The sequence below is a fragment of the Lissotriton helveticus genome, assembly GCF_964261635.1.
Source record: "Lissotriton helveticus chromosome 1_1 unlocalized genomic scaffold, aLisHel1.1 SUPER_1_unloc_15, whole genome shotgun sequence".
Classification (NCBI taxonomy): Eukaryota; Metazoa; Chordata; class Amphibia; order Caudata; family Salamandridae; genus Lissotriton; species Lissotriton helveticus.
In genome coordinates this window covers 3,993,866-4,136,220 of record NW_027611654.1, presented here as the reverse complement: position 1 = coordinate 4,136,220, position 142,355 = coordinate 3,993,866, and positions in this window count along the sequence as shown.

The window sequence follows — 142,355 nt, the reverse complement described above, 5'->3', positions numbered from 1 at the left end:
CAGGAGGGGTCGGAAAGAGGGGTACGGGGGGCTGGCATTCATCGCTCCTGGTGGCCGCCGGGTGGGTCTACATTAGGTTTACTCACCCCCTTACATAAGCGGACAAGCCGCTAGTGTTGCGGTCGCCGTTGCATGGTGCTGAAAGCCCCCTGGTGACCCTCCATCTGAAAGGTACACACAGTTGACCTGTTGGGAACTACGTAGGCAGCGGGTAAGCGTCATGCCAGGTCCAAGGGGTGGAAAGAGGGGGTCCAACATGGAGGCTATGATGCGGGCTATGATGCGGGAGATGAGCGACATTAAGCAACAGCTAGGACAAATTAAGGAGCGGGAAGCTCGGTTGGAGGACAGAGAGGGCGAGGCACCGGGCCCGTCCGGGAGACCAATCCGCAAGAGGGTGGCACCAGTGCCAAGAGGGGAATTTGTCACCCCGCAAGGGAAACCTAGGTCCAAAAGACCCAAGGAGGCGGTCCCCACCCCAGGCCCAGTAGACCCGTTACCCGCCGCACCGCCCGCGGTGGTCCCACCCCCGCATGTGCCTACACCCATTGCCCCTGTGGTGCCGGTGCCGGCAGGTCAACCAGTAGACGCTGGGTCTGCTCCCGCTCCGGTGCCCACAATCCCGGGTACAGGCTGGCCACACCCGGCGCCCGCCCTGCCAGCTGTGCCAGGACCACTGGGCATAACCCCAGTGGTACCTGTTGTCCCGGGGGGTAATGTAGATTCAATGCCACCCGAATTGTTATCTCAGTTAACGGCCATGATGCCATGGCTCCAAAAAGGGGGAGCCTTCCCGAATTCTGCAGACCATGCGGCAGAGGCGGCAAGGTTTGTAGAAAAAATCAGATCGGCACCGGTCGCCGACAGTGTTGCATTGCCAATTTCTTCTCCCCTTGCAGGTCCAAGTGTTCCCCAGCTGGACGGAGTAAAAGGGCAGCCGCCCCCGGTGCCCGCACTTGGTAAGGAAGTGGCATTGCCGCTCTTGGGGGACGGTGTGATACCTTCCAGGAGTGAAAACCTAGCTCAGCATGTGTCATTAGCTGTGAAAGAAATGATTTGGGCTGATAAATACGTGTACATTTATTCTTTATTGTTGGATAATAGGGAAATGGAGCAGGCAAAAGCACTGAAAGAGTGGATGCTCCCAAGTGAATGGAGGGCGCAGTGTACTAGATTCAGGGTTGAGGAAAATCTCAATAATTGGATGCAAGCATGGGCTGTTTTCACTGCAATTAAGGCTGAGCGTCCTCCAGATCTGCAGGCTGCATTGGCTTGCTACTCGAGCAGGATTGTGGGGTGGAGTCAACAGTATTCTGGGGAAGCATGGAAGGGTTATGATGTCAATTTTAGGAAGGCATTGGAATTCAATAGATCGTTGCCATGGGACTCGGTAGATTCCATGGCTTGGCACAAACAGTTCTCTGACACTGCACCGCCCCCTCAGTTCGGTGCGGTCAAGGTGTTCACTAGACCGCAGCAGCCCTTTCGGCCCCCCCAAACGAGTGAAATACCTGGGAAATTTAGGGCAGGTGGGCCAGAGAAGAAAGGGGTGTGCTGGGATTTTAATAGGCGCACCTGCACAAGGGCCGCGTGTAAGTTTAGGCATGCATGTTCCTCCTGTGGGCACCCCTCTCATCCAGAAACTACCTGTAGGTCCAAGCAAGGTAACACAGGACAGAGGGGTAGGGGAAAGCCACTATAAGTCAGACAGGTTACGCCCCCCCACTCCAGTGGATGTGGTGGCAATGATTCCATTGTTGAACAGATACCCTGACCACAAAGCGGCCACCCTACTCCAGGAAGGTTTTTCTAAAGGTTTTAGGATCCCGGCCGGGGGATACACAGGCAGTGCGCACTGTAGAAATCAATTATCAGTCAAACACAATCCGGCTGTTGTGGCCGCCAAAATTGACAAGGAGCTTTCCTTAGGCAGGATAACTGGCCCTTTTCCCGCAGTGCCAGTACCCAATTTTGTGTGTTCCCCACTGGGAGTTGTCCCCAAGAAAGAGAAGGGACAATTCAGATTGATTCATAACCTGTCAGCGCCAAAGGGGGCGTCACTGAATGATGCCATTGACGAAGGTATCTGTAGTGTTAAGTACGCCTCTTTTGATCAGGCTGTTACCTTATTGCAGGCCACTGGACCCGGGGCGCTGATGGCGAAATCAGACATAGAATCCGCCTTCCGCCTCCTCCCAGTCCACCCGGCGGACCAGCATCTTTTAGGTTTCACCTTTAGGGATAGGTTCTACATGGATAAATGCATGCCTATGGGTTGTTCTATTTCTTGCGCCTACTTTGAGATGTTTAGTTCATTTCTTGAATGGGCCATGAGACAAGTGACGGGCCATCAAAGGGTCATGCATTACTTAGATGATTTCCTCTTCCTCGGTACAGCGGGTTCTCAGGAGTGCGCACTGGCATTGCAGGAATTTTGCGTGCTCATGCGGGCTTTTGGGGTCCCGCTTGCGCCTGGGAAGACGGTGGGCCCGACCACCTGCTTGGAATTTCTGGGCATCGAGATTGACTCAATGGAGAGATGTTTTAGACTACCTAGGGACAAGGTGTGCAAATTCAAGACATCGCTACAGTTATGCCTCCGGAAGGAGAAGGTCACTTTGCAGCAATTACAGGAGGTGGTAGGGCAATTGAATTTCGCACTAAGAATCATCCCAATGGCTCGCCCCTTCTCTCGCTCCATCGCGCACGCGATGAGGGGGCTGAAGGAAAAGCACCACCGCACGCGCCTATCGTCTGAAATTCGCCAGGATATGCTCATTTGGATGGCATTCCTGGAGGGTTTTAACGGTAGGGTGGTCTGGCCCGGCCCGCTCACGACATCGGCGGAGTTGGGACTATGGACTGATGCGGCCGGTAGTGTGGGCTTTGGTGCCATCCTAGGGAATAGGTGGGTCGCTCAACAATGGCCAGAAGAATGGAACACATGGGGTTTGCTCAGCAACATTGGCTTCCTGGAACTTTTTCCAATATGGGTGGCACTGATGGTTTGGCCCGAACACCTATGTAACCAATCAGTGGTGTTTTGGTCAGATAACATGACAGTGGTGGAATGTATCAATCAGCAGGGGGCGCGGTGTCCTTTCATACTTCGTCTGATCAAAGAAATTGTTCTGCGGTGCCTTAAACTGAATGCTAACTTTAGAGCCAAACATGTCCCTGGTGTTTTAAACAATGCTGCTGACTCCCTTTCTCGCTTCAAAATGCAGGTTTTCAGGGAACATCTCCCCACAGCAGACCCCTCGCCAGCACACTTCCCAGCAGTACTTTGGCAGATTGGTGCCCCAGATTACAGGACCTCGTGGTCGCTAGCCTAGCCCCCAGGACCAAGACGGCTTACGAAGGGGCGTTTCTGTCTTATTGTTCTTTCTTGGGGCCACAGTGGGAAGTGCTTTGGGCGAAGGAGGATGGGTTTGCAGCCTATTTAGAATGGATGCACAAAGAGGGGCGCTCAGTGGCAGCGGCGACCAGACATAGGGCAGCAGTGTCATTCTTCGCTCAAGCTAGGGGCTTCCGGGATCCCACTAATACCTTTATGATACGCAAGGCTTTAAGGGGATGGCGCCGTATTCAGGGACACCAGAAGGATAAGAGGAAGCCCATGGGGTTGGCCCGGCTAACAGCCTTACTGGGCACGCTGGAGATTGTTTGTAACTCGGAGTGGGAAGTGCTTCTATTTAAGGCGGCATTCTACCTGGCATTTTATGGGGCGCTGAGAATTAGTGAACTTGTGGCAGGATCCAAGTCTGACATATTGGGTGGCTTGCAGAAGGCTGGGGTGACGATAAGGGGTGACACCATGTGGGTGATTATCCAGAAATCAAAGACCGATCAAGAAGCTAGGGGTCACACCATAGTTCTGCAACGGGCCCCCGCCAACCCGTGCTGCCCGGTGAGGCACATAGAATCACTCATGGGACTGATGGTCGGTTCAGCAGGCAGGGCGTTGCTCTGTCACGCCGACGGGAGCCCCTTGACCAGGTATCAATTCAGGAGAGTGTTCGAAATAGGGGTTACAAAAGCAGGTCTTGATCCTAGAGATTTTGGATCTCATTCCTTCAGGATTGGGGCAGCAACTGAGGCGGTGGCGGGGGGCCTCCCGGTGGAAAGAGTGAAGACAATTGGGAGGTGGTCATCAGACTGCTATAAACGTTATGTTCGGATTGACATGCTATGATTACTTGTCACTCACGCTTGGTCTCTTTCCGCTCTCTTACAGTTTCTCAGACCTGTTACGCAGGGGAGGAATTTGTCGTCGGGCACCGCCAATATTCATCAGCACGGAGCGGCGAACAGGAAACAACAAAGAACAATGTCTGGATTGTCGGTCATTCATATGTGAAGCGAGCGGAATGTGTCTTCCTGTCAGGTGACAAGAAAGAAAGGGCGGCACAACTAGGGTTGAATATCACGTTCTTTGGCAGAGGAGGGTTGTGTCTTCACGAGTTTAGGGGATTCTTCCATGGGCTGTTAGCACGCCAGCGGTCTCCACCGTCAGTGGTGATACTTCACCTTGGGGAGAACGACTTGGCAACACTGGGCAGGCGCATCTTGATTGAAGAGATTATCTCAACAGCGGGTTGGATAGCTAGGACCTGCCCCGGGTGCACGCTAGTATGGTCACAACTCATACCTCGACTTCAGTGGCGGGGGGGTCATTCGGTCAGGGCGTTGAATCACTCGGTAAAGAGGATCAACACACGGTTGGATAGGTTGTTTCAAACCCCCGTGTTACAGTCAATACCTCATGGGTGCATCTGGGGTCACAAGTATTACTTGAAGGACGGGGTTCATTTGACAGAAGAGGGTAATGTCCTATGGTCTGACAATATCTGGGCTTGGCTAGAGGGCTGGGATAGGAGGAGTGTGTCCTTAGGCAGGGGCTAGAGGGGGAGGCCAGATCGTCGGTTAACAATACTGGCCTGTGGCGGTAAGGTCATTATCGGTGAGCACATATTTGAGGTCTGAGGGGGCGGGCATCATCCTATGGAGGTTCCCGCCCATGGGGAGGGGCCTGCGGGCCACTCCCAGTACTCCAGGGGCAAGGTAATATGCAAAGGAGAGCGGGTAGGAGTAGTTCACGCTTTCCTTAGGCTGGTAGCCACCCCGCGCGCGTGGACTCATGACGCCACCGGCGCAGAGTAAGGGCCCTCCTTTAGTGGGTAAATGGAGTTTGGGGCGTAGACCGGGCAATTCCCGGGGTAACACTGCGCATGCGCACTTCTAGGGGGGAGGCGCAGCTTGTAGGACCTGACACCGGTAGTGACCCTGCCATATGGCCAGAAATGTACAAAAATCAAGGTAGGATGTTTAGTTTAAGCTAGGAACAACTTGTATTAGAGTTTTGTTAAGGTCAGGCTCTCAAACTTGTTGATAACAATTGTATAACTGAATGTCCTGCTGATTTTTGTATTCATTGTTGATTATGCAATTAAAACCTTTTTTAATTTCATACTTTAATAAATACGGCCGGGCGACTAGCGCCCGCCTTCCAAAAAGTAAAACACGTCTCGTGTCCACGTTCCTGGGTGTTGGGTGCCGGATTGGGGGGGAGGCGGCAGCTAGTCGCTGACCATGTGAAAAGGGGGGGCCCTCGGCCCCCCCGCACGCATGGCGGCGCGGCGACCGTCTCACCTCCTCTCCCCTCGGGTCCTTCGACGGTGGGGGCGTGCCCTGGGGGCGCGGCCCACCGCCGATTGGCCGGCGCCCCTCCTGACCCGGATTCAATGGACTGGTTCCGGGTCGGGGGGGGCGGGCGATAGGAGGGGCCACCCGGCCCCTCGGGAATAAGAGGTAGGGAGCGCCCAGGAGACCCCCTTGTCCCTGGACGCTCCCTCGCTGAACGTTGTGCCCCGCGTTCGGGGCTTCTTTGTTTCCCACCCACCATCCCTTGGTACAAAGTTTAAGCAGCGTTATGTCCGGTTTAATGGTAAGTTTCAAAGGTATGGACCGCGGGAGAGAGTAGGCTGTTGTTGTATTTTGTGATCTGTTGTTAGGACTTTTTCCCCTTTGTAGAGAAGTGATGTGTGAAGTGAACTGTATTTGAAGATATGTGTCTTTAGGCCTTTTTTCCCTTTGTAGCTATACGTTGATATTGTAATTTTGAGTAACATGAGTGAACCGAATTGTAATGTTATGCCATGTGTCGTTAGGCCTTTTTTCCCCTTTTAGCTATGCATGGATACTGTTATTTATTAGCCAGTGTAGTTGTCCTTTAGAATTTTTCCATAGGTCGTCGTATTTATTAGGTATGGGACATGCGGTAAGGTCATTATCGGTGAGCACATATTTGAGGTCTGAGGGGGCGGGCATCATCCTATGGAGGTTCCCGCCCGGGGGGAGGGGCCTGCGGGCCACTCCCAGTACTCCAGGGGCAAGGTAATATGCAAAGGAGCGCAGGTAGGAGTAGTTCACGCTTTCCTTAGGCTGGTAGCCACCCCGCGCGCGTGGACTCATGACGCCACCGGCGCAGAGTAAGGGCCCTCCTTTAGTGGGTAAATGGAGTTTGGGGCGTAGACCGGGCAATTCCCGGGGTAACACTGCGCATGCGCACTTCTAGGGGGGAGGCGCAGCTTGTAGGACCTGACACCGGTAGTGACCCTGCCATATGGCCAGAAATGTACAAAAATCAAGGTAGGATGTTTAGTTTAAGCTAGGAACAACTTGTATTAGAGTTTTGTTAAGGTCAGGCTCTCAAACTTGTTGATAACAATTGTATAACTGAATGTCCTGCTGATTTTTGTATTCATTGTTGATTATGCAATTAAAACCTTTTTTAATTTCATACTTTAATAAATACGGCCGGGCGACTAGCGCCCGCCTTCCAAAAAGTAAAACACGTCTCGTGTCCACGTTCCTGGGTGTTGGGTGCCGGATTGGGGGGGAGGCGGCAGCTAGTCGCTGACCATGTTGCTTTGCAATAGTCTCTGTGCATTGCTTTGCAATAGTCTCTGCGCATTTCTTTGCAATAGTCTGTGCATTGCTTTGAAATAGTTTGTGCATTGCTTTGCAATAATCTGTGCATTGCTTGCAATAGTCTGTGCATTGCTGTGCAATAGTCTGTGCATTGCTTTGCAATAGTCTATGTGCATTGCTTTGCAATAGTCTCTGTGCATTGCTTTGCAATAGTCTCTGTGCATTGCTTTGCAATAGTCTCTGTGCAATGCTTTTCAATAGTCTGTGCATTGCTTTGCAATAGTCTCTGTGCATTGCTTTGCAATAGTCTCTGTGCATTGCTTTGCAATAGTCTCTGTGCATTGCTTTGCAATAGTCTGTGCATTGCTTTGCAATAGTCTGTGCGTTGCTTTGCAATAGTATCTGTGTATTGCTTTGCAATAGTCTCTGTGCATTGCTTTGCAATAGTCTTTGCATTGCTTTCCAATAGTCTGTGCATTGCTTTGCAATAGTCTCTGTGCATTGCTTTGCAATAGTCTGTGCATTGCTTTGCAATAGTCTGTGCATTGCTTTGCAATAGTCTCTGTGCATTGCTTTGCATAGTCTGTGCATTGCTTTGCAGTAGTCTGTGCATTGCTTTGCAATAGTCTCTGTGCATTGCTTTGCAAAAGTCTCTGTGCATTGCTATGCAATAGTCTCTGTGCATTGCTTTGCAATAGTCTGTGCATTGCTTTGCAATAGTCTGTGCATTGCTTTGCAATAGTCTGTGCATTGCTTTGCCATAGTCTCTGTGCATTGCTTTGCAATAGTCTCTGTTCATTGCTTTGCAATAGTCTGTGCATTGCTTTGCAATAGACTCTGCATTGCTTTGCAATAGTATCTGTGTATTGCTTTGCAATAGTCTCTGTGCATTGCTTTGCAATAGTCTGTGCATTGCTTTGCAATAGTCTGTGCATTGCTTTGCAATAGTCTGTGCATTGCTTTGCAATAGTCTCTGTGCATTGCTTTGCAATAGTCTGTGCATTGCTTTGAAATAGTCTGTGCATTGCTTTGCAATAATCTGTGCATTGCTTGCAATAGTCTGTCCATTGCTTTGCAATAGTCTGTGCATTGCTTTGCAATTGTCTCTGTGCATTGCTTTGCAATAGTCTGTGCATTGCTTTGCAATAGTCTATGTGCATTGCTTTGCAATAGTCTCTGCGCATTGCTTTGCAATAGTCTGTGCATTGCTTTGCAATAGTCTGTGCATTGCTTTGCAATAGTCTGTGCATTGCTTTGCAATAGCCTGTTAGTCTGTGCATTGCTTTGCAATAGTCTGTGCATTGCTTTGCAATAGTCCGTGCATTGCTTTGCAATAGTCTCCGTGCATTGCTTTGCAATAGTCTGTGCATTGCTTTGCAATAGTCTGTGCATTGCTTTGCAATACTCTCTGTGCATTGCTTTTCAATAGTCTGTGCATTGCTTTGCAATAGTATGTGCATTGCTTTGCAATAGTCTCTGTGCATTGCTTTGCAATAGTCTGTGCATTGCTTTGCAATAGTCTCTGTGCATTGCTTTGCAATAGTCTGTGCATTGCTTTGCAATAGTCTCTGTGCATTGCTTTGCAATAGTATTCGCATTGCTTTGCAATAATCTTTGCATTGCTTTCCAATAGTCTGTGCATTGCTTTGCAATAGTCTCTGTGCATTGCTTTGCAATAGTCTGTGCATTGCTTTGCAATAGACTCTGCATTGCTTTGCAATAGTATCTGTGCATTGCTTTGCAAAAGTCTCTGTGCATTGCTTTGCAAAAGTCTCTGTGCATTGCTTTGCAATAGTCTGTTAGTCTATGCATTGCTTTGCAATAGTCTGTGCATTGCTTTGCAATAGTCTCTGTGCATTGCTTTGCAATAGTCTCTGCGCATTTCTTTGCAATAGTCTGTGCATTGCTTTGAAATAGTTTGTGCATTGCTTTGCAATAATCTGTGCATTGCTTGCAATAGTCTGTGCATTGCTGTGCAATAGTCTGTGCATTGCTTTGCAATAGTCTATGTGCATTGCTTTGCAATAGTCTCTGTGCATTGCTTTGCAATAGTCTCTGTGCATTGCTTTGCAATAGTCTCTGTGCAATGCTTTTCAATAGTCTGTGCATTGCTTTGCAATAGTCTCTGTGCATTGCTTTGCAATAGTCTCTGTGCATTGCTTTGCAATAGTCTCTGTGCATTGCTTTGCAATAGTCTGTGCATTGCTTTGCAATAGTCTGTGCGTTGCTTTGCAATAGTATCTGTGTATTGCTTTGCAATAGTCTCTGTGCATTGCTTTGCAATAGTCTTTGCATTGCTTTCCAATAGTCTGTGCATTGCTTTGCAATAGTCTCTGTGCATTGCTTTGCAATAGTCTGTGCATTGCTTTGCAATAGTCTGTGCATTGCTTTGCAATAGTCTCTGTGCATTGCTTTGCATAGTCTGTGCATTGCTTTGCAGTAGTCTGTGCATTGCTTTGCAATAGTCTCTGTGCATTACTTTGCAAAAGTCTCTGTGCATTGCTATGCAATAGTCTCTGTGCATTGCTTTGCAATAGTCTGTGCATTGCTTTGCAATAGTCTGTGCATTGCTTTGCAATAGTCTGTGCATTGCTTTGCCATAGTCTCCGTGCATTGCTTTGCAATAGTCTCTGTTCATTGCTTTGCAATAGTCTGTGCATTGCTTTGCAATAGACTCTGCATTGCTTTGCAATAGTATCTGTGTATTGCTTTGCAATAGTCTCTGTGCATTGCTTTGCAATAGTCTGTGCATTGCTTTGCAATAGTCTGTGCATTGCTTTGCAATAGTCTGTGCATTGCTTTGCAATAGTCTGTGCATTGCTTTGCAATAGTCTCTGTGCATTGCTTTGCAATAGTCTGTGCATTGCTTTGAAATAGTCTGTGCATTGCTTTGCAATAATCTGTGCATTGCTTGCAATAGTCTGTCCATTGCTTTGCAATAGTCTGTGCATTGCTTTGCAATTGTCTCTGTGCATTGCTTTGCAATAGTCTGTGCATTGCTTTGCAATAGTCTATGTGCATTGCTTTGCAATAGTCTCTGCGCATTGCTTTGCAATAGTCTGTGCATTGCTTTGCAATAGTCTGTGCATTGCTTTGCAATAGTCTGTGCATTGCTTTGCAATATCCTGTTAGTCTGTGCATTGCTTTGCAATAGTCTGTGCATTGCTTTGCAATAGTCCGTGCATTGCTTTGCAATAGTCTCCGTGCATTGCTTTGCAATAGTCTGTGCATTGCTTTGCAATAGTCTGTGCATTGCTTTGCAATAGTCTCTGTGCATTGCTTTTCAATAGTCTGTGCATTGCTTTGCAATAGTATGTGCATTGCTTTGCAATAGTCTCTGTGCATTGCTTTGCAATAGTCTGTGCATTGCTTTGCAATAGTCTCTGTGCATTGCTTTGCAATAGTCTGTGCATTGCTTTGCAATAGTCTCTGTGCATTGCTTTGCAATAGTATTCGCATTGCTTTGCAATAATCTTTGCATTGCTTTCCAATAGTCTGTGCATTGCTTTGCAATAGTCTCTGTGCATTGCTTTGCAATAGTCTGTGCATTGCTTTGCAATAGACTCTGCATTGCTTTGCAATAGTATCTGTGCATTGCTTTGCAAAAGTCTCTGTGCATTGCTTTGCAAAAGTCTCTGTGCATTGCTTTGCAATAGTCTGTTAGTCTGTGCATTGCTTTGCAATAGTCTGTGCATTGCTTTGCAATAGTCTCTGTGCATTGCTTTGCAATAGTCTCTGCGCATTTCTTTGCAATAGTCTGTGCATTGCTTTGAAATAGTTTGTGCATTGCTTTGCAATAATCTGTGCATTGCTTGCAATAGTCTGTGCATTGCTGTGCAATAGTCTGTGCATTGCTTTGCAATAGTCTATGTGCATTGCTTTGCAATAGTCTCTGTGCATTGCTTTGCAATAGTCTCTGTGCATTGCTTTGCAATAGTCTCCGTGCATTGCTTTGCAATAGTCTCTGTGCAATGCTTTTCAATAGTCTGTGCATTGCTTTGCAATAGTCTCTGTGCATTGCTTTGCAATAGTCTCTGTGCATTGCTTTGCAATAGTCTCTGTGCATTGCTTTGCAATAGTCTGTGCATTGCTTTGCAATAGTCTGTGCGTTGCTTTGCAATAGTATCTGTGTATTGCTTTGCAATAGTCTCTGTGCATTGCTTTGCAATAGTCTTTGCATTGCTTTCCAATAGTCTGTGCATTGCTTTGCAATAGTCTCTGTGCATTGCTTTGCAATAGTCTGTGCATTGCTTTGCAATAGTCTGTGCATTGCTTTGCAATAGTCTCTGTGCATTGCTTTGCATAGTCTGTGCATTGCTTTGCAGTAGTCTGTGCATTGCTTTGCAATAGTCTCTGTGCATTGCTTTGCAAAAGTCTCTGTGCATTGCTATGCAATAGTCTCTGTGCATTGCTTTGCAATAGTCTGTGCATTGCTTTGCAATAGTCTGTGCATTGCTTTGCAATAGTCTGTGCATTGCTTTGCCATAGTCTCTGTGCATTGCTTTGCAATAGTCTCTGTTCATTGCTTTGCAATAGTCTGTGCATTGCTTTGCAATAGACTCTGCATTGCTTTGCAATAGTATCTGTGTATTGCGTTGCAATAGTCTCTGTGCATTGCTTTGCAATAGTCTGTGCATTGCTTTGCAATAGTCTGTGCATTCCTTTGCAATAGTCTGTGCATTGCTTTGCAATAGTCTCTGTGCATTGCTTTGCAATAGTCTGTGCATTGCTTTGAAATAGTCTGTGCATTGCTTTGCAATAATCTGTGCATTGCTTGCAATAGTCTGTCCATTGCTTTGCAATAGTCTGTGCATTGCTTTGCAATTGTCTCTGTGCATTGCTTTGCAATAGTCTGTGCATTGCTTTGCAATAGTCTATGTGCATTGCTTTGCAATAGTCTCTGCGCATTGCTTTGCAATAGTCTGTGCATTGCTTTGCAATAGTCTGTGCATTGCTTTGCAATAGTCTGTGCATTGCTTTGCAATAGCCTGTTAGTCTGTGCATTGCTTTGCAATAGTCTGTGCATTGCTTTGCAATAGTCTGTGCATTGCTTTGCAATAGCCTGTTAGTCTGTGCATTGCTTTGCAATAGTCTGTGCATTGCTTTGCAATAGTCCGTGCATTGCTTTGCAATAGTCTCCGTGCATTGCTTTGCAATAGTCTGTGCATTGCTTTGCAATAGTCTGTGCATTGCTTTGCAATAGTCTCTGTGCATTGCTTTTCAATAGTCTGTGCATTGCTTTGCAATAGTATGTGCATTGCTTTGCAATAGTCTCTGTGCATTGCTTTGCAATAGTCTGTGCATTGCTTTGCAATAGTCTCTGTGCATTGCTTTGCAATAGTCTGTGCATTGCTTTGCAATAGTCTCTGTGCATTGCTTTGCAATAGTATTCGCATTGCTTTGCAATAATCTTTGCATTGCTTTCCAATAGTCTGTGCATTGCTTTGCAATAGTCTCTGTGCATTGCTTTGCAATAGTCTGTGCATTGCTTTGCAATAGACTCTGCATTGCTTTGCAATAGTATCTGTGCATTGCTTTGCAAAAGTCTCTGTGCATTGCTTTGCAAAAGTCTCTGTGCATTGCTTTGCAATAGTCTGTTAGTCTGTGCATTGCTTTGCAATAGTCTGTGCATTGCTTTGCAATAGTCTCTGTGCATTGCTTTGCAATAGTCTCTGCGCATTTCTTTGCAATAGTCTGTGCATTGCTTTGAAATAGTTTGTGCATTGCTTTGCAATAATCTGTGCATTGCTTGCAATAGTCTGTGCATTGCTGTGCAATAGTCTGTGCATTGCTTTGCAATAGTCTATGTGCATTGCTTTGCAATAGTCTCTGTGCATTGCTTTGCAATAGTCTCTGTGCAATGCTTTTCAATAGTCTGTGCATTGCTTTGCAATAGTCTCTGTGCATTGCTTTGCAATAGTCTCTGTGCATTGCTTTGCAATAGTCTCTGTGCATTGCTTTGCAATAGTCTGTGCATTGCTTTGCAATAGTCTGTGCGTTGCTTTGCAATAGTATCTGTGTATTGCTTTGCAATAGTCTCTGTGCATTGCTTTGCAATAGTCTTTGCATTGCTTTCCAATAGTCTGTGCATTGCTTTGCAATAGTCTCTGTGCATTGCTTTGCAATAGTCTGTGCATTGCTTTGCAATAGTCTGTGCATTGCTTTGCAATAGTCTCTGTGCATTGCTTTGCATAGTCTGTGCATTGCTTTGCAGTAGTCTGTGCATTGCTTTGCAATAGTCTCTGTGCATTGCTTTGCAAAAGTCTCTGTGCATTGCTATGCAATAGTCTCTGTGCATTGCTTTGCAATAGTCTGTGCATTGCTTTGCAATAGTCTGTGCATTGCTTTGCAATAGTCTGTGCATTGCTTTGCCATAGTCTCTGTGCATTGCTTTGCAATAGTCTCTGTTCATTGCTTTGCAATAGTCTGTGCATTGCTTTGCAATAGACTCTGCATTGCTTTGCAATAGTATCTGTGTATTGCTTTGCAATAGTCTCTGTGCATTGCTTTGCAATAGTCTGTGCATTGCTTTGCAATAGTCTGTGCATTGCTTTGCAATAGTCTGTGCATTGCTTTGCAATAGTCTATGCATTGCTTTGCAATAGTCTCTGTGCATTGCTTTGCAATAGTCTGTGCATTGCTTTGAAATAGTCTGTGCATTGCTTTGCAATAATCTGTGCATTGCTTGCAATAGTCTGTCCATTGCTTTGCAATAGTCTGTGCATTGCTTTGCAATTGTCTCTGTGCATTGCTTTGCAATAGTCTGTGCATTGCTTTGCAATAGTGTATGTGCATTGCTTTGCAACAGTCTCTGCGCATTGCTTTGCAATAGTCTGTGCATTGCTTTGCAATAGTCTGTGCATTGCTTTGCAATAGTCTGTGCATTGCTTTGCAATAGCCTGTTAGTCTGTGCATTGCTTTGCAATAGTCTGTGCATTGCTTTGCAATAGTCCGTGCATTGCTTTGCAATAGTCTCCGTGCATTGCTTTGCAATAGTCTGTGCATTGCTTTGCAATAGTCTGTGCATTGCTTTGCAATAGTCTCTGTGCATTGCTTTTCAATAGTCTGTGCATTGCTTTGCAATAGTATGTGCATTGCTTTGCAATAGTCTCTGTGCATTGCTTTGCAATAGTCCGTGCATTGCTTTGCAATAGTCTCTGTGCATTGCTTTGCAATAGTCTGTGCATTGCTTTGCAATAGTCTGTGCATTGCTTTGCAATAGTCTGTGCATTGCTTTGCAATAGTCTGTGCATTGCTTTGCAATAGTCTCTGTGCATTGCTTTGCAATAGTCTGTGCATTGCTTTGAAATAGTCTGTGCATTGCTTTGCAATAATCTGTGCATTGCTTGCAATAGTCTGTCCATTGCTTTGCAATAGTCTGTGCATTGCTTTGCAATTGTCTCTGTGCATTGCTTTGCAATAGTCTGTGCATTGCTTTGCAATAGTCTATGCGCATTGCTTTGCAATAGTCTCTGCGCATTGCTTTGCAAAAGTCTGTGCATTGCTTTGCAATAGTCTGTGCATTGCTTTGCAATAGTCTGTGCATTGCTTTGCAATAGCCTGTTAGTCTGTGCATTGCTTTGCAATAGTCTGTGCATTGCTTTGCAATAGTCCGTGCATTGCTTTGCAATAGTCTCCGTGCATTGCTTTGCAATAGTCTGTGCATTGCTTTGCAATAGTCTGTGCATTGCTTTGCAATAGTCTCTGTGCATTGCTTTTCAATAGTCTGTGCATTGCTTTGCAATAGTATGTGCATTGCTTTGCAATAGTCTCTGTGCATTGCTTTGCAATAGTCTGTGCATTGCTTTGCAATAGTCTCTGTGCATTGCTTTGCAATAGTCTGTGCATTGCTTTGCAATAGTCTCTGTGCATTGCTTTGCAATAGTATTCGCATTGCTTTGCAATAATCTTTGCATTGCTTTCCAATAGTCTGTGCATTGCTTTGCAATAGTCTCTGTGCATTGCTTTGCAATAGTCTGTGCATTGCTTTGCAATAGACTCTGCATTGCTTTGCAATAGTATCTGTGCATTGCTTTGCAAAAGTCTCTGTGCATTGCTTTGCAAAAGTCTCTGTGCATTGCTTTGCAATAGTCTGTTAGTCTGTGCATTGCTTTGCAATAGTCTGTGCATTGCTTTGCAATAGTCTCTGTGCATTGCTTTGCAATAGTCTCTGCGCATTTCTTTGCAATAGTCTGTGCATTGCTTTGAAATAGTTTGTGCATTGCTTTGCAATAATCTGTGCATTGCTTGCAATAGTCTGTGCATTGCTGTGCAATAGTCTGTGCATTGCTTTGCAATAGTCTATGTGCATTGCTTTGCAATAGTCTCTGTGCATTGCTTTGCAATAGTCTCTGTGCATTGCTTTGCAATAGTCTCTGTGCAATGCTTTTCAATAGTCTGTGCATTGCTTTGCAATAGTCTCTGTGCATTGCTTTGCAATAGTCTCTGTGCATTGCTTTGCAATAGTCTCTGTGCATTGCTTTGCAATAGTCTGTGCATTGCTTTGCAATAGTCTGTGCGTTGCTTTGCAATAGTATCTGTGTATTGCTTTGCAATAGTCTCTGTGCATTGCTTTGCAATAGTCTTTGCATTGCTTTCCAATAGTCTGTGCATTGCTTTGCAATAGTCTCTGTGCATTGCTTTGCAATAGTCTGTGCATTGCTTTGCAATTGTCTGTGCATTGCTTTGCAATAGTCCCTGTGCATTGCTTTGCATAGTCTGTGCATTGCTTTGCAGTAGTCTGTGCATTGCTTTGCAATAGTCTCTGTGCATTGCTATGCAATAGTCTCTGTGCATTGCTTTGCAATAGTCTGTGCATTGCTTTGCAATAGTCTGTGCATTGCTTTGCAATAGTCTGTGCATTGCTTTGCAATAGTCTGTGCATTGCTTTGCAATAGCCTGTTAGTCTGTGCATTGCTTTGCAATAGTCTGTGCATTGCTTTGCAATAGTCTGTGCATTGCTTTGCAATAGCCTGTTAGTCTGTGCATTGCTTTGCAATAGTCTGTGCATTGCTTTGCAATAGTCCGTGCATTGCTTTGCAATAGTCTCCGTGCATTGCTTTGCAATAGTCTGTGCATTGCTTTGCAATAGTCTGTGCATTGCTTTGCAATAGTCTCTGTGCATTGCTTTTCAATAGTCTGTGCATTGCTTTGCAATAGTATGTGCATTGCTTTGCAATAGTCTCTGTGCATTGCTTTGCAATAGTCTGTGCATTGCTTTGCAATAGTCTCTGTGCATTGCTTTGCAATAGTCTGTGCATTGCTTTGCAATAGTCTCTGTGCATTGCTTTGCAATAGTATTCGCATTGCTTTGCAATAATCTTTGCATTGCTTTCCAATAGTCTGTGCATTGCTTTGCAATAGTCTCTGTGCATTGCTTTGCAATAGTCTGTGCATTGCTTTGCAATAGACTCTGCATTGCTTTGCAATAGTATCTGTGCATTGCTTTGCAAAAGTCTCTGTGCATTGCTTTGCAAAAGTCTCTGTGCATTGCTTTGCAATAGTCTGTTAGTATGTGCATTGCTTTGCAATAGTCTCTGTGCATTGCTTTGCAATAGTCTGTGCATTGCTTTGCAATAGACTCTGCATTGCTTTGCAATAGTATCTGTGCATTGCTTTGCAAAAGTCTCTGTGCATTGCTTTGCAAAAGTCTCTGTGCATTGCTTTGCAATAGTCTGTTAGTCTGTGCATTGCTTTGCAATAGTCTGTGCATTGCTTTGCAATAGTCTCTGTGCATTGCTTTGCAATAGTCTCTGCGCATTTCTTTGCAATAGTCTGTGCATTGCTTTGAAATAGTTTGTGCATTGCTTTGCAATAATCTGTGCATTGCTTGCAATAGTCTGTGCATTGCTGTGCAATAGTCTGTGCATTGCTTTGCAATAGTCTATGTGCATTGCTTTGCAATAGTCTCTGTGCATTGCTTTGCAATAGTCTCTGTGCATTGCTTTGCAATAGTCTCTGTGCAATGCTTTTCAATAGTCTGTGCATTGCTTTGCAATAGTCTCTGTGCATTGCTTTGCAATAGTCTCTGTGCATTGCTTTGCAATAGTCTCTGTGCATTGCTTTGCAATAGTCTGTGCATTGCTTTGCAATAGTCTGTGCGTTGCTTTGCAATAGTATCTGTGTATTGCTTTGCAATAGTCTCTGTGCATTGCTTTGCAATAGTCTTTGCATTGCTTTCCAATAGTCTGTGCATTGCTTTGCAATAGTCTCTGTGCATTGCTTTGCAATAGTCTGTGCATTGCTTTGCAATAGTCTGTGCATTGCTTTGCAATAGTCCCTGTGCATTGCTTTGCATAGTCTGTGCATTGCTTTGCAGTAGTCTGTGCATTGCTTTGCAATAGTCTCTGTGCATTGCTATGCAATAGTCTCTGTGCATTGCTTTGCAATAGTCTGTGCATTGCTTTGCAATAGTCTGTGCATTGCTTTGCAATAGTCTGTGCATTGCTTTGCAATAGTCTGTGCATTGCTTTGCAATAGCCTGTTAGTCTGTGCATTGCTTTGCAATAGTCTGTGCATTGCTTTGCAATAGTCTGTGCATTGCTTTGCAATAGCCTGTTAGTCTGTGCATTGCTTTGCAATAGTCTGTGCATTGCTTTGCAATAGTCCGTGCATTGCTTTGCAATAGTCTCCGTGCATTGCTTTGCAATAGTCTGTGCATTGCTTTGCAATAGTCTGTGCATTGCTTTGCAATAGTCTCTGTGCATTGCTTTTCAATAGTCTGTGCATTGCTTTGCAATAGTATGTGCATTGCTTTGCAATAGTCTCTGTGCATTGCTTTGCAATAGTCTGTGCATTGCTTTGCAATAGTCTCTGTGCATTGCTTTGCAATAGTCTGTGCATTGCTTTGCAATAGTCTCTGTGCATTGCTTTGCAATAGTATTCGCATTGCTTTGCAATAATCTTTGCATTGCTTTCCAATAGTCTGTGCATTGCTTTGCAATAGTCTCTGTGCATTGCTTTGCAATAGTCTGTGCATTGCTTTGCAATAGACTCTGCATTGCTTTGCAATAGTATCTGTGCATTGCTTTGCAAAAGTCTCTGTGCATTGCTTTGCAAAAGTCTCTGTGCATTGCTTTGCAATAGTCTGTTAGTCTGTGCATTGCTTTGCAATAGTCTGTGCATTGCTTTGCAATAGTCTCTGTGCATTGCTTTGCAATAGTCTCTGCGCATTTCTTTGCAATAGTCTGTGCATTGCTTTGAAATAGTTTGTGCATTGCTTTGCAATAATCTGTGCATTGCTTGCAATAGTCTGTGCATTGCTGTGCAATAGTCTGTGCATTGCTTTGCAATAGTCTATGTGCATTGCTTTGCAATAGTCTCTGTGCATTGCTTTGCAATAGTCTCTGTGCAATGCTTTTCAATAGTCTGTGCATTGCTTTGCAATAGTCTCTGTGCATTGCTTTGCAATAGTCTCTGTGCATTGCTTTGCAATAGTCTCTGTGCATTGCTTTGCAATAGTCTGTGCATTGCTTTGCAATAGTCTGTGCGTTGCTTTGCAATAGTATCTGTGTATTGCTTTGCAATAGTCTCTGTGCATTGCTTTGCAATAGTCTTTGCATTGCTTTCCAATAGTCTGTGCATTGCTTTGCAATAGTCTCTGTGCATTGCTTTGCAATAGTCTGTGCATTGCTTTGCAATAGTCTGTGCATTGCTTTGCAATAGTCTCTGTGCATTGCTTTGCATAGTCTGTGCATTGCTTTGCAGTAGTCTGTGCATTGCTTTGCAATAGTCTCTGTGCATTGCTTTGCAAAAGTCTCTGTGCATTGCTATGCAATAGTCTCTGTGCATTGCTTTGCAATAGTCTGTGCATTGCTTTGCAATAGTCTGTGCATTGCTTTGCAATAGTCTGTGCATTGCTTTGCCATAGTCTCTGTGCATTGCTTTGCAATAGTCTCTGTTCATTGCTTTGCAATAGTCTGTGCATTGCTTTGCAATAGACTCTGCATTGCTTTGCAATAGTATCTGTGTATTGCTTTGCAATAGTCTCTGTGCATTGCTTTGCAATAGTCTGTGCATTGCTTTGCAATAGTCTGTGCATTGCTTTGCAATAGTCTGTGCATTGCTTTGCAATAGTCTATGCATTGCTTTGCAATAGTCTCTGTGCATTGCTTTGCAATAGTCTGTGCATTGCTTTGAAATAGTCTGTGCATTGCTTTGCAATAATCTGTGCATTGCTTGCAATAGTCTGTCCATTGCTTTGCAATAGTCTGTGCATTGCTTTGCAATTGTCTCTGTGCATTGCTTTGCAATAGTCTGTGCATTGCTTTGCAATAGTCTGTGCATTGCTTTGCAATAGCCTGTTAGTCTGTGCATTGCTTTGCAATAGTCTGTGCATTGCTTTGCAATAGTCCGTGCATTGCTTTGCAATAGTCTCCGTGCATTGCTTTGCAATAGTCTGTGCATTGCTTTGCAATAGTCTGTGCATTGCTTTGCAATAGTCTCTGTGCATTGCTTTTCAATAGTCTGTGCATTGCTTTGCAATAGTATGTGCATTGCTTTGCAATAGTCTCTGTGCATTGCTTTGCAATAGTCCGTGCATTGCTTTGCAATAGTCTCTGTGCATTGCTTTGCAATAGTCTGTGCATTGCTTTGCAATAGTCTGTGCATTGCTTTGCAATAGTCTGTGCATTGCTTTGCAATAGTCTGTGCATTGCTTTGCAATAGTCTCTGTGCATTGCTTTGCAATAGTCTGTGCATTTCTTTGAAATAGTCTGTGCATTGCTTTGCAATAATCTGTGCATTGCTTGCAATAGTCTGTCCATTGCTTTGCAATAGTCTGTGCATTGCTTTGCAATAGTCTGTGCATTGCTTTGCAATAGCCTGTTAGTCTGTGCATTGCTTTGCAATAGTCTGTGCATTGCTTTGCAATAGTCCGTGCATTGCTTTGCAATAGTCTCCGTGCATTGCTTTGCAATAGTCTGTGCATTGCTTTGCAATAGTCTGTGCATTGCTTTGCAATAGTCTCTGTGCATTGCTTTTCAATAGTCTGTGCATTGCTTTGCAATAGTATGTGCATTGCTTTGCAATAGTCTCTGTGCATTGCTTTGCAATAGTCTGTGCATTGCTTTGCAATAGTCTCTGTGCATTGCTTTGCAATAGTCTGTGCATTGCTTTGCAATAGTCTCTGTGCATTGCTTTGCAATAGTATTCGCATTGCTTTGCAATAATCTTTGCATTGCTTTCCAATAGTCTGTGCATTGCTTTGCAATAGTCTCTGTGCATTGCTTTGCAATAGTCTGTGCATTGCTTTGCAATAGACTCTGCATTGCTTTGCAATAGTATCTGTGCATTGCTTTGCAAAAGTCTCTGTGCATTGCTTTGCAATAGTCTGTTAGTCTGTGCATTGCTTTGCAATAGTCTGTGCATTGCTTTGCAATAGTCTCTGTGCATTGCTTTGCAATAGTCTCTGCGCATTTCTTTGCAATAGTCTGTGCATTGCTTTGAAATAGTTTGTGCATTGCTTTGCAATAATCTGTGCATTGCTTGCAATAGTCTGTGCATTGCTGTGCAATAGTCTGTGCATTGCTTTGCAATAGTCTATGTGCATTGCTTTGCAATAGTCTCTGTGCATTGCTTTGCAATAGTCTCTGTGCATTGCTTTGCAATAGTCTCTGTGCAATGCTTTTCAATAGTCTGTGCATTGCTTTGCAATAGTCTCTGTGCATTGCTTTGCAATAGTCTCTGTGCATTGCTTTGCAATAGTCTCTGTGCATTGCTTTGCAATAGTCTGTGCATTGCTTTGCAATAGTCTGTGCGTTGCTTTGCAATAGTATCTGTGTATTGCTTTGCAATAGTCTCTGTGCATTGCTTTGCAATAGTCTTTGCATTGCTTTCCAATAGTCTGTGCATTGCTTTGCAATAGTCTCTGTGCATTGCTTTGCAATAGTCTGTGCATTGCTTTGCAATAGTCTGTGCATTGCTTTGCAATAGTCCCTGTGCATTGCTTTGCATAGTCTGTGCATTGCTTTGCAGTAGTCTGTGCATTGCTTTGCAATAGTCTCTGTGCATTGCTTTGCAAAAGTCTCTGTGCATTGCTATGCAATAGTCTCTGTGCATTGCTTTGCAATAGTCTGTGCATTGCTTTGCAATAGTCTGTGCATTGCTTTGCAATAGTCTGTGCATTGCTTTGCCATAGTCTCTGTGCATTGCTTTGCAATAGTCTCTGTTCATTGCTTTGCAATAGTCTCTGTGCATTGCTTTGCAATAGTCTCTGTGCATTGCTTTGCAATTGTCTCTGTGCATTGCTTTGCAATAGTCTGTGCATTGCTTTGCAATAGTCTATATGCATTGCTTTGCAACAGTCTCTGCGCATTGCTTTGCAATAGTCTGTGCATTGCTTTGCAATAGTCTGTGCATTGCTTTGCAATAGTCTGTGCATTGCTTTGCAATAGCCTGTTAGTCTGTGCATTGCTTTGCAATAGTCTGTGCATTGCTTTGGAATAGTCCGTGCATTGCTTTGCAATAGTCTCCGTGCATTGCTTTGCAATAGTCTGTGCATTGCTTTGCAATAGTCTGTGCATTGCTTTGCAATAGTCTCTGTGCATTGCTTTTCAATAGTCTGTGCATTGCTTTGCAATAGTATGTGCATTGCTTTGCAATAGTCTCTGTGCATTGCTTTGCAATAGTCTGTGCATTGCTTTGCAATAGTCTCTGTGCATTGCTTTGCAATAGTCTGTGCATTGCTTTGCAATAGTCTGTGCATTGCTTTGCAATAGTCTGTGCATTGCTTTGCAATAGTCTCTGTGCATTGCTTTGCAATAGTCTGTGCATTGCTTTGAAATAGTCTGTGCATTGCTTTGCAATAATCTGTGCATTGCTTGCAATAGTCTGTCCATTGCTTTGCAATAGTCTGTGCATTGCTTTGCAATTGTCTCTGTGCATTGCTTTGCAATAGTCTGTGCATTGCTTTGCAATAGTCTATGTGCATTTCTTTGCAATAGTCTCTGCGCATTGCTTTGCAATAGTCTGTGCATTGCTTTGCAATAGTCTGTGCATTGCTTTGCAATAGTCTGTGCATTGCTTTGCAATAGCCTGTTAGTCTGTGCATTGCTTTGCAATAGTCTGTGCATTGCTTTGCAATAGTCCGTGCATTGCTTTGCAATAGTCTCCGTGCATTGCTTTGCAATAGTCTGTGCATTGCTTTGCAATAGTCTGTGCATTGCTTTGCAATAGTCTCTGTGCATTGCTTTTCAATAGTCTGTGCATTGCTTTGCAATAGTATGTGCATTGCTTTGCAATAGTCTCTGTGCATTGCTTTGCAATAGTCTGTGCATTGCTTTGCAATAGTCTCTGTGCATTGCTTTGCAATAGTCTGTGCATTGCTTTGCAATAGTCTCTGTGCATTGCTTTGCAATAGTATTCGCATTGCTTTGCAATAATCTTTGCATTGCTTTCCAATAGTCTGTGCATTGCTTTGCAATAGTCTCTGTGCATTGCTTTGCAATAGTCTGCGCATTGCTTTGCAATAGACTCTGCATTGCTTTGCAATAGTATCTGTGCATTGCTTTGCAAAAGTCTCTGTGCATTGCTTTGCAAAAGTCTCTGTGCATTGCTTTGCAATAGTCTGTTAGTCTGTGCATTGCTTTGCAATAGTCTGTGCATTGCTTTGCAATAGTCTCTGTGCATTGCTTTGCAATAGTCTCTGCGCATTTCTTTGCAATAGTCTGTGCATTGCTTTGAAATAGTTTGTGCATTGCTTTGCAATAATCTGTGCATTGCTTGCAATAGTCTGTGCATTGCTGTGCAATAGTCTGTGCATTGCTTTGCAATAGTCTATGTGCATTGCTTTGCAATAGTCTCTGTGCATTGCTTTGCAATAGTCTCTGTGCATTGCTTTGCAATAGTCTCTGTGCAATGCTTTTCAATAGTCTGTGCATTGCTTTGCAATAGTCTCTGTGCATTGCTTTGCAATAGTCTCTGTGCATTGCTTTGCAATAGTCTCTGTGCATTGCTTTGCAATAGTCTGTGCATTGCTTTGCAATAGTCTGTGCGTTGCTTTGCAATAGTATCTGTGTATTGCTTTGCAATAGTCTCTGTGCATTGCTTTGCAATAGTCTTTGCATTGCTTTCCAATAGTCTGTGCATTGCTTTGCAATAGTCTCTGTGCATTGCTTTGCAATAGTCTGTGCATTGCTTTGCAATAGTCTGTGCATTGCTTTGCAATAGTCTCTGTGCATTGCTTTGCATAGTCTGTGCATTGCTTTGCAGTAGTCTGTGCATTGCTTTGCAATAGTCTCTGTGCATTGCTTTGCAAAAGTCTCTGTGCATTGCTATGCAATAGTCTCTGTGCATTGCTTTGCAATAGTCTGTGCATTGCTTTGCAATAGTCTGTGCATTGCTTTGCAATAGTCTGTGCATTGCTTTGCCATAGTCTCTGTGCATTGCTTTGCAATAGTCTCTGTTCATTGCTTTGCAATAGTCTGTGCATTGCTTTGCAATAGACTCTGCATTGCTTTGCAATAGTATCTGTGTATTGCTTTGCAATAGTCTCTGTGCATTGCTTTGCAATAGTCTGTGCATTGCTTTGCAATAGTCTGTGCATTGCTTTGCAATAGTCTGTGCATTGCTTTGCAATAGTCTGTGCATTGCTTTGCAATAGTCTCTGTGCATTGCTTTGCAATAGTCTGTGCATTGCTTTGAAATAGTCTGTGCATTGCTTTGCAATAGTCTGTGCATTGCTTTGCAATAGTCTGTGCGTTGCTTTGCAATAGTATCTGTGTATTGCTTTGCAATAGTCTCTGTGCATTGCTTTGCAATAGTCTTTGCATTGCTTTCCAATAGTCTGTGCATTGCTTTGCAATAGTCTCTGTGCATTGCTTTGCAATAGTCTGTGCATTGCTTTGCAATAGTCTGTGCATTGCTTTGCAATAGTCTCTGTGCATTGCTTTGCATAGTCTGTGCATTGCTTTGCAGTAGTCTGTGCATTGCTTTGCAATAGTCTCTGTGCATTGCTTTGCAAAAGTCTCTGTGCATTGCTATGCAATAGTCTCTGTGCATTGCTTTGCAATAGTCTGTGCATTGCTTTGCAATAGTCTGTGCATTGCTTTGCAATAGTCTGTGCATTGCTTTGCCATAGTCTCTGTGCATTGCTTTGCAATAGTCTCTGTTCATTGCTTTGCAATAGTCTGTGCATTGCTTTGCAATAGACTCTGCATTGCTTTGCAATAGTATCTGTGTATTGCTTTGCAATAGTCTCTGTGCATTGCTTTGCAATAGTCTGTGCATTGCTTTGCAATAGTCTGTGCATTGCTTTGCAATAGTCTGTGCATTGCTTTGCAATAGTCTATGCATTGCTTTGCAATAGTCTCTGTGCATTGCTTTGCAATAGTCTGTGCATTGCTTTGAAATAGTCTGTGCATTGCTTTGCAATAATCTGTGCATTGCTTGCAATAGTCTGTCCATTGCTTTGCAATAGTCTGTGCATTGCTTTGCAATTGTCTCTGTGCATTGCTTTGCAATAGTCTGTGCATTGCTTTGCAATAGTCTATGTGCATTGCTTTGCAACAGTCTCTGCGCATTGCTTTGCAATAGTCTGTGCATTGCTTTGCAATAGTCTGTGCATTGCTTTGCAATAGTCTGTGCATTGCTTTGCAATAGCCTGTTAGTCTGTGCATTGCTTTGCAATAGTCTGTGCATTGCTTTGCAATAGTCCGTGCATTGCTTTGCAATAGTCTCCGTGCATTGCTTTGCAATAGTCTGTGCATTGCTTTGCAATAGTCTGTGCATTGCTTTGCAATAGTCTGTGCATTGCTTTGCAATAGTCTGTGCATTGCTTTGCAATAGTCCGTGCATTGCTTTGCAATAGTCTCCGTGCATTGCTTTGCAATAGTCTGTGCATTGCTTTGCAATAGTCTGTGCATTGCTTTGCAATAGTCTCTGTGCATTGCTTTTCAATAGTCTGTGCATTGCTTTGCAATAGTATGTGCATTGCTTTGCAATAGTCTCTGTGCATTGCTTTGCAATAGTCCGTGCATTGCTTTGCAATAGTCTGTGCATTGCTTTGCAATAGTCTGTGCATTGCTTTGCAATAGTCTGTGCATTGCTTTGCAATAGTCTCTGTGCATTGCTTTGCAATAGTCTGTGCATTGCTTTGAAATAGTCTGTGCATTGCTTTGCAATAATCTGTGCATTGCTTGCAATAGTCTGTCCATTGCTTTGCAATAGTCTGTGCATTGCTTTGCAATTGTCTCTGTGCATTGCTTTGCAATAGTCTGTGCATTGCTTTGCAATAGTCTATGCGCATTGCTTTGCAATAGTCTCTGCGCATTGCTTTGCAATAGTCTGTGCATTGCTTTGCAATAGTCTGTGCATTGCTTTGCAATAGTCTGTGCATTGCTTTGCAATAGCCTGTTAGTCTGTGCATTGCTTTGCAATAGTCTGTGCATTGCTTTGCAATAGTCCGTGCATTGCTTTGCAATAGTCTCCGTGCATTGCTTTGCAATAGTCTGTGCATTGCTTTGCAATAGTCTGTGCATTGCTTTGCAATAGTCTCTGTGCATTGCTTTTCAATAGTCTGTGCATTGCTTTGCAATAGTATGTGCATTGCTTTGCAATAGTCTCTGTGCATTGCTTTGCAATAGTCTGTGCATTGCTTTGCAATAGTCTCTGTGCATTGCTTTGCAATAGTCTGTGCATTGCTTTGCAATAGTCTCTGTGCATTGCTTTGCAATAGTATTCGCATTGCTTTGCAATAATCTTTGCATTGCTTTCCAATAGTCTGTGCATTGCTTTGCAATAGTCTCTGTGCATTGCTTTGCAATAGTCTGTGCATTGCTTTGCAATAGACTCTGCATTGCTTTGCAATAGTATCTGTGCATTGCTTTGCAAAAGTCTCTGTGCATTGCTTTGCAAAAGTCTCTGTGCATTGCTTTGCAATAGTCTGTTAGTCTGTGCATTGCTTTGCAATAGTCTGTGCATTGCTTTGCAATAGTCTCTGTGCATTGCTTTGCAATAGTCTCTGCGCATTTCTTTGCAATAGTCTGTGCATTGCTTTGAAATAGTTTGTGCATTGCTTTGCAATAATCTGTGCATTGCTTGCAATAGTCTGTGCATTGCTGTGCAATAGTCTGTGCATTGCTTTGCAATAGTCTATGTGCATTGCTTTGCAATAGTCTCTGTGCATTGCTTTGCAATAGTCTCTGTGCATTGCTTTGCAATAGTCTCTGTGCAATGCTTTTCAATAGTCTGTGCATTGCTTTGCAATAGTCTCTGTGCATTGCTTTGCAATAGTCTCTGTGCATTGCTTTGCAATAGTCTCTGTGCATTGCTTTGCAATAGTCTGTGCATTGCTTTGCAATAGTCTGTGCGTTGCTTTGCAATAGTATCTGTGTATTGCTTTGCAATAGTCTCTGTGCATTGCTTTGCAATAGTCTTTGCATTGCTTTCCAATAGTCTGTGCATTGCTTTGCAATAGTCTCTGTGCATTGCTTTGCAATAGTCTGTGCATTGCTTTGCAATAGTCTGTGCATTGCTTTGCAATAGTCCCTGTGCATTGCTTTGCATAGTCTGTGCATTGCTTTGCAGTAGTCTGTGCATTGCTTTGCAATAGTCTCTGTGCATTGCTTTGCAAAAGTCTCTGTGCATTGCTATGCAATAGTCTCTGTGCATTGCTTTGCAATAGTCTGTGCATTGCTTTGCAATAGTCTGTGCATTGCTTTGCAATAGTCTGTGCATTGCTTTGCCATAGTCTCTGTGCATTGCTTTGCAATAGTCTCTGTTCATTGCTTTGCAATAGTCTGTGCATTGCTTTGCAATAGACTCTGCATTGCTTTGCAATAGTATCTGTGTATTGCTTTGCAATAGTCTCTGTGCATTGCTTTGCAATAGTCTGTGCATTGCTTTGCAATAGTCTGTGCATTGCTTTGCAATAGTCTGTGCATTGCTTTGCAATAGTCTGTGCATTGCTTTGCAATAGTCTCTGTGCATTGCTTTGCAATAGTCTGTGCATTGCTTTGAAATAGTCTGTGCATTGCTTTGCAATAATCTGTGCATTGCTTGCAATAGTCTGTCCATTGCTTTGCAATAGTCTGTGCATTGCTTTGCAATTGTCTCTGTGCATTGCTTTGCAATAGTCTGTGCATTGCTTTGCAATAGTCTATGTGCATTGCTTTGCAATAGTCTCTGCGCATTGCTTTGCAATAGTCTGTGCATTGCTTTGCAATAGTCTGTGCATTGCTTTGCAATAGTCTGTGCATTGCTTTGCAATAGCCTGTTAGTCTGTGCATTGCTTTGCAATAGTCTGTGCATTGCTTTGCAATAGTCCGTGCATTGCTTTGCAATAGTCTCCGTGCATTGCTTTGCAATAGTCTGTGCATTGCTTTGCAATAGTCTGTGCATTGCTTTGCAATACTCTCTGTGCATTGCTTTTCAATAGTCTGTGCATTGCTTTGCAATAGTATGTGCATTGCTTTGCAATAGTCTCTGTGCATTGCTTTGCAATACTCTCTGTGCATTGCTTTTCAATAGTCTGTGCATTGCTTTGCAATAGTATGTGCATTGCTTTGCAATAGTCTCTGTGCATTGCTTTGCAATAGTCTGTGCATTGCTTTGCAATAGTCTCTGTGCATTGCTTTGCAATAGTCTGTGCATTGCTTTGCAATAGTCTCTGTGCATTGCTTTGCAATAGTATTCGCATTGCTTTGCAATAATCTTTGCATTGCTTTCCAATAGTCTGTGCATTGCTTTGCAATAGTCTCTGTGCATTGCTTTGCAATAGTCTGTGCATTGCTTTGCAATAGACTCTGCATTGCTTTGCAATAGTATCTGTGCATTGCTTTGCAAAAGTCTCTGTGCATTGCTTTGCAAAAGTCTCTGTGCATTGCTTTGCAATAGTCTGTTAGTCTATGCATTGCTTTGCAATAGTCTGTGCATTGCTTTGCAATAGTCTCTGTGCATTGCTTTGCAATAGTCTCTGCGCATTTCTTTGCAATAGTCTGTGCATTGCTTTGAAATAGTTTGTGCATTGCTTTGCAATAATCTGTGCATTGCTTGCAATAGTCTGTGCATTGCTGTGCAATAGTCTGTGCATTGCTTTGCAATAGTCTATGTGCATTGCTTTGCAATAGTCTCTGTGCATTGCTTTGCAATAGTCTCTGTGCATTGCTTTGCAATAGTCTCTGTGCAATGCTTTTCAATAGTCTGTGCATTGCTTTGCAATAGTCTCTGTGCATTGCTTTGCAATAGTCTCTGTGCATTGCTTTGCAATAGTCTCTGTGCATTGCTTTGCAATAGTCTGTGCATTGCTTTGCAATAGTCTGTGCGTTGCTTTGCAATAGTATCTGTGTATTGCTTTGCAATAGTCTCTGTGCATTGCTTTGCAATAGTCTTTGCATTGCTTTCCAATAGTCTGTGCATTGCTTTGCAATAGTCTCTGTGCATTGCTTTGCAATAGTCTTTGCATTGCTTTGCAATAGTCTGTGCATTGCTTTGCAATAGTCTCTGTGCATTGCTTTGCATAGTCTGTGCATTGCTTTGCAGTAGTCTGTGCATTGCTTTGCAATAGTCTCTGTGCATTACTTTGCAAAAGTCTCTGTGCATTGCTATGCAATAGTCTCTGTGCATTGCTTTGCAATAGTCTGTGCATTGCTTTGCAATAGTCTGTGCATTGCTTTGCAATAGTCTGTGCATTGCTTTGCCATAGTCTCTGTGCATTGCTTTGCAATAGTCTCTGTTCATTGCTTTGCAATAGTCTGTGCATTGCTTTGCAATAGACTCTGCATTGCTTTGCAATAGTATCTGTGTATTGCTTTGCAATAGTCTCTGTGCATTGCTTTGCAATAGTCTGTGCATTGCTTTGCAATAGTCTGTGCATTGCTTTGCAATAGTCTGTGCATTGCTTTGCAATAGTCTGTGCATTGCTTTGCAATAGTCTCTGTGCATTGCTTTGCAATAGTCTGTGCATTGCTTTGAAATAGTCTGTGCATTGCTTTGCAATAATCTGTGCATTGCTTGCAATAGTCTGTCCATTGCTTTGCAATAGTCTGTGCATTGCTTTGCAATTGTCTCTGTGCATTGCTTTGCAATAGTCTGTGCATTGCTTTGCAATAGTCTATGTGCATTGCTTTGCAATAGTCTCTGCGCATTGCTTTGCAATAGTCTGTGCATTGCTTTGCAATAGTCTGTGCATTGCTTTGCAATAGCCTGTTAGTCTGTGCATTGCTTTGCAATAGTCTGTGCATTGCTTTGCAATAGTCCGTGCATTGCTTTGCAATAGTCTCCGTGCATTGCTTTGCAATAGTCTGTGCATTGCTTTGCAATAGTCTGTGCATTGCTTTGCAATAGTCTCTGTGCATTGCTTTTCAATAGTCTGTGCATTGCTTTGCAATAGTATGTGCATTGCTTTGCAATAGTCTCTGTGCATTGCTTTGCAATAGTCTGTGCATTGCTTTGCAATAGTCTCTGTGCATTGCTTTGCAATAGTCTGTGCATTGCTTTGCAATAGTCTCTGTGCATTGCTTTGCAATAGTCTGTGCATTGCTTTGCAATAGTCTCTGTGCATTGCTTTGCAATAGTATTCGCATTGCTTTGCAATAATCTTTGCATTGCTTTCCAATAGTCTGTGCATTGCTTTGCAATAGTCTCTGTGCATTGCTTTGCAATAGTCTGTGCATTGCTTTGCAATAGACTCTGCATTGCTTTGCAATAGTATCTGTGCATTGCTTTGCAAAAGTCTCTGTGCATTGCTTTGCAAAAGTCTCTGTGCATTGATTTGCAATAGTCTGTTAGTCTGTGCATTGCTTTGCAATAGTCTGTGCATTGCTTTGCAATAGTCTCTGTGCATTGCTTTGCAATAGTCTCTGCGCATTTCTTTGCAATAGTCTGTGCATTGCTTTGAAATAGTTTGTGCATTGCTTTGCAATAATCTGTGCATTGCTTGCAATAGTCTGTGCATTGCTGTGCAATAGTCTGTGCATGGCTTTGCAATAGTCTATGTGCATTGCTTTGCAATAGTCTCTGTGCATTGCTTTGCAATAGTCTCTGTGCATTGCTTTGCAATAGTCTCTGTGCATTGCTTTGCAATAGTCTCTGTGCAATGCTTTTCAATAGTCTGTGCATTGCTTTGCAATAGTCTCTGTGCATTGCTTTGCAATAGTCTCTGTGCATTGCTTTGCAATAGTCTCTGTGCATTGCTTTGCAATAGTCTGTGCATTGCTTTGCAATAGTCTGTGCGTTGCTTTGCAATAGTATCTGTGTATTGCTTTGCAATAGTCTCTGTGCATTGCTTTGCAATAGTCTTTGCATTGCTTTCCAATAGTCTGTGCATTGCTTTGCAATAGTCTCTGTGCATTGCTTTGCAATAGTCTGTGCATTGCTTTGCAATAGTCTGTGCATTGCTTTGCAATAGTCTCTGTGCATTGCTTTGCATAGTCTGTGCATTGCTTTGCAGTAGTCTGTGCATTGCTTTGCAATAGTCTCTGTGCATTGCTTTGCAAAAGTCTCTGTGCATTGCTATGCAATAGTCTCTGTGCATTGCTTTGCAATAGTCTGTGCATTGCTTTGCAATAGTCTGTGCATTGCTTTGCAATAGTCTGTGCATTGCTTTGCCATAGTCTCTGTGCATTGCTTTGCAATAGTCTCTGTTCATTGCTTTGCAATAGTCTGTGCATTGCTTTGCAATAGACTCTGCATTGCTTTGCAATAGTATCTGTGTATTGCGTTGCAATAGTCTCTGTGCATTGCTTTGCAATAGTCTGTGCATTGCTTTGAAATAGTCTGTGCATTGCTTTGCAATAATCTGTGCATTGCTTGCAATAGTCTGTCCATTGCTTTGCAATAGTCTGTGCATTGCTTTGCAATTGTCTCTGTGCATTGCTTTGCAATAGTCTGTGCATTGCTTTGCAATAGTCTGTGCATTGCTTTGCAATAGTCTGTGCATTGCTTTGCAATAGCCTGTTAGTCTGTGCATTGCTTTGCAATAGTCTGTGCATTGCTTTGCAATAGTCCGTGCATTGCTTTGCAATAGTCTCCGTGCATTGCTTTGCAATAGTCTGTGCATTGCTTTGCAATAGTCTCTGTGCATTGCTTTTCAATAGTCTGTGCATTGCTTTGCAATAGTATGTGCATTGCTTTGCAATAGTCTCTGTGCATTGCTTTGCAATAGTCTGTGCATTGCTTTGCAATAGTCTCTGTGCATTGCTTTGCAATAGTCTGTGCATTGCTTTGCAATAGTCTCTGTGCATTGCTTTGCAATAGTATTCGCATTGCTTTGCAATAATCTTTGCATTGCTTTCCAATAGTCTGTGCATTGCTTTGCAATAGTCTCTGTGCATTGCTTTGCAATAGTCTGTGCATTGCTTTGCAATAGACTCTGCATTGCTTTGCAATAGTATCTGTGCATTGCTTTGAAATAGTTTGTGCATTGCTTTGCAAAAGTCTCTGTGCATTGCTTTGCAAAAGTCTCTGTGCATTGCTTTGCAATAGTCTGTTAGTCTGTGCATTGCTTTGCAATAGTCTGTGCATTGCTTTGCAATAGTCTCTGTGCATTGCTTTGAAATAGTTTGTGCATTGCTTTGCAATAATCTGTGCATTGCTTGCAATAGTCTGTGCATTGCTGTGCAATAGTCTGTGCATTGCTTTGCAATAGTCTATGTGCATTGCTTTGCAATAGTCTCTGTGCATTGCTTTGCAATAGTCTCTGTGCATTGCTTTGCAATAGTCTCTGTGCAATGCTTTTCAATAGTCTGTGCATTGCTTTGCAATAGTCTCTGTGCATTGCTTTGCAATAGTCTCTGTGCATTGCTTTGCAATAGTCTCTGTGCATTGCTTTGCAATAGTCTGTGCATTGCTTTGCAATAGTCTGTGCGTTGCTTTGCAATAGTATCTGTGTATTGCTTTGCAATAGTCTCTGTGCATTGCTTTGCAATAGTCTTTGCATTGCTTATCAATAGTCTGTGCATTGCTTTGCAATAGTCTCTGTGCATTGCTTTGCAATAGTCTGTGCATTGCTTTGCAATAGTCTGTGCATTGCTTTGCAATAGTCTCTGTGCATTGCTTTGCATAGTCTGTGCATTGCTTTGCAGTAGTCTGTGCATTGCTTTGCAATAGTCTCTGTGCATTGCTTTGCAAAAGTCTCTGTGCATTGCTATGCAATAGTCTCTGTGCATTGCTTTGCAATAGTCTGTGCATTGCTTTGCAATAGTCTGTGCATTGCTTTGCAATAGTCTGTGCATTGCTTTGCCATAGTCTCTGTGCATTGCTTTGCAATAGTCTCTGTTCATTGCTTTGCAATAGTCTGTGCATTGCTTTGCAATAGACTCTGCATTGCTTTGCAATAGTATCTGTGTATTGCTTTGCAATAGTCTCTGTGCATTGCTTTGCAATAGTCTGTGCATTGCTTTGCAATAGTCTGTGCATTGCTTTGCAATAGTCTGTGCATTGCTTTGAAATAGTCTGTGCATTGCTTTGCAATAATCTGTGCATTGCTTGCAATAGTCTGTCCATTGCTTTGCAATAGTCTGTGCATTGCTTTGCAATTGTCTCTGTGCATTGCTTTGCAATAGTCTGTGCATTGCTTTGCAATAGTCTATGTGCATTTCTTTGCAATAGTCTCTGCGCATTGCTTTGCAATAGTCTGTGCATTGCTTTGCAATAGTCTGTGCATTGCTTTGCAATAGTCTGTGCATTGCTTTGCAATAGCCTGTTAGTCTGTGCATTGCTTTGCAATAGTCTGTGCATTGCTTTGCAATAGTCCGTGCATTGCTTTGCAATAGTCTCCGTGCATTGCTTTGCAATAGTCTGTGCATTGCTTTGCAATAGTCTGTGCATTGCTTTGCAATAGTCTCTGTGCATTGCTTTTCAATAGTCTGTGCATTGCTTTGCAATAGTATGTGCATTGCTTTGCAATAGTCTCTGTGCATTGCTTTGCAATAGTCTGTGCATTGCTTTGCAATAGTCTCTGTGCATTGCTTTGCAATAGTCTGTGCATTGCTTTGCAATAGTCTCTGTGCATTGCTTTGCAATAGTATTCGCATTGCTTTGCAATAATCTTTGCATTGCTTTCCAATAGTCTGTGCATTGCTTTGCAATAGTCTCTGTGCATTGCTTTGCAATAGTCTGCGCATTGCTTTGCAATAGACTCTGCATTGCTTTGCAATAGTATCTGTGCATTGCTTTGCAAAAGTCTCTGTGCATTGCTTTGCAAAAGTCTCTGTGCATTGCTTTGCAATAGTCTGTTAGTCTGTGCATTGCTTTGCAATAGTCTGTGCATTGCTTTGCAATAGTCTCTGTGCATTGCTTTGCAATAGTCTCTGCGCATTTCTTTGCAATAGTCTGTGCATTGCTTTGAAATAGTTTGTGCATTGCTTTGCAATAATCTGTGCATTGCTTGCAATAGTCTGTGCATTGCTGTGCAATAGTCTGTGCATTGCTTTGCAATAGTCTATGTGCATTGCTTTGCAATAGTCTCTGTGCATTGCTTTGCAATAGTCTCTGTGCATTGCTTTGCAATAGTCTCTGTGCAATGCTTTTCAATAGTCTGTGCATTGCTTTGCAATAGTCTCTGTGCATTGCTTTGCAATAGTCTCTGTGCATTGCTTTGCAATAGTCTCTGTGCATTGCTTTGCAATAGTCTGTGCATTGCTTTGCAATAGTCTGTGCGTTGCTTTGCAATAGTATCTGTGTATTGCTTTGCAATAGTCTCTGTGCATTGCTTTGCAATAGTCTTTGCATTGCTTTCCAATAGTCTGTGCATTGCTTTGCAATAGTCTCTGTGCATTGCTTTGCAATAGTCTGTGCATTGCTTTGCAATAGTCTGTGCATTGCTTTGCAATAGTCTCTGTGCATTGCTTTGCATAGTCTGTGCATTGCTTTGCAGTAGTCTGTGCATTGCTTTGCAATAGTCTCTGTGCATTGCTTTGCAAAAGTCTCTGTGCATTGCTATGCAATAGTCTCTGTGCATTGCTTTGCAATAGTCTGTGCATTGCTTTGCAATAGTCTGTGCATTGCTTTGCAATAGTCTGTGCATTGCTTTGCCATAGTCTCTGTGCATTGCTTTGCAATAGTCTCTGTTCATTGCTTTGCAATAGTCTGTGCATTGCTTTGCAATAGACTCTGCATTGCTTTGCAATAGTATCTGTGTATTGCTTTGCAATAGTCTCTGTGCATTGCTTTGCAATAGTCTGTGCATTGCTTTGCAATAGTCTGTGCATTGCTTTGCAATAGTCTGTGCATTGCTTTGCAATAGTCTGTGCATTGCTTTGCAATAGTCTCTGTGCATTGCTTTGCAATAGTCTGTGCATTGCTTTGAAATAGTCTGTGCATTGCTTTGCAATAGTCTGTGCATTGCTTTGCAATAGTCTGTGCGTTGCTTTGCAATAGTATCTGTGTATTGCTTTGCAATAGTCTCTGTGCATTGCTTTGCAATAGTCTTTGCATTGCTTTCCAATAGTCTGTGCATTGCTTTGCAATAGTCTCTGTGCATTGCTTTGCAATAGTCTGTGCATTGCTTTGCAATAGTCTGTGCATTGCTTTGCAATAGTCTCTGTGCATTGCTTTGCATAGTCTGTGCATTGCTTTGCAGTAGTCTGTGCATTGCTTTGCAATAGTCTCTGTGCATTGCTTTGCAAAAGTCTCTGTGCATTGCTATGCAATAGTCTCTGTGCATTGCTTTGCAATAGTCTGTGCATTGCTTTGCAATAGTCTGTGCATTGCTTTGCAATAGTCTGTGCATTGCTTTGCCATAGTCTCTGTGCATTGCTTTGCAATAGTCTCTGTTCATTGCTTTGCAATAGTCTGTGCATTGCTTTGCAATAGACTCTGCATTGCTTTGCAATAGTATCTGTGTATTGCTTTGCAATAGTCTCTGTGCATTGCTTTGCAATAGTCTGTGCATTGCTTTGCAATAGTCTGTGCATTGCTTTGCAATAGTCTGTGCATTGCTTTGCAATAGTCTATGCATTGCTTTGCAATAGTCTCTGTGCATTGCTTTGCAATAGTCTGTGCATTGCTTTGAAATAGTCTGTGCATTGCTTTGCAATAATCTGTGCATTGCTTGCAATAGTCTGTCCATTGCTTTGCAATAGTCTGTGCATTGCTTTGCAATTGTCTCTGTGCATTGCTTTGCAATAGTCTGTGCATTGCTTTGCAATAGTCTATGTGCATTGCTTTGCAACAGTCTCTGCGCATTGCTTTGCAATAGTCTGTGCATTGCTTTGCAATAGTCTGTGCATTGCTTTGCAATAGTCTGTGCATTGCTTTGCAATAGCCTGTTAGTCTGTGCATTGCTTTGCAATAGTCTGTGCATTGCTTTGCAATAGTCCGTGCATTGCTTTGCAATAGTCTCCGTGCATTGCTTTGCAATAGTCTGTGCATTGCTTTGCAATAGTCTGTGCATTGCTTTGCAATAGTCTGTGCATTGCTTTGCAATAGTCTGTGCATTGCTTTGCAATAGTCCGTGCATTGCTTTGCAATAGTCTCCGTGCATTGCTTTGCAATAGTCTGTGCATTGCTTTGCAATAGTCTGTGCATTGCTTTGCAATAGTCTCTGTGCATTGCTTTTCAATAGTCTGTGCATTGCTTTGCAATAGTATGTGCATTGCTTTGCAATAGTCTCTGTGCATTGCTTTGCAATAGTCCGTGCATTGCTTTGCAATAGTCTGTGCATTGCTTTGCAATAGTCTGTGCATTGCTTTGCAATAGTCTGTGCATTGCTTTGCAATAGTCTCTGTGCATTGCTTTGCAATAGTCTGTGCATTGCTTTGAAATAGTCTGTGCATTGCTTTGCAATAATCTGTGCATTGCTTGCAATAGTCTGTCCATTGCTTTGCAATAGTCTGTGCATTGCTTTGCAATTGTCTCTGTGCATTGCTTTGCAATAGTCTGTGCATTGCTTTGCAATAGTCTATGCGCATTGCTTTGCAATAGTCTCTGCGCATTGCTTTGCAATAGTCTGTGCATTGCTTTGCAATAGTCTGTGCATTGCTTTGCAATAGTCTGTGCATTGCTTTGCAATAGCCTGTTAGTCTGTGCATTGCTTTGCAATAGTCTGTGCATTGCTTTGCAATAGTCCGTGCATTGCTTTGCAATAGTCTCCGTGCATTGCTTTGCAATAGTCTGTGCATTGCTTTGCAATAGTCTGTGCATTGCTTTGCAATAGTCTCTGTGCATTGCTTTTCAATAGTCTGTGCATTGCTTTGCAATAGTATGTGCATTGCTTTGCAATAGTCTCTGTGCATTGCTTTGCAATAGTCTGTGCATTGCTTTGCAATAGTCTCTGTGCATTGCTTTGCAATAGTCTGTGCATTGCTTTGCAATAGTCTCTGTGCATTGCTTTGCAATAGTATTCGCATTGCTTTGCAATAATCTTTGCATTGCTTTCCAATAGTCTGTGCATTGCTTTGCAATAGTCTCTGTGCATTGCTTTGCAATAGTCTGTGCATTGCTTTGCAATAGACTCTGCATTGCTTTGCAATAGTATCTGTGCATTGCTTTGCAAAAGTCTCTGTGCATTGCTTTGCAAAAGTCTCTGTGCATTGCTTTGCAATAGTCTGTTAGTCTGTGCATTGCTTTGCAATAGTCTGTGCATTGCTTTGCAATAGTCTCTGTGCATTGCTTTGCAATAGTCTCTGCGCATTTCTTTGCAATAGTCTGTGCATTGCTTTGAAATAGTTTGTGCATTGCTTTGCAATAATCTGTGCATTGCTTGCAATAGTCTGTGCATTGCTGTGCAATAGTCTGTGCATTGCTTTGCAATAGTCTATGTGCATTGCTTTGCAATAGTCTCTGTGCATTGCTTTGCAATAGTCTCTGTGCATTGCTTTGCAATAGTCTCTGTGCAATGCTTTTCAATAGTCTGTGCATTGCTTTGCAATAGTCTCTGTGCATTGCTTTGCAATAGTCTCTGTGCATTGCTTTGCAATAGTCTCTGTGCATTGCTTTGCAATAGTCTGTGCATTGCTTTGCAATAGTCTGTGCGTTGCTTTGCAATAGTATCTGTGTATTGCTTTGCAATAGTCTCTGTGCATTGCTTTGCAATAGTCTTTGCATTGCTTTCCAATAGTCTGTGCATTGCTTTGCAATAGTCTCTGTGCATTGCTTTGCAATAGTCTGTGCATTGCTTTGCAATAGTCTGTGCATTGCTTTGCAATAGTCCCTGTGCATTGCTTTGCATAGTCTGTGCATTGCTTTGCAGTAGTCTGTGCATTGCTTTGCAATAGTCTCTGTGCATTGCTTTGCAAAAGTCTCTGTGCATTGCTATGCAATAGTCTCTGTGCATTGCTTTGCAATAGTCTGTGCATTGCTTTGCAATAGTCTGTGCATTGCTTTGCAATAGTCTGTGCATTGCTTTGCCATAGTCTCTGTGCATTGCTTTGCAATAGTCTCTGTTCATTGCTTTGCAATAGTCTGTGCATTGCTTTGCAATAGACTCTGCATTGCTTTGCAATAGTATCTGTGTATTGCTTTGCAATAGTCTCTGTGCATTGCTTTGCAATAGTCTGTGCATTGCTTTGCAATAGTCTGTGCATTGCTTTGCAATAGTCTGTGCATTGCTTTGCAATAGTCTGTGCATTGCTTTGCAATAGTCTCTGTGCATTGCTTTGCAATAGTCTGTGCATTGCTTTGAAATAGTCTGTGCATTGCTTTGCAATAATCTGTGCATTGCTTGCAATAGTCTGTCCATTGCTTTGCAATAGTCTGTGCATTGCTTTGCAATTGTCTCTGTGCATTGCTTTGCAATAGTCTGTGCATTGCTTTGCAATAGTCTATGTGCATTGCTTTGCAATAGTCTCTGCGCATTGCTTTGCAATAGTCTGTGCATTGCTTTGCAATAGTCTGTGCATTGCTTTGCAATAGTCTGTGCATTGCTTTGCAATAGCCTGTTAGTCTGTGCATTGCTTTGCAATAGTCTGTGCATTGCTTTGCAATAGTCCGTGCATTGCTTTGCAATAGTCTCCGTGCATTGCTTTGCAATAGTCTGTGCATTGCTTTGCAATAGTCTGTGCATTGCTTTGCAATACTCTCTGTGCATTGCTTTTCAATAGTCTGTGCATTGCTTTGCAATAGTATGTGCATTGCTTTGCAATAGTCTCTGTGCATTGCTTTGCAATACTCTCTGTGCATTGCTTTTCAATAGTCTGTGCATTGCTTTGCAATAGTATGTGCATTGCTTTGCAATAGTCTCTGTGCATTGCTTTGCAATAGTCTGTGCATTGCTTTGCAATAGTCTCTGTGCATTGCTTTGCAATAGTCTGTGCATTGCTTTGCAATAGTCTCTGTGCATTGCTTTGCAATAGTATTCGCATTGCTTTGCAATAATCTTTGCATTGCTTTCCAATAGTCTGTGCATTGCTTTGCAATAGTCTCTGTGCATTGCTTTGCAATAGTCTGTGCATTGCTTTGCAATAGACTCTGCATTGCTTTGCAATAGTATCTGTGCATTGCTTTGCAAAAGTCTCTGTGCATTGCTTTGCAAAAGTCTCTGTGCATTGCTTTGCAATAGTCTGTTAGTCTATGCATTGCTTTGCAATAGTCTGTGCATTGCTTTGCAATAGTCTCTGTGCATTGCTTTGCAATAGTCTCTGCGCATTTCTTTGCAATAGTCTGTGCATTGCTTTGAAATAGTTTGTGCATTGCTTTGCAATAATCTGTGCATTGCTTGCAATAGTCTGTGCATTGCTGTGCAATAGTCTGTGCATTGCTTTGCAATAGTCTATGTGCATTGCTTTGCAATAGTCTCTGTGCATTGCTTTGCAATAGTCTCTGTGCATTGCTTTGCAATAGTCTCTGTGCAATGCTTTTCAATAGTCTGTGCATTGCTTTGCAATAGTCTCTGTGCATTGCTTTGCAATAGTCTCTGTGCATTGCTTTGCAATAGTCTCTGTGCATTGCTTTGCAATAGTCTGTGCATTGCTTTGCAATAGTCTGTGCGTTGCTTTGCAATAGTATCTGTGTATTGCTTTGCAATAGTCTCTGTGCATTGCTTTGCAATAGTCTTTGCATTGCTTTCCAATAGTCTGTGCATTGCTTTGCAATAGTCTCTGTGCATTGCTTTGCAATAGTCTTTGCATTGCTTTGCAATAGTCTGTGCATTGCTTTGCAATAGTCTCTGTGCATTGCTTTGCATAGTCTGTGCATTGCTTTGCAGTAGTCTGTGCATTGCTTTGCAATAGTCTCTGTGCATTACTTTGCAAAAGTCTCTGTGCATTGCTATGCAATAGTCTCTGTGCATTGCTTTGCAATAGTCTGTGCATTGCTTTGCAATAGTCTGTGCATTGCTTTGCAATAGTCTGTGCATTGCTTTGCCATAGTCTCTGTGCATTGCTTTGCAATAGTCTCTGTTCATTGCTTTGCAATAGTCTGTGCATTGCTTTGCAATAGACTCTGCATTGCTTTGCAATAGTATCTGTGTATTGCTTTGCAATAGTCTCTGTGCATTGCTTTGCAATAGTCTGTGCATTGCTTTGCAATAGTCTGTGCATTGCTTTGCAATAGTCTGTGCATTGCTTTGCAATAGTCTGTGCATTGCTTTGCAATAGTCTCTGTGCATTGCTTTGCAATAGTCTGTGCATTGCTTTGAAATAGTCTGTGCATTGCTTTGCAATAATCTGTGCATTGCTTGCAATAGTCTGTCCATTGCTTTGCAATAGTCTGTGCATTGCTTTGCAATTGTCTCTGTGCATTGCTTTGCAATAGTCTGTGCATTGCTTTGCAATAGTCTATGTGCATTGCTTTGCAATAGTCTCTGCGCATTGCTTTGCAATAGTCTGTGCATTGCTTTGCAATAGTCTGTGCATTGCTTTGCAATAGCCTGTTAGTCTGTGCATTGCTTTGCAATAGTCTGTGCATTGCTTTGCAATAGTCCGTGCATTGCTTTGCAATAGTCTCCGTGCATTGCTTTGCAATAGTCTGTGCATTGCTTTGCAATAGTCTGTGCATTGCTTTGCAATAGTCTCTGTGCATTGCTTTTCAATAGTCTGTGCATTGCTTTGCAATAGTATGTGCATTGCTTTGCAATAGTCTCTGTGCATTGCTTTGCAATAGTCTGTGCATTGCTTTGCAATAGTCTCTGTGCATTGCTTTGCAATAGTCTGTGCATTGCTTTGCAATAGTCTCTGTGCATTGCTTTGCAATAGTCTGTGCATTGCTTTGCAATAGTCTCTGTGCATTGCTTTGCAATAGTATTCGCATTGCTTTGCAATAATCTTTGCATTGCTTTCCAATAGTCTGTGCATTGCTTTGCAATAGTCTCTGTGCATTGCTTTGCAATAGTCTGTGCATTGCTTTGCAATAGACTCTGCATTGCTTTGCAATAGTATCTGTGCATTGCTTTGCAAAAGTCTCTGTGCATTGCTTTGCAAAAGTCTCTGTGCATTGATTTGCAATAGTCTGTTAGTCTGTGCATTGCTTTGCAATAGTCTGTGCATTGCTTTGCAATAGTCTCTGTGCATTGCTTTGCAATAGTCTCTGCGCATTTCTTTGCAATAGTCTGTGCATTGCTTTGAAATAGTTTGTGCATTGCTTTGCAATAATCTGTGCATTGCTTGCAATAGTCTGTGCATTGCTGTGCAATAGTCTGTGCATGGCTTTGCAATAGTCTATGTGCATTGCTTTGCAATAGTCTCTGTGCATTGCTTTGCAATAGTCTCTGTGCATTGCTTTGCAATAGTCTCTGTGCATTGCTTTGCAATAGTCTCTGTGCAATGCTTTTCAATAGTCTGTGCATTGCTTTGCAATAGTCTCTGTGCATTGCTTTGCAATAGTCTCTGTGCATTGCTTTGCAATAGTCTCTGTGCATTGCTTTGCAATAGTCTGTGCATTGCTTTGCAATAGTCTGTGCGTTGCTTTGCAATAGTATCTGTGTATTGCTTTGCAATAGTCTCTGTGCATTGCTTTGCAATAGTCTTTGCATTGCTTTCCAATAGTCTGTGCATTGCTTTGCAATAGTCTCTGTGCATTGCTTTGCAATAGTCTGTGCATTGCTTTGCAATAGTCTGTGCATTGCTTTGCAATAGTCTCTGTGCATTGCTTTGCATAGTCTGTGCATTGCTTTGCAGTAGTCTGTGCATTGCTTTGCAATAGTCTCTGTGCATTGCTTTGCAAAAGTCTCTGTGCATTGCTATGCAATAGTCTCTGTGCATTGCTTTGCAATAGTCTGTGCATTGCTTTGCAATAGTCTGTGCATTGCTTTGCAATAGTCTGTGCATTGCTTTGCCATAGTCTCTGTGCATTGCTTTGCAATAGTCTCTGTTCATTGCTTTGCAATAGTCTGTGCATTGCTTTGCAATAGACTCTGCATTGCTTTGCAATAGTATCTGTGTATTGCGTTGCAATAGTCTCTGTGCATTGCTTTGCAATAGTCTGTGCATTGCTTTGAAATAGTCTGTGCATTGCTTTGCAATAATCTGTGCATTGCTTGCAATAGTCTGTCCATTGCTTTGCAATAGTCTGTGCATTGCTTTGCAATTGTCTCTGTGCATTGCTTTGCAATAGTCTGTGCATTGCTTTGCAATAGTCTGTGCATTGCTTTGCAATAGTCTGTGCATTGCTTTGCAATAGCCTGTTAGTCTGTGCATTGCTTTGCAATAGTCTGTGCATTGCTTTGCAATAGTCCGTGCATTGCTTTGCAATAGTCTCCGTGCATTGCTTTGCAATAGTCTGTGCATTGCTTTGCAATAGTCTCTGTGCATTGCTTTTCAATAGTCTGTGCATTGCTTTGCAATAGTATGTGCATTGCTTTGCAATAGTCTCTGTGCATTGCTTTGCAATAGTCTGTGCATTGCTTTGCAATAGTCTCTGTGCATTGCTTTGCAATAGTCTGTGCATTGCTTTGCAATAGTCTCTGTGCATTGCTTTGCAATAGTATTCGCATTGCTTTGCAATAATCTTTGCATTGCTTTCCAATAGTCTGTGCATTGCTTTGCAATAGTCTCTGTGCATTGCTTTGCAATAGTCTGTGCATTGCTTTGCAATAGACTCTGCATTGCTTTGCAATAGTATCTGTGCATTGCTTTGCAAAAGTCTCTGTGCATTGCTTTGCAAAAGTCTCTGTGCATTGCTTTGCAATAGTCTGTTAGTCTGTGCATTGCTTTGCAATAGTCTGTGCATTGCTTTGCAATAGTCTCTGTGCATTGCTTTGAAATAGTTTGTGCATTGCTTTGCAATAATCTGTGCATTGCTTGCAATAGTCTGTGCATTGCTGTGCAATAGTCTGTGCATTGCTTTGCAATAGTCTATGTGCATTGCTTTGCAATAGTCTCTGTGCATTGCTTTGCAATAGTCTCTGTGCATTGCTTTGCAATAGTCTCTGTGCAATGCTTTTCAATAGTCTGTGCATTGCTTTGCAATAGTCTCTGTGCATTGCTTTGCAATAGTCTCTGTGCATTGCTTTGCAATAGTCTCTGTGCATTGCTTTGCAATAGTCTGTGCATTGCTTTGCAATAGTCTGTGCGTTGCTTTGCAATAGTATCTGTGTATTGCTTTGCAATAGTCTCTGTGCATTGCTTTGCAATAGTCTTTGCATTGCTTATCAATAGTCTGTGCATTGCTTTGCAATAGTCTCTGTGCATTGCTTTGCAATAGTCTGTGCATTGCTTTGCAATAGTCTGTGCATTGCTTTGCAATAGTCTCTGTGCATTGCTTTGCATAGTCTGTGCATTGCTTTGCAGTAGTCTGTGCATTGCTTTGCAATAGTCTCTGTGCATTGCTTTGCAAAAGTCTCTGTGCATTGCTATGCAATAGTCTCTGTGCATTGCTTTGCAATAGTCTGTGCATTGCTTTGCAATAGTCTGTGCATTGCTTTGCAATAGTCTGTGCATTGCTTTGCCATAGTCTCTGTGCATTGCTTTGCAATAGTCTCTGTTCATTGCTTTGCAATAGTCTGTGCATTGCTTTGCAATAGACTCTGCATTGCTTTGCAATAGTATCTGTGTATTGCTTTGCAATAGTCTCTGTGCATTGCTTTGCAATAGTCTGTGCATTGCTTTGCAATAGTCTGTGCATTGCTTTGCAATAGTCTGTGCATTGCTTTGCAATAGTCTGTGCATTGCTTTGCAATAGTCTCTGTGCATTGCTTTGCAATAGTCTGTGCATTGCTTTGAAATAGTCTGTGCATTGCTTTGCAATAATCTGTGCATTGCTTGCAATAGTCTGTCCATTGCTTTGCAATAGTCTGTGCATTGCTTTGCAATTGTCTCTGTGCATTGCTTTGCAATAGTCTGTGCATTGCTTTGCAATAGTCTATGTGCATTGCTTTGCAATAGTCTCTGCGCATTGCTTTGCAATAGTCTGTGCATTGCTTTGCAATAGTCTGTGCATTGCTTTTCAATAGCCTGTTAGTCTGTGCATTGCTTTGCAATAGTCTGTGCATTGCTTTGCAATAGTCTGTGCATTGCTTTGCAATAGTCTCCGTGCATTGCTTTGCAATAGTCTGTGCATTGCTTTGCAATAGTCTGTGCATTGCTTTGCAATAGTCTCTGTGCATTGCTTTTCAATAGTCTGTGCATTGCTTTGCAATAGTATGTGCATTGCTTTGCAATAGTCTCTGTGCATTGCTTTGCAATAGTCTGTGCATTGCTTTGCAATAGTCTCTGTGCATTGCTTTGCAATAGTCTGTGCATTGCTTTGCAATAGTCTCTGTGCATTGCTTTGCAATAGTATTCGCATTGCTTTGCAATAATCTTTGCATTGCTTTCCAATAGTCTGTGCATTGCTTTGCAATAGTCTCTGTGCATTGCTTTGCAATAGTCTGTGCATTGCTTTGCAATAGACTCTGCAATGCTTTGCAATAGTATCTGTGCATTGCTTTGCAAAAGTCTCTGTGCATTGCTTTGCAAAAGTCTCTGTGCATTGCTTTGCAATAGTCTGTTAGTCTGTGCATTGCTTTGCAATAGTCTGTGCATTGCTTTGCAATAGTCTCTGTGCATTGCTTTGCAATAGTCTCTGCGCATTTCTTTGCAATAGTCTGTGCATTGCTTTGAAATAGTTTGTGCATTGCTTTGCAATAATCTGTGCATTGCTTGCAATAGTCTGTGCATTGCTGTGCAATAGTCTGTGCATTGCTTTGCAATAGTCTATGTGCATTGCTTTGCAATAGTCTCTGTGCATTGCTTTGCAATAGTCTCTGTGCATTGCTTTGCAATAGTCTCTGTGCAATGCTTTTCAATAGTCTGTGCATTGCTTTGCAATAGTCTCTGTGCATTGCTTTGCAATAGTCTCTGTGCATTGCTTTGCAATAGTCTCTGTGCATTGCTTTGCAATAGTCTGTGCATTGCTTTGCAATAGTCTGTGCGTTGCTTTGCAATAGTATCTGTGTATTGCTTTGCAATAGTCTCTGTGCATTGCTTTGCAATAGTCTTTGCATTGCTTTCCAATAGTCTGTGCATTGCTTTGCAATAGTCTCTGTGCATTGCTTTGCAATAGTCTGTGCATTGCTTTGCAATAGTCTGTGCATTGCTTTGCAATAGTCTCTGTGCATTGCTTTGCAATAGTCTGTGCATTGCTTTGCAATAGTCTGTGCGTTGCTTTGCAATAGTATCTGTGTATTGCTTTGCAATAGTCTCTGTGCATTGCTTTGCAATAGTCTTTGCATTGCTTTCCAATAGTCTGTGCATTGCTTTGCAATAGTCTCTGTGCATTGCTTTGCAATAGTCTTTGCATTGCTTTGCAATAGTCTGTGCATTGCTTTGCAATAGTCTCTGTGCATTGCTTTGCATAGTCTGTGCATTGCTTTGCAGTAGTCTGTGCATTGCTTTGCAATAGTCTCTGTGCATTACTTTGCAAAAGTCTCTGTGCATTGCTATGCAATAGTCTCTGTGCATTGCTTTGCAATAGTCTGTGCATTGCTTTGCAATAGTCTGTGCATTGCTTTGCAATAGTCTGTGCATTGCTTTGCCATAGTCTCTGTGCATTGCTTTGCAATAGTCTCTGTTCATTGCTTTGCAATAGTCTGTGCATTGCTTTGCAATAGACTCTGCATTGCTTTGCAATAGTATCTGTGTATTGCTTTGCAATAGTCTCTGTGCATTGCTTTGCAATAGTCTGTGCATTGCTTTGCAATAGTCTGTGCATTGCTTTGCAATAGTCTGTGCATTGCTTTGCAATAGTCTGTGCATTGCTTTGCAATAGTCTCTGTGCATTGCTTTGCAATAGTCTGTGCATTGCTTTGAAATAGTCTGTGCATTGCTTTGCAATAATCTGTGCATTGCTTGCAATAGTCTGTCCATTGCTTTGCAATAGTCTGTGCATTGCTTTGCAATTGTCTCTGTGCATTGCTTTGCAATAGTCTGTGCATTGCTTTGCAATAGTCTATGTGCATTGCTTTGCAATAGTCTCTGCGCATTGCTTTGCAATAGTCTGTGCATTGCTTTGCAATAGTCTGTGCATTGCTTTGCAATAGCCTGTTAGTCTGTGCATTGCTTTGCAATAGTCTGTGCATTGCTTTGCAATAGTCCGTGCATTGCTTTGCAATAGTCTCCGTGCATTGCTTTGCAATAGTCTGTGCATTGCTTTGCAATAGTCTGTGCATTGCTTTGCAATAGTCTCTGTGCATTGCTTTTCAATAGTCTGTGCATTGCTTTGCAATAGTATGTGCATTGCTTTGCAATAGTCTCTGTGCATTGCTTTGCAATAGTCTGTGCATTGCTTTGCAATAGTCTCTGTGCATTGCTTTGCAATAGTCTGTGCATTGCTTTGCAATAGTCTCTGTGCATTGCTTTGCAATAGTCTGTGCATTGCTTTGCAATAGTCTCTGTGCATTGCTTTGCAATAGTATTCGCATTGCTTTGCAATAATCTTTGCATTGCTTTCCAATAGTCTGTGCATTGCTTTGCAATAGTCTCTGTGCATTGCTTTGCAATAGTCTGTGCATTGCTTTGCAATAGACTCTGCATTGCTTTGCAATAGTATCTGTGCATTGCTTTGCAAAAGTCTCTGTGCATTGCTTTGCAAAAGTCTCTGTGCATTGCTTTGCAATAGTCTGTTAGTCTGTGCATTGCTTTGCAATAGTCTGTGCATTGCTTTGCAATAGTCTCTGTGCATTGCTTTGCAATAGTCTCTGCGCATTTCTTTGCAATAGTCTGTGCATTGCTTTGAAATAGTTTGTGCATTGCTTTGCAATAATCTGTGCATTGCTTGCAATAGTCTGTGCATTGCTGTGCAATAGTCTGTGCATTGCTTTGCAATAGTCTATGTGCATTGCTTTGCAATAGTCTCTGTGCATTGCTTTGCAATAGTCTCTGTGCATTGCTTTGCAATAGTCTCTGTGCATTGCTTTGCAATAGTCTCTGTGCATTGCTTTGCAATAGTCTGTGCATTGCTTTGCAATAGTCTGTGCGTTGCTTTGCAATAGTATCTGTGTATTGCTTTGCAATAGTCTCTGTGCATTGCTTTGCAATAGTCTTTGCATTGCTTTCCAATAGTCTGTGCATTGCTTTGCAAAAGTCTCTGTGCCTTGCTTTGCAATAGTCTGTGCATTGCTTTGCAATAGTCTGTGCATTGCTTTGCAATAGTCTCTGTGCATTGCTTTGCATAGTCTGTGCATTGCTTTGCAGTAGTCTGTGCATTGCTTTGCAATAGTCTCTGTGCATTGCTTTGCAAAAGTCTCTGTGCATTGCTATGCAATAGTCTCTGTGCATTGCTTTGCAATAGTCTGTGCATTGCTTTGCAATAGTCTGTGCATTGCTTTGCAATAGTCTGTGCATTGCTTTGCCATAGTCTCTGTGCATTGCTTTGCAATAGTCTCTGTTCATTGCTTTGCAATAGTCTGTGCATTGCTTTGCAATAGACTCTGCATTGCTTTGCAATAGTATCTGTGTATTGCGTTGCAATAGTCTCTGTGCATTGCTTTGCAATAGTCTGTGCATTGCTTTGCAATAGTCTGTGCATTGCTTTGCAATAGTCTGTGCATTGCTTTGCAATAGTCTGTGCATTGCTTTGCAATAGTCTCTGTGCATTGCTTTGCAATAGTCTGTGCATTGCTTTGAAATAGTCTGTGCATTGCTTTGCAATAATCTGTGCATTGCTTGCAATAGTCTGTCCATTGCTTTGCAATAGTCTGTGCATTGCTTTGCAATTGTCTCTGTGCATTGCTTTGCAATAGTCTGTGCATTGCTTTGCAATAGTCTATGTGCATTGCTTTGCAATAGTCTCTGCGCATTGCTTTGCAATAGTCTGTGCATTGCTTTGCAATAGTCTGTGCATTGCTTTGCAATAGTCTGTGCATTGCTTTGCAATAGCCTGTTAGTCTGTGCATTGCTTTGCAATAGTCTGTGCATTGCTTTGCAATAGTCCGTGCATTGCTTTGCAATAGTCTCCGTGCATTGCTTTACAATAGTCTGTGCATTGCTTTGCAATAGTCTCTGTGCATTGCTTTTCAATAGTCTGTGCATTGCTTTGCAATAGTATGTGCATTGCTTTGCAATAGTCTCTGTGCATTGCTTTGCAATAGTCTGTGCATTGCTTTGCAATAGTCTCTGTGCATTGCTTTGCAATAGTCTGTGCATTGCTTTGCAATAGTCTCTGTGCATTGCTTTGCAATAGTATTCGCATTGCTTTGCAATAATCTTTGCATTGCTTTCCAATAGTCTGTGCATTGCTTTGCAATAGTCTCTGTGCATTGCTTTGCAATAGTCTGTGCATTGCTTTGCAATAGACTCTGCATTGCTTTGCAATAGTATCTGTGCATTGCTTTGCAAAAGTCTCTGTGCATTGCTTTGCAAAAGTCTCTGTGCATTGCTTTGCAATAGTCTGTTAGTCTGTGCATTGCTTTGCAATAGTCTGTGCATTGCTTTGCAATAGTCTCTGTGCATTGCTTTGCAATAGTCTCTGCGCATTTCTTTGCAATAGTCTGTGCATTGCTTTGAAATAGTTTGTGCATTGCTTTGCAATAATCTGTGCATTGCTTGCAATAGTCTGTGCATTGCTGTGCAATAGTCTGTGCATTGCTTTGCAATAGTCTATGTGCATTGCTTTGCAATAGTCTCTGTGCATTGCTTTGCAATAGTCTCTGTGCATTGCTTTGCAATAGTCTCTGTGCAATGCTTTTCAATAGTCTGTGCATTGCTTTGCAATAGTCTCTGTGCATTGCTTTGCAATAGTCTCTGTGCATTGCTTTGCAATAGTCTCTGTGCATTGCTTTGCAATAGTCTGTGCATTGCTTGCAATAGTCTGTGCATTGCTGTGCAATAGTCTGTGCATTGCTTTGCAATAGTCTGTGCATTGCTTTGCAATAGTCTATGTGCATTGCTTTGCAATAGTCTCTGCGCATTGCTTTGCAATAGTCTGTGCATTGCTTTGCAATAGTCTGTGCATTGCTTTGCAATAGTCTGTGCATTGCTTTGCAATAGCCTGTTAGTCTGTGCATTGCTTTGCAATAGTCTGTGCATTGCTTTGCAATAGTCCGTGCATTGCTTTGCAATAGTCTCCGTGCATTGCTTTACAATAGTCTGTGCATTGCTTTGCAATAGTCTCTGTGCATTGCTTTTCAATAGTCTGTGCATTGCTTTGCAATAGTATGTGCATTGCTTTGCAATAGTCTCTGTGCATTGCTTTGCAATAGTCTGTGCATTGCTTTGCAATAGTCTCTGTGCATTGCTTTGCAATAGTCTGTGCATTGCTTTGCAATAGTCTCTGTGCATTGCTTTGCAATAGTATTCGCATTGCTTTGCAATAATCTTTGCATTGCTTTCCAATAGTCTGTGCATTGCTTTGCAATAGTCTCTGTGCATTGCTTTGCAATAGTCTGTGCATTGCTTTGCAATAGACTCTGCATTGCTTTGCAATAGTATCTGTGCATTGCTTTGCAAAAGTCTCTGTGCATTGCTTTGCAAAAGTCTCTGTGCATTGCTTTGCAATAGTCTGTTAGTCTGTGCATTGCTTTGCAATAGTCTGTGCATTGCTTTGCAATAGTCTCTGTGCATTGCTTTGCAATAGTCTCTGCGCATTTCTTTGCAATAGTCTGTGCATTGCTTTGAAATAGTTTGTGCATTGCTTTGCAATAATCTGTGCATTGCTTGCAATAGTCTGTGCATTGCTGTGCAATAGTCTGTGCATTGCTTTGCAATAGTCTATGTGCATTGCTTTGCAATAGTCTCTGTGCATTGCTTTGCAATAGTCTCTGTGCATTGCTTTGCAATAGTCTCTGTGCAATGCTTTTCAATAGTCTGTGCATTGCTTTGCAATAGTCTCTGTGCATTGCTTTGCAATAGTCTCTGTGCATTGCTTTGCAATAGTCTCTGTGCATTGCTTTGCAATAGTCTGTGCATTGCTTTGCAATAGTCTGTGCGTTGCTTTGCAATAGTATCTGTGTATTGCTTTGCAATAGTCTCTGTGCATTGCTTTGCAATAGTCTTTGCATTGCTTTCCAATAGTCTGTGCATTGCTTTGCAATAGTCTCTGTGCATTGCTTTGCAATAGTCTGTGCATTGCTTTGCAATAGTCTGTGCATTGCTTTGCAATAGTCTCTGTGCATTGCTTTGCATAGTCTGTGCATTGCTTTGCAGTAGTCTGTGCATTGCTTTGCAATAGTCTCTGTGCATTGCTTTGCAAAAGGCTCTGTGCATTGCTATGCAATAGTCTCTGTGCATTGCTTTGCAATAGTCTGTGCATTGCTTTGCAATAGTCTGTGCATTGCTTTGCAATAGTCTGTGCATTGCTTTGCCATAGTCTCTGTGCATTGCTTTGCAATAGTCTCTGTTCATTGCTTTGCAATAGTCTGTGCATTGCTTTGCAATAGACTCTGCATTGCTTTGCAATAGTATCTGTGTATTGCTTTGCAATAGTCTCTGTGCATTGCTTTGCAATAGTCTGTGCATTGCTTTGCAATAGTCTGTGCATTGCTTTGCAATAGTCTGTGCATTGCTTTGCAATAGTCTGTGCATTGCTTTGCAATAGTCTCTGTGCATTGCTTTGCAATAGTCTGTGCATTGCTTTGAAATAGTCTCTGTGCATTGCTTTGCAATAGTCTGTGCATTGCTTTGCAATAGTCTGTGCATTGCTTTGCAATAGTCTCTGTGCATTGCTTTGCATAGTCTGTGCATTGCTTTGCAGTAGTCTGTGCATTGCTTTGCAATAGTCTCTGTGCATTGCTTTGCAAAAGTCTCTGTGCATTGCTATGCAATAGTCTCTGTGCATTGCTTTGCAATAGTCTGTGCATTGCTTTGCAATAGTCTGTGCATTGCTTTGCAATAGTCTGTGCATTGCTTTGCCATAGTCTCTGTGCATTGCTTTGCAATAGTCTCTGTTCATTGCTTTGCAATAGTCTGTGCATTGCTTTGCAATAGACTCTGCATTGCTTTGCAATAGTATCTGTGTATTGCTTTGCAATAGTCTCTGTGCATTGCTTTGCAATAGTCTGTGCATTGCTTTGCAATAGTCTGTGCATTGCTTTGCAATAGTCTGTGCATTGCTTTGCAATAGTCTGTGCATTGCTTTGCAATAGTCTCTGTGCATTGCTTTGCAATAGTCTGTGCATTGCTTTGAAATAGTCTGTGCATTGCTTTGCAATAATCTGTGCATTGCTTGCAATAGTCTGTCCATTGCTTTGCAATAGTCTGTGCATTGCTTTGCAATTGTCTCTGTGCATTGCTTTGCAATAGTCTGTGCATTGCTTTGCAATAGTCTATGTGCATTGCTTTGCAATAGTCTGTGCATTGCTTTGCAATAGTCTGTGCATTGCTTTTCAATAGCCTGTTAGTCTGTGCATTGCTTTGCAATAGTCTGTGCATTGCTTTGCAATAGTCCGTGCATTGCTTTGCAATAGTCTCCGTGCATTGCTTTGCAATAGTCTGTGCATTGCTTTGCAATAGTCTGTGCATTGCTTTGCAATAGTCTCTGTGCATTGCTTTTCAATAGTCTGTGCATTGCTTTGCAATAGTATGTGCATTGCTTTGCAATAGTCTCTGTGCATTGCTTTGCAATAGTCTGTGCATTGCTTTGCAATAGTCTCTGTGCATTGCTTTGCAATAGTCTGTGCATTGCTTTGCAATAGTCTCTGTGCATTGCTTTGCAATAGTATTCGCATTGCTTTGCAATAATCTTTGCATTGCTTTCCAATAGTCTGTGCATTGCTTTGCAATAGTCTCTGTGCATTGCTTTGCAATAGTCTGTGCATTGCTTTGCAATAGACTCTGCAATGCTTTGCAATAGTATCTGTGCATTGCTTTGCAAAAGTCTCTGTGCATTGCTTTGCAAAAGTCTCTGTGCATTGCTTTGCAATAGTCTGTTAGTCTGTGCATTGCTTTGCAATAGTCTGTGCATTGCTTTGCAATAGTCTCTGTGCATTGCTTTGCAATAGTCTCTGCGCATTTCTTTGCAATAGTCTGTGCATTGCTTTGAAATAGTTTGTGCATTGCTTTGCAATAATCTGTGCATTGCTTGCAATAGTCTGTGCATTGCTGTGCAATAGTCTGTGCATTGCTTTGCAATAGTCTATGTGCATTGCTTTGCAATAGTCTCTGTGCATTGCTTTGCAATAGTCTCTGTGCATTGCTTTGCAATAGTCTCTGTGCAATGCTTTTCAATAGTCTGTGCATTGCTTTGCAATAGTCTCTGTGCATTGCTTTGCAATAGTCTCTGTGCATTGCTTTGCAATAGTCTCTGTGCATTGCTTTGCAATAGTCTGTGCATTGCTTTGCAATAGTCTGTGCGTTGCTTTGCAATAGTATCTGTGTATTGCTTTGCAATAGTCTCTGTGCATTGCTTTGCAATAGTCTTTGCATTGCTTTCCAATAGTCTGTGCATTGCTTTGCAATAGTCTCTGTGCATTGCTTTGCAATAGTCTGTGCATTGCTTTGCAATAGTCTGTGCATTGCTTTGCAATAGTCTCTGTGCATTGCTTTGCATAGTCTGTGCATTGCTTTGCAGTAGTCTGTGCATTGCTTTGCAATAGTCTCTGTGCATTGCTTTGCAAAAGTCTCTGTGCATTGCTTTGCAATAGTCTGTGCATTGCTTTGCAATAGTCTGTGCATTGCTTTGCAATAGTCTGTGCATTGCTTTGCCATAGTCTCTGTGCATTGCTTTGCAATAGTCTCTGTTCATTGCTTTGCAATAGTCTGTGCATTGCTTTGCAATAGACTCTGCATTGCTTTGCAATAGTATCTGTGTATTGCTTTGCAATAGTCTCTGTGCATTGCTTTGCAATAGTCTGTGCATTGCTTTGCAATAGTCTGTGCATTGCTTTGCAATAGTCTGTGCATTGCTTTGCAATAGTCTCTGTGCATTGCTTTGCAATAGTCTGTGCATTGCTTTGAAATAGTCTGTGCATTGCTTTGAAATAGTCTGTGCATTGCTTTGCAATAATCTGTGCATTGCTTGCAATAGTCTGTCCATTGCTTTGCAATAGTCTGTGCATTGCTTTGCAATTGTCTCTGTGCATTGCTTTGCAATAGTCTGTGCATTGCTTTGCAATAGTCTATGTGCATTGCTTTGCAATAGTCTCTGCGCATTGCTTTGCAATAGTCTGTGCATTGCTTTGCAATAGTCTGTGCATTGCTTTGCAATAGTCTGTGCATTGCTTTGCAATAGTCTATGTGCATTGCTTTGCAATAGTCTCTGCGCATTGCTTTGCAATAGTCTGTGCATTGCTTTGCAATAGTCTGTGCATTGCTTTGCAATAGTCTGTGCATTGCTTTGCAATAGCCTGTTAGTCTGTGCATTGCTTTGCAATAGTCTGTGCATTGCTTTGCAATAGTCCGTGCATTGCTTTGCAATAGTCTCCGTGCATTGCTTTACAATAGTCTGTGCATTGCTTTGCAATAGTCTCTGTGCATTGCTTTTCAATAGTCTGTGCATTGCTTTGCAATAGTATGTGCATTGCTTTGCAATAGTCTCTGTGCATTGCTTTGCAATAGTCTGTGCATTGCTTTGCAATAGTCTCTGTGCATTGCTTTGCAATAGTCTGTGCATTGCTTTGCAATAGTCTCTGTGCATTGCTTTGCAATAGTATTCGCATTGCTTTGCAATAATCTTTGCATTGCTTTCCAATAGTCTGTGCATTGCTTTGCAATAGTCTCTGTGCATTGCTTTGCAATAGTCTGTGCATTGCTTTGCAATAGACTCTGCATTGCTTTGCAATAGTATCTGTGCATTGCTTTGCAAAAGTCTCTGTGCATTGCTTTGCAAAAGTCTCTGTGCATTGCTTTGCAATAGTCTGTTAGTCTGTGCATTGCTTTGCAATAGTCTGTGCATTGCTTTGCAATAGTCTCTGTGCATTGCTTTGCAATAGTCTCTGCGCATTTCTTTGCAATAGTCTGTGCATTGCTTTGAAATAGTTTGTGCATTGCTTTGCAATAATCTGTGCATTGCTTGCAATAGTCTGTGCATTGCTGTGCAATAGTCTGTGCATTGCTTTGCAATAGTCTATGTGCATTGCTTTGCAATAGTCTCTGTGCATTGCTTTGCAATAGTCTCTGTGCATTGCTTTGCAATAGTCTCTGTGCAATGCTTTTCAATAGTCTGTGCATTGCTTTGCAATAGTCTCTGTGCATTGCTTTGCAATAGTCTCTGTGCATTGCTTTGCAATAGTCTCTGTGCATTGCTTTGCAATAGTCTGTGCATTGCTTTGCAATAGTCTGTGCGTTGCTTTGCAATAGTATCTGTGTATTGCTTTGCAATAGTCTCTGTGCATTGCTTTGCAATAGTCTTTGCATTGCTTTCCAATAGTCTGTGCATTGCTTTGCAATAGTCTCTGTGCATTGCTTTGCAATAGTCTGTGCATTGCTTTGCAATAGTCTGTGCATTGCTTTGCAATAGTCTCTGTGCATTGCTTTGCATAGTCTGTGCATTGCTTTGCAGTAGTCTGTGCATTGCTTTGCAATAGTCTCTGTGCATTGCTTTGCAAAAGTCTCTGTGCATTGCTATGCAATAGTCTCTGTGCATTGCTTTGCAATAGTCTGTGCATTGCTTTGCAATAGTCTGTGCATTGCTTTGCAATAGTCTGTGCATTGCTTTGCCATAGTCTCTGTGCATTGCTTTGCAATAGTCTCTGTTCATTGCTTTGCAATAGTCTGTGCATTGCTTTGCAATAGACTCTGCATTGCTTTGCAATAGTATCTGTGTATTGCTTTGCAATAGTCTCTGTGCATTGCTTTGCAATAGTCTGTGCATTGCTTTGCAATAGTCTGTGCATTGCTTTGCAATAGTCTGTGCATTGCTTTGCAATAGTCTGTGCATTGCTTTGCAATAGTCTCTGTGCATTGCTTTGCAATAGTCTGTGCATTGCTTTGAAATAGTCTGTGCATTGCTTTGCAATAATCTGTGCATTGCTTGCAATAGTCTGTCCATTGCTTTGCAATAGTCTGTGCATTGCTTTGCAATTGTCTCTGTGCATTGCTTTGCAATAGTCTGTGCATTGCTTTGCAATAGTCTATGTGCATTGCTTTGCAATAGTCTCTGCGCATTGCTTTGCAATAGTCTGTGCATTGCTTTGCAATAGTCTGTGCATTGCTTTTCAATAGCCTGTTAGTCTGTGCATTGCTTTGCAATAGTCTGTGCATTGCTTTGCAATAGTCCGTGCATTGCTTTGCAATAGTCTCCGTGCATTGCTTTGCAATAGTCTGTGCATTGCTTTGCAATAGTCTGTGCATTGCTTTGCAATAGTCTCTGTGCATTGCTTTTCAATAGTCTGTGCATTGCTTTGCAATAGTATGTGCATTGCTTTGCAATAGTCTCTGTGCATTGCTTTGCAATAGTCTGTGCATTGCTTTGCAATAGTCTCTGTGCATTGCTTTGCAATAGTCTGTGCATTGCTTTGCAATAGTCTCTGTGCATTGCTTTGCAATAGTATTCGCATTGCTTTGCAATAATCTTTGCATTGCTTTCCAATAGTCTGTGCATTGCTTTGCAATAGTCTCTGTGCATTGCTTTGCAATAGTCTGTGCATTGCTTTGCAATAGACTCTGCAATGCTTTGCAATAGTATCTGTGCATTGCTTTGCAAAAGTCTCTGTGCATTGCTTTGCAAAAGTCTCTGTGCATTGCTTTGCAATAGTCTGTTAGTCTGTGCATTGCTTTGCAATAGTCTGTGCATTGCTTTGCAATAGTCTCTGTGCATTGCTTTGCAATAGTCTCTGCGCATTTCTTTGCAATAGTCTGTGCATTGCTTTGAAATAGTTTGTGCATTGCTTTGCAATAATCTGTGCATTGCTTGCAATAGTCTGTGCATTGCTGTGCAATAGTCTGTGCATTGCTTTGCAATAGTCTATGTGCATTGCTTTGCAATAGTCTCTGTGCATTGCTTTGCAATAGTCTCTGTGCATTGCTTTGCAATAGTCTCTGTGCAATGCTTTTCAATAGTCTGTGCATTGCTTTGCAATAGTCTCTGTGCATTGCTTTGCAATAGTCTCTGTGCATTGCTTTGCAATAGTCTCTGTGCATTGCTTTGCAATAGTCTGTGCATTGCTTTGCAATAGTCTGTGCGTTGCTTTGCAATAGTATCTGTGTATTGCTTTGCAATAGTCTCTGTGCATTGCTTTGCAATAGTCTTTGCATTGCTTTCCAATAGTCTGTGCATTGCTTTGCAATAGTCTCTGTGCATTGCTTTGCAATAGTCTGTGCATTGCTTTGCAATAGTCTGTGCATTGCTTTGCAATAGTCTCTGTGCATTGCTTTGCATAGTCTGTGCATTGCTTTGCAGTAGTCTGTGCATTGCTTTGCAATAGTCTCTGTGCATTGCTTTGCAAAAGTCTCTGTGCATTGCTTTGCAATAGTCTGTGCATTGCTTTGCAATAGTCTGTGCATTGCTTTGCAATAGTCTGTGCATTGCTTTGCCATAGTCTCTGTGCATTGCTTTGCAATAGTCTCTGTTCATTGCTTTGCAATAGTCTGTGCATTGCTTTGCAATAGACTCTGCATTGCTTTGCAATAGTATCTGTGTATTGCTTTGCAATAGTCTCTGTGCATTGCTTTGCAATAGTCTGTGCATTGCTTTGCAATAGTCTGTGCATTGCTTTGCAATAGTCTGTGCATTGCTTTGCAATAGTCTCTGTGCATTGCTTTGCAATAGTCTGTGCATTGCTTTGAAATAGTCTGTGCATTGCTTTGAAATAGTCTGTGCATTGCTTTGCAATAATCTGTGCATTGCTTGCAATAGTCTGTCCATTGCTTTGCAATAGTCTGTGCATTGCTTTGCAATTGTCTCTGTGCATTGCTTTGCAATAGTCTGTGCATTGCTTTGCAATAGTCTATGTGCATTGCTTTGCAATAGTCTCTGCGCATTGCTTTGCAATAGTCTCTGCATTGCTTTGCAATAGTCTGTGCATTGCTTTGCAATAGTCTGTGCATTGCTTTGCAATAGCCTGTTAGTCTGTGCATTGCTTTGCAATAGTCTGTGCATTGCTTTGCAATAGTCCGTGCATTGCTTTGCAATAGTCTCCGTGCATTGCTTTGCAATAGTCTGTGCATTGCTTTGCAATAGTCTGTGCATTGCTTTGCAATAGTCTCTGTGCATTGCTTTTCAATAGTCTGTGCATTGCTTTGCAATAGTATGTGCATTGCTTTGCAATAGTCTCTGTGCATTGCTTTGCAATAGTCTGTGCATTGCTTTGCAATAGTCTCTGTGCATTGCTTTGCAATAGTCTGTGCATTGCTTTGCAATAGTCTCTGTGCATTGCTTTGCAATAGTATTCGCATTGCTTTGCAATAATCTTTGCATTGCTTTCCAATAGTCTGTGCATTGCTTTGCAATAGTCTCTGTGCATTGCTTTGCAATAGTCTGTGCATTGCTTTGCAATAGACTGCATTGCTTTGCAATAGTATCTGTGCATTGCTTTGCAAAAGTCTCTGTGCATTGCTTTGCAAAAGTCTCTGTGCATTGCTTTGCAATAGTCTTTGCATTGCTTTCCAATAGTCTGTGCATTGCTTTGCAATAGTCTCTGTGCATTGCTTTGCAATAGTCTGTGCATTGCTTTGCAATAGTCTGTGCATTGCTTTGCAATAGTCTCTGTGCATTGCTTTGCATAGTCTGTGCATTGCTTTGCAGTAGTCTGTGCATTGCTTTGCAATAGTCTCTGTGCATTACTTTGCAAAAGTCTCTGTGCATTGCTATGCAATAGTCTCTGTGCATTGCTTTGCAATAGTCTGTGCATTGCTTTGCAATAGTCTGTGCATTGCTTTGCAATAGTCTGTGCATTGCTTTGCCATAGTCTCTGTGCATTGCTTTGCAATAGTCTCTGTTCATTGCTTTGCAATAGTCTGTGCATTGCTTTGCAATAGACTCTGCATTGCTTTGCAATAGTATCTGTGTATTGCTTTGCAATAGTCTCTGTGCATTGCTTTGCAATAGTCTGTGCATTGCTTTGCAATAGTCTGTGCATTGCTTTGCAATAGTCTGTGCATTGCTTTGCAATAGTCTCTGTGCATTGCTTTGCAATAGTCTGTGCATTGCTTTGAAATAGTCTGTGCATTGCTTTGCAATAATCTGTGCATTGCTTGCAATAGTCTGTCCATTGCTTTGCAATAGTCTGTGCATTGCTTTGCAATTGTCTCTGTGCATTGCTTTGCAATAGTCTGTGCATTGCTTTGCAATAGTCTATGTGCATTGCTTTGCAATAGTCTCTGCGCATTGCTTTGCAATAGTCTGTGCATTGCTTTGCAATAGTCTGTGCATTGCTTTGCAATAGTCTGTGCATTGCTTTGCAATAGCCTGTTAGTCTGTGCATTGCTTTGCAATAGTCTGTGCATTGCTTTGCAATAGTCCGTGCATTGCTTTGCAATAGTCTCCGTGCATTGCTTTGCAATAGTCTGTGCATTGCTTTGCAATAGTCTGTGCATTGCTTTGCAATAGTCTCTGTGCATTGCTTTTCAATAGTCTGTGCATTGCTTTGCAATAGTATGTGCATTGCTTTGCAATAGTCTCTGTGCATTGCTTTGCAATAGTCTGTGCATTGCTTTGCAATAGTCTCTGTGCATTGCTTTGCAATAGTCTGTGCATTGCTTTGCAATAGTCTCTGTGCATTGCTTTGCAATAGTATTCGCATTGCTTTGCAATAATCTTTGCATTGCTTTCCAATAGTCTGTGCATTGCTTTGCAATAGTCTCTGTGCATTGCTTTGCAATAGTCTGTGCATTGCTTTGCAATAGACTCTGCATTGCTTTGCAATAGTATCTGTGCATTGCTTTGCAAAAGTCTCTGTGCATTGCTTTGCAAAAGTCTCTGTGCATTGCTTTGCAATAGTCTGTTAGTCTGTGCATTGCTTTGCAATAGTCTGTGCATTGCTTTGCAATAGTCTCTGTGCATTGCTTTGCAATAGTCTCTGCGCATTTCTTTGCAATAGTCTGTGCATTGCTTTGAAATAGTTTGTGCATTGCTTTGCAATAATCTGTGCATTGCTTGCAATAGTCTGTGCATTGCTGTGCAATAGTCTGTGCATTGCTTTGCAATAGTCTCTGTGCATTGCTTTGCAATAGTCTCTGTGCATTGCTTTGCAATAGTCTCTGTGCATTGCTTTGCAATAGTCTCTGTGCAATGCTTTTCAATAGTCTGTGCATTGCTTTGCAATAGTCTCTGTGCATTGCTTTGCAATAGTCTCTGTGCATTGCTTTGCAATAGTCTCTGTGCATTGCTTTGCAATAGTCTGTGCATTGCTTTGCAATAGTCTGTGCGTTGCTTTGCAATAGTATCTGTGTATTGCTTTGCAATAGTCTCTGTGCATTGCTTTGCAATAGTCTTTGCATTGCTTTCCAATAGTCTGTGCATTGCTTTGCAATAGTCTCTGTGCATTGCTTTGCAATAGTCTGTGCATTGCTTTGCAATAGTCTGTGCATTGCTTTGCAATAGTCTCTGTGCATTGCTTTGCATAGTCTGTGCATTGCTTTGCAGTAGTCTGTGCATTGCTTTGCAATAGTCTCTGTGCATTGCTTTGCAAAAGTCTCTGTGCATTGCTATGCAATAGTCTCTGTGCATTGCTTTGCAATAGTCTGTGCATTGCTTTGCAATAGTCTGTGCATTGCTTTGCAATAGTCTGTGCATTGCTTTGCCATAGTCTCTGTGCATTGCTTTGCAATAGTCTCTGTTCATTGCTTTGCAATAGTCTGTGCATTGCTTTGCAATAGACTCTGCATTGCTTTGCAATAGTATCTGTGTATTGCGTTGCAATAGTCTCTGTGCATTGCTTTGCAATAGTCTGTGCATTGCTTTGCAATAGTCTGTGCATTGCTTTGCAATAGTCTGTGCATTCCTTTGCAATAGTCTGTGCATTGCTTTGCAATAGTCTCTGTGCATTGCTTTGCAATAGTCTGTGCATTGCTTTGAAATAGTCTGTGCATTGCTTTGCAATAATCTGTGCATTGCTTGCAATAGTCTGTCCATTGCTTTGCAATAGTCTGTGCATTGCTTTGCAATTGTCTCTGTGCATTGCTTTGCAATAGTCTGTGCATTGCTTTGCAATAGTCTATGTGCATTGCTTTGCAATAGTCTCTGCGCATTGCTTTGCAATAGTCTGTGCATTGCTTTGCAATAGTCTGTGCATTGCTTTGCAATAGTCTGTGCATTGCTTTGCAATAGCCTGTTAGTCTGTGCATTGCTTTGCAATAGTCTGTGCATTGCTTTGCAATAGTCTGTGCATTGCTTTGCAATAGCCTGTTAGTCTGTGCATTGCTTTGCAATAGTCTGTGCATTGCTTTGCAATAGTCCGTGCATTGCTTTGCAATAGTCTCCGTGCATTGCTTTGCAATAGTCTGTGCATTGCTTTGCAATAGTCTGTGCATTGCTTTGCAATAGTCTCTGTGCATTGCTTTTCAATAGTCTGTGCATTGCTTTGCAATAGTATGTGCATTGCTTTGCAATAGTCTCTGTGCATTGCTTTGCAATAGTCTGTGCATTGCTTTGCAATAGTCTCTGTGCATTGCTTTGCAATAGTCTGTGCATTGCTTTGCAATAGTCTCTGTGCATTGCTTTGCAATAGTATTCGCATTGCTTTGCAATAATCTTTGCATTGCTTTCCAATAGTCTGTGCATTGCTTTGCAATAGTCTCTGTGCATTGCTTTGCAATAGTCTGTGCATTGCTTTGCAATAGACTCTGCATTGCTTTGCAATAGTATCTGTGCATTGCTTTGCAAAAGTCTCTGTGCATTGCTTTGCAAAAGTCTCTGTGCATTGCTTTGCAATAGTCTGTTAGTCTGTGCATTGCTTTGCAATAGTCTGTGCATTGCTTTGCAATAGTCTCTGTGCATTGCTTTGCAATAGTCTCTGCGCATTTCTTTGCAATAGTCTGTGCATTGCTTTGAAATAGTTTGTGCATTGCTTTGCAATAATCTGTGCATTGCTTGCAATAGTCTGTGCATTGCTGTGCAATAGTCTGTGCATTGCTTTGCAATAGTCTATGTGCATTGCTTTGCAATAGTCTCTGTGCATTGCTTTGCAATAGTCTCTGTGCAATGCTTTTCAATAGTCTGTGCATTGCTTTGCAATAGTCTCTGTGCATTGCTTTGCAATAGTCTCTGTGCATTGCTTTGCAATAGTCTCTGTGCATTGCTTTGCAATAGTCTGTGCATTGCTTTGCAATAGTCTGTGCGTTGCTTTGCAATAGTATCTGTGTATTGCTTTGCAATAGTCTCTGTGCATTGCTTTGCAATAGTCTTTGCATTGCTTTCCAATAGTCTGTGCATTGCTTTGCAATAGTCTCTGTGCATTGCTTTGCAATAGTCTGTGCATTGCTTTGCAATAGTCTGTGCATTGCTTTGCAATAGTCTCTGTGCATTGCTTTGCATAGTCTGTGCATTGCTTTGCAGTAGTCTGTGCATTGCTTTGCAATAGTCTCTGTGCATTGCTTTGCAAAAGTCTCTGTGCATTGCTATGCAATAGTCTCTGTGCATTGCTTTGCAATAGTCTGTGCATTGCTTTGCAATAGTCTGTGCATTGCTTTGCAATAGTCTGTGCATTGCTTTGCCATAGTCTCTGTGCATTGCTTTGCAATAGTCTCTGTTCATTGCTTTGCAATAGTCTGTGCATTGCTTTGCAATAGACTCTGCATTGCTTTGCAATAGTATCTGTGTATTGCTTTGCAATAGTCTCTGTGCATTGCTTTGCAATAGTCTGTGCATTGCTTTGCAATAGTCTGTGCATTGCTTTGCAATAGTCTGTGCATTGCTTTGCAATAGTCTATGCATTGCTTTGCAATAGTCTCTGTGCATTGCTTTGCAATAGTCTGTGCATTGCTTTGAAATAGTCTGTGCATTGCTTTGCAATAATCTGTGCATTGCTTGCAATAGTCTGTCCATTGCTTTGCAATAGTCTGTGCAATGCTTTGCAATTGTCTCTGTGCATTGCTTTGCAATAGTCTGTGCATTGCTTTGCAATAGTCTATGTGCATTGCTTTGCAACAGTCTCTGCGCATTGCTTTGCAATAGTCTGTGCATTGCTTTGCAATAGTCTGTGCATTGCTTTGCAATAGTCTGTGCATTGCTTTGCAATAGTCTGTGCATTGCTTTGCAATAGCCTGTTAGTCTGTGCATTGCTTTGCAATAGTCTGTGCATTGCTTTGCAATAGTCTGTGCATTGCTTTGCAATAGTCTCTGTGCATTGCTTTGCAATAGTCTGTGCATTGCTTTGAAATAGTCTGTGCATTGCTTTGCAATAATCTGTGCATTGCTTGCAATAGTCTGTCCATTGCTTTGCAATAGTCTGTGCATTGCTTTGCAATTGTCTCTGTGCATTGCTTTGCAATAGTCTGTGCATTGCTTTGCAATAGTCTATGCGCATTGCTTTGCAATAGTCTCTGCGCATTGCTTTGCAATAGTCTGTGCATTGCTTTGCAATAGTCTGTGCATTGCTTTGCAATAGTCTGTGCATTGCTTTGCAATAGCCTGTTAGTCTGTGCATTGCTTTGCAATAGTCTGTGCATTGCTTTGCAATAGTCCGTGCATTGCTTTGCAATAGTCTCCGTGCATTGCTTTGCAATAGTCTGTGCATTGCTTTGCAATAGTCTGTGCATTGCTTTGCAATAGTCTCTGTGCATTGCTTTTCAATAGTCTGTGCATTGCTTTGCAATAGTATGTGCATTGCTTTGCAATAGTCTCTGTGCATTGCTTTGCAATAGTCTGTGCATTGCTTTGCAATAGTCTCTGTGCATTGCTTTGCAATAGTCTGTGCATTGCTTTGCAATAGTCTCTGTGCATTGCTTTGCAATAGTATTCGCATTGCTTTGCAATAATCTTTGCATTGCTTTCCAATAGTCTGTGCATTGCTTTGCAATAGTCTCTGTGCATTGCTTTGCAATAGTCTGTGCATTGCTTTGCAATAGACTCTGCATTGCTTTGCAATAGTATCTGTGCATTGCTTTGCAAAAGTCTCTGTGCATTGCTTTGCAAAAGTCTCTGTGCATTGCTTTGCAATAGTCTGTTAGTCTGTGCATTGCTTTGCAATAGTCTGTGCATTGCTTTGCAATAGTCTCTGTGCATTGCTTTGCAATAGTCTCTGCGCATTTCTTTGCAATAGTCTGTGCATTGCTTTGAAATAGTTTGTGCATTGCTTTGCAATAATCTGTGCATTGCTTGCAATAGTCTGTGCATTGCTGTGCAATAGTCTGTGCATTGCTTTGCAATAGTCTATGTGCATTGCTTTGCAATAGTCTCTGTGCATTGCTTTGCAATAGTCTCTGTGCATTGCTTTGCAATAGTCTCTGTGCAATGCTTTTCAATAGTCTGTGCATTGCTTTGCAATAGTCTCTGTGCATTGCTTTGCAATAGTCTCTGTGCATTGCTTTGCAATAGTCTCTGTGCATTGCTTTGCAATAGTCTTTGCATTGCTTTCCAATAGTCTGTGCATTGCTTTGCAATAGTCTCTGTGCATTGCTTTGCAATAGTCTGTGCATTGCTTTGCAATAGTCTGTGCATTGCTTTGCAATAGTCCCTGTGCATTGCTTTGCATAGTCTGTGCATTGCTTTGCAGTAGTCTGTGCATTGCTTTGCAATAGTCTCTGTGCATTGCTTTGCAAAAGTCTCTGTGCATTGCTATGCAATAGTCTCTGTGCATTGCTTTGCAATAGTCTGTGCATTGCTTTGCAATAGTCTGTGCATTGCTTTGCAATAGTCTGTGCATTGCTTTGCCATAGTCTCTGTGCATTGCTTTGCAATAGTCTCTGTTCATTGCTTTGCAATAGTCTCTGTGCATTGCTTTGCAATAGTCTCTGTGCATTGCTTTGCAATTGTCTCTGTGCATTGCTTTGCAATAGTCTGTGCATTGCTTTGCAATAGTCTATGTGCATTGCTTTGCAACAGTCTCTGCGCATTGCTTTGCAATAGTCTGTGCATTGCTTTGCAATAGTCTGTGCATTGCTTTGCAATAGTCTGTGCATTGCTTTGCAATAGCCTGTTAGTCTGTGCATTGCTTTGCAATAGTCTGTGCATTGCTTTGGAATAGTCCGTGCATTGCTTTGCAATAGTCTCCGTGCATTGCTTTGCAATAGTCTGTGCATTGCTTTGCAATAGTCTGTGCATTGCTTTGCAATAGTCTCTGTGCATTGCTTTTCAATAGTCTGTGCATTGCTTTGCAATAGTATGTGCATTGCTTTGCAATAGTCTCTGTGCATTGCTTTGCAATAGTCTGTGCATTGCTTTGCAATAGTCTCTGTGCATTGCTTTGCAATAGTCTGTGCATTGCTTTGCAATAGTCTGTGCATTGCTTTGCAATAGTCTGTGCATTGCTTTGCAATAGTCTCTGTGCATTGCTTTGCAATAGTCTGTGCATTGCTTTGAAATAGTCTGTGCATTGCTTTGCAATAATCTGTGCATTGCTTGCAATAGTCTGTCCATTGCTTTGCAATAGTCTGTGCATTGCTTTGCAATTGTCTCTGTGCATTGCTTTGCAATAGTCTGTGCATTGCTTTGCAATAGTCTATGTGCATTTCTTTGCAATAGTCTCTGCGCATTGCTTTGCAATAGTCTGTGCATTGCTTTGCAATAGTCTGTGCATTGCTTTGCAATAGTCTGTGCATTGCTTTGCAATAGCCTGTTAGTCTGTGCATTGCTTTGCAATAGTCTGTGCATTGCTTTGCAATAGTCCGTGCATTGCTTTGCAATAGTCTCCGTGCATTGCTTTGCAATAGTCTGTGCATTGCTTTGCAATAGTCTGTGCATTGCTTTGCAATAGTCTCTGTGCATTGCTTTTCAATAGTCTGTGCATTGCTTTGCAATAGTATGTGCATTGCTTTGCAATAGTCTCTGTGCATTGCTTTGCAATAGTCTGTGCATTGCTTTGCAATAGTCTCTGTGCATTGCTTTGCAATAGTCTGTGCATTGCTTTGCAATAGTCTCTGTGCATTGCTTTGCAATAGTATTCGCATTGCTTTGCAATAATCTTTGCATTGCTTTCCAATAGTCTGTGCATTGCTTTGCAATAGTCTCTGTGCATTGCTTTGCAATAGTCTGTGCATTGCTTTGCAATAGACTCTGCATTGCTTTGCAATAGTATCTGTGCATTGCTTTGCAAAAGTCTCTGTGCATTGCTTTGCAAAAGTCTCTGTGCATTGCTTTGCAATAGTCTGTTAGTCTGTGCATTGCTTTGCAATAGTCTGTGCATTGCTTTGCAATAGTCTCTGTGCATTGCTTTGCAATAGTCTCTGCGCATTTCTTTGCAATAGTCTGTGCATTGCTTTGAAATAGTTTGTGCATTGCTTTGCAATAATCTGTGCATTGCTTGCAATAGTCTGTGCATTGCTGTGCAATAGTCTGTGCATTGCTTTGCAATAGTCTATGTGCATTGCTTTGCAATAGTCTCTGTGCATTGCTTTGCAATAGTCTCTGTGCATTGCTTTGCAATAGTCTCTGTGCAATGCTTTTCAATAGTCTGTGCATTGCTTTGCAATAGTCTCTGTGCATTGCTTTGCAATAGTCTCTGTGCATTGCTTTGCAATAGTCTGTGCATTGCTTTGCAATAGTCTGTGCGTTGCTTTGCAATAGTATCTGTGTATTGCTTTGCAATAGTCTCTGTGCATTGCTTTGCAATAGTCTTTGCATTGCTTTCCAATAGTCTGTGCATTGCTTTGCAATAGTCTCTGTGCATTGCTTTGCAATAGTCTGTGCATTGCTTTGCAATAGTCTGTGCATTGCTTTGCAATAGTCTCTGTGCATTGCTTTGCATAGTCTGTGCATTGCTTTGCAGTAGTCTGTGCATTGCTTTGCAATAGTCTCTGTGCATTGCTTTGCAAAAGTCTCTGTGCATTGCTATGCAATAGTCTCTGTGCATTGCTTTGCAATAGTCTGTGCATTGCTTTGCAATAGTCTGTGCATTGCTTTGCAATAGTCTGTGCATTGCTTTGCCATAGTCTCTGTGCATTGCTTTGCAATAGTCTCTGTTCATTGCTTTGCAATAGTCTGTGCATTGCTTTGCAATAGACTCTGCATTGCTTTGCAATAGTATCTGTGTATTGCTTTGCAATAGTCTCTGTGCATTGCTTTGCAATAGTCTGTGCATTGCTTTGCAATAGTCTGTGCATTGCTTTGCAATAGTCTGTGCATTGCTTTGCAATAGTCTGTGCATTGCTTTGCAATAGTCTCTGTGCATTGCTTTGCAATAGTCTGTGCATTGCTTTGAAATAGTCTGTGCATTGCTTTGCAATAATCTGTGCATTGCTTGCAATAGTCTGTCCATTGCTTTGCAATAGTCTGTGCATTGCTTTGCAATTGTCTCTGTGCATTGCTTTGCAATAGTCTGTGCATTGCTTTGCAATAGTCTATGTGCATTGCTTTGCAATAGTCTCTGCGCATTGCTTTGCAATAGTCTGTGCATTGCTTTGCAATAGTCTGTGCATTGCTTTGCAATAGTCTGTGCATTGCTTTGCAATAGCCTGTTAGTCTGTGCATTGCTTTGCAATAGTCTGTGCATTGCTTTGCAATAGTCCGTGCATTGCTTTGCAATAGTCTCCGTGCATTGCTTTGCAATAGTCTGTGCATTGCTTTGCAATAGTCTGTGCATTGCTTTGCAATACTCTCTGTGCATTGCTTTTCAATAGTCTGTGCATTGCTTTGCAATAGTATGTGCATTGCTTTGCAATAGTCTCTGTGCATTGCTTTGCAATAGTCTGTGCATTGCTTTGCAATAGTCTCTGTGCATTGCTTTGCAATAGTCTGTGCATTGCTTTGCAATAGTCTCTGTGCATTGCTTTGCAATAGTATTCACATTGCTTTGCAATAATCTTTGCATTGCTTTCCAATAGTCTGTGCATTGCTTTGCAATAGTCTCTGTGCATTGCTTTGCAATAGTCTGTGCATTGCTTTGCAATAGACTCTGCATTGCTTTGCAATAGTATCTGTGCATTGCTTTGCAAAAGTCTCTGTGCATTGCTTTGCAAAAGTCTCTGTGCATTGCTTTGCAATAGTCTGTTAGTCTATGCATTGCTTTGCAATAGTCTGTGCATTGCTTTGCAATAGTCTCTGTGCATTGCTTTGCAATAGTCTCTGCGCATTTCTTTGCAATAGTCTGTGCATTGCTTTGAAATAGTTTGTGCATTGCTTTGCAATAATCTGTGCATTGCTTGCAATAGTCTGTGCATTGCTGTGCAATAGTCTGTGCATTGCTTTGCAATAGTCTATGTGCATTGCTTTGCAATAGTCTCTGTGCATTGCTTTGCAATAGTCTGTGCATTGCTTTGCCAGAGTCTCTGTGCATTGCTTTGCAATAGTCTCTGTGCATTGCTTTGCAATAGTCTGTGCATTGCTTTGCAATAGACTCGGCATTGCTTTGCAATAGTATCTGTGCATTGCTTTGCAATAGTCTCTGTGCATTGCTTTGCAAAAGTCTCTGTGCATTGCTTTGTAATAATCTGTGCATTGCTTTGCAATAGTCTCTGTGCATTGCTTTGCAATAGTCTGTGCATTGCTTTGCAATAGTCCGTGCATTGCTTTTCAATGGTCTCTATGCATTGCTTTGCAATAGCCTGTTAGTCTGTGCATTGCTTTGCAATAGTCTGTGCATTGCTTTGCAATAGTCTCTGTGCATTGCTTTGCAATAGTCTTTGCATTGCTTTGCAATAGTCTTTGCATTGCTTTGCAATAGTCTGTGCTTTGCAATAGTCTCTGTGCATTCCTTTGCAATAGTCTGTGCATTGATTTGCAATAGTCTTCGCATTGCTTTGCAATAGTCTGTGCATTGCTTTGCAATAGTCTGTGCATTGCTTTGCAATAGTATGTGCATTGCTTTGCAATAGTCTCTGTGCATTGCTTTGCAATAGTCTGTGCATTGCTTTGCAATACTCTCTGTGCATTGCTTTTCAATAGTCTGTGCATTGCTTTGCAATAGTATGTGCATTGCTTTGCAATAGTCTTTGCATTGCTTTGCAATAGTCTGTGCTTTGCAATAGTCTCTGTGCATTCCTTTGCAATAGTCTGTGCATTGATTTGCAATAGTCTTCGCATTGCTTTGCAATAGTCTGTGCATTGCTTTGCAATAGTCCGTGCATTGCTTTGCAATAGTCTCCGTGCATTGCTTTGCAATAGTCTGTACATTGCTTTGCAATAGTCTGTGCATTGCTTTGCAATACTCTCTGTGCATTGCTTTTCAATAGTCTGTGCATTGCTTTGCAATAGTATGTGCATTGCTTTGCAATAGTCTCTGTGCATTGCTTTGCAATAGTCTGTGCATTGCTTTGCAATAGTCTCTGTGCATTGCTTTGCAATAGTCTGTGCATTGCTTTGCAATAGTCTCTGTGCATTGCTTTGCAATAGTATTCACATTGCTTTGCAATAATCTTTGCATTGCTTTCCAATAGTCTGTGCATTGCTTTGCAATAGTCTCTGTGCATTGCTTTGCAATAGTCTGTGCATTGCTTTGCAATAGACTCTGCATTGCTTTGCAATAGTATCTGTGCATTGCTTTGCAAAAGTCTCTGTGCATTGCTTTGCAAAAGTCTCTGTGCATTGCTTTGCAATAGTCTGTTAGTCTATGCATTGCTTTGCAATAGTCTGTGCATTGCTTTGCAATAGTCTCTGTGCATTGCTTTGCAATAGTCTCTGCGCATTTCTTTGCAATAGTCTGTGCATTGCTTTGAAATAGTTTGTGCATTGCTTTGCAATAATCTGTGCATTGCTTGCAATAGTCTGTGCATTGCTGTGCAATAGTCTGTGCATTGCTTTGCAATAGTCTATGTGCATTGCTTTGCAATAGTCTCTGTGCATTGCTTTGCAATAGTCTCTGTGCATTGCTTTGCAATAGTCTCTGTGCAATGCTTTTCAATAGTCTGTGCATTGCTTTGCAATAGTCTCTGTGCATTGCTTTGCAATAGTCTCTGTGCATTGCTTTGCAATAGTCTCTGTGCATTGCTTTGCAATAGTCTGTGCATTGCTTTGCAATAGTCTGTGCGTTGCTTTGCAATAGTATCTGTGTATTGCTTTGCAATAGTCTCTGTGCATTGCTTTGCAATAGTCTTTGCATTGCTTTCCAATAGTCTGTGCATTGCTTTGCAATAGTCTCTGTGCATTGCTTTGCAATAGTCTGTGCATTGCTTTGCAATAGTCTGTGCATTGCTTTGCAATAGTCTCTGTGCATTGCTTTGCATAGTCTGTGCATTGCTTTGCAGTAGTCTGTGCATTGCTTTGCAATAGTCTCTGTGCATTACTTTGCAAAAGTCTCTGTGCATTGCTATGCAATAGTCTCTGTGCATTGCTTTGCAATAGTCTGTGCATTGCTTTGCAATAGTCTGTGCATTGCTTTGCAATAGTCTGTGCATTGCTTTGCCATAGTCTCTGTGCATTGCTTTGCAATAGTCTCTGTGCATTGCTTTGCAATAGACTCTGCATTGCTTTGCAATAGTATCTGTGTATTGCTTTGCAATAGTCTCTGTGCATTGCTTTGCAATAGTCTGTGCATTGCTTTGCAATAGTCTGTGCATTGCTTTGCAATAGTCTGTGCATTGCTTTGCAATAGTCTGTGCATTGCTTTGCAATAGTCTCTGTGCATTGCTTTGCAATAGTCTGTGCATTGCTTTGAAATAGTCTGTGCATTGCTTTGCAATAATCTGTGCATTGCTTGCAATAGTCTGTCCATTGCTTTGCAATAGTCTGTGCATTGCTTTGCAATTGTCTCTGTGCATTGCTTTGCAATAGTCTGTGCATTGCTTTGCAATAGTCTATGTGCATTGCTTTGCAATAGTCTCTGCGCATTGCTTTGCAATAGTCTGTGCATTGCTTTGCAATAGTCTGTGCATTGCTTTGCAATAGTCTGTGCATTGCTTTGCAATAGCCTGTTAGTCTGTGCATTGCTTTGCAATAGTCTGTGCATTGCTTTGCAATAGTCCGTGCATTGCTTTGCAATAGTCTCCGTGCATTGCTTTGCAATAGTCTGTGCATTGCTTTGCAATAGTCTGTGCATTGCTTTGCAATAGTCTCTGTGCATTGCTTTTCAATAGTCTGTGCATTGCTTTGCAATAGTATGTGCATTGCTTTGCAATAGTCTCTGTGCATTGCTTTGCAATAGTCTGTGCATTGCTTTGCAATAGTCTCTGTGCATTGCTTTGCAATAGTCTGTGCATTGCTTTGCAATAGTCTCTGTGCATTGCTTTGCAATAGTATTCGCATTGCTTTGCAATAATCTTTGCATTGCTTTCCAATAGTCTGTGCATTGCTTTGCAATAGTCTCTGTGCATTGCTTTGCAATAGTCTGTGCATTGCTTTGCAATAGACTCTGCATTGCTTTGCAATAGTATCTGTGCATTGCTTTGCAAAAGTCTCTGTGCATTGCTTTGCAAAAGTCTCTGTGCATTGCTTTGCAATAGTCTGTTAGTCTGTGCATTGCTTTGCAATAGTCTGTGCATTGCTTTGCAATAGTCTCTGTGCATTGCTTTGCAATAGTCTCTGCGCATTTCTTTGCAATAGTCTGTGCATTGCTTTGAAATAGTTTGTGCATTGCTTTGCAATAATCTGTGCATTGCTTGCAATAGTCTGTGCATTGCTGTGCAATAGTCTGTGCATTGCTTTGCAATAGTCTATGTGCATTGCTTTGCAATAGTCTCTGTGCATTGCTTTGCAATAGTCTCTGTGCATTGCTTTGCAATAGTCTCTGTGCATTGCTTTGCAATAGTCTCTGTGCAATGCTTTTCAATAGTCTGTGCATTGCTTTGCAATAGTCTCTGTGCATTGCTTTGCAATAGTCTCTGTGCATTGCTTTGCAATAGTCTCTGTGCATTGCTTTGCAATAGTCTGTGCATTGCTTTGCAATAGTCTGTGCGTTGCTTTGCAATAGTATCTGTGTATTGCTTTGCAATAGTCTCTGTGCATTGCTTTGCAATAGTCTTTGCATTGCTTTCCAATAGTCTGTGCATTGCTTTGCAATAGTCTCTGTGCATTGCTTTGCAATAGTCTGTGCATTGCTTTGCAATAGTCTGTGCATTGCTTTGCAATAGTCTCTGTGCATTGCTTTGCATAGTCTGTGCATTGCTTTGCAGTAGTCTGTGCATTGCTTTGCAATAGTCTCTGTGCATTGCTTTGCAAAAGTCTCTGTGCATTGCTATGCAATAGTCTCTGTGCATTGCTTTGCAATAGTCTGTGCATTGCTTTGCAATAGTCTGTGCATTGCTTTGCAATAGTCTGTGCATTGCTTTGCCATAGTCTCTGTGCATTGCTTTGCAATAGTCTCTGTTCATTGCTTTGCAATAGTCTGTGCATTGCTTTGCAATAGACTCTGCATTGCTTTGCAATAGTATCTGTGTATTGCGTTGCAATAGTCTCTGTGCATTGCTTTGCAATAGTCTGTGCATTGCTTTGCAATAGTCTGTGCATTGCTTTGCAATAGTCTGTGCATTCCTTTGCAATAGTCTGTGCATTGCTTTGCAATAGTCTCTGTGCATTGCTTTGCAATAGTCTGTGCATTGCTTTGAAATAGTCTGTGCATTGCTTTGCAATAATCTGTGCATTGCTTGCAATAGTCTGTCCATTGCTTTGCAATAGTCTGTGCATTGCTTTGCAATTGTCTCTGTGCATTGCTTTGCAATAGTCTGTGCATTGCTTTGCAATAGTCTATGTGCATTGCTTTGCAATAGTCTCTGCGCATTGCTTTGCAATAGTCTGTGCATTGCTTTGCAATAGTCTGTGCATTGCTTTGCAATAGTCTGTGCATTGCTTTGCAATAGCCTGTTAGTCTGTGCATTGCTTTGCAATAGTCTGTGCATTGCTTTGCAATAGTCTGTGCATTGCTTTGCAATAGCCTGTTAGTCTGTGCATTGCTTTGCAATAGTCTGTGCATTGCTTTGCAATAGTCCGTGCATTGCTTTGCAATAGTCTCCGTGCATTGCTTTGCAATAGTCTGTGCATTGCTTTGCAATAGTCTGTGCATTGCTTTGCAATAGTCTCTGTGCATTGCTTTTCAATAGTCTGTGCATTGCTTTGCAATAGTATGTGCATTGCTTTGCAATAGTCTCTGTGCATTGCTTTGCAATAGTCTGTGCATTGCTTTGCAATAGTCTCTGTGCATTGCTTTGCAATAGTCTGTGCATTGCTTTGCAATAGTCTCTGTGCATTGCTTTGCAATAGTATTCGCATTGCTTTGCAATAATCTTTGCATTGCTTTCCAATAGTCTGTGCATTGCTTTGCAATAGTCTCTGTGCATTGCTTTGCAATAGTCTGTGCATTGCTTTGCAATAGACTCTGCATTGCTTTGCAATAGTATCTGTGCATTGCTTTGCAAAAGTCTCTGTGCATTGCTTTGCAAAAGTCTCTGTGCATTGCTTTGCAATAGTCTGTTAGTCTGTGCATTGCTTTGCAATAGTCTGTGCATTGCTTTGCAATAGTCTCTTTGCATTGCTTTGCAATAGTCTCTGCGCATTTCTTTGCAATAGTCTGTGCATTGCTTTGAAATAGTTTGTGCATTGCTTTGCAATAATCTGTGCATTGCTTGCAATAGTCTGTGCATTGCTGTGCAATAGTCTGTGCATTGCTTTGCAATAGTCTATGTGCATTGCTTTGCAATAGTCTCTGTGCATTGCTTTGCAATAGTCTCTGTGCAATGCTTTTCAATAGTCTGTGCATTGCTTTGCAATAGTCTCTGTGCATTGCTTTGCAATAGTCTCTGTGCATTGCTTTGCAATAGTCTCTGTGCATTGCTTTGCAATAGTCTGTGCATTGCTTTGCAATAGTCTGTGCGTTGCTTTGCAATAGTATCTGTGTATTGCTTTGCAATAGTCTCTGTGCATTGCTTTGCAATAGTCTTTGCATTGCTTTCCAATAGTCTGTGCATTGCTTTGCAATAGTCTCTGTGCATTGCTTTGCAATAGTCTGTGCATTGCTTTGCAATAGTCTGTGCATTGCTTTGCAATAGTCTCTGTGCATTGCTTTGCATAGTCTGTGCATTGCTTTGCAGTAGTCTGTGCATTGCTTTGCAATAGTCTCTGTGCATTGCTTTGCAAAAGTCTCTGTGCATTGCTATGCAATAGTCTCTGTGCATTGCTTTGCAATAGTCTGTGCATTGCTTTGCAATAGTCTGTGCATTGCTTTGCAATAGTCTGTGCATTGCTTTGCCATAGTCTCTGTGCATTGCTTTGCAATAGTCTCTGTTCATTGCTTTGCAATAGTCTGTGCATTGCTTTGCAATAGACTCTGCATTGCTTTGCAATAGTATCTGTGTATTGCTTTGCAATAGTCTCTGTGCATTGCTTTGCAATAGTCTGTGCATTGCTTTGCAATAGTCTGTGCATTGCTTTGCAATAGTCTGTGCATTGCTTTGCAATACTCTATGCATTGCTTTGCAATAGTCTCTGTGCATTGCTTTGCAATAGTCTGTGCATTGCTTTGAAATAGTCTGTGCATTGCTTTGCAATAATCTGTGCATTGCTTGCAATAGTCTGTCCATTGCTTTGCAATAGTCTGTGCATTGCTTTGCAATTGTCTCTGTGCATTGCTTTGCAATAGTCTGTGCATTGCTTTGCAATAGTCTATGTGCATTGCTTTGCAACAGTCTCTGCGCATTGCTTTGCAATAGTCTGTGCATTGCTTTGCAATAGTCTGTGCATTGCTTTGCAATAGTCTGTGCATTGCTTTGCAATAGCCTGTTAGTCTGTGCATTGCTTTGCAATAGTCTGTGCATTGCTTTGCAATAGTCCGTGCATTGCTTTGCAATAGTCTCCGTGCATTGCTTTGCAATAGTCTGTGCATTGCTTTGCAATAGTCTGTGCATTGCTTTGCAATAGTCTCTGTGCATTGCTTTTCAATAGTCTGTGCATTGCTTTGCAATAGTATGTGCATTGCTTTGCAATAGTCTCTGTGCATTGCTTTGCAATAGTCCGTGCATTGCTTTGCAATAGTCTCTGTGCATTGCTTTGCAATAGTCTGTGCATTGCTTTGCAATAGTCTGTGCATTGCTTTGCAATAGTCTGTGCATTGCTTTGCAATAGTCTGTGCATTGCTTTGCAATAGTCTCTGTGCATTGCTTTGCAATAGTCTGTGCATTGCTTTGAAATAGTCTGTGCATTGCTTTGCAATAATCTGTGCATTGCTTGCAATAGTCTGTCCATTGCTTTGCAATAGTCTGTGCATTGCTTTGCAATTGTCTCTGTGCATTGCTTTGCAATAGTCTGTGCATTGCTTTGCAATAGTCTATGCGCATTGCTTTGCAATAGTCTCTGCGCATTGCTTTGCAATAGTCTGTGCATTGCTTTGCAATAGTCTGTGCATTGCTTTGCAATAGTCTGTGCATTGCTTTGCAATAGCCTGTTAGTCTGTGCATTGCTTTGCAATAGTCTGTGCATTGCTTTGCAATAGTCCGTGCATTGCTTTGCAATAGTCTCCGTGCATTGCTTTGCAATAGTCTGTGCATTGCTTTGCAATAGTCTGTGCATTGCTTTGCAATAGTCTCTGTGCATTGCTTTTCAATAGTCTGTGCATTGCTTTGCAATAGTATGTGCATTGCTTTGCAATAGTCTCTGTGCATTGCTTTGCAATAGTCTGTGCATTGCTTTGCAATAGTCTCTGTGCATTGCTTTGCAATAGTCTGTGCATTGCTTTGCAATAGTCTCTGTGCATTGCTTTGCAATAGTATTCGCATTGCTTTGCAATAATCTTTGCATTGCTTTCCAATAGTCTGTGCATTGCTTTGCAATAGTCTCTGTGCATTGCTTTGCAATAGTCTGTGCATTGCTTTGCAATAGACTCTGCATTGCTTTGCAATAGTATCTGTGCATTGCTTTGCAAAAGTCTCTGTGCATTGCTTTGCAAATGTCTCTGTGCATTGCTTTGCAATAGTCTGTTAGTCTGTGCATTGCTTTGCAATAGTCTGTGCATTGCTTTGCAATAGTCTCTGTGCATTGCTTTGCAATAGTCTCTGCGCATTTCTTTGCAATAGTCTGTGCATTGCTTTGAAATAGTTTGTGCATTGCTTTGCAATAATCTGTGCATTGCTTGCAATAGTCTGTGCATTGCTGTGCAATAGTCTGTGCATTGCTTTGCAATAGTCTATGTGCATTGCTTTGCAATAGTCTCTGTGCATTGCTTTGCAATAGTCTCTGTGCATTGCTTTGCAATAGTCTCTGTGCAATGCTTTTCAATAGTCTGTGCATTGCTTTGCAATAGTCTCTGTGCATTGCTTTGCAATAGTCTCTGTGCATTGCTTTGCAATAGTCTCTGTGCATTGCTTTGCAATAGTCTGTGCATTGCTTTGCAATAGTCTGTGCGTTGCTTTGCAATAGTATCTGTGTATTGCTTTGCAATAGTCTCTGTGCATTGCTTTGCAATAGTCTTTGCATTGCTTTCCAATAGTCTGTGCATTGCTTTGCAATAGTCTCTGTGCATTGCTTTGCAATAGTCTGTGCATTGCTTTGCAATAGTCTGTGCATTGCTTTGCAATAGTCCCTGTGCATTGCTTTGCATAGTCTGTGCATTGCTTTGCAGTAGTCTGTGCATTGCTTTGCAATAGTCTCTGTGCATTGCTTTGCAAAAGTCTCTGTGCATTGCTATGCAATAGTCTCTGTGCATTGCTTTGCAATAGTCTGTGCATTGCTTTGCAATAGTCTGTGCATTGCTTTGCAATAGTCTGTGCATTGCTTTGCCATAGTCTCTGTGCATTGCTTTGCAATAGTCTCTGTTCATTGCTTTGCAATAGTCTGTGCATTGCTTTGCAATAGACTCTGCATTGCTTTGCAATAGTATCTGTGTATTGCTTTGCAATAGTCTCTGTGCATTGCTTTGCAATAGTCTGTGCATTGCTTTGCAATAGTCTGTGCATTGCTTTGCAATAGTCTGTGCATTGCTTTGCAATAGTCTCTGTGCATTGCTTTGCAATAGTCTGTGCATTGCTTTGAAATAGTCTGTGCATTGCTTTGCAATAATCTGTGCATTGCTTGCAATAGTCTGTCCATTGCTTTGCAATAGTCTGTGCATTGCTTTGCAATTGTCTCTGTGCATTGCTTTGCAATAGTCTGTGCATTGCTTTGCAATAGTCTATGTGCATTGCTTTGCAATAGTCTCTGCGCATTGCTTTGCAATAGTCTGTGCATTGCTTTGCAATAGTCTGTGCATTGCTTTGCAATAGTCTGTGCATTGCTTTGCAATAGCCTGTTAGTCTGTGCATTGCTTTGCAATAGTCTGTGCATTGCTTTGCAATAGTCCGTGCATTGCTTTGCAATAGTCTCCGTGCATTGCTTTGCAATAGTCTGTGCATTGCTTTGCAATAGTCTGTGCATTGCTTTGCAATACTCTCTGTGCATTGCTTTTCAATAGTCTGTGCATTGCTTTGCAATAGTATGTGCATTGCTTTGCAATAGTCTCTGTGCATTGCTTTGCAATACTCTCTGTGCATTGCTTTTCAATAGTCTGTGCATTGCTTTGCAATAGTATGTGCATTGCTTTGCAATAGTCTCTGTGCATTGCTTTGCAATAGTCTGTGCATTGCTTTGCAATAGTCTCTGTGCATTGCTTTGCAATAGTCTGTGCATTGCTTTGCAATAGTCTCTGTGCATTGCTTTGCAATAGTATTCGCATTGCTTTGCAATAATCTTTGCATTGCTTTCCAATAGTCTGTGCATTGCTTTGCAATAGTCTCTGTGCATTGCTTTGCAATAGTCTGTGCATTGCTTTGCAATAGACTCTGCATTGCTTTGCAATAGTATCTGTGCATTGCTTTGCAAAAGTCTCTGTGCATTGCTTTGCAAAAGTCTCTGTGCATTGCTTTGCAATAGTCTGTTAGTCTATGCATTGCTTTGCAATAGTCTGTGCATTGCTTTGCAATAGTCTCTGTGCATTGCTTTGCAATAGTCTCTGCGCATTTCTTTGCAATAGTCTGTGCATTGCTTTGAAATAGTTTGTGCATTGCTTTGCAATAATCTGTGCATTGCTTGCAATAGTCTGTGCATTGCTGTGCAATAGTCTGTGCATTGCTTTGCAATAGTCTATGTGCATTGCTTTGCAATAGTCTCTGTGCATTGCTTTGCAATAGTCTCTGTGCATTGCTTTGCAATAGTCTCTGTGCAATGCTTTTCAATAGTCTGTGCATTGCTTTGCAATAGTCTCTGTGCATTGCTTTGCAATAGTCTCTGTGCATTGCTTTGCAATAGTCTCTGTGCATTGCTTTGCAATAGTCTGTGCATTGCTTTGCAATAGTCTGTGCGTTGCTTTGCAATAGTATCTGTGTATTGCTTTGCAATAGTCTCTGTGCATTGCTTTGCAATAGTCTTTGCATTGCTTTCCAATAGTCTGTGCATTGCTTTGCAATAGTCTCTGTGCATTGCTTTGCAATAGTCTTTGCATTGCTTTGCAATAGTCTGTGCATTGCTTTGCAATAGTCTCTGTGCATTGCTTTGCATAGTCTGTGCATTGCTTTGCAGTAGTCTGTGCATTGCTTTGCAATAGTCTCTGTGCATTACTTTGCAAAAGTCTCTGTGCATTGCTATGCAATAGTCTCTGTGCATTGCTTTGCAATAGTCTGTGCATTGCTTTGCAATAGTCTGTGCATTGCTTTGCAATAGTCTGTGCATTGCTTTGCCATAGTCTCTGTGCATTGCTTTGCAATAGTCTCTGTTCATTGCTTTGCAATAGTCTGTGCATTGCTTTGCAATAGACTCTGCATTGCTTTGCAATAGTATCTGTGTATTGCTTTGCAATAGTCTCTGTGCATTGCTTTGCAATAGTCTGTGCATTGCTTTGCAATAGTCTGTGCATTGCTTTGCAATAGACTCTGCATTGCTTTGCAATAGTATCTGTGTATTGCTTTGCAATAGTCTCTGTGCATTGCTTTGCAATAGTCTGTGCATTGCTTTGCAATAGTCCGTGCATTGCTTTGCAATAGTCTCCGTGCATTGCTTTGCAATAGTCTGTGCATTGCTTTGCAATAGTCTGTGCATTGCTTTGCAATAGTCTCTGTGCATTGCTTTTCAATAGTCTGTGCATTGCTTTGCAATAGTATGTGCATTGCTTTGCAATAGTCTCTGTGCATTGCTTTGCAATAGTCTGTGCATTGCTTTGCAATAGTCTCTGTGCATTGCTTTGCAATAGTCTGTGCATTGCTTTGCAATAGTCTCTGTGCATTGCTTTGCAATAGTCTGTGCATTGCTTTGCAATAGTCTCTGTGCATTGCTTTGCAATAGTATTCGCATTGCTTTGCAATAATCTTTGCATTGCTTTCCAATAGTCTGTGCATTGCTTTGCAATAGTCTCTGTGCATTGCTTTGCAATAGTCTGTGCATTGCTTTGCAATAGACTCTGCATTGCTTTGCAATAGTATCTGTGCATTGCTTTGCAAAAGTCTCTGTGCATTGCTTTGCAAAAGTCTCTGTGCATTGCTTTGCAATAGTCTGTTAGTCTGTGCATTGCTTTGCAATAGTCTGTGCATTGCTTTGCAATAGTCTCTGTGCATTGCTTTGCAATAGTCTCTGCGCATTTCTTTGCAATAGTCTGTGCATTGCTTTGAAATAGTTTGTGCATTGCTTTGCAATAATCTGTGCATTGCTTGCAATAGTCTGTGCATTGCTGTGCAATAGTCTGTGCATTGCTTTGCAATAGTCTATGTGCATTGCTTTGCAATAGTCTCTGTGCATTGCTTTGCAATAGTCTCTGTGCATTGCTTTGCAATAGTCTCTGTGCAATGCTTTTCAATAGTCTGTGCATTGCTTTGCAATAGTCTCTGTGCATTGCTTTGCAATAGTCTGTGCATTGCTTTGCAATAGTCTGTGCGTTGCTTTGCAATAGTATCTGTGTATTGCTTTGCAATAGTCTCTGTGCATTGCTTTGCAATAGTCTTTGCATTGCTTTCCAATAGTCTGTGCATTGCTTTGCAATAGTCTCTGTGCATTGCTTTGCAATAGTCTGTGCATTGCTTTGCAATAGTCTGTGCATTGCTTTGCAATAGTCTCTGTGCATTGCTTTGCATAGTCTGTGCATTGCTTTGCAGTAGTCTGTGCATTGCTTTGCAATAGTCTCTGTGCATTGCTTTGCAAAAGTCTCTGTGCATTGCTATGCAATAGTCTCTGTGCATTGCTTTGCAATAGTCTGTGCATTGCTTTGCAATAGTCTGTGCATTGCTTTGCAATAGTCTGTGCATTGCTTTGCCATAGTCTCTGTGCATTGCTTTGCAATAGTCTCTGTTCATTGCTTTGCAATAGTCTGTGCATTGCTTTGCAATAGACTCTGCATTGCTTTGCAATAGTATCTGTGTATTGCGTTGCAATAGTCTCTGTGCATTGCTTTGCAATAGTCTGTGCATTGCTTTGCAATAGTCTGTGCATTGCTTTGCAATAGTCTGTGCATTGCTTTGCAATAGTCTGTGCATTGCTTTGCAATAGTCTCTGTGCATTGCTTTGCAATAGTCTGTGCATTGCTTTGAAATAGTCTGTGCATTGCTTTGCAATAATCTGTGCATTGCTTGCAATAGTCTGTCCATTGCTTTGCAATAGTCTGTGCATTGCTTTGCAATTGTCTCTGTGCATTGCTTTGCAATAGTCTGTGCATTGCTTTGCAATAGTCTATGTGCATTGCTTTGCAATAGTCTCTGCGCATTGCTTTGCAATAGTCTGTGCATTGCTTTGCAATAGTCTGTGCATTGCTTTGCAATAGTCTGTGCATTGCTTTGCAATAGCCTGTTAGTCTGTGCATTGCTTTGCAATAGTCTGTGCATTGCTTTGCAATAGTCTGTGCATTGCTTTGCAATAGTCTCCGTGCATTGCTTTGCAATAGTCTGTGCATTGCTTTGCAATAGTCTCTGTGCATTGCTTTTCAATAGTCTGTGCATTGCTTTGCAATAGTATGTGCATTGCTTTGCAATAGTCTCTGTGCATTGCTTTGCAATAGTCTGTGCATTGCTTTGCAATAGTCTCTGTGCATTGCTTTGCAATAGTCTGTGCATTGCTTTGCAATAGTCTCTGTGCATTGCTTTGCAATAGTATTCGCATTGCTTTGCAATAATCTTTGCATTGCTTTCCAATAGTCTGTGCATTGCTTTGCAATAGTCTCTGTGCATTGCTTTGCAATAGTCTGTGCATTGCTTTGCAATAGACTCTGCATTGCTTTGCAATAGTATCTGTGCATTGCTTTGCAAAAGTCTCTGTGCATTGCTTTGCAAAAGTCTCTGTGCATTGCTTTGCAATAGTCTGTTAGTCTGTGCATTGCTTTGCAATAGTCTGTGCATTGCTTTGCAATAGTCTCTGTGCATTGCTTTGCAATAGTCTCTGCGCATTTCTTTGCAATAGTCTGTGCATTGCTTTGAAATAGTTTGTGCATTGCTTTGCAATAATCTGTGCATTGCTTGCAATAGTCTGTGCATTGCTGTGCAATAGTCTGTGCATTGCTTTGCAATAGTCTATGTGCATTGCTTTGCAATAGTCTCTGTGCATTGCTTTGCAATAGTCTGTGCATTGCTTTGCAATAGTCTCTGTGCATTGCTTTGCAATAGTCTGTGCATTGCTTTGCAATAGTCTGTGCATTGCTTTGCAATAGTCTCTGTGCATTGCTTTGCATAGTCTGTGCATTGCTTTGCAGTAGTCTGTGCATTGCTTTGCAATAGTCTCTGTGCATTGCTTTGCAAAAGTCTCTGTGCATTGCTATGCAATAGTCTCTGTGCATTGCTTTGCAATAGTCTGTGCATTGCTTTGCAATAGTCTGTGCATTGCTTTGCAATAGTCTGTGCATTGCTTTGCCATAGTCTCTGTGCATTGCTTTGCAATAGTCTCTGTTCATTGCTTTGCAATAGTCTGTGCATTGCTTTGCAATAGACTCTGCATTGCTTTGCAATAGTATCTGTGTATTGCGTTGCAATAGTCTCTGTGCATTGCTTTGCAATAGTCTGTGCATTGCTTTGCAATAGTCTGTGCATTGCTTTGCAATAGTCTGTGCATTGCTTTGCAATAGTCTGTGCATTGCTTTGCAATAGTCTCTGTGCATTGCTTTGCAATAGTCTGTGCATTGCTTTGAAATAGTCTGTGCATTGCTTTGCAATAATCTGTGCATTGCTTGCAATAGTCTGTCCATTGCTTTGCAATAGTCTGTGCATTGCTTTGCAATTGTCTCTGTGCATTGCTTTGCAATAGTCTGTGCATTGCTTTGCAATAGTCTATGTGCATTGCTTTGCAATAGTCTCTGCGCATTGCTTTGCAATAGTCTGTGCATTGCTTTGCAATAGTCTGTGCATTGCTTTGCAATAGTCTGTGCATTGCTTTGCAATAGCCTGTTAGTCTGTGCATTGCTTTGCAATAGTCTGTGCATTGCTTTGCAATAGTCTGTGCATTGCTTTGCAATAGTCTCCGTGCATTGCTTTGCAATAGTCTGTGCATTGCTTTGCAATAGTCTCTGTGCATTGCTTTTCAATAGTCTGTGCATTGCTTTGCAATAGTATGTGCATTGCTTTGCAATAGTCTCTGTGCATTGCTTTGCAATAGTCTGTGCATTGCTTTGCAATAGTCTCTGTGCATTGCTTTGCAATAGTCTGTGCATTGCTTTGCAATAGTCTCTGTGCATTGCTTTGCAATAGTATTCGCATTGCTTTGCAATAATCTTTGCATTGCTTTCCAATAGTCTGTGCATTGCTTTGCAATAGTCTCTGTGCATTGCTTTGCAATAGTCTGTGCATTGCTTTGCAATAGACTCTGCATTGCTTTGCAATAGTATCTGTGCATTGCTTTGCAAAAGTCTCTGTGCATTGCTTTGCAAAAGTCTCTGTGCATTGCTTTGCAATAGTCTGTTAGTCTGTGCATTGCTTTGCAATAGTCTGTGCATTGCTTTGCAATAGTCTCTGTGCATTGCTTTGCAATAGTCTCTGCGCATTTCTTTGCAATAGTCTGTGCATTGCTTTGAAATAGTTTGTGCATTGCTTTGCAATAATCTGTGCATTGCTTGCAATAGTCTGTGCATTGCTGTGCAATAGTCTGTGCATTGCTTTGCAATAGTCTATGTGCATTGCTTTGCAATAGTCTCTGTGCATTGCTTTGCAATAGTCTCTGTGCATTGCTTTGCAATAGTCTCTGTGCAATGCTTTTCAATAGTCTGTGCATTGCTTTGCAATAGTCTCTGTGCATTGCTTTGCAATAGTCTCTGTGCATTGCTTTGCAATAGTCTCTGTGCATTGCTTTGCAATAGTCTGTGCATTGCTTTGCAATAGTCTGTGCATTGCTTTGCAATAGTCTCTGTGCATTGCTTTGCAATAGTCTCTGTGCATTGCTTTGCAATAGTCTCTGTGCATTGCTTTGCAATAGTCTGTGCATTGCTTTGCAATAGTCTCTGTGCATTGCTTTGCAATAGTCTTTGCATTGCTTTCCAATAGTCTGTGCATTGCTTTGCAATAGTCTCTGTGCATTGCTTTGCAATAGTCTGTGCATTGCTTTGCAATAGTCTGTGCATTGCTTTGCAATAGTCTCTGTGCATTGCTTTGCATAGTCTGTGCATTGCTTTGCAGTAGTCTGTGCATTGCTTTGCAATAGTCTCTGTGCATTGCTTTGCAAAAGTCTCTGTGCATTGCTATGCAATAGTCTCTGTGCATTGCTTTGCAATAGTCTGTGCATTGCTTTGCAATAGTCTGTGCATTGCTTTGCAATAGTCTGTGCATTGCTTTGCCATAGTCTCTGTGCATTGCTTTGCAATAGTCTCTGTTCATTGCTTTGCAATAGTCTGTGCATTGCTTTGCAATAGACTCTGCATTGCTTTGCAATAGTATCTGTGTATTGCTTTGCAATAGTCTCTGTGCATTGCTTTGCAATAGTCTGTGCATTGCTTTGCAATAGTCTGTGCATTGCTTTGCAATAGTCTGTGCATTGCTTTGCAATAGTCTGTGCATTGCTTTGCAATAGTCTCTGTGCATTGCTTTGCAATAGTCTGTGCATTGCTTTGAAATAGTCTGTGCATTGCTTTGCAATAATCTGTGCATTGCTTGCAATAGTCTGTCCATTGCTTTGCAATAGTCTGTGCATTGCTTTGCAATTGTCTCTGTGCATTGCTTTGCAATAGTCTGTGCATTGCTTTGCAATAGTCTATGTGCATTGCTTTGCAATAGTCTCTGCGCATTGCTTTGCAATAGTCTGTGCATTGCTTTGCAATAGTCTGTGCATTGCTTTTCAATAGCCTGTTAGTCTGTGCATTGCTTTGCAATAGTCTGTGCATTGCTTTGCAATAGTCCGTGCATTGCTTTGCAATAGTCTCCGTGCATTGCTTTGCAATAGTCTGTGCATTGCTTTGCAATAGTCTGTGCATTGCTTTGCAATAGTCTCTGTGCATTGCTTTTCAATAGTCTGTGCATTGCTTTGCAATAGTATGTGCATTGCTTTGCAATAGTCTCTGTGCATTGCTTTGCTATAGTCTGTGCATTGCTTTGCAATAGTCTCTGTGCATTGCTTTGCAATAGTCTGTGCATTGCTTTGCAATAGTCTCTGTGCATTGCTTTGCAATAGTATTCGCATTGCTTTGCAATAATCTTTGCATTGCTTTCCAATAGTCTGTGCATTGCTTTGCAATAGTCTCTGTGCATTGCTTTGCAATAGTCTGTGCATTGCTTTGCAATAGACTCTGCAATGCTTTGCAATAGTATCTGTGCATTGCTTTGCAAAAGTCTCTGTGCATTGCTTTGCAAAAGTCTCTGTGCATTGCTTTGCAATAGTCTGTTAGTCTGTGCATTGCTTTGCAATAGTCTGTGCATTGCTTTGCAATAGTCTCTGTGCATTTCTTTGCAATAGTCTGTGCATTGCTTTGAAATAGTTTGTGCATTGCTTTGCAATAATCTGTGCATTGCTTGCAATAGTCTGTGCATTGCTGTGCAATAGTCTGTGCATTGCTTTGCAATAGTCTATGTGCATTGCTTTGCAATAGTCTCTGTGCATTGCTTTGCAATAGTCTCTGTGCATTGCTTTGCAATAGTCTCTGTGCAATGCTTTTCAATAGTCTGTGCATTGCTTTGCAATAGTCTCTGTGCATTGCTTTGCAATAGTCTCTGTGCATTGCTTTGCAATAGTCTCTGTGCATTGCTTTGCAATAGTCTGTGCATTGCTTTGCAATAGTCTGTGCGTTGCTTTGCAATAGTATCTGTGTATTGCTTTGCAATAGTCTCTGTGCATTGCTTTGCAATAGTCTTTGCATTGCTTTCCAATAGTCTGTGCATTGCTTTGCAATAGTCTCTGTGCATTGCTTTGCAATAGTCTGTGCATTGCTTTGCAATAGTCTGTGCATTGCTTTGCAATAGTCTCTGTGCATTGCTTTGCAATAGTCTGTGCATTGCTTTGCAATAGTCTGTGCGTTGCTTTGCAATAGTATCTGTGTATTGCTTTGCAATAGTCTCTGTGCATTGCTTTGCAATAGTCTTTGCATTGCTTTCCAATAGTCTGTGCATTGCTTTGCAATAGTCTCTGTGCATTGCTTTGCAATAGTCTTTGCATTGCTTTGCAATAGTCTGTGCATTGCTTTGCAATAGTCTCTGTGCATTGCTTTGCATAGTCTGTGCATTGCTTTGCAGTAGTCTGTGCATTGCTTTGCAATAGTCTCTGTGCATTACTCTGCAAAAGTCTCTGTGCATTGCTATGCAATAGTCTCTGTGCATTGCTTTGCAATAGTCTGTGCATTGCTTTGCAATAGTCTGTGCATTGCTTTGCAATAGTCTGTGCATTGCTTTGCCATAGTCTCTGTGCATTGCTTTGCAATAGTCTCTGTTCATTGCTTTGCAATAGTCTACGCATTGCTTTGCAATAGACTCTGCATTGCTTTGCAATAGTATCTGTGTATTGCTTTGCAATAGTCTCTGTGCATTGCTTTGCAATAGTCTGTGCATTGCTTTGCAATAGTCTGTGCATTGCTTTGCAATAGTCTGTGCATTGCTTTGCAATAGTCTCTGTGCATTGCTTTGCAATAGTCTGTGCATTGCTTTGAAATAGTCTGTGCATTGCTTTGCAATAATCTGTGCATTGCTTGCAATAGTCTGTCCATTGCTTTGCAATAGTCTGTGCATTGCTTTGCAATTGTCTCTGTGCATTGCTTTGCAATAGTCTGTGCATTGCTTTGCAATAGTCTATGTGCATTGCTTTGCAATAGTCTCTGCGCATTGCTTTGCAATAGTCTGTGCATTGCTTTGCAATAGTCTGTGCATTGCTTTGCAATAGCCTGTTAGTCTGTGCATTGCTTTGCAATAGTCTGTGCAATGCTTTGCAATAGTCCGTGCATTGCTTTGCAATAGTCTCCGTGCATTGCTTTGCAATAGTCTGTGCATTGCTTTGCAATAGTCTGTGCATTGCTTTGCAATAGTCTCTGTGCATTGCTTTTCAATAGTCTGTGCATTGCTTTGCAATAGTATGTGCATTGCTTTGCAATAGTCTCTGTGCATTGCTTTGCAATAGTCTGTGCATTGCTTTGCAATAGTCTCTGTGCATTGCTTTGCAATAGTCTGTGCATTGCTTTGCAATAGTCTCTGTGCATTGCTTTGCAATAGTCTGTGCATTGCTTTGCAATAGTCTCTGTGCATTGCTTTGCAATAGTATTCGCATTGCTTTGCAATAATCTTTGCATTGCTTTCCAATAGTCTGTGCATTGCTTTGCAATAGTCTCTGTGCATTGCTTTGCAATAGTCTGTGCATTGCTTTGCAATAGACTCTGCATTGCTTTGCAATAGTATCTGTGCATTGCTTCGCAAAAGTCTCTGTGCATTGCTTTGCAAAAGTCTCTGTGCATTGCTTTGCAATAGTCTGTTAGTCTGTGCATTGCTTTGCAATAGTCTGTGCATTGCTTTGCAATAGTCTCTGTGCATTGCTTTGCAATAGTCTCTGCGCATTTCTTTGCAATAGTCTGTGCATTGCTTTGAAATAGTTTGTGCATTGCTTTGCAATAATCTGTGCATTGCTTGCAATAGTCTGTGCATTGCTGTGCAATAGTCTGTGCATTGCTTTGCAATAGTCTATGTGCATTGCTTTGCAATAGTCTCTGTGCATTGCTTTGCAATAGTCTCTGTGCATTGCTTTGCAATAGTCTCTGTGCATTGCTTTGCAATAGTCTCTGTGCAATGCTTTTCAATAGTCTGTGCATTGCTTTGCAATAGTCTCTGTGCATTGCTTTGCAATAGTCTCTGCGCATTGCTTTGCAATAGTCTCTGTGCATTGCTTTGCAATAGTCTGTGCATTGCTTTGCAATAGTCTGTGCGTTGCTTTGCAATAGTATCTGTGTGTTGCTTTGCAATAGTCTCTGTGCATTGCTTTGCAATAGTCTTTGCATTGCTTTCCAATAGTCTGTGCATTGCTTTGCAATAGTCTCTGTGCATTGCTTTGCAATAGTCTCTGCGCATTTCTTTGCAATAGTCTGTGCATTGCTTTGAAATAGTTTGTGCATTGCTTTGCAATAATCTGTGCATTGCTTGCAATAGTCTGTGCATTGCTGTGCAATAGTCTGTGCATTGCTTTGCAATAGTCTATGTGCATTGCTTTGCAATAGTCTCTGTGCATTGCTTTGCAATAGTCTCTGTGCATTGCTTTGCAATAGTCTCTGTGCATTGCTTTGCAATAGTCTCTGTGCAATGCTTTTCAATAGTCTGTGCATTGCTTTGCAATAGTCTCTGTGCATTGCTTTGCAATAGTCTCTGTGCATTGCTTTGCAATAGTCTCTGTGCATTGCTTTGCAATAGTCTGTGCATTGCTTTGCAATAGTCTGTGCGTTGCTTTGCAATAGTATCTGTGTATTGCTTTGCAATAGTCTCTGTGCATTGCTTTGCAATAGTCTTTGCATTGCTTTCCAATAGTCTGTGCATTGCTTTGCAATAGTCTCTGTGCATTGCTTTGCAATAGTCTGTGCATTGCTTTGCAATAGTCTGTGCATTGCTTTGCAATAGTCTGTGCATTGCTTTGCAATAGTCTCTGTGCATTGCTTTGCATAGTCTGTGCATTGCTTTGCAGTAGTCTGTGCATTGCTTTGCAATAGTCTCTGTGCATTGCTTTGCAAAAGTCTCTGTGCATTGCTATGCAATAGTCTCTGTGCATTGCTTTGCAATAGTCTGTGCATTGCTTTGCAATAGTCTGTGCATTGCTTTGCAATAGTCTGTGCATTGCTTTGCCATAGTCTCTGTGCATTGCTTTGCAATAGTCTCTGTTCATTGCTTTGCAATAGTCTGTGCATTGCTTTGCAATAGACTCTGCATTGCTTTGCAATAGTATCTGTGTATTGCTTTGCAATAGTCTCTGTGCATTGCTTTGCAATAGTCTGTGCATTGCTTTGCAATAGTCTGTGCATTGCTTTGCAATAGTCTGTGCATTGCTTTGCAATAGTCTGTGCATTGCTTTGCAATAGTCTCTGTGCATTGCTTTGCAATAGTCTGTGCATTGCTTTGAAATAGTCTGTGCATTGCTTTGCAATAATCTGTGCATTGCTTGCAATAGTCTGTCCATTGCTTTGCAATAGTCTGTGCATTGCTTTGCAATTGTCTCTGTGCATTGCTTTGCAATAGTCTGTGCATTGCTTTGCAATAGTCTATGTGCATTGCTTTGCAATAGTCTCTGCGCATTGCTTTGCAATAGTCTGTGCATTGCTTTGCAATAGTCTGTGCATTGCTTTGCAATAGTCTGTGCATTGCTTTGCAATAGCCTGTTAGTCTGTGCATTGCTTTGCAATAGTCTGTGCATTGCTTTGCAATAGTCCGTGCATTGCTTTGCAATAGTCTCCGTGCATTGCTTTGCAATAGTCTGTGCATTGCTTTGCAATAGTCTCTGTGCATTGCTTTTCAATAGTCTGTGCATTGCTTTGCAATAGTATGTGCATTGCTTTGCAATAGTATTCGCATTGCTTTGCAATAATCTTTGCATTGCTTTCCAATAGTCTGTGCATTGCTTTGCAATAGTCTCTGTGCATTGCTTTGCAATAGTCTGTGCATTGCTTTGCAATAGACTCTGCATTGCTTTGCAATAGTATCTGTGCATTGCTTTGCAAAAGTCTCTGTGCATTGCTTTGCAAAAGTCTCTGTGCATTGCTTTGCAATAGTCTGTTAGTCTGTGCATTGCTTTGCAATAGTCTGTGCATTGCTTTGCAATAGTCTCTGTGCATTGCTTTGCAATAGTCTCTGCGCATTTCTTTGCAATAGTCTGTGCATTGCTTTGAAATAGTTTGTGCATTGCTTTGCAATAATCTGTGCATTGCTTGCAATAGTCTGTGCATTGCTGTGCAATAGTCTGTGCATTGCTTTGCAATAGTCTATGTGCATTGCTTTGCAATAGTCTCTGTGCATTGCTTTGCAATAGTCTCTGTGCATTGCTTTGCAATAGTCTCTGTGCAATGCTTTTCAATAGTCTGTGCATTGCTTTGCAATAGTCTCTGTGCATTGCTTTGCAATAGTCTCTGTGCATTGCTTTGCAATAGTCTCTGTGCATTGCTTTGCAATAGTCTGTGCATTGCTTTGCAATAGTCTGTGCGTTGCTTTGCAATAGTATCTGTGTATTGCTTTGCAATAGTCTCTGTGCATTGCTTTGCAATAGTCTTTGCATTGCTTTCCAATAGTCTGTGCATTGCTTTGCAATAGTCTCTGTGCATTGCTTTGCAATAGTCTGTGCATTGCTTTGCAATAGTCTGTGCATTGCTTTGCAATAGTCTCTGTGCATTGCTTTGCATAGTCTGTGCATTGCTTTGCAGTAGTCTGTGCATTGCTTTGCAATAGTCTCTGTGCATTGCTTTGCAAAAGTCTCTGTGCATTGCTATGCAATAGTCTCTGTGCATTGCTTTGCAATAGTCTGTGCATTGCTTTGCAATAGTCTGTGCATTGCTTTGCAATAGTCTGTGCATTGCTTTGCCATAGTCTCTGTGCATTGCTTTGCAATAGTCTCTGTTCATTGCTTTGCAATAGTCTGTGCATTGCTTTGCAATAGACTCTGCATTGCTTTGCAATAGTATCTGTGTATTGCTTTGCAATAGTCTCTGTGCATTGCTTTGCAATAGTCTGTGCATTGCTTTGCAATAGTCTGTGCATTGCTTTGCAATAGTCTGTGCATTGCTTTGCAATAGTCTGTGCATTGCTTTGCAATAGTCTCTGTGCATTGCTTTGCAATAGTCTGTGCATTGCTTTGAAATAGTCTGTGCATTGCTTTGCAATAATCTGTGCATTGCTTGCAATAGTCTGTCCATTGCTTTGCAATAGTCTGTGCATTGCTTTGCAATTGTCTCTGTGCATTGCTTTGCAATAGTCTCTGTGCATTGCTTTGCAATAGTCTCTGTGCATTGCTTTGCAATAGTCTCTGCGCATTGCTTTGCAATAGTCTGTGCATTGCTTTGCAATAGTCTGTGCATTGCTTTTCAATAGCCTGTTAGTCTGTGCATTGCTTTGCAATAGTCTGTGCATTGCTTTGCAATAGTCCGTGCATTGCTTTGCAATAGTCTCCGTGCATTGCTTTGCAATAGTCTGTGCATTGCTTTGCAATAGTCTGTGCATTGCTTTGCAATAGTCTCCGTGCATTGCTTTTCAATAGTCTGTGCATTGCTTTGCAATAGTATGTGCATTGCTTTGCAATAGTCTCTGTGCATTGCTTTGCAATAGTCTATGCATTGCTTTGCAATAGTCTCTGTGCATTGCTTTGCAATAGTCTGTGCATTGCTTTGCAATAGTCTCTGTGCATTGCTTTGCAATAGTATTCGCATTGCTTTGCAATAATCTTTGCATTGCTTTCCAATAGTCTGTGCATTGCTTTGCAATAGTCTCTGTGCATTGCTTTGCAATAGTCTGTGCATTGCTTTGCAATAGACTCTGCAATGCTTTGCAATAGTATCTGTGCATTGCTTTGCAAAAGTCTCTGTGCATTGCTTTGCAAAAGTCTCTGTGCATTGCTTTGCAATAGTCTGTTAGTCTGTGCATTGCTTTGCAATAGTCTGTGCATTGCTTTGCAATAGTCTCTGTGCATTGCTTTGCAATAGTCTCTGCGCATTTCTTTGCAATAGTCTGTGCATTGCTTTGAAATAGTTTGTGCATTGCTTTGCAATAATCTGTGCATTGCTTGCAATAGTCTGTGCATTGCTGTGCAATAGTCTGTGCATTGCTTTGCAATAGTCTATGTGCATTGCTTTGCAATAGTCTCTGTGCATTGCTTTGCAATAGTCTCTGTGCATTGCTTTGCAATAGTCTCTGTGCAATGCTTTTCAATAGTCTGTGCATTGCTTTGCAATAGTCTCTGTGCATTGCTTTGCAATAGTCTCTGTGCATTGCTTTGCAATAGTCTGTGCATTGCTTTGCAATAGTCTGTGCGTTGCTTTGCAATAGTATCTGTGTATTGCTTTGCAATAGTCTCTGTGCATTGCTTTGCAATAGTCTTTGCATTGCTTTCCAATAGTCTGTGCATTGCTTTGCAATAGTCTCTGTGCATTGCTTTGCAATAGTCTGTGCATTGCTTTGCAATAGTCTGTGCATTGCTTTGCAATAGTCTCTGTGCATTGCTTTGCATAGTCTGTGCATTGCTTTGCAGTAGTCTGTGCATTGCTTTGCAATAGTCTCTGTGCATTGCTTTGCAAAAGTCTCTGTGCATTGCTTTGCAATAGTCTGTGCATTGCTTTGCAATAGTCTGTGCATTGCTTTGCAATAGTCTGTGCATTGCTTTGCCATAGTCTCTGTGCATTGCTTTGCCATAGTCTCTGTGCATTGCTTTGCAATAGTCTCTGTTCATTGCTTTGCAATAGTCTGTGCATTGCTTTGCAATAGACTCTGCATTGCTTTGCAATAGTATCTGTGTATTGCTTTGCAATAGTCTCTGTGCATTGCTTTGCAATAGTCTATGCATTGCTTTGCAATAGTCTGTGCATTGCTTTGCAATAGTCTGTGCATTGCTTTGCAATAGTCTCTGTGCATTGCTTTGCAATAGTCTGTGCATTGCTTTGAAATAGTCTGTGCATTGCTTTGCAATAATCTGTGCATTGCTTGCAATAGTCTGTCCATTGCTTTGCAATAGTCTGTGCATTGCTTTGCAATTGTCTCTGTGCATTGCTTTGCAATAGTCTGTGCATTGCTTTGCAATAGTCTATGTGCATTGCTTTGCAATAGTCTCTGCGCATTGCTTTGCAATAGTCTGTGCATTGCTTTGCAATAGTCTGTGCATTGCTTTGCAATAGTCTGTGCATTGCTTTGCAATAGCCTGTTAGTCTGTGCATTGCTTTGCAATAGTCTGTGCATTGCTTTGCAATAGTCCGTGCATTGCTTTGCAATAGTCTCCGTGCATTGCTTTGCAATAGTCTGTGCATTGCTTTGCAATAGTCTGTGCATTGCTTTGCAATAGTCTCTGTGCATTGCTTTTCAATAGTCTGTGCATTGCTTTGCAATAGTATGTGCATTGCTTTGCAATAGTCTCTGTGCATTGCTTTGCAATAGTCTGTGCATTGCTTTGCAATAGTCTCTGTGCATTGCTTTGCAATAGTCTGTGCATTGCTTTGCAATAGTCTCTGTGCATTGCTTTGCAATAGTATTCGCATTGCTTTGCAATAATCTTTGCATTGCTTTCCAATAGTCTGTGCATTGCTTTGCAATAGTCTCTGTGCATTGCTTTGCAATAGTCTGTGCATTGCTTTGCAATAGACTGCATTGCTTTGCAATAGTATCTGTGCATTGCTTTGCAAAAGTCTCTGTGCATTGCTTTGCAAAAGTCTCTGTGCATTGCTTTGCAATAGTCTTTGCATTGCTTTCCAATAGTCTGTGCATTGCTTTGCAATAGTCTGTGCATTGCTTTGCAATAGTCTGTGCATTGCTTTGCAATAGTCTCTGTGCATTGCTTTGCATAGTCTGTGCATTGCTTTGCAGTAGTCTGTGCATTGCTTTGCAATAGTCTCTGTGCATTACTTTGCAAAAGTCTCTGTGCATTGCTATGCAATAGTCTCTGTGCATTGCTTTGCAATAGTCTGTGCATTGCTTTGCAATAGTCTGTGCATTGCTTTGCAATAGTCTGTGCATTGCTTTGCCATAGTCTCTGTGCATTGCTTTGCAATAGTCTCTGTTCATTGCTTTGCAATAGTCTGTGCATTGCTTTGCAATAGACTCTGCATTGCTTTGCAATAGTATCTGTGTATTGCTTTGCAATAGTCTCTGTGCATTGCTTTGCAATAGTCTGTGCATTGCTTTGCAATAGTCTGTGCATTGCTTTGCAATAGTCTGTGCATTGCTTTGCAATAGTCTCTGTGCATTGCTTTGCAATAGTCTGTGCATTGCTTTGAAATAGTCTGTGCATTGCTTTGCAATAATCTGTGCATTGCTTGCAATAGTCTGTCCATTGCTTTGCAATAGTCTGTGCATTGCTTTGCAATTGTCTCTGTGCATTGCTTTGCAATAGTCTGTGCATTGCTTTGCAATAGTCTATGTGCATTGCTTTGCAATAGTCTCTGCGCATTGCTTTGCAATAGTCTGTGCATTGCTTTGCAATAGTCTGTGCATTGCTTTGCAATAGTCTGTGCATTGCTTTGCAATAGCCTGTTAGTCTGTGCATTGCTTTGCAATAGTCTGTGCATTGCTTTGCAATAGTCCGTGCATTGCTTTGCAATAGTCTCCGTGCATTGCTTTGCAATAGTCTGTGCATTGCTTTGCAATAGTCTGTGCATTGCTTTGCAATAGTCTCTGTGCATTGCTTTTCAATAGTCTGTGCATTGCTTTGCAATAGTATGTGCATTGCTTTGCAATAGTCTCTGTGCATTGCTGTGCAATAGTCTGTGCATTGCTTTGCAATAGTCTCTGTGCATTGCTTTGCAATAGTCTGTGCATTGCTTTGCAATAGTCTCTGTGCATTGCTTTGCAATAGTATTCGCATTGCTTTGCAATAATCTTTGCATTGCTTTCCAATAGTCTGTGCATTGCTTTGCAATAGTCTCTGTGCATTGCTTTGCAATAGTCTGTGCATTGCTTTGCAATAGACTCTGCATTGCTTTGCAATAGTATCTGTGCATTGCTTTGCAAAAGTCTCTGTGCATTGCTTTGCAAAAGTCTCTGTGCATTGCTTTGCAATAGTCTGTTAGTCTGTGCATTGCTTTGCAATAGTCAGTGCATTGCTTTGCAATAGTCTCTGTGCATTGCTTTGCAATAGTCTCTGCGCATTTCTTTGCAATAGTCTGTGCATTGCTTTGAAATAGTTTGTGCATTGCTTTGCAATAATCTGTGCATTGCTTGCAATAGTCTGTGCATTGCTGTGCAATAGTCTGTGCATTGCTTTGCAATAGTCTATGTGCATTGCTTTGCAATAGTCTCTGTGCATTGCTTTGCAATAGTCTCTGTGCATTGCTTTGCAATAGTCTCTGTGCAATGCTTTTCAATAGTCTGTGCATTGCTTTGCAATAGTCTCTGTGCATTGCTTTGCAATAGTCTCTGTGCATTGCTTTGCAATAGTCTCTGTGCATTGCTTTGCAATAGTCTGTGCATTGCTTTGCAATAGTCTGTGCGTTGCTTTGCAATAGTATCTGTGTATTGCTTTGCAATAGTCTCTGTGCATTGCTTTGCAATAGTCTTTGCATTGCTTTCCAATAGTCTGTGCATTGCTTTGCAATAGTCTCTGTGCATTGCTTTGCAATAGTCTGTGCATTGCTTTGCAATAGTCTGTGCATTGCTTTGCAATAGTCTCTGTGCATTGCTTTGCATAGTCTGTGCATTGCTTTGCAGTAGTCTGTGCATTGCTTTGCAATAGTCTCTGTGCATTGCTTTGCAAAAGTCTCTGTGCATTGCTATGCAATAGTCTCTGTGCATTGCTTTGCAATAGTCTGTGCATTGCTTTGCAATAGTCTGTGCATTGCTTTGCAATAGTCTGTGCATTGCTTTGCCATAGTCTCTGTGCATTGCTTTGCAATAGTCTCTGTTCATTGCTTTGCAATAGTCTGTGCATTGCTTTGCAATAGACTCTGCATTGCTTTGCAATAGTATCTGTGTATTGCGTTGCAATAGTCTCTGTGCATTGCTTTGCAATAGTCTGTGCATTGCTTTGCAATAGTCTGTGCATTGCTTTGCAATAGTCTGTGCATTGCTTTGCAATAGTCTGTGCATTGCTTTGCAATAGTCTCTGTGCATTGCTTTGCAATAGTCTGTGCATTGCTTTGAAATAGTCTGTGCATTGCTTTGCAATAATCTGTGCATTGCTTGCAATAGTCTGTCCATTGCTTTGCAATAGTCTGTGCATTGCTTTGCAATTGTCTCTGTGCATTGCTTTGCAATAGTCTGTGCATTGCTTTGCAATAGTCTATGTGCATTGCTTTGCAATAGTCTCTGCGCATTGCTTTGCAATAGTCTGTGCATTGCTTTGCAATAGTCTGTGCATTGCTTTGCAATAGTCTGTGCATTGCTTTGCAATAGCCTGTTAGTCTGTGCATTGCTTTGCAATAGTCTGTGCATTGCTTTGCAATAGTCTGTGCATTGCTTTGCAATAGCCTGTTAGTCTGTGCATTGCTTTGCAATAGTCTGTGCATTGCTTTGCAATAGTCCGTGCATTGCTTTGCAATAGTCTCCGTGCATTGCTTTGCAATAGTCTGTGCATTGCTTTGCAATAGTCTGTGCATTGCTTTGCAATAGCCTCTGTGCATTGCTTTTCAATAGTCTGTGCATTGCTTTGCAATAGTATGTGCATTGCTTTGCAATAGTCTCTGTGCATTGCTTTGCAATAGTCTGTGCATTGCTTTGCAATAGTCTCTGTGCATTGCTTTGCAATAGTCTGTGCATTGCTTTGCAATAGTCTCTGTGCATTGCTTTGCAATAGTATTCGCATTGCTTTGCAATAATCTTTGCATTGCTTTCCAATAGTCTGTGCATTGCTTTGCAATAGTCTCTGTGCATTGCTTTGCAATAGTCTGTGCATTGCTTTGCAATAGACTCTGCATTGCTTTGCAATAGTATCTGTGCATTGCTTTGCAAAAGTCTCTGTGCATTGCTTTGCAAAAGTCTCTGTGCATTGCTTTGCAATAGTCTGTTAGTCTGTGCATTGCTTTGCAATAGTCTATGCATTGCTTTGCAATAGTCTCTGTGCATTGCTTTGCAATAGTCTCTGCGCATTTCTTTGCAATAGTCTGTGCATTGCTTTGAAATAGTTTGTGCATTGCTTTGCAATAATCTGTGCATTGCTTGCAATAGTCTGTGCATTGCTGTGCAATAGTCTGTGCATTGCTTTGCAATAGTCTATGTGCATTGCTTTGCAATAGTCTCTGTGCATTGCTTTGCAATAGTCTCTGTGCAATGCTTTTCAATAGTCTGTGCATTGCTTTGCAATAGTCTCTGTGCATTGCTTTGCAATAGTCTCTGTGCATTGCTTTGCAATAGTCTCTGTGCATTGCTTTGCAATAGTCTGTGCATTGCTTTGCAATAGTCTGTGTGTTGCTTTGCAATAGTATCTGTGTATTGCTTTGCAATAGTCTCTGTGCATTGCTTTGCAATAGTCTTTGCATTGCTTTCCAATAGTCTGTGCATTGCTTTGCAATAGTCTCTGTGCATTGCTTTGCAATAGTCTGTGCATTGCTTTGCAATAGTCTGTGCATTGCTTTGCAATAGTCTCTGTGCATTGCTTTGCATAGTCTGTGCATTGCTTTGCAGTAGTCTGTGCATTGCTTTGCAATAGTCTCTGTGCATTGCTTTGCAAAAGTCTCTGTGCATTGCTATGCAATAGTCTCTGTGCATTGCTTTGCAATAGTCTGTGCATTGCTTTGCAATAGTCTGTGCATTGCTTTGCAATAGTCTGTGCATTGCTTTGCCATAGTCTCTGTGCATTGCTTTGCAATAGTCTCTGTTCATTGCTTTGCAATAGTCTGTGCATTGCTTTGCAATAGACTCTGCATTGCTTTGCAATAGTATCTGTGTATTGCTTTGCAATAGTCTCTGTGCATTGCTTTGCAATAGTCTGTGCATTGCTTTGCAATAGTCTGTGCATTGCTTTGCAATAGTCTGTGCATTGCTTTGCAATAGTCTATGCATTGCTTTGCAATAGTCTCTGTGCATTGCTTTGCAATAGTCTGTGCATTGCTTTGAAATAGTCTGTGCATTGCTTTGCAATAATCTGTGCATTGCTTGCAATAGTCTGTCCATTGCTTTGCAATAGTCTGTGCATTGCTTTGCAATTGTCTCTGTGCATTGCTTTGCAATAGTCTGTGCATTGCTTTGCAATAGTCTATGTGCATTGCTTTGCAACAGTCTCTGCGCATTGCTTTGCAATAGTCTGTGCATTGCTTTGCAATAGTCTGTGCATTGCTTTGCAATAGTCTGTGCATTGCTTTGCAATAGCCTGTTAGTCTGTGCATTGCTTTGCAATAGTCTGTGCATTGCTTTGCAATAGTCCGTGCATTGCTTTGCAATAGTCTCCGTGCATTGCTTTGCAATAGTCTGTGCATTGCTTTGCAATAGTCTGTGCATTGCTTTGCAATAGTCTCTGTGCATTGCTTTTCAATAGTCTGTGCATTGCTTTGCAATAGTATGTGCATTGCTTTGCAATAGTCTCTGTGCATTGCTTTGCAATAGTCCGTGCATTGCTTTGCAATAGTCTCTGTGCATTGCTTTGCAATAGTCTGTGCATTGCTTTGCAATAGTCTGTGCATTGCTTTGCAATAGTCTGTGCATTGCTTTGCAATAGTCTGTGCATTGCTTTGCAATAGTCTCTGTGCATTGCTTTGCAATAGTCTGTGCATTGCTTTGAAATAGTCTGTGCATTGCTTTGCAATAATCTGTGCATTGCTTGCAATAGTCTGTCCATTGCTTTGCAATAGTCTGTGCATTGCTTTGCAATTGTCTCTGTGCATTGCTTTGCAATAGTCTGTGCATTGCTTTGCAATAGTCTATGTGCATTGCTTTGCAATAGTCTCTGCGCATTGCTTTGCAATAGTCTGTGCATTGCTTTGCAATAGTCTGTGCATTGCTTTGCAATAGTCTGTGCATTGCTTTGCAATAGCCTGTTAGTCTGTGCACTGCTTTGCAATAGTCTGTGCATTGCTTTGCAATAGTCCGTGCATTGCTTTGCAATAGTCTCCGTGCATTGCTTTGCAATAGTCTGTGCATTGCTTTGCAATAGTCTGTGCATTGCTTTGCAATAGTCTCTGTGCATTGCTTTTCAATAGTCTGTGCATTGCTTTGCAATAGTATGTGCATTGCTTTGCAATAGTCTCTGTGCATTGCTTTGCAATAGTCTGTGCATTGCTTTGCAATAGTCTCTGTGCATTGCTTTGCAATAGTCTGTGCATTGCTTTGCAATAGTCTCTGTGCATTGCTTTGCAATAGTATTCGCATTGCTTTGCAATAATCTTTGCATTGCTTTCCAATAGTCTGTGCATTGCTTTGCAATAGTCTCTGTGCATTGCTTTGCAATAGTCTGTGCATTGCTTTGCAATAGACTCTGCATTGCTTTGCAATAGTATCTGTGCATTGCTTTGCAAAAGTCTCTGTGCATTGCTTTGCAAAAGTCTCTGTGCATTGCTTTGCAATAGTCTGTTAGTCTGTGCATTGCTTTGCAATAGTCTGTGCATTGCTTTGCAATAGTCTGTGCATTGCTTTGCAATAGTCTCTGCGCATTTCTTTGCAATAGTCTGTGCATTGCTTTGAAATAGTTTGTGCATTGCTTTGCAATAATCTGTGCATTGCTTGCAATAGTCTGTGCATTGCTGTGCAATAGTCTGTGCATTGCTTTGCAATAGTCTATGTGCATTGCTTTGCAATAGACTCTGTGCATTGCTTTGCAATAGTCTCTGTGCATTGCTTTGCAATAGTCTCTGTGCAATGCTTTTCAATAGTCTGTGCATTGCTTTGCAATAGTCTCTGTGCATTGCTTTGCAATAGTCTCTGTGCATTGCTTTGCAATAGTCTCTGTGCATTGCTTTGCAATAGTCTGTGCATTGCTTTGCAATAGTCTGTGCGTTGCTTTGCAATAGTATCTGTGTATTGCTTTGCAATAGTCTCTGTGCATTGCTTTGCAATAGTCTTTGCATTGCTTTCCAATAGTCTGTGCATTGCTTTGCAATAGTCTCTGTGCATTGCTTTGCAATAGTCTGTGCATTGCTTTGCAATAGTCTGTGCATTGCTTTGCAATAGTCTCTGTGCATTGCTTTGCATAGTCTGTGCATTGCTTTGCAGTAGTCTGTGCATTGCTTTGCAATAGTCTCTGTGCATTGCTTTGCAAAAGTCTCTGTGCATTGCTATGCAATAGTCTCTGTGCATTGCTTTGCAATAGTCTGTGCATTGCTTTGCAATAGTCTGTGCATTGCTTTGCCATAGTCTCTGTGCATTGCTTTGCAATAGTCTCTGTTCATTGCTTTGCAATAGTCTGTGCATTGCTTTGCAATAGACTCTGCATTGCTTTGCAATAGTATCTGTGTATTGCTTTGCAATAGTCTCTGTGCATTGCTTTGCAATAGTCTGTGCATTGCTTTGCAATAGTCTGTGCATTGCTTTGCAATAGTCTGTGCATTGCTTTGCAATAGTCTGTGCATTGCTTTGCAATAGTCTCTGTGCATTGCTTTGCAATAGTCTGTGCATTGCTTTGAAATAGTCTGTGCATTGCTTTGCAATAATCTGTGCATTGCTTGCAATAGTCTGTCCATTGCTTTGCAATAGTCTGTGCATTGCTTTGCAATTGTCTCTGTGCATTGCTTTGCAATAGTCTGTGCATTGCTTTGCAATAGTCTATGTGCATTGCTTTGCAATAGTCTCTGCGCATTGCTTTGCAATAGTCTGTGCATTGCTTTGCAATAGTCTGTGCATTGCTTTGCAATAGTCTGTGCATTGCTTTGCAATAGCCTGTTAGTCTGTGCATTGCTTTGCAATAGTCTGTGCATTGCTTTGCAATAGTCCGTGCATTGCTTTGCAATAGTCTCCGTGCATTGCTTTGCAATAGTCTGTGCATTGCTTTGCAATAGTCTGTGCATTGCTTTGCAATACTCTCTGTGCATTGCTTTTCAATAGTCTGTGCATTGCTTTGCAATAGTATGTGCATTGCTTTGCAATAGTCTCTGTGCATTGCTTTGCAATAGTCTGTGCATTGCTTTGCAATAGTCTCTGTGCATTGCTTTGCAATAGTCTGTGCATTGCTTTGCAATAGTCTCTGTGCATTGCTTTGCAATAGTATTCGCATTGCTTTGCAATAATCTTTGCATTGCTTTCCAATAGTCTGTGCATTGCTTTGCAATAGTCTCTGTGCATTGCTTTGCAATAGTCTGTGCATTGCTTTGCAATAGACTCTGCATTGCTTTGCAATAGTATCTGTGCATTGCTTTGCAAAAGTCTCTGTGCATTGCTTTGCAAAAGTCTCTGTGCATTGCTTTGCAATAGTCTGTTAGTCTATGCATTGCTTTGCAATAGTCTGTGCATTGCTTTGCAATAGTCTCTGTGCATTGCTTTGCAATAGTCTCTGCGCATTTCTTTGCAATAGTCTGTGCATTGCTTTGAAATAGTTTGTGCATTGCTTTGCAATAATCTGTGCATTGCTTGCAATAGTCTGTGCATTGCTGTGCAATAGTCTGTGCATTGCTTTGCAATAGTCTATGTGCATTGCTTTGCAATAGTCTCTGTGCATTGCTTTGCAATAGTCTCTGTGCATTGCTTTGCAATAGTCTCTGTGCAATGCTTTTCAATAGTCTGTGCATTGCTTTGCAATAGTCTCTGTGCATTGCTTTGCAATAGTCTCTGTGCATTGCTTTGCAATAGTCTCTGTGCATTGCTTTGCAATAGTCTGTGCATTGCTTTGCAATAGTCTGTGCGTTGCTTTGCAATAGTATCTGTGTATTGCTTTGCAATAGTCTCTGTGCATTGCTTTGCAATAGTCTTTGCATTGCTTTCCAATAGTCTGTGCATTGCTTTGCAATAGTCTCTGTGCATTGCTTTGCAATAGTCTTTGCATTGCTTTGCAATAGTCTGTGCATTGCTTTGCAATAGTCTCTGTGCATTGCTTTGCATAGTCTGTGCATTGCTTTGCAGTAGTCTGTGCATTGCTTTGCAATAGTCTCTGTGCATTACTTTGCAAAAGTCTCTGTGCATTGCTATGCAATAGTCTCTGTGCATTGCTTTGCAATAGTCTGTGCATTGCTTTGCAATAGTCTGTGCATTGCTTTGCAATAGTCTGTGCATTGCTTTGCCATAGTCTCTGTGCATTGCTTTGCAATAGTCTCTGTTCATTGCTTTGCAATAGTCTGTGCATTGCTTTGCAATAGACTCTGCATTGCTTTGCAATAGTATCTGTGTATTGCTTTGCAATAGTCTCTGTGCATTGCTTTGCAATAGTCTGTGCATTGCTTTGCAATAGTCTGTGCATTGCTTTGCAATAGTCTGTGCATTGCTTTGCAATAGTCTGTGCATTGCTTTGCAATAGTCTCTGTGCATTGATTTGCAATAGTCTGTGCATTGCTTTGAAATAGTCTGTGCATTGCTTTGCAATAATCTGTGCATTGCTTGCAATAGTCTGTCCATTGCTTTGCAATAGTCTGTGCATTGCTTTGCAATTGTCTCTGTGCATTGCTTTGCAATAGTCTGTGCATTGCTTTGCAATAGTCTATGTGCATTGCTTTGCAATAGTCTCTGCGCATTGCTTTGCAATAGTCTGTGCATTGCTTTGCAATAGTCTGTGCATTGCTTTGCAATAGTCTGTGCATTGCTTTGCAATAGCCTGTTAGTCTGTGCATTGCTTTGCAATAGTCTGTGCATTGCTTTGCAATAGTCCGTGCATTGCTTTGCAATAGTCTCCGTGCATTGCTTTGCAATAGTCTGTGCATTGCTTTGCAATAGTCTGTGCATTGCTTTGCAATAGTCTCTGTGCATTGCTTTTCAATAGTCTGTGCATTGCTTTGCAATAGTCTGTGCGTTGCTTTGCAATAGTATCTGTGTATTGCTTTGCAATAGTCTGTGCATTGCTTTGCAATAGTCTTTGCATTGCTTTCCAATAGTCTGTGCATTGCTTTGCAATAGTCTCTGTGCATTGCTTTGCAATAGTCTTTGCATTGCTTTGCAATAGTCTGTGCATTGCTTTGCAATAGTCTCTGTGCATTGCTTTGCATAGTCTGTGCATTGCTTTGCAGTAGTCTGTGCATTGCTTTGCAATAGTCTCTGTGCATTACTTTGCAAAAGTCTCTGTGCATTGCTATGCAATAGTCTCTGTGCATTGCTTTGCAATAGTCTGTGCATTGCTTTGCAATAGTCTGTGCATTGCTTTGCAATAGTCTGTGCATTGCTTTGCCATAGTCTCTGTGCATTGCTTTGCAATAGTCTCTGTTCATTGCTTTGCAATAGTCTGTGCATTGCTTTGCAATAGACTCTGCATTGCTTTGCAATAGTATCTGTGTATTGCTTTGCAATAGTCTCTGTGCATTGCTTTGCAATAGTCTGTGCATTGCTTTGCAATAGTCTGTGCATTGCTTTGCAATAGTCTGTGCATTGCTTTGCAATAGTCTGTGCATTGCTTTGCAATAGTCTCTGTGCATTGATTTGCAATAGTCTGTGCATTGCTTTGAAATAGTCTGTGCATTGCTTTGCAATAATCTGTGCATTGCTTGCAATAGTCTGTCCATTGCTTTGCAATAGTCTGTGCATTGCTTTGCAATTGTCTCTGTGCATTGCTTTGCAATAGTCTGTGCATTGCTTTGCAATAGTCTATGTGCATTGCTTTGCAATAGTCTCTGCGCATTGCTTTGCAATAGTCTGTGCATTGCTTTGCAATAGTCTGTGCATTGCTTTGCAATAGTCTGTGCATTGCTTTGCAATAGCCTGTTAGTCTGTGCATTGCTTTGCAATAGTCTGTGCATTGCTTTGCAATAGTCCGTGCATTGCTTTGCAATAGTCTGTGCATTGCTTTGCAATAGTCTGTGCATTGCTTTGCAATAGCCTGTTAGTCTGTGCATTGCTTTGCAATAGTCTGTGCATTGCTTTGCAATAGTCCGTGCATTGCTTTGCAATAGTCTCCGTGCATTGCTTTGCAATAGTCTGTGCATTGCTTTGCAATAGTCTGTGCATTGCTTTGCAATAGTCTCTGTGCATTGCTTTTCAATAGTCTGTGCATTGCTTTGCAATAGTATGTGCATTGCTTTGCAATAGTCTCTGTGCATTGCTTTGCAATAGTCCGTGCATTGCTTTGCAATAGTCTCTGTGCATTGCTTTGCAATAGTCTGTGCATTGCTTTGCAATAGTCTGTGCATTGCTTTGCAATAGTCTGTGCATTGCTTTGCAATAGTCTGTGCATTGCTTTGCAATAGTCTCTGTGCATTGCTTTGCAATAGTCTGTGCATTGCTTTGAAATAGTCTGTGCATTGCTTTGCAATAATCTGTGCATTGCTTGCAATAGTCTGTCCATTGCTTTGCAATAGTCTGTGCATTGCTTTGCAATTGTCTCTGTGCATTGCTTTGCAATAGTCTGTGCATTGCTTTGCAATAGTCTATGTGCATTGCTTTGCAATAGTCTCTGCGCATTGCTTTGCAATAGTCTGTGCATTGCTTTGCAATAGTCTGTGCATTGATTTGCAATAGTCTGTGCATTGCTTTGCAATAGCCTGTTAGTCTGTGCATTGCTTTGCAATAGTCTGTGCATTGCTTTGCAATAGTCCGTGCATTGCTTTGCAATAGTCTCCGTGCATTGCTTTGCAATAGTCTGTGCATTGCTTTGCAATAGTCTGTGCATTGCTTTGCAATAGTCTCTGTGCATTGCTTTTCAATAGTCTGTGCATTGCTTTGCAATAGTATGTGCATTGCTTTGCAATAGTCTCTGTGCATTGCTTTGCAATAGTCTGTGCATTGCTTTGCAATAGTCTCTGTGCATTGCTTTGCAATAGTCTGTGCATTGCTTTGCAATAGTCTCTGTGCATTGCTTTGCAATAGTATTCGCATTGCTTTGCAATAATCTTTGCATTGCTTTCCAATAGTCTGTGCATTGCTTTGCAATAGTCTCTGTGCATTGCTTTGCAATAGTCTGTGCATTGCTTTGCAATAGACTCTGCATTGCTTTGCAATAGTATCTGTGCATTGCTTTGCAAAAGTCTCTGTGCATTGCTTTGCAAAAGTCTCTGTGCATTGCTTTGCAATAGTCTGTTAGTCTGTGCATTGCTTTGCAATAGTCTGTGCATTGCTTTGCAATAGTCTCTGTGCATTGCTTTGCAATAGTCTCTGCGCATTTCTTTGCAATAGTCTGTGCATTGCTTTGAAATAGTTTGTGCATTGCTTTGCAATAATCTGTGCATTGCTTGCAATAGTCTGTGCATTGCTGTGCAATAGTCTGTGCATTGCTTTGCAATAGTCTATGTGCATTGCTTTGCAATAGACTCTGTGCATTGCTTTGCAATAGTCTCTGTGCATTGCTTTGCAATAGTCTCTGTGCAATGCTTTTCAATAGTCTGTGCATTGCTTTGCAATAGTCTCTGTGCATTGCTTTGCAATAGTCTCTGTGCATTGCTTTGCAATAGTCTCTGTGCATTGCTTTGCAATAGTCTGTGCATTGCTTTGCAATAGTCTGTGCGTTGCTTTGCAATAGTATCTGTGTATTGCTTTGCAATAGTCTCTGTGCATTGCTTTGCAATAGTCTTTGCATTGCTTTCCAATAGTCTGTGCATTGCTTTGCAATAGTCTCTGTGCATTGCTTTGCAATAGTCTGTGCATTGCTTTGCAATAGTCTGTGCATTGCTTTGCAATAGTCTCTGTGCATTGCTTTGCATAGTCTGTGCATTGCTTTGCAGTAGTCTGTGCATTGCTTTGCAATAGTCTCTGTGCATTGCTTTGCAAAAGTCTCTGTGCATTGCTATGCAATAGTCTCTGTGCATTGCTTTGCAATAGTCTGTGCATTGCTTTGCAATAGTCTGTGCATTGCTTTGCCATAGTCTCTGTGCATTGCTTTGCAATAGTCTCTGTTCATTGCTTTGCAATAGTCTGTGCATTGCTTTGCAATAGACTCTGCATTGCTTTGCAATAGTATCTGTGTATTGCTTTGCAATAGTCTCTGTGCATTGCTTTGCAATAGTCTGTGCATTGCTTTGCAATAGTCTGTGCATTGCTTTGCAATAGTCTGTGCATTGCTTTGCAATAGTCTGTGCATTGCTTTGCAATAGTCTCTGTGCATTGCTTTGCAATAGTCTGTGCATTGCTTTGAAATAGTCTGTGCATTGCTTTGCAATAATCTGTGCATTGCTTGCAATAGTCTGTCCATTGCTTTGCAATAGTCTGTGCATTGCTTTGCAATTGTCTCTGTGCATTGCTTTGCAATAGTCTGTGCATTGCTTTGCAATAGTCTATGTGCATTGCTTTGCAATAGTCTCTGCGCATTGCTTTGCAATAGTCTGTGCATTGCTTTGCAATAGTCTGTGCATTGCTTTGCAATAGTCTGTGCATTGCTTTGCAATAGCCTGTTAGTCTGTGCATTGCTTTGCAATAGTCTGTGCATTGCTTTGCAATAGTCCGTGCATTGCTTTGCAATAGTCTCCGTGCATTGCTTTGCAATAGTCTGTGCATTGCTTTGCAATAGTCTGTGCATTGCTTTGCAATACTCTCTGTGCATTGCTTTTCAATAGTCTGTGCATTGCTTTGCAATAGTATGTGCATTGCTTTGCAATAGTCTCTGTGCATTGCTTTGCAATAGTCTGTGCATTGCTTTGCAATAGTCTCTGTGCATTGCTTTGCAATAGTCTGTGCATTGCTTTGCAATAGTCTCTGTGCATTGCTTTGCAATAGTATTCGCATTGCTTTGCAATAATCTTTGCATTGCTTTCCAATAGTCTGTGCATTGCTTTGCAATAGTCTCTGTGCATTGCTTTGCAATAGTCTGTGCATTGCTTTGCAATAGACTCTGCATTGCTTTGCAATAGTATCTGTGCATTGCTTTGCAAAAGTCTCTGTGCATTGCTTTGCAAAAGTCTCTGTGCATTGCTTTGCAATAGTCTGTTAGTCTATGCATTGCTTTGCAATAGTCTGTGCATTGCTTTGCAATAGTCTCTGTGCATTGCTTTGCAATAGTCTCTGCGCATTTCTTTGCAATAGTCTGTGCATTGCTTTGAAATAGTTTGTGCATTGCTTTGCAATAATCTGTGCATTGCTTGCAATAGTCTGTGCATTGCTGTGCAATAGTCTGTGCATTGCTTTGCAATAGTCTATGTGCATTGCTTTGCAATAGTCTCTGTGCATTGCTTTGCAATAGTCTCTGTGCATTGCTTTGCAATAGTCTCTGTGCAATGCTTTTCAATAGTCTGTGCATTGCTTTGCAATAGTCTCTGTGCATTGCTTTGCAATAGTCTCTGTGCATTGCTTTGCAATAGTCTCTGTGCATTGCTTTGCAATAGTCTGTGCATTGCTTTGCAATAGTCTGTGCGTTGCTTTGCAATAGTATCTGTGTATTGCTTTGCAATAGTCTCTGTGCATTGCTTTGCAATAGTCTTTGCATTGCTTTCCAATAGTCTGTGCATTGCTTTGCAATAGTCTCTGTGCATTGCTTTGCAATAGTCTTTGCATTGCTTTGCAATAGTCTGTGCATTGCTTTGCAATAGTCTCTGTGCATTGCTTTGCATAGTCTGTGCATTGCTTTGCAGTAGTCTGTGCATTGCTTTGCAATAGTCTCTGTGCATTACTTTGCAAAAGTCTCTGTGCATTGCTATGCAATAGTCTCTGTGCATTGCTTTGCAATAGTCTGTGCATTGCTTTGCAATAGTCTGTGCATTGCTTTGCAATAGTCTGTGCATTGCTTTGCCATAGTCTCTGTGCATTGCTTTGCAATAGTCTCTGTTCATTGCTTTGCAATAGTCTGTGCATTGCTTTGCAATAGACTCTGCATTGCTTTGCAATAGTATCTGTGTATTGCTTTGCAATAGTCTCTGTGCATTGCTTTGCAATAGTCTGTGCATTGCTTTGCAATAGTCTGTGCATTGCTTTGCAATAGTCTGTGCATTGCTTTGCAATAGTCTGTGCATTGCTTTGCAATAGTCTCTGTGCATTGATTTGCAATAGTCTGTGCATTGCTTTGAAATAGTCTGTGCATTGCTTTGCAATAATCTGTGCATTGCTTGCAATAGTCTGTCCATTGCTTTGCAATAGTCTGTGCATTGCTTTGCAATTGTCTCTGTGCATTGCTTTGCAATAGTCTGTGCATTGCTTTGCAATAGTCTATGTGCATTGCTTTGCAATAGTCTCTGCGCATTGCTTGGCAATAGTCTGTGCATTGCTTTGCAATAGTCTGTGCATTGCTTTGCAATAGTCTGTGCATTGCTTTGCAATAGCCTGTTAGTCTGTGCATTGCTTTGCAATAGTCTGTGCATTGCTTTGCAATAGTCCGTGCATTGCTTTGCAATAGTCTCCGTGCATTGCTTTGCAATAGTCTGTGCATTGCTTTGCAATAGTCTGTGCATTGCTTTGCAATAGTCTCTGTGCATTGCTTTTCAATAGTCTGTGCATTGCTTTGCAATAGTCTGTGCGTTGCTTTGCAATAGTATCTGTGTATTGCTTTGCAATAGTCTGTGCATTGCTTTGCAATAGTCTTTGCATTGCTTTCCAATAGTCTGTGCATTGCTTTGCAATAGTCTCTGTGCATTGCTTTGCAATAGTCTTTGCATTGCTTTGCAATAGTCTGTGCATTGCTTTGCAATAGTCTCTGTGCATTGCTTTGCATAGTCTGTGCATTGCTTTGCAGTAGTCTGTGCATTGCTTTGCAATAGTCTCTGTGCATTACTTTGCAAAAGTCTCTGTGCATTGCTATGCAATAGTCTCTGTGCATTGCTTTGCAATAGTCTGTGCATTGCTTTGCAATAGTCTGTGCATTGCTTTGCAATAGTCTGTGCATTGCTTTGCCATAGTCTCTGTGCATTGCTTTGCAATAGTCTCTGTTCATTGCTTTGCAATAGTCTGTGCATTGCTTTGCAATAGACTCTGCATTGCTTTGCAATAGTATCTGTGTATTGCTTTGCAATAGTCTCTGTGCATTGCTTTGCAATAGTCTGTGCATTGCTTTGCAATAGTCTGTGCATTGCTTTGCAATAGTCTGTGCATTGCTTTGCAATAGTCTGTGCATTGCTTTGCAATAGTCTCTGTGCATTGATTTGCAATAGTCTGTGCATTGCTTTGAAATAGTCTGTGCATTGCTTTGCAATAATCTGTGCATTGCTTGCAATAGTCTGTCCATTGCTTTGCAATAGTCTGTGCATTGCTTTGCAATTGTCTCTGTGCATTGCTTTGCAATAGTCTGTGCATTGCTTTGCAATAGTCTATGTGCATTGCTTTGCAATAGTCTCTGCGCATTGCTTTGCAATAGTCTGTGCATTGCTTTGCAATAGTCTGTGCATTGCTTTGCAATAGTCTGTGCATTGCTTTGCAATAGCCTGTTAGTCTGTGCATTGCTTTGCAATAGTCTGTGCATTGCTTTGCAATAGTCCGTGCATTGCTTTGCAATAGTCTCCGTGCATTGCTTTGCAATAGTCTGTGCATTGCTTTGCAATAGTCTGTGCATTGCTTTGCAATAGTCTCTGTGCATTGCTTTTCAATAGTCTGTGCATTGCTTTGCAATAGTATGTGCATTGCTTTGCAATAGTCTCTGTGCATTGCTTTGCAATAGTCTGTGCATTGCTTTGCAATAGTCTCTGTGCATTGCTTTGCAATAGTCTGTGCATTGCTTTGCAATAGTCTCTGTGCATTGCTTTGCAATAGTATTCGCATTGCTTTGCAATAATCTTTGCATTGCTTTCCAATAGTCTGTGCATTGCTTTGCAATAGTCTCTGTGCATTGCTTTGCAATAGTCTGTGCATTGCTTTGCAATAGACTCTGCATTGCTTTGCAATAGTATCTGTGCATTGCTTTGCAAAAGTCTCTGTGCATTGCTTTGCAAAAGTCTCTGTGCATTGCTTTGCAATAGTCTGTTAGTCTGTGCATTGCTTTGCAATAGTCTGTGCATTGCTTTGCAATAGTCTCTGTGCATTGCTTTGCAATAGTCTCTGCGCATTTCTTTGCAATAGTCTGTGCATTGCTTTGAAATAGTTTGTGCATTGCTTTGCAATAATCTGTGCATTGCTTGCAATAGTCTGTGCATTGCTGTGCAATAGTCTGTGCATTGCTTTGCAATAGTCTATGTGCATTGCTTTGCAATAGTCTCTGTGCATTGCTTTGCAATAGTCTCTGTGCATTGCTTTGCAATAGTCTCTGTGCATTGCTTTGCAATAGTCTCTGTGCAATGCTTTTCAATAGTCTGTGCATTGCTTTGCAATAGTCTCTGTGCATTGCTTTACAATAGTCTCTGTGCATTGCTTTGCAATAGTCTCTGTGCATTGCTTTGCAATAGTCTGTGCATTGCTTTGCAATAGTCTGTGAGTTGCTTTGCAATAGTATCTGTGTATTGCTTTGCAATAGTCTCTGTGCATTGCTTTGCAATAGTCTTTGCATTGCTTTCCAATAGTCTGTGCATTGCTTTGCAATAGTCTCTGTGCATTGCTTTGCAATAGTCTGTGCATTGCTTTGCAATAGTCTGTGCATTGCTTTGCAATAGTCTCTGTGCATTGCTTTGCATAGTCTGTGCATTGCTTTGCAGTAGTCTGTGCATTGCTTTGCAATAGTCTCTGTACATTGCTTTGCAAAAGTCTCTGTGCATTGCTATGCAATAGTCTCTGTGCATTGCTTTGCAATAGTCTGTGCATTGCTTTGCAATAGTCTGTGCAGTGCTTTGCAATAGTCTGTGCATTGCTTTGCCATAGTCTCTGTGCATTGCTTTGCAATAGTCTCTGTTCATTGCTTTGCAATAGTCTGTGCATTGCTTTGCAATAGACTCTGCATTGCTTTGCAATAGTATCTGTGTATTGCGTTGCAATAGTCTCTGTGCATTGCTTTGCAATAGTCTGTGCATTGCTTTGCAATAGTCTGTGCATTGCTTTGCAATAGTCTGTGCATTGCTTTGCAATAGTCTGTGCATTGCTTTGCAATAGTCTCTGTGCATTGCTTTGCAATAGTCTGTGCATTGCTTTGAAATAGTCTGTGCATTGCTTTGCAATAATCTGTGCATTGCTTGCAATAGTCTGTCCATTGCTTTGCAATAGTCTGTGCATTGCTTTGCAATTGTCTCTGTGCATTGCTTTGCAATAGTCTGTGCATTGCTTTGCAAAAGTCTATGTGCATTGCTTTGCAATAGTCTCTGCGCATTGCTTTGCAATAGTCTGTGCATTGCTTTGCAATAGTCTGTGCATTGCTTTGCAATAGTCTGTGCATTGCTTTGCAATAGCCTGTTAGTCTGTGCATTGCTTTGCAATAGTCTGTGCATTGCTTTGCAATAGTCCGTGCATTGCTTTGCAATAGTCTCCGTGCATTGCTTTGCAATAGTCTGTGCATTGCTTTGCAATAGTCTGTGCATTGCTTTGCAATAGTCTCTGTGCATTGCTTTTCAATAGTCTGTGCATTGCTTTGCAATAGTATGTGCATTGCTTTGCAATAGTCTCTGTGCATTGCTTTGCAATAGTCTGTGCATTGCTTTGCAATAGTCTCTGTGCATTGCTTTGCAATAGTCTGTGCATTGCTTTGCAATAGTCTCTGTGCATTGCTTTGCAATAGTATTCGCATTGCTTTGCAATAATCTTTGCATTGCTTTCCAATAGTCTGTGCATTGCTTTGCAATAGTCTCTGTGCATTGCTTTGCAATAGTCTGTGCATTGCTTTGCAATAGACTCTGCATTGCTTTGCAATAGTATCTGTGCATTGCTTTGCAAAAGTCTCTGTGCATTGCTTTGCAAAAGTCTCTGTGCATTGCTTTGCAATAGTCTGTTAGTCTGTGCATTGCTTTGCAATAGTCTGTGCATTGCTTTGCAATAGTCTCTGTGCATTGCTTTGCAATAGTCTCTGCGCATTTCTTTGCAATAGTCTGTGCATTGCTTTGAAATAGTTTGTGCATTGCTTTGCAATAATCTGTGCATTGCTTGCAATAGTCTGTGCATTGCTGTGCAATAGTCTGTGCATTGCTTTGCAATAGTCTATGTGCATTGCTTTGCAATAGTCTCTGTGCATTGCTTTGCAATAGTCTCTGTGCATTGCTTTGCAATAGTCTCTGTGCAATGCTTTTCAATAGTCTGTGCATTGCTTTGCAATAGTCTCTGTGCATTGCTTTGCAATAGTCTCTGTGCATTGCTTTGCAATAGTCTCTGTGCATTGCTTTGCAATAGTCTGTGCATTGCTTTGCAATAGTCTGTGCGTTGCTTTGCAATAGTATCTGTGTATTGCTTTGCAATAGTCTCTGTGCATTGCTTTGCAATAGTCTTTGCATTGCTTTCCAATAGTCTGTGCATTGCTTTGCAATAGTCTCTGTGCATTGCTTTGCAATAGTCTGTGCATTGCTTTGCAATAGTCTGTGCATTGCTTTGCAATAGTCTCTGTGCATTGCTTTGCATAGTCTGTGCATTGCTTTGCAGTAGTCTGTGCATTGCTTTGCAATAGTCTCTGTGCATTGCTTTGCAAAAGTCTCTGTGCATTGCTATGCAATAGTCTCTGTGCATTGCTTTGCAATAGTCTGTGCATTGCTTTGCAATAGTCTGTGCATTGCTTTGCAATAGTCTGTGCATTGCTTTGCCATAGTCTCGTGCATTGCTTTGCAATAGTCTCTGTTCATTGCTTTGCAATAGTCTGTGCATTGCTTTGCAATAGACTCTGCATTGCTTTGCAATAGTATCTGTGTATTGCTTTGCAATAGTCTCTGTGCATTGCTTTGCAATAGTCTGTGCATTGCTTTGCAATAGTCTGTGCATTGCTTTGCAATAGTCTGTGCATTGCTTTGCAATAGTCTGTGCATTGCTTTGCAATAGTCTCTGTGCATTGCTTTGCAATAGTCTGTGCATTGCTTTGAAATAGTCTGTGCATTGCTTTGCAATAATCTGTGCATTGCTTGCAATAGTCTGTCCATTGCTTTGCAATAGTCTGTGCATTGCTTTGCAATTGTCTCTGTGCATTGCTTTGCAATAGTCTGTGCATTGCTTTGCAATAGTCTATGTGCATTGCTTTGCAATAGTCTCTGCGCATTGCTTTGCAATAGTCTGTGCATTGCTTTGCAATAGTCTGTGCATTGCTTTGCAATAGTCTGTGCATTGCTTTGCAATAGCCTGTTAGTCTGTGCATTGCTTTGCAATAGTCTGTGCATTGCTTTGCAATAGTCCGTGCATTGCTTTGCAATAGTCTCCGTGCATTGCTTTGCAATAGTCTGTGCATTGCTTTGCAATAGTCTGTGCATTGCTTTGCAATAGTCTCTGTGCATTGCTTTTCAATAGTCTGTGCATTGCTTTGCAATAGTATGTGCATTGCTTTGCAATAGTCTCTGTGCATTGCTTTGCAATAGTCTGTGCATTGCTTTGCAATAGTCTCTGTGCATTGCTTTGCAATAGTCTGTGCATTGCTTTGCAATAGTCTCTGTGCATTGCTTTGCAATAGTATTCGCATTGCTTTGCAATAATCTTTGCATTGCTTTCCAATAGTCTGTGCATTGCTTTGCAATAGTCTCTGTGCATTGCTTTGCAATAGTCTGTGCATTGCTTTGCAATAGACTCTGCAATGCTTTGCAATAGTATCTGTGCATTGCTTTGCAAAAGTCTCTGTGCATTGCTTTGCAAAAGTCTCTGTGCATTGCTTTGCAATAGTCTGTTAGTCTGTGCATTGCTTTGCAATAGTCTGTGCATTGCTTTGCAATAGTCTCTGTGCATTGCTTTGCAATAGTCTCTGCGCATTTCTTTGCAATAGTCTGTGCATTGCTTTGAAATAGTTTGTGCATTGCTTTGCAATAATCTGTGCATTGCTTGCAATAGTCTGTGCATTGCTGTGCAATAGTCTGTGCATTGCTTTGCAATAGTCTATGTGCATTGCTTTGCAATAGTCTCTGTGCATTGCTTTGCAATAGTCTCTGTGCATTGCTTTGCAATAGTCTCTGTGCAATGCTTTTCAATAGTCTGTGCATTGCTTTGCAATAGTCTCTGTGCATTGCTTTGCAATAGTCTCTGTGCATTGCTTTGCAATAGTCTCTGTGTATTGCTTTGCAATAGTCTCTGTGCATTGCTTTGCAATAGTCTTTGCATTGCTTTCCAATAGTCTGTGCATTGCTTTGCAATAGTCTCTGTGCATTGCTTTGCAATAGTCTGTGCATTGCTTTGCAATAGTCTGTGCATTGCTTTGCAATAGTCTCTGTGCATTGCTTTGCATAGTCTGTGCATTGCTTTGCAGTAGTCTGTGCATTGCTTTGCAATAGTTTCTGTGCATTGCTTTGCAAAAGTCTCTGTGCATTGCTATGCAATAGTCTCTGTGCATTGCTTTGCAATAGTCTGTGCATTGCTTTGCAATAGTCTGTGCATTGCTTTGCAATAGTCTGTGCATTGCTTTGCCATAGTCTCTGTGCATTGCTTTGCAATAGTCTCTGTTCATTGCTTTGCAATAGTCTGTGCATTGCTTTGCAATAGACTCTGCATTGCTTTGCAATAGTATCTGTGTATTGCTTTGCAATAGTCTCTGTGCATTGCTTTGCAATAGTCTGTGCATTGCTTTGCAATAGTCTGTGCATTGCTTTGCAATAGTCTGTGCATTGCTTTGCAATAGTCTCTGTGCATTGCTTTGCAATAGTCTGTGCATTGCTTTGAAATAGTCTGTGCATTGCTTTGCAATAATCTGTGCATTGCTTGCAATAGTCTGTCCATTGCTTTGCAATAGTCTGTGCATTGCTTTGCAATTGTCTCTGTGCATTGCTTTGCAATAGTCTGTGCATTGCCTTGCAATAGTCTATGTGCATTGCTTTGCAATAGTCTCTGCGCATTGCTTTGCAATAGTCTGTGCATTGCTTTGCAATAGTCTGTGCATTGCTTTGCAATAGTCTGTGCATTGCTTTGCAATAGCCTGTTAGTCTGTGCATTGCTTTGCAATAGTCTGTGCATTGCTTTGCAATAGTCCGTGCATTGCTTTGCAATAGTCTCCGTGCATTGCTTTGCAATAGTCTGTGCATTGCTTTGCAATAGTCTGTGCATTGCTTTGCAATAGTCTCTGTGCATTGCTTTTCAATAGTCTGTGCATTGCTTTGCAATAGTATGTGCATTGCTTTGCAATAGTCTCTGTGCATTGCTTTGCAATAGTCTGTGCATTGCTTTGCAATAGTCTCTGTGCATTGCTTTGCAATAGTCTGTGCATTGCTTTGCAATAGTCTCTGTGCATTGCTTTGCAATAGTATTCGCATTGCTTTGCAATAATCTTTGCATTGCTTTCCAATAGTCTGTGCATTGCTTTGCAATAGTCTCTGTGCATTGCTTTGCAATAGTCTGTGCATTGCTTTGCAATAGACTCTGCATTGCTTTGCAATAGTATCTGTGCATTGCTTTGCAAAAGTCTCTGTGCATTGCTTTGCAAAAGTCTTTGTGCATTGCTTTGCAATAGTCTGTTAGTCTGTGCATTGCTTTGCAATAGTCTGTGCATTGCTTTGCAATAGTCTCTGTGCATTGCTTTGCAATAGTCTCTGCGCATTTCTTTGCAATAGTCTGTGCATTGCTTTGAAATAGTTTGTGCATTGCTTTGCAATAATCTGTGCATTGCTTGCAATAGTCTGTGCATTGCTGTGCAATAGTCTGTGCATTGCTTTGCAATAGTCTATGTGCATTGCTTTGCAATAGTCTCTGTGCATTGCTTTGCAATAGTCTCTGTGCATTGCTTTGCAATAGTCTCTGTGCAATGCTTTTCAATAGTCTGTGCATTGCTTTGCAATAGTCTCTGTGCATTGCTTTGCAATAGTCTCTGTGCATTGCTTTGCAATAGTCTGTGCATTGCTTTGCAATAGGTTGTGCGTTGCTTTGCAATAGTATCTGTGTATTGCTTTGCAATAGTCTCTGTGCATTGCTTTGCAATAGTCTTTGCATTGCTTTCCAATAGTCTGTGCATTGCTTTGCAATAGTCTCTGTGCATTGCTTTGCAATAGTCTGTGCATTGCTTTGCAATAGTCTGTGCATTGCTTTGCAATAGTCTCTGTGCATTGCTTTGCATAGTCTGTGCATTGCTTTGCAGTAGTCTGTGCATTGCTTTGCAATAGTCTCTGTGCATTGCTTTGCAAAAGTCTCTGTGCATTGCTATGCAATAGTCTCTGTGCATTGCTTTGCAATAGTCTGTGCATTGCTTTGCAATAGTCTGTGCATTGCTTTGCAATAGTCTCTGTGCATTGCTTTGCAATAGTCTCTGCGCATTTCTTTGCAATAGTCTGTGCATTGCTTTGCAATAGTCTATGTGCATTGCTTTGCAACAGTCTCTGCGCATTGCTTTGCAATAGTCTGTGCATTGCTTTGCAATAGTCTGTGCATTGCTTTGCAATAGTCTGTGCATTGCTTTGCAATAGTCTATGCATTGCTTTGCAATAGTCTCTGTGCATTGCTTTGCAATAGTCTGTGCATTGCTTTGAAATAGTCTGTGCATTGCTTTGCAATAATCTGTGCATTGCTTGCAATAGTCTGTCCATTGCTTTGCAATAGTCTGTGCATTGCTTTGCAATTGTCTCTGTGCATTGCTTTGCAATAGTCTGTGCATTGCTTTGCAATAGTCTATGTGCATTGCTTTGCAACAGTCTCTGCGCATTGCTTTGCAATAGTCTGTGCATTGCTTTGCAATAGTCTGTGCATTGCTTTGCAATAGTCTGTGCATTGCTTTGCAATAGCCTGTTAGTCTGTGCATTGCTTTGCAATAGTCCGTGCATTGCTTTGCAATAGTCTCCGTGCATTGCTTTGCAATAGTCTGTGCATTGCTTTGCAATAGTCTGTGCATTGCTTTGCAATAGTCTCTGTGCATTGCTTTGCAATAGTCTGTGCATTGCTTTGCAATAGTCTGTGCATTGCTTTGCAATAGTCTGTGCATTGCTTTGCAATAGTCTGTGCATTGCTTTGCAATAGTCTCTGTGCATTGCTTTGCAATAGTCTGTGCATTGCTTTGAAATAGTCTGTGCATTGCTTTGCAATAATCTGTGCATTGCTTGCAATAGTCTGTCCATTGCTTTGCAATAGTCTGTGCATTGCTTTGCAATTGTCTCTGTGCATTGCTTTGCAATAGTCTGTGCATTGCTTTGCAATAGTCTATGTGCATTGCTTTGCAATAGTCTCTGCGCATTGCTTTGCAATAGTCTGTGCATTGCTTTGCAATAGTCTGTGCATTGCTTTGCAATAGTCTGTGCATTGCTTTGCAATAGCCTGTTAGTCTGTGCATTGCTTTGCAATAGTCTGTGCATTGCTTTGCAATAGTCCGTGCATTGCTTTGCAATAGTCTCCGTGCATTGCTTTGCAATAGTCTGTGCATTGCTTTGCAATAGTCTGTGCATTGCTTTGCAATAGTCTCTGTGCATTGCTTTTCAATAGTCTGTGCATTGCTTTGCAATAGTATGTGCATTGCTTTGCAATAGTCTCTGTGCATTGCTTTGCAATAGTCTGTGCATTGCTTTGCAATAGTCTCTGTGCATTGCTTTGCAATAGTCTGTGCATTGCTTTGCAATAGTCTCTGTGCATTGCTTTGCAATAGTATTCGCATTGCTTTGCAATAATCTTTGCATTGCTTTCCAATAGTCTGTGCATTGCTTTGCAATAGTCTCTGTGCATTGCTTTGCAATAGTCTGTGCATTGCTTTGCAATAGACTCTGCATTGCTTTGCAATAGTATCTGTGCATTGCTTTGCAAAAGTCTCTGTGCATTGCTTTGCAAAAGTCTCTGTGCATTGCTTTGCAATAGTCTGTTAGTCTGTGCATTGCTTTGCAATAGTCTGTGCATTGCTTTGCAATAGTCTCTGTGCATTGCTTTGCAATAGTCTCTGCGCATTTCTTTGCAATAGTCTGTGCATTGCTTTGAAATAGTTTGTGCATTGCTTTGCAATAATCTGTGCATTGCTTGCAATAGTCTGTGCATTGCTGTGCAATAGTCTGTGCATTGCTTTGCAATAGTCTATGTGCATTGCTTTGCAATAGTCTCTGTGCATTGCTTTGCAATAGTCTCTGTGCATTGCTTTGCAATAGTCTCTGTGCAATGCTTTTCAATAGTCTGTGCATTGCTTTGCAATAGTCTCTGTGCATTGCTTTGCAATAGTCTCTGTGCATTGCTTTGCAATAGTCTCTGTGCATTGCTTTGCAATAGTCTGTGCATTGCTTTGCAATAGTCTGTGCGTTGCTTTGCAATAGTATCTGTGTATTGCTTTGCAATAGTCTCTGTGCATTGCTTTGCAATAGTCTTTGCATTGCTTTCCAATAGTCTGTGCATTGCTTTGCAATAGTCTCTGTGCATTGCTTTGCAATAGTCTGTGCATTGCTTTGCAATAGTCTGTGCATTGCTTTGCAATAGTCTCTGTGCATTGCTTTGCATAGTCTGTGCATTGCTTTGCAGTAGTCTGTGCATTGCTTTGCAATAGTCTCTGTGCATTGCTTTGCAAAAGTCTCTGTGCATTGCTATGCAATAGTCTCTGTGCATTGCTTTGCAATAGTCTGTGCATTGCTTTGCAATAGTCTGTGCATTGCTTTGCAATAGTCTGTGCATTGCTTTGCCATAGTCTCTGTGCATTGCTTTGCAATAGTCTCTGTTCATTGCTTTGCAATAGTCTGTGCATTGCTTTGCAATAGACTCTGCATTGCTTTGCAATAGTATCTGTGTATTGCTTTGCAATAGTCTCTGTGCATTGCTTTGCAATAGTCTGTGCATTGCTTTGCAATAGTCTGTGCATTGCTTTGCAATAGTCTGTGCATTGCTTTGCAATAGTCTGTGCATTGCTTTGCAATAGTCTCTGTGCATTGCTTTGCAATAGTCTGTGCATTGCTTTGAAATAGTCTGTGCATTGCTTTGCAATAATCTGTGCATTGCTTGCAATAGTCTGTCCATTGCTTTGCAATAGTCTGTGCATTGCTTTGCAATTGTCTCTGTGCATTGCTTTGCAATAGTCTGTGCATTGCTTTGCAATAGTCTATGTGCATTGCTTTGCAATAGTCTCTGCGCATTGCTTTGCAATAGTCTGTGCATTGCTTTGCAATAGTCTGTGCATTGCTTTGCAATAGTCTGTGCATTGCTTTGCAATAGCCTGTTAGTCTGTGCATTGCTTTGCAATAGTCTGTGCATTGCTTTGCAATAGTCCGTGCATTGCTTTGCAATAGTCTCCGTGCATTGCTTTGCAATAGTCTGTGCATTGCTTTGCAATAGTCTGTGCATTGCTTTGCAATACTCTCTGTGCATTGCTTTTCAATAGTCTGTGCATTGCTTTGCAATAGTATGTGCATTGCTTTGCAATAGTCTCTGTGCATTGCTTTGCAATAGTCTGTGCATTGCTTTGCAATAGTCTCTGTGCATTGCTTTGCAATAGTCTGTGCATTGCTTTGCAATAGTCTCTGTGCATTGCTTTGCAATAGTCTCTGTGCATTGCTTTGCAATAGTCTCTGTGCATTGCTTTGCAATAGTCTCTGTGCAATGCTTTTCAATAGTCTGTGCATTGCTTTGCAATAGTCTCTGTGCATTGCTTTGCAATAGTCTCTGTGCATTGCTTTGCAATAGTCTCTGTGCATTGCTTTGCAATAGTCTGTGCATTGCTTTGCAATAGTCTGTGCGTTGCTTTGCAATAGTATCTGTGTATTGCTTTGCAATAGTCTCTGTGCATTGCTTTGCAATAGTCTTTGCATTGCTTTCCAATAGTCTGTGCATTGCTTTGCAATAGTCTCTGTGCATTGCTTTGCAATAGTCTGTGCATTGCTTTGCAATAGTCTGTGCATTGCTTTGCAACAGTCTCTGTGCATTGCTTTGCATAGTCTGTGCATTGCTTTGCAGTAGTCTGTGCATTGCTTTGCAATAGTCTCTGTGCATTGCTTTGCAAAAGTCTCTGTGCATTGCTATGCAATAGTCTCTGTGCATTGCTTTGCAATAGTCTGTGCATTGCTTTGCAATAGTCTGTGCATTGCTTTGCAATAGTCTGTGCATTGCTTTGCCATAGTCTCTGTGCATTGCTTTGCAATAGTCTCTGTTCATTGCTTTGCAATAGTCTGTGCATTGCTTTGCAATAGACTCTGCATTGCTTTGCAATAGTATCTGTGTATTGCTTTGCAATAGTCTCTGTGCATTGCTTTGCAATAGTCTGTGCATTGCTTTGCAATAGTCTGTGCATTGCTTTGCAATAGTCTGTGCATTTCTTTGCAATAGTCTCTGTGCATTGCTTTGCAATAGTCTGTGCATTGCTTTGAAATAGTCTGTGCATTGCTTTGCAATAATCTGTGCATTGCTTGCAATAGTCTGTCCATTGCTTTGCAATAGTCTGTGCATTGCTTTGCAATTGTCTCTGTGCATTGCTTTGCAATAGTCTGTGCATTGCTTTGCAATAGTCTATGTGCATTGCTTTGCAATAGTCTCTGCGCATTGCTTTGCAATAGTCTGTGCATTGCTTTGCAATAGTCTGTGCATTGCTTTGCAATAGTCTGTGCATTGCTTTGCAATAGCCTGTTAGTCTGTGCATTGCTTTGCAATAGTCTGTGCATTGCTTTGCAATAGTCCGTGCATTGCTTTGCAATAGTCTCCGTGCATTGCTTTGCAATAGTCTGTGCATTGCTTTGCAATAGTCTGTGCATTGCTTTGCAATAGTCTGTGCATTGCTTTGCAATAGTCTCTGTGCATTGCTTTTCAATAGTCTGTGCATTGCTTTGCAATAGTATGTGCATTGCTTTGCAATAGTCTCTGTGCATTGCTTTGCAATAGTCTGTGCATTGCTTTGCAATAGTCTCTGTGCATTGCTTTGCAATAGTCTGTGCATTGCTTTGCAATAGTCTCTGTGCATTGCTTTGCAATAGTATTCGCATTGCTTTGCAATAATCTTTGCATTGCTTTCCAATAGTCTGTGCATTGCTTTGCAATAGTCTCTGTGCATTGCTTTGCAATAGTCTGTGCATTGCTTTGCAATAGACTCTGCAATGCTTTGCAATAGTATCTGTGCATTGCTTTGCAAAAGTCTCTGTGCATTGCTTTGCAAAAGTCTCTGTGCATTGCTTTGCAATAGTCTGTTAGTCTGTGCATTGCTTTGCAATAGTCTGTGCATTGCTTTGCAATAGTCTCTCTGCATTGCTTTTCAATAGTCTCTGCGCATTTCTTTGCAATAGTCTGTGCATTGCTTTGAAATAGTTTGTGCATTGCTTTGCAATAATCTGTGCATTGCTTGCAATAGTCTGTGCATTGCTGTGCAATAGTCTGTGCATTGCTTTGCAATAGTCTATGTGCATTGCTTTGCAATAGTCTCTGTGCATTGCTTTGCAATAGTCTCTGTGCATTGCTTTGCAATAGTCTCTGTGCAATGCTTTTCAATAGTCTGTGCATTGCTTTGCAATAGTCTCTGTGCATTGCTTTGCAATAGTCTCTGTGCATTGCTTTGCAATAGTCTCTGTGCATTGCTTTGCAATAGTCTGTGCATTGCTTTGCAATAGTCTGTGCGTTGCTTTGCAATAGTATCTGTGTATTGCTTTGCAATAGTCTCTGTGCATTGCTTTGCAATAGTCTTTGCATTGCTTTCCAATAGTCTGTGCATTGCTTTGCAATAGTCTGTGCATTGCTTTGCAATAGTCTCTGTGCATTGCTTTGCATAGTCTGTGCATTGCTTTGCAGTAGTCTGTGCATTGCTTTGCAATAGTCTCTGTGCATTGCTTTGCAAAAGTCTCTGTGCATTGCTATGCAATAGTCTCTGTGCATTGCTTTGCAATAGTCTGTGCATTGCTTTGCAATAGTCTGTGCATTGCTTTGCAATAGTCTGTGCATTGCTTTGCCATAGTCTCTGTGCATTGCTTTGCAATAGTCTCTGTTCATTGCTTTGCAATAGTCTGTGCATTGCTTTGCAATAGACTCTGCATTGCTTTGCAATAGTATCTGTGTATTGCTTTGCAATAGTCTCTGTGCATTGCTTTGCAATAGTCTGTGCATTGCTTTGCAATAGTCTGTGCATTGCTTTGCAATAGTCTGTGCATTGCTTTGCAATAGTCTGTGCATTGCTTTGCAATAGTCTCTGTGCATTGCTTTGCAATAGTCTGTGCATTGCTTTGAAATAGTCTGTGCATTGCTTTGCAATAATCTGTGCATTGCTTGCAATAGTCTGTCCATTGCTTTGCAATAGTCTGTGCATTGCTTTGCAATTGTCTCTGTGCATTGCTTTGCAATAGTCTGTGCATTGCTTTGCAATAGTCTATGTGCATTGCTTTGCAATAGTCTCTGCGCATTGCTTTGCAATAGTCTGTGCATTGCTTTGCAATAGTCTGTGCATTGCTTTGCAATAGTCTGTGCATTGCTTTGCAATAGCCTGTTAGTCTGTGCATTGCTTTGCAATAGTCTGTGCATTGCTTTGCAATAGTCCGTGCATTGCTTTGCAATAGTCTCCGTGCATTGCTTTGCAATAGTCTGTGCATTGCTTTGCAATAGTCTGTGCATTGCTTTGCAATAGTCTCTGTGCATTGCTTTTCAATAGTCTGTGCATTGCTTTGCAATAGTATGTGCATTGCTTTGCAATAGTCTCTGTGCATTGCTTTGCAATAGTCTGTGCATTGCTTTGCAATAGTCTCTGTGCATTGCTTTGCAATAGTCTGTGCATTGCTTTGCAATAGTCTCTGTGCATTGCTTTGCAATAGTATTCGCATTGCTTTGCAATAATCTTTGCATTGCTTTCCAATAGTCTGTGCATTGCTTTGCAATAGTCTCTGTGCATTGCTTTGCAATAGTCTGTGCATTGCTTTGCAATAGACTCTGCATTGCTTTGCAATAGTATCTGTGCATTGCTTTGCAAAAGTCTCTGTGCATTGCTTTGCAAAAGTCTCTGTGCATTGCTTTGCAATAGTCTGTTAGTCTGTGCATTGCTTTGCAATAGTCTGTGCATTGCTTTGCAATAGTCTCTGTGCATTGCTTTGCAATAGTCTCTGCGCATTTCTTTGCAATAGTCTGTGCATTGCTTTGAAATAGTTTGTGCATTGCTTTGCAATAATCTGTGCATTGCTTGCAATAGTCTGTGCATTGCTGTGCAATAGTCTGTGCATTGCTTTGCAATAGTCTATGTGCATTGCTTTGCAATAGTCTCTGTGCATTGCTTTGCAATAGTCTCTGTGCATTGCTTTGCAATAGTCTCTGTGCAATGCTTTTCAATAGTCTGTGCATTGCTTTGCAATAGTCTCTGTGCATTGCTTTGCAATAGTCTCTGTGCATTGCTTTGCAATAGTCTGTGCATTGCTTTGCAATAGGTTGTGCGTTGCTTTGCAATAGTATCTGTGTATTGCTTTGCAATAGTCTCTGTGCATTGCTTTGCAATAGTCTTTGCATTGCTTTCCAATAGTCTGTGCATTGCTTTGCAATAGTCTCTGTGCATTGCTTTGCAATAGTCTGTGCATTGCTTTGCAATAGTCTGTGCATTGCTTTGCAATAGTCTCTGTGCATTGCTTTGCATAGTCTGTGCATTGCTTTGCAGTAGTCTGTGCATTGCTTTGCAATAGTCTCTGTGCATTGCTTTGCAAAAGTCTCTGTGCATTGCTATGCAATAGTCTCTGTGCATTGCTTTGCAATAGTCTGTGCATTGCTTTGCAATAGTCTGTGCATTGCTTTGCAATAGTCTCTGTGCATTGCTTTGCAATAGTCTCTGCGCATTTCTTTGCAATAGTCTGTGCATTGCTTTGAAATAGTTTGTGCATTGCTTTGCAATAATCTGTGCATTGCTTGCAATAGTCTGTGCATTGCTGTGCAATAGTCTGTGCATTGCTTTGCCATAGTCTCTGTGCATTGTTTGCAATAGTCTCTGTTCATTGCTTTGCAATAGTCTGTGCATTGCTTTGCAATAGACTCTGCATTGCTTTGCAATAGTATCTGTGTATTGCTTTGCAATAGTCTCTGTGCATTGCTTTGCAATAGTCTGTGCATTGCTTTGCAATAGTCTGTGCATTGCTTTGCAATAGTCTGTGCATTGCTTTGCAATAGTCTGTGCATTGCTTTGCAATAGTCTCTGTGCATTGCTTTGCAATAGTCTGTGCATTGCTTTGAAATAGTCTGTGCATTGCTTTGCAATAATCTGTGCATTGCTTGCAATAGTCTGTCCATTGCTTTGCAATAGTCTGTGCATTGCTTTGCAATTGTCTCTGTGCATTGCTTTGCAATAGTCTGTGCATTGCTTTGCAATAGTCTATGTGCATTGCTTTGCAATAGTCTCTGCGCATTGCTTTGCAATAGTCTGTGCATTGCTTTGCAATAGTCTGTGCATTGCTTTGCAATAGTCTGTGCATTGCTTTGCAATAGCCTGTTAGTCTGTGCATTGCTTTGCAATAGTCTGTGCATTGCTTTGCAATAGTCCGTGCATTGCTTTGCAATAGTCTCCGTGCATTGCTTTGCAATAGTCTGTGCATTGCTTTGCAATAGTCTGTGCATTGCTTTGCAATAGTCTCTGTGCATTGCTTTTCAATAGTCTGTGCATTGCTTTGCAATAGTATGTGCATTGCTTTGCAATAGTCTCTGTGCATTGCTTTGCAATAGTCTGTGCATTGCTTTGCAATAGTCTCTGTGCATTGCTTTGCAATAGTCTGTGCATTGCTTTGCAATAGTCTCTGTGCATTGCTTTGCAATAGTATTTTCATTGCTTTGCAATAATCTTTGCATTGCTTTCCAATAGTCTGTGCATTGCTTTGCAATAGTCTCAGTGCATTGCTTTGCAATAGTCTGTGCATTGCTTTGCAATAGACTCTGCAATGCTTTGCAATAGTATCTGTGCATTGCTTTGCTAAAGTCTCTGTGCATTGCTTTGCAAAAGTCTCTGTGCATTGCTTTGCAATAGTCTGTTAGTCTGTGCATTGCTTTGAAATAGTCTGTGCATTGCTTTGCAATAGTCTCTGTGCATTGCTTTGCAATAGTCTCTGCGCATTTCTTTGCAATAGTCTGTGCATTGCTTTGAAATAGTCTGTGCATTGCTTTGCAATAATCTGTGCATTGCTTGCAATAGTCTGTGCATTGCTGTGCAATAGTCTGTGCATTGCTTTGCAATAGTCTATGTGCATTGCTTTGCAATAGTCTCTGTGCATTGCTTTGCAATAGTCTCTGTGCATTGCTTTGCAATAGTCTCTGTGCAATGCTTTTCAACAGTCTGTGCATTGCTTTGCAATAGTCTCTGTGCATTGCTTTGCAATAGTCTCTGTGCATTGCTTTGCAATAGTCTGTGCGTTGCTTTGCAATAGTATCTGTGTATTGCTTTGCAATAGTCTCTGTGCATTGCTTTGCAATAGTCTTTGCATTGCTTTCCAATAGTCTGTGCATTGCTTTGCAATAGTCTCTGTGCATTGCTTTGCAATAGTCTGTGCATTGCTTTGCAATAGTCTGTGCATTGCTTTGCAATAGTCTCTGTGCATTGCTTTGCATAGTCTGTGCATTGCTTTGCAGTAGTCTGTGCATTGCTTTGCAATAGTCTCTGTGCATTGCTTTGCAAAAGTCTCTGTGCATTGCTATGCAATAGTCTCTGTGCATTGCTTTGCAATAGTCTGTGCATTGCTTTGCAATAGTCTGTGCATTGCTTTGCAATAGTCTGTGCATTGCTTTGCCATAGTCTCTGTGCATTGCTTTGCAATAGTCTCTGTTCATTGCTTTGCAATAGTCTGTGCATTGCTTTGCAATAGACTCTGCATTGCTTTGCAATAGTATCTGTGTATTGCTTTGCAAAAGTCTCTGTGCATTGCTTTGCAATAGTCTGTGCATTGCTTTGCAATAGTCTGTGCATTGCTTTGCAATAGTCTGTGCATTGCTTTGCAATAGTCTGTGCATTGCTTTGCAATAGTCTTTGTGCATTGCTTTGCAATAGTCTGTGCATTGCTTTGAAATAGTCTGTGCATTGCTTTGCAATAATCTGTGCATTGCTTGCAATAGTCTGTCCATTGCTTTGCAATAGTCTGTGCATTGCTTTGCAATAGTCTTTGCATTGCTTTCCAATAGTCTGTGCATTGCTTTGCAATAGTCTCTGTGCATTGCTTTGCAATAGTCTGTGCATTGCTTTGCAATAGTCTGTGCATTGCTTTGCAATAGTCTCTGTGCATTGCTTTGCATAGTCTGTGCATTGCTTTGCAGTAGTCTGTGCATTGCTTTGCAATAGTCTCTGTGCATTGCTTTGCAAAAGTCTCTGTGCATTGCTATGCAATAGTCTCTGTGCATTGCTTTGCAATAGTCTGTGCATTGCTTTGCAATAGTCTGTGCATTGCTTTGCAATAGTCTGTGCATTGCTTTGCCATAGTCTCGTGCATTGCTTTGCAATAGTCTCTGTTCATTGCTTTGCAATAGTCTGTGCATTGCTTTGCAATAGACTCTGCATTGCTTTGCAATAGTATCTGTGTATTGCTTTGCAATAGTCTCTGTGCATTGCTTTGCAATAGTCTGTGCATTGCTTTGCAATAGTCTGTGCATTGCTTTGCAATAGTCTGTGCATTGCTTTGCAATAGTCTGTGCATTGCTTTGCAATAGTCTCTGTGCATTGCTTTGCAATAGTCTGTGCATTGCTTTGAAATAGTCTGTGCATTGCTTTGCAATAATCTGTGCATTGCTTGCAATAGTCTGTCCATTGCTTTGCAATAGTCTGTGCATTGCTTTGCAATTGTCTCTGTGCATTGCTTTGCAATAGTCTCTGCATTGCTTTGCAATAGTCTATGTGCATTGCTTTGCAATAGTCTCTGCGCATTGCTTTGCAATAGTCTGTGCATTGCTTTGCAATAGTCTGTGCATTGCTTTGCAATAGTCTGTGCATTGCTTTGCAATAGCCTGTTAGTCTGTGCATTGCTTTGCAATAGTCTGTGCATTGCTTTGCAATAGTCCGTGCATTGCTTTGCAATAGTCTCCGTGCATTGCTTTGCAATAGTCTGTGCATTGCTTTGCAATAGTCTGTGCATTGCTTTGCAATAGTCTCTGTGCATTGCTTTTCAATAGTCTGTGCATTGCTTTGCAATAGTATGTGCATTGCTTTGCAATAGTCTCTGTGCATTGCTTTGCAATAGTCTGTGCATTGCTTTGCAATAGTCTCTGTGCATTGCTTTGCAATAGTCTGTGCATTGCTTTGCAATAGTCTCTGTGCATTGCTTTGCAATAGTATTCGCATTGCTTTGCAATAATCTTTGCATTGCTTTCCAATAGTCTGTGCATTGCTTTGCAATAGTCTCTGTGCATTGCTTTGCAATAGTCTGTGCATTGCTTTGCAATAGACTCTGCAATGCTTTGCAATAGTATCTGTGCATTGCTTTGCAAAAGTCTCTGTGCATTGCTTTGCAAAAGTCTCTGTGCATTGCTTTGCAATAGTCTGTTAGTCTGTGCATTGCTTTGCAATAGTCTGTGCATTGCTTTGCAATAGTCTCTGTGCATTGCTTTGCAATAGTCTCTGCGCATTTCTTTGCAATAGTCTGTGCATTGCTTTGAAATAGTTTGTGCATTGCTTTGCAATAATCTGTGCATTGCTTGCAATAGTCTGTGCATTGCTGTGCAATAGTCTGTGCATTGCTTTGCAATAGTCTATGTGCATTGCTTTGCAATAGTCTCTGTGCATTGCTTTGCAATAGTCTCTGTGCATTGCTTTGCAATAGTCTCTGTGCAATGCTTTTCAATAGTCTGTGCATTGCTTTGCAATAGTCTCTGTGCATTGCTTTGCAATAGTCTCTGTGCATTGCTTTGCAATAGTCTCTGTGTATTGCTTTGCAATAGTCTCTGTGCATTGCTTTGCAATAGTCTTTGCATTGCTTTCCAATAGTCTGTGCATTGCTTTGCAATAGTCTCTGTGCATTGCTTTGCAATAGTCTGTGCATTGCTTTGCAATAGTCTGTGCATTGCTTTGCAATAGTCTCTGTGCATTGCTTTGCATAGTCTGTGCATTGCTTTGCAGTAGTCTGTGCATTGCTTTGCAATAGTTTCTGTGCATTGCTTTGCAAAAGTCTCTGTGCATTGCTATGCAATAGTCTCTGTGCATTGCTTTGCAATAGTCTGTGCATTGCTTTGCAATAGTCTGTGCATTGCTTTGCAATAGTCTGTGCATTGCTTTGCCATAGTCTCTGTGCATTGCTTTGCAATAGTCTCTGTTCATTGCTTTGCAATAGTCTGTGCATTGCTTTGCAATAGACTCTGCATTGCTTTGCAATAGTATCTGTGTATTGCTTTGCAATAGTCTCTGTGCATTGCTTTGCAATAGTCTGTGCATTGCTTTGCAATAGTCTGTGCATTGCTTTGCAATAGTCTGTGCATTGCTTTGCAATAGTCTCTGTGCATTGCTTTGCAATAGTCTGTGCATTGCTTTGAAATAGTCTGTGCATTGCTTTGCAATAATCTGTGCATTGCTTTGCAATAGTCTGTCCATTGCTTTGCAATAGTCTGTGCATTGCTTTGCAATTGTCTCTGTGCATTGCTTTGCAATAGTCTGTGCATTGCCTTGCAATAGTCTATGTATTGCCTTGCAATAGTCTATGTGCATTGCTTTGCAATAGTCTCTGCGCATTGCTTTGCAATAGTCTGTGCATTGCTTTGCAATAGTCTGTGCATTGCTTTGCAATAGTCTGTGCATTGCTTTGCAATAGCCTGTTAGTCTGTGCATTGCTTTGCAATAGTCTGTGCATTGCTTTGCAATAGTCCGTGCATTGCTTTGCAATAGTCTCCGTGCATTGCTTTGCAATAGTCTGTGCATTGCTTTGCAATAGTCTGTGCATTGCTTTGCAATAGTCTCTGTGCATTGCTTTTCAATAGTCTGTGCATTGCTTTGCAATAGTATGTGCATTGCTTTGCAATAGTCTCTGTGCATTGCTTTGCAATAGTCTGTGCATTGCTTTGCAATAGTCTCTGTGCATTGCTTTGCAATAGTCTGTGCATTGCTTTGCAATAGTCTCTGTGCATTGCTTTGCAATAGTATTCGCATTGCTTTGCAATAATCTTTGCATTGCTTTCCAATAGTCTGTGCATTGCTTTGCAATAGTCTCTGTGCATTGCTTTGCAATAGTCTGTGCATTGCTTTGCAATAGACTCTGCATTGCTTTGCAATAGTATCTGTGCATTGCTTTGCAAAAGTCTCTGTGCATTGCTTTGCAAAAGTCTTTGTGCATTGCTTTGCAATAGTCTGTTAGTCTGTGCATTGCTTTGCAATAGTCTGTGCATTGCTTTGCAATAGTCTCTGTGCATTGCTTTGCAATAGTCTCTGCGCATTTCTTTGCAATAGTCTGTGCATTGCTTTGAAATAGTTTGTGCATTGCTTTGCAATAATCTGTGCATTGCTTGCAATAGTCTGTGCATTGCTGTGCAATAGTCTGTGCATTGCTTTGCAATAGTCTATGTGCATTGCTTTGCAATAGTCTCTGTGCATTGCTTTGCAATAGTCTCTGTGCATTGCTTTGCAATAGTCTCTGTGCAATGCTTTTCAATAGTCTGTGCATTGCTTTGCAATAGTCTCTGTGCATTGCTTTGCAATAGTCTCTGTGCATTGCTTTGCAATAGTCTGTGCATTGCTTTGCAATAGGTTGTGCGTTGCTTTGCAATAGTATCTGTGTATTGCTTTGCAATAGTCTCTGTGCATTGCTTTGCAATAGTCTTTGCATTGCTTTCCAATAGTCTGTGCATTGCTTTGCAATAGTCTCTGTGCATTGCTTTGCAATAGTCTGTGCATTGCTTTGCAATAGTCTGTGCATTGCTTTGCAATAGTCTCTGTGCATTGCTTTGCATAGTCTGTGCATTGCTTTGCAGTAGTCTGTGCATTGCTTTGCAATAGTCTCTGTGCATTGCTTTGCAAAAGTCTCTGTGCATTGCTATGCAATAGTCTCTGTGCATTGCTTTGCAATAGTCTGTGCATTGCTTTGCAATAGTCTGTGCATTGCTTTGCAATAGTCTCTGTGCATTGCTTTGCAATAGTCTCTGCGCATTTCTTTGCAATAGTCTGTGCATTGCTTTGCAATAGTCTATGTGCATTGCTTTGCAACAGTCTCTGCGCATTGCTTTGCAATAGTCTGTGCATTGCTTTGCAATAGTCTGTGCATTGCTTTGCAATAGTCTGTGCATTGCTTTGCAATAGTCTATGCATTGCTTTGCAATAGTCTCTGTGCATTGCTTTGCAATAGTCTGTGCATTGCTTTGAAATAGTCTGTGCATTGCTTTGCAATAATCTGTGCATTGCTTGCAATAGTCTGTCCATTGCTTTGCAATAGTCTGTGCATTGCTTTGCAATTGTCTCTGTGCATTGCTTTGCAATAGTCTGTGCATTGCTTTGCAATAGTCTATGTGCATTGCTTTGCAACAGTCTCTGCGCATTGCTTTGCAATAGTCTGTGCATTGCTTTGCAATAGTCTGTGCATTGCTTTGCAATAGTCTGTGCATTGCTTTGCAATAGCCTGTTAGTCTGTGCATTGCTTTGCAATAGTCCGTGCATTGCTTTGCAATAGTCTCCGTGCATTGCTTTGCAATAGTCTGTGCATTGCTTTGCAATAGTCTGTGCATTGCTTTGCAATAGTCTCTGTGCATTGCTTTGCAATAGTCTGTGCATTGCTTTGCAATAGTCTGTGCATTGCTTTGCAATAGTCTGTGCATTGCTTTGCAATAGTCTGTGCATTGCTTTGCAATAGTCTCTGTGCATTGCTTTGCAATAGTCTGTGCATTGCTTTGAAATAGTCTGTGCATTGCTTTGCAATAATCTGTGCATTGCTTGCAATAGTCTGTCCATTGCTTTGCAATAGTCTGTGCATTGCTTTGCAATTGTCTCTGTGCATTGCTTTGCAATAGTCTGTGCATTGCTTTGCAATAGTCTATGTGCATTGCTTTGCAATAGTCTCTGCGCATTGCTTTGCAATAGTCTGTGCATTGCTTTGCAATAGTCTGTGCATTGCTTTGCAATAGTCTGTGCATTGCTTTGCAATAGCCTGTTAGTCTGTGCATTGCTTTGCAATAGTCTGTGCATTGCTTTGCAATAGTCCGTGCATTGCTTTGCAATAGTCTCCGTGCATTGCTTTGCAATAGTCTGTGCATTGCTTTGCAATAGTCTGTGCATTGCTTTGCAATAGTCTCTGTGCATTGCTTTTCAATAGTCTGTGCATTGCTTTGCAATAGTATGTGCATTGCTTTGCAATAGTCTCTGTGCATTGCTTTGCAATAGTCTGTGCATTGCTTTGCAATAGTCTCTGTGCATTGCTTTGCAATAGTCTGTGCATTGCTTTGCAATAGTCTCTGTGCATTGCTTTGCAATAGTATTCGCATTGCTTTGCAATAATCTTTGCATTGCTTTCCAATAGTCTGTGCATTGCTTTGCAATAGTCTCTGTGCATTGCTTTGCAATAGTCTGTGCATTGCTTTGCAATAGACTCTGCATTGCTTTGCAATAGTATCTGTGCATTGCTTTGCAAAAGTCTCTGTGCATTGCTTTGCAAAAGTCTCTGTGCATTGCTTTGCAATAGTCTGTTAGTCTGTGCATTGCTTTGCAATAGTCTGTGCATTGCTTTGCAATAGTCTCTGTGCATTGCTTTGCAATAGTCTCTGCGCATTTCTTTGCAATAGTCTGTGCATTGCTTTGAAATAGTTTGTGCATTGCTTTGCAATAATCTGTGCATTGCTTGCAATAGTCTGTGCATTGCTGTGCAATAGTCTGTGCATTGCTTTGCAATAGTCTATGTGCATTGCTTTGCAATAGTCTCTGTGCATTGCTTTGCAATAGTCTCTGTGCATTGCTTTGCAATAGTCTCTGTGCAATGCTTTTCAATAGTCTGTGCATTGCTTTGCAATAGTCTCTGTGCATTGCTTTGCAATAGTCTCTGTGCATTGCTTTGCAATAGTCTCTGTGCATTGCTTTGCAATAGTCTGTGCATTGCTTTGCAATAGTCTGTGCGTTGCTTTGCAATAGTATCTGTGTATTGCTTTGCAATAGTCTCTGTGCATTGCTTTGCAATAGTCTTTGCATTGCTTTCCAATAGTCTGTGCATTGCTTTGCAATAGTCTCTGTGCATTGCTTTGCAATAGTCTGTGCATTGCTTTGCAATAGTCTGTGCATTGCTTTGCAATAGTCTCTGTGCATTGCTTTGCATAGTCTGTGCATTGCTTTGCAGTAGTCTGTGCATTGCTTTGCAATAGTCTCTGTGCATTGCTTTGCAAAAGTCTCTGTGCATTGCTATGCAATAGTCTCTGTGCATTGCTTTGCAATAGTCTGTGCATTGCTTTGCAATAGTCTGTGCATTGCTTTGCAATAGTCTGTGCATTGCTTTGCCATAGTCTCTGTGCATTGCTTTGCAATAGTCTCTGTTCATTGCTTTGCAATAGTCTGTGCATTGCTTTGCAATAGACTCTGCATTGCTTTGCAATAGTATCTGTGTATTGCTTTGCAATAGTCTCTGTGCATTGCTTTGCAATAGTCTGTGCATTGCTTTGCAATAGTCTGTGCATTGCTTTGCAATAGTCTGTGCATTGCTTTGCAATAGTCTGTGCATTGCTTTGCAATAGTCTCTGTGCATTGCTTTGCAATAGTCTGTGCATTGCTTTGAAATAGTCTGTGCATTGCTTTGCAATAATCTGTGCATTGCTTGCAATAGTCTGTCCATTGCTTTGCAATAGTCTGTGCATTGCTTTGCAATTGTCTCTGTGCATTGCTTTGCAATAGTCTGTGCATTGCTTTGCAATAGTCTATGTGCATTGCTTTGCAATAGTCTCTGCGCATTGCTTTGCAATAGTCTGTGCATTGCTTTGCAATAGTCTGTGCATTGCTTTGCAATAGTCTGTGCATTGCTTTGCAATAGCCTGTTAGTCTGTGCATTGCTTTGCAATAGTCTGTGCATTGCTTTGCAATAGTCCGTGCATTGCTTTGCAATAGTCTCCGTGCATTGCTTTGCAATAGTCTGTGCATTGCTTTGCAATAGTCTGTGCATTGCTTTGCAATACTCTCTGTGCATTGCTTTTCAATAGTCTGTGCATTGCTTTGCAATAGTATGTGCATTGCTTTGCAATAGTCTCTGTGCATTGCTTTGCAATAGTCTGTGCATTGCTTTGCAATAGTCTCTGTGCATTGCTTTGCAATAGTCTGTGCATTGCTTTGCAATAGTCTCTGTGCATTGCTTTGCAATAGTCTCTGTGCATTGCTTTGCAATAGTCTCTGTGCATTGCTTTGCAATAGTCTCTGTGCAATGCTTTTCAATAGTCTGTGCATTGCTTTGCAATAGTCTCTGTGCATTGCTTTGCAATAGTCTCTGTGCATTGCTTTGCAATAGTCTCTGTGCATTGCTTTGCAATAGTCTGTGCATTGCTTTGCAATAGTCTGTGCGTTGCTTTGCAATAGTATCTGTGTATTGCTTTGCAATAGTCTCTGTGCATTGCTTTGCAATAGTCTTTGCATTGCTTTCCAATAGTCTGTGCATTGCTTTGCAATAGTCTCTGTGCATTGCTTTGCAATAGTCTGTGCATTGCTTTGCAATAGTCTGTGCATTGCTTTGCAACAGTCTCTGTGCATTGCTTTGCATAGTCTGTGCATTGCTTTGCAGTAGTCTGTGCATTGCTTTGCAATAGTCTCTGTGCATTGCTTTGCAAAAGTCTCTGTGCATTGCTATGCAATAGTCTCTGTGCATTGCTTTGCAATAGTCTGTGCATTGCTTTGCAATAGTCTGTGCATTGCTTTGCAATAGTCTGTGCATTGCTTTGCCATAGTCTCTGTGCATTGCTTTGCAATAGTCTCTGTTCATTGCTTTGCAATAGTCTGTGCATTGCTTTGCAATAGACTCTGCATTGCTTTGCAATAGTATCTGTGTATTGCTTTGCAATAGTCTCTGTGCATTGCTTTGCAATAGTCTGTGCATTGCTTTGCAATAGTCTGTGCATTGCTTTGCAATAGTCTGTGCATTTCTTTGCAATAGTCTCTGTGCATTGCTTTGCAATAGTCTGTGCATTGCTTTGAAATAGTCTGTGCATTGCTTTGCAATAATCTGTGCATTGCTTGCAATAGTCTGTCCATTGCTTTGCAATAGTCTGTGCATTGCTTTGCAATTGTCTCTGTGCATTGCTTTGCAATAGTCTGTGCATTGCTTTGCAATAGTCTATGTGCATTGCTTTGCAATAGTCTCTGCGCATTGCTTTGCAATAGTCTGTGCATTGCTTTGCAATAGTCTGTGCATTGCTTTGCAATAGTCTGTGCATTGCTTTGCAATAGCCTGTTAGTCTGTGCATTGCTTTGCAATAGTCTGTGCATTGCTTTGCAATAGTCCGTGCATTGCTTTGCAATAGTCTCCGTGCATTGCTTTGCAATAGTCTGTGCATTGCTTTGCAATAGTCTGTGCATTGCTTTGCAATAGTCTGTGCATTGCTTTGCAATAGTCTCTGTGCATTGCTTTTCAATAGTCTGTGCATTGCTTTGCAATAGTATGTGCATTGCTTTGCAATAGTCTCTGTGCATTGCTTTGCAATAGTCTGTGCATTGCTTTGCAATAGTCTCTGTGCATTGCTTTGCAATAGTCTGTGCATTGCTTTGCAATAGTCTCTGTGCATTGCTTTGCAATAGTATTCGCATTGCTTTGCAATAATCTTTGCATTGCTTTCCAATAGTCTGTGCATTGCTTTGCAATAGTCTCTGTGCATTGCTTTGCAATAGTCTGTGCATTGCTTTGCAATAGACTCTGCAATGCTTTGCAATAGTATCTGTGCATTGCTTTGCAAAAGTCTCTGTGCATTGCTTTGCAAAAGTCTCTGTGCATTGCTTTGCAATAGTCTGTTAGTCTGTGCATTGCTTTGCAATAGTCTGTGCATTGCTTTGCAATAGTCTCTCTGCATTGCTTTTCAATAGTCTCTGCGCATTTCTTTGCAATAGTCTGTGCATTGCTTTGAAATAGTTTGTGCATTGCTTTGCAATAATCTGTGCATTGCTTGCAATAGTCTGTGCATTGCTGTGCAATAGTCTGTGCATTGCTTTGCAATAGTCTATGTGCATTGCTTTGCAATAGTCTCTGTGCATTGCTTTGCAATAGTCTCTGTGCATTGCTTTGCAATAGTCTCTGTGCAATGCTTTTCAATAGTCTGTGCATTGCTTTGCAATAGTCTCTGTGCATTGCTTTGCAATAGTCTCTGTGCATTGCTTTGCAATAGTCTCTGTGCATTGCTTTGCAATAGTCTGTGCATTGCTTTGCAATAGTCTGTGCGTTGCTTTGCAATAGTATCTGTGTATTGCTTTGCAATAGTCTCTGTGCATTGCTTTGCAATAGTCTTTGCATTGCTTTCCAATAGTCTGTGCATTGCTTTGCAATAGTCTGTGCATTGCTTTGCAATAGTCTCTGTGCATTGCTTTGCATAGTCTGTGCATTGCTTTGCAGTAGTCTGTGCATTGCTTTGCAATAGTCTCTGTGCATTGCTTTGCAAAAGTCTCTGTGCATTGCTATGCAATAGTCTCTGTGCATTGCTTTGCAATAGTCTGTGCATTGCTTTGCAATAGTCTGTGCATTGCTTTGCAATAGTCTGTGCATTGCTTTGCCATAGTCTCTGTGCATTGCTTTGCAATAGTCTCTGTTCATTGCTTTGCAATAGTCTGTGCATTGCTTTGCAATAGACTCTGCATTGCTTTGCAATAGTATCTGTGTATTGCTTTGCAATAGTCTCTGTGCATTGCTTTGCAATAGTCTGTGCATTGCTTTGCAATAGTCTGTGCATTGCTTTGCAATAGTCTGTGCATTGCTTTGCAATAGTCTGTGCATTGCTTTGCAATAGTCTCTGTGCATTGCTTTGCAATAGTCTGTGCATTGCTTTGAAATAGTCTGTGCATTGCTTTGCAATAATCTGTGCATTGCTTGCAATAGTCTGTCCATTGCTTTGCAATAGTCTGTGCATTGCTTTGCAATTGTCTCTGTGCATTGCTTTGCAATAGTCTGTGCATTGCTTTGCAATAGTCTATGTGCATTGCTTTGCAATAGTCTCTGCGCATTGCTTTGCAATAGTCTGTGCATTGCTTTGCAATAGTCTGTGCATTGCTTTGCAATAGTCTGTGCATTGCTTTGCAATAGCCTGTTAGTCTGTGCATTGCTTTGCAATAGTCTGTGCATTGCTTTGCAATAGTCCGTGCATTGCTTTGCAATAGTCTCCGTGCATTGCTTTGCAATAGTCTGTGCATTGCTTTGCAATAGTCTGTGCATTGCTTTGCAATAGTCTCTGTGCATTGCTTTTCAATAGTCTGTGCATTGCTTTGCAATAGTATGTGCATTGCTTTGCAATAGTCTCTGTGCATTGCTTTGCAATAGTCTGTGCATTGCTTTGCAATAGTCTCTGTGCATTGCTTTGCAATAGTCTGTGCATTGCTTTGCAATAGTCTCTGTGCATTGCTTTGCAATAGTATTCGCATTGCTTTGCAATAATCTTTGCATTGCTTTCCAATAGTCTGTGCATTGCTTTGCAATAGTCTCTGTGCATTGCTTTGCAATAGTCTGTGCATTGCTTTGCAATAGACTCTGCATTGCTTTGCAATAGTATCTGTGCATTGCTTTGCAAAAGTCTCTGTGCATTGCTTTGCAAAAGTCTCTGTGCATTGCTTTGCAATAGTCTGTTAGTCTGTGCATTGCTTTGCAATAGTCTGTGCATTGCTTTGCAATAGTCTCTGTGCATTGCTTTGCAATAGTCTCTGCGCATTTCTTTGCAATAGTCTGTGCATTGCTTTGAAATAGTTTGTGCATTGCTTTGCAATAATCTGTGCATTGCTTGCAATAGTCTGTGCATTGCTGTGCAATAGTCTGTGCATTGCTTTGCAATAGTCTATGTGCATTGCTTTGCAATAGTCTCTGTGCATTGCTTTGCAATAGTCTCTGTGCATTGCTTTGCAATAGTCTCTGTGCAATGCTTTTCAATAGTCTGTGCATTGCTTTGCAATAGTCTCTGTGCATTGCTTTGCAATAGTCTCTGTGCATTGCTTTGCAATAGTCTGTGCATTGCTTTGCAATAGGTTGTGCGTTGCTTTGCAATAGTATCTGTGTATTGCTTTGCAATAGTCTCTGTGCATTGCTTTGCAATAGTCTTTGCATTGCTTTCCAATAGTCTGTGCATTGCTTTGCAATAGTCTCTGTGCATTGCTTTGCAATAGTCTGTGCATTGCTTTGCAATAGTCTGTGCATTGCTTTGCAATAGTCTCTGTGCATTGCTTTGCATAGTCTGTGCATTGCTTTGCAGTAGTCTGTGCATTGCTTTGCAATAGTCTCTGTGCATTGCTTTGCAAAAGTCTCTGTGCATTGCTATGCAATAGTCTCTGTGCATTGCTTTGCAATAGTCTGTGCATTGCTTTGCAATAGTCTGTGCATTGCTTTGCAATAGTCTCTGTGCATTGCTTTGCAATAGTCTCTGCGCATTTCTTTGCAATAGTCTGTGCATTGCTTTGAAATAGTTTGTGCATTGCTTTGCAATAATCTGTGCATTGCTTGCAATAGTCTGTGCATTGCTGTGCAATAGTCTGTGCATTGCTTTGCCATAGTCTCTGTGCATTGTTTGCAATAGTCTCTGTTCATTGCTTTGCAATAGTCTGTGCATTGCTTTGCAATAGACTCTGCATTGCTTTGCAATAGTATCTGTGTATTGCTTTGCAATAGTCTCTGTGCATTGCTTTGCAATAGTCTGTGCATTGCTTTGCAATAGTCTGTGCATTGCTTTGCAATAGTCTGTGCATTGCTTTGCAATAGTCTGTGCATTGCTTTGCAATAGTCTCTGTGCATTGCTTTGCAATAGTCTGTGCATTGCTTTGAAATAGTCTGTGCATTGCTTTGCAATAATCTGTGCATTGCTTGCAATAGTCTGTCCATTGCTTTGCAATAGTCTGTGCATTGCTTTGCAATTGTCTCTGTGCATTGCTTTGCAATAGTCTGTGCATTGCTTTGCAATAGTCTATGTGCATTGCTTTGCAATAGTCTCTGCGCATTGCTTTGCAATAGTCTGTGCATTGCTTTGCAATAGTCTGTGCATTGCTTTGCAATAGTCTGTGCATTGCTTTGCAATAGCCTGTTAGTCTGTGCATTGCTTTGCAATAGTCTGTGCATTGCTTTGCAATAGTCCGTGCATTGCTTTGCAATAGTCTCCGTGCATTGCTTTGCAATAGTCTGTGCATTGCTTTGCAATAGTCTGTGCATTGCTTTGCAATAGTCTCTGTGCATTGCTTTTCAATAGTCTGTGCATTGCTTTGCAATAGTATGTGCATTGCTTTGCAATAGTCTCTGTGCATTGCTTTGCAATAGTCTGTGCATTGCTTTGCAATAGTCTCTGTGCATTGCTTTGCAATAGTCTGTGCATTGCTTTGCAATAGTCTCTGTGCATTGCTTTGCAATAGTATTTTCATTGCTTTGCAATAATCTTTGCATTGCTTTCCAATAGTCTGTGCATTGCTTTGCAATAGTCTCAGTGCATTGCTTTGCAATAGTCTGTGCATTGCTTTGCAATAGACTCTGCAATGCTTTGCAATAGTATCTGTGCATTGCTTTGCTAAAGTCTCTGTGCATTGCTTTGCAAAAGTCTCTGTGCATTGCTTTGCAATAGTCTGTTAGTCTGTGCATTGCTTTGAAATAGTCTGTGCATTGCTTTGCAATAGTCTCTGTGCATTGCTTTGCAATAGTCTCTGTGCATTGCTTTGCAATAGTCTCTGTGCAATGCTTTTCAACAGTCTGTGCATTGCTTTGCAATAGTCTCTGTGCATTGCTTTGCAATAGTCTCTGTGCATTGCTTTGCAATAGTCTGTGCGTTGCTTTGCAATAGTATCTGTGTATTGCTTTGCAATAGTCTCTGTGCATTGCTTTGCAATAGTCTTTGCATTGCTTTCCAATAGTCTGTGCATTGCTTTGCAATAGTCTCTGTGCATTGCTTTGCAATAGTCTGTGCATTGCTTTGCAATAGTCTGTGCATTGCTTTGCAATAGTCTCTGTGCATTGCTTTGCATAGTCTGTGCATTGCTTTGCAGTAGTCTGTGCATTGCTTTGCAATAGTCTCTGTGCATTGCTTTGCAAAAGTCTCTGTGCATTGCTATGCAATAGTCTCTGTGCATTGCTTTGCAATAGTCTGTGCATTGCTTTGCAATAGTCTGTGCATTGCTTTGCAATAGTCTGTGCATTGCTTTGCCATAGTCTCTGTGCATTGCTTTGCAATAGTCTCTGTTCATTGCTTTGCAATAGTCTGTGCATTGCTTTGCAATAGACTCTGCATTGCTTTGCAATAGTATCTGTGTATTGCTTTGCAAAAGTCTCTGTGCATTGCTTTGCAATAGTCTGTGCATTGCTTTGCAATAGTCTGTGCATTGCTTTGCAATAGTCTGTGCATTGCTTTGCAATAGTCTGTGCATTGCTTTGCAATAGTCTTTGTGCATTGCTTTGCAATAGTCTGTGCATTGCTTTGAAATAGTCTGTGCATTGCTTTGCAATAATCTGTGCATTGCTTGCAATAGTCTGTCCATTGCTTTGCAATAGTCTGTGCATTGCTTTGCAATTGTCTCTGTGCATTGCTTTGCAATAGTCTGTGCATTGCTTTGCAATAGTCTATGTGCATTGCTTTGCAATAGTCTCTGCGCATTGCTTTGCAATAGTCTGTGCATTGCTTTGCAATAGTCTGTGCATTGCTTTGCAATAGTCTCTGTGCATTGCTTTGCAATAGTCTCTGTGCATTGCTTTGCAATAGTCTGTGCATTGCTTTGCAATAGTCTGTGCGTTGCTTTGCAATAGTATCTGTGTATTGCTTTGCAATAGTCTCTGTGCATTGCTTTGCAATAGTCTTTGCATTGCTTTCCAATAGTCTGTGCATTGCTTTGCAATAGTCTCTGTGCATTGCTTTGCAATAGTATATGTGTATTGCTTTGCAATAGTCTCTGTGCATTGCTTTGCAATAGTCTTTGCATTGCTTTCCAATAGTCTGTGCATTGCTTTGCAATAGTCTCTGTGCATTGCTTTGCAATAGTCTGTGCATTGCTTTGCAATAGTCTGTGCATTGCTTTGCAATAGTCTCTGTGCATTGCTTTGCATAGTCTGTGCATTGCTTTGCAGTAGTCTGTGCATTGCTTTGCAATAGTCTCTGTGCATTGCTTTGCAAAAGTCTCTGTGCATTGCTATGCAATAGTCTCTGTGCATTGCTTTGCAATAGTCTGTGCATTGCTTTGCAATAGTCTGTGCATTGCTTTGCAATAGTCTGTGCATTGCTTTGCCATAGTCTCTGTGCATTGCTTTGCAATAGTCTCTGTTCATTGCTTTGCAATAGTCTGTGCATTGCTTTGCAATAGACTCTGCATTGCTTTGCAATAGTATCTGTGTATTGCTTTGCAATAGTCTCTGTGCATTGCTTTGCAATAGTCTGTGCATTGCTTTGCAATAGTCTGTGCATTGCTTTGCAATAGTCTGTGCATTGCTTTGCAATAGTCTGTGCATTGCTTTGCAATAGTCTCTGTGCATTGCTTTGCAATAGTCTGTGCATTGCTTTGAAATAGTCTGTGCATTGCTTTGCAATAATCTGTGCATTGCTTGCAATAGTCTGTCCATTGCTTTGCAATAGTCTGTGCATTGCTTTGCAATTGTCTCTGTGCATTGCTTTGCAATAGTCTGTGCATTGCTTTGCAATAGTCTATGTGCATTGCTTTGCAATAGTCTCTGCGCATTGCTTTGCAATAGTCTGTGCATTGCTTTGCAATAGTCTGTGCATTGCTTTGCAATAGTCTGTGCATTGCTTTGCAATAGCCTGTTAGTCTGTGCATTGCTTTGCAATAGTCTGTGCATTGCTTTGCAATAGTCCGTGCATTGCTTTGCAATAGTCTCCGTGCATTGCTTTGCAATAGTCTGTGCATTGCTTTGCAATAGTCTGTGCATTGCTTTGCAATAGTCTCTGTGCATTGCTTTTCAATAGTCTGTGCATTGCTTTGCAATAGTATGTGCATTGCTTTGCAATAGTCTCTGTGCATTGCTTTGCAATAGTCTGTGCATTGCTTTGCAATAGTCTCTGTGCATTGCTTTGCAATAGTCTGTGCATTGCTTTGCAATAGTCTCTGTGCATTGCTTTGCAATAGTATTCGCATTGCTTTGCAATAATCTTTGCATTGCTTTCCAATAGTCTGTGCATTGCTTTGCAATAGTCTCTGTGCATTGCTTTGCAATAGTCTGTGCATTGCTTTGCAATAGACTCTGCATTGCTTTGCAATAGTATCTGTGCATTGCTTTGCAAAAGTCTCTGTGCATTGCTTTGCAAAAGTCTCTGTGCATGGCTTTGCAATAGTCTGTTAGTCTGTGCATTGCTTTGCAATAGTCTGTGCATTGCTTTGCAATAGTCTCTGTGCATTGCTTTGCAATAGTCTCTGCGCATTTCTTTGCAATAGTCTGTGCATTGCTTTGAAATAGTTTGTGCATTGCTTTGCAATAATCTGTGCATTGCTTGCAATAGTCTGTGCATTGCTGTGCAATAGTCTGTGCATTGCTTTGCAATAGTCTATGTGCATTGCTTTGCAATAGTCTCTGTGCATTGCTTTGCAATAGTCTGTGCATTGCTTTGCAATAGTCTCTGTGCATTGCTTTGCAATAGTATTCGCATTGCTTTGCAATAATCTTTGCATTGCTTTCCAATAGTCTGTGCATTGCTTTGCAATAGTCTCTGTGCATTGCTTTGCAATAGTCTGTGCATTGCTTTGCAATAGACTCTGCATTGCTTTGCAATAGTATCTGTGCATTGCTTTGCAAAAGTCTCTGTGCATTGCTTTGCAAAAGTCTCTGTGCATTGCTTTGCAATAGTCTGTTAGTCTGTGCATTGCTTTGCAATAGTCTGTGCATTGCTTTGCAATAGTCTCTGTGCATTGCTTTGCAATAGTCTCTGCGCATTTCTTTGCAATAGTCTGTGCATTGCTTTGAAATAGTTTGTGCATTGCTTTGCAATAATCTGTGCATTGCTTGCAATAGTCTGTGCATTGCTGTGCAATAGTCTGTGCATTGCTTTGCAATAGTCTATGTGCATTGCTTTGCAATAGTCTCTGTGCATTGCTTTGCAATAGTCTCTGTGCATTGCTTTGCAATAGTCTCTGTGCAATGCTTTTCAATAGTCTGTGCATTGCTTTGCAATAGTCTCTGTGCATTGCTTTGCAATAGTCTCTGTGCATTGCTTTGCAATAGTCTGTGCATTGCTTTGCAATAGGTTGTGCGTTGCTTTGCAATAGTATCTGTGTATTGCTTTGCAATAGTCTCTGTGCATTGCTTTGCAATAGTCTTTGCATTGCTTTCCAATAGTCTGTGCATTGCTTTGCAATAGTCTCTGTGCATTGCTTTGCAATAGTCTGTGCATTGCTTTGCAATAGTCTGTGCATTGCTTTGCAATAGTCTCTGTGCATTGCTTTGCATAGTCTGTGCATTGCTTTGCAGTAGTCTGTGCATTGCTTTGCAATAGTCTCTGTGCATTGCTTTGCAAAAGTCTCTGTGCATTGCTATGCAATAGTCTCTGTGCATTGCTTTGCAATAGTCTGTGCATTGCTTTGCAATAGTCTGTGCATTGCTTTGCAATAGTCTCTGTGCATTGCTTTGCAATAGTCTCTGCGCATTTCTTTGCAATAGTCTGTGCATTGCTTTGCAATAGTCTATGTGCATTGCTTTGCAACAGTCTCTGCGCATTGCTTTGCAATAGTCTGTGCATTGCTTTGCAATAGTCTGTGCATTGCTTTGCAATAGTCTGTGCATTGCTTTGCAATAGTCTATGCATTGCTTTGCAATAGTCTCTGTGCATTGCTTTGCAATAGTCTGTGCATTGCTTTGAAATAGTCTGTGCATTGCTTTGCAATAATCTGTGCATTGCTTGCAATAGTCTGTCCATTGCTTTGCAATAGTCTGTGCATTGCTTTGCAATTGTCTCTGTGCATTGCTTTGCAATAGTCTGTGCATTGCTTTGCAATAGTCTATGTGCATTGCTTTGCAACAGTCTCTGCGCATTGCTTTGCAATAGTCTGTGCATTGCTTTGCAATAGTCTGTGCATTGCTTTGCAATAGTCTGTGCATTGCTTTGCAATAGCCTGTTAGTCTGTGCATTGCTTTGCAATAGTCCGTGCATTGCTTTGCAATAGTCTCCGTGCATTGCTTTGCAATAGTCTGTGCATTGCTTTGCAATAGTCTGTGCATTGCTTTGCAATAGTCTCTGTGCATTGCTTTTCAATAGTCTGTGCATTGCTTTGCAATAGTATGTGCATTGCTTTGCAATAGTCTCTGTGCATTGCTTTGCAATAGTCTGTGCATTGCTTTGCAATAGTCTCTGTGCATTGCTTTGCAATAGTCTGTGCATTGCTTTGCAATAGTCTGTGCATTGCTTTGCAATAGTCTGTGCATTGCTTTGCAATAGTCTGTGCATTGCTTTGCAATAGTCTCTGTGCATTGCTTTGCAATAGTCTGTGCATTGCTTTGAAATAGTCTGTGCATTGCTTTGCAATAATCTGTGCATTGCTTGCAATAGTCTGTCCATTGCTTTGCAATAGTCTGTGCATTGCTTTGCAATTGTCTCTGTGCATTGCTTTGCAATAGTCTGTGCATTGCTTTGCAATAGTCTATGTGCATTGCTTTGCAATAGTCTCTGCGCATTGCTTTGCAATAGTCTGTGCATTGCTTTGCAATAGTCTGTGCATTGCTTTGCAATAGTCTGTGCATTGCTTTGCAATAGCCTGTTAGTCTGTGCATTGCTTTGCAATAGTCTGTGCATTGCTTTGCAATAGTCCGTGCATTGCTTTGCAATAGTCTCCGTGCATTGCTTTGCAATAGTCTGTGCATTGCTTTGCAATAGTCTGTGCATTGCTTTGCAATAGTCTCTGTGCATTGCTTTTCAATAGTCTGTGCATTGCTTTGCAATAGTATGTGCATTGCTTTGCAATAGTCTCTGTGCATTGCTTTGCAATAGTCTGTGCATTGCTTTGCAATAGTCTCTGTGCATTGCTTTGCAATAGTCTGTGCATTGCTTTGCAATAGTCTCTGTGCATTGCTTTGCAATAGTATTCGCATTGCTTTGCAATAATCTTTGCATTGCTTTCCAATAGTCTGTGCATTGCTTTGCAATAGTCTCTGTGCATTGCTTTGCAATAGTCTGTGCATTGCTTTGCAATAGACTCTGCATTGCTTTGCAATAGTATCTGTGCATTGCTTTGCAAAAGTCTCTGTGCATTGCTTTGCAAAAGTCTCTGTGCATTGCTTTGCAATAGTCTGTTAGTCTGTGCATTGCTTTGCAATAGTCTGTGCATTGCTTTGCAATAGTCTCTGTGCATTGCTTTGCAATAGTCTCTGCGCATTTCTTTGCAATAGTCTGTGCATTGCTTTGAAATAGTTTGTGCATTGCTTTGCAATAATCTGTGCATTGCTTGCAATAGTCTGTGCATTGCTGTGCAATAGTCTGTGCATTGCTTTGCAATAGTCTATATTGCTTTGCAATAGTCTCTGTGCATTGCTTTGCAATAGTCTCTGTGCATTGCTTTGCAATAGTCTCTGTGCAATGCTTTTCAATAGTCTGTGCATTGCTTTGCAATAGTCTCTGTGCATTGCTTTGCAATAGTCTCTGTGCATTGCTTTGCAATAGTCTCTGTGCATTGCTTTGCAATAGTCTGTGCATTGCTTTGCAATAGTCTGTGCGTTGCTTTGCAATAGTATCTGTGTATTGCTTTGCAATAGTCTCTGTGCATTGCTTTGCAATAGTCTTTGCATTGCTTTCCAATAGTCTGTGCATTGCTTTGCAATAGTCTCTGTGCATTGCTTTGCAATAGTCTGTGCATTGCTTTGCAATAGTCTGTGCATTGCTTTGCAATAGTCTCTGTGCATTGCTTTGCATAGTCTGTGCATTGCTTTGTAGTAGTCTGTGCATTGCTTTGCAATAGTCTCTGTGCATTGCTTTGCAAAAGTCTCTGTGCATTGCTATGCAATAGTCTCTGTGCATTGCTTTGCAATAGTCTGTGCATTGCTTTGCAATAGTCTGTGCATTGCTTTGCAATAGTCTGTGCATTGCTTTGCCATAGTCTCTGTGCATTGCTTTGCAATAGTCTCTGTTCATTGCTTTGCAATAGTCTGTGCATTGCTTTGCAATAGACTCTGCATTGCTTTGCAATAGTATCTGTGTATTGCTTTGCAATAGTCTCTGTGCATTGCTTTGCAATAGTCTGTGCATTGCTTTGCAATAGTCTGTGCATTGCTTTGCAATAGTCTGTGCATTGCTTTGCAATAGTCTGTGCATTGCTTTGCAATAGTCTCTGTGCATTGCTTTGCAATAGTCTGTGCATTGCTTTGAAATAGTCTGTGCATTGCTTTGCAATAATCTGTGCATTGCTTGCAATAGTCTGTCCATTGCTTTGCAATAGTCTGTGCATTGCTTTGCAATTGTCTC